At 42.5% G+C, this 144,179-nt stretch overlaps 6 protein-coding genes across 14 annotated transcripts; 4 read left to right on the top strand and 2 right to left on the bottom strand.

Annotated features, from left to right (window-relative positions):
• The first annotated feature begins 34,118 nt into the window (after nucleotides 1-34,118).
• On the top strand, nucleotides 34,119-61,322 carry drd4a (dopamine receptor D4a). Of its 2 annotated transcripts, XR_002473121.2 has the most exons (5): nucleotides 34,119-35,123; nucleotides 38,359-38,471; nucleotides 39,121-39,800; nucleotides 42,621-42,830; nucleotides 43,278-43,519. XR_002473121.2 is itself a non-coding variant. In XM_021598851.2 (4 exons), exons 1-4 carry the CDS (start codon nucleotides 34,851-34,853, stop codon nucleotides 60,716-60,718), a joined length of 1,278 nt encoding a protein of 425 aa, XP_021454526.1. In that variant the 5' UTR covers nucleotides 34,119-34,850; the 3' UTR covers nucleotides 60,719-61,322. The 2 variants fall into 2 exon arrangements, 1 of the variants encoding a protein (XP_021454526.1); XM_021598851.2 differs by lacking the exons at nucleotides 42,621-42,830; nucleotides 43,278-43,519 and adding an exon at nucleotides 60,507-61,322.
• Nucleotides 61,323-72,304: 10,982 nt separating this feature from the next.
• Nucleotides 72,305-103,257, bottom strand: deaf1 (DEAF1 transcription factor). Of its 2 annotated transcripts, none has more exons than XM_021598849.2 (13): nucleotides 102,642-103,257; nucleotides 101,644-101,732; nucleotides 100,125-100,251; nucleotides 99,313-99,459; nucleotides 98,775-98,914; nucleotides 96,418-96,483; nucleotides 96,127-96,171; nucleotides 92,405-92,534; nucleotides 91,332-91,469; nucleotides 74,282-74,550; nucleotides 73,976-74,074; nucleotides 73,413-73,502; nucleotides 72,305-73,067 (listed from the first exon to the last, which is right to left on the bottom strand). In XM_021598849.2, the coding sequence occupies exons 1-13, from the start codon at nucleotides 102,847-102,849 to the stop codon at nucleotides 72,963-72,965; spliced, it is 1,653 nt and encodes a 550-aa protein (XP_021454524.1). In that variant the 5' UTR covers nucleotides 102,850-103,257; the 3' UTR covers nucleotides 72,305-72,962. The 2 variants fall into 2 exon arrangements, with proteins under 2 accessions (XP_021454524.1, XP_021454525.1); XM_021598850.2 differs by having other exon boundaries at nucleotides 91,341-91,469; nucleotides 102,642-103,256.
• Nucleotides 102,126-112,460, top strand: ticam1 (toll-like receptor adaptor molecule 1). Of its 5 annotated transcripts, none has more exons than XM_036969284.1 (2): nucleotides 102,126-102,144; nucleotides 109,851-112,460. In XM_036969284.1, the coding sequence occupies exon 2, from the start codon at nucleotides 109,993-109,995 to the stop codon at nucleotides 111,970-111,972; it is 1,980 nt and encodes a 659-aa protein (XP_036825179.1). In that variant the 5' UTR covers nucleotides 102,126-102,144; nucleotides 109,851-109,992; the 3' UTR covers nucleotides 111,973-112,460. The 5 variants fall into 5 exon arrangements, with proteins under 5 accessions (XP_036825179.1, XP_036825176.1, XP_036825178.1 ...); XM_036969281.1 differs by lacking the exon at nucleotides 102,126-102,144 and adding an exon at nucleotides 107,913-108,049 and having other exon boundaries at nucleotides 109,851-112,444; XM_036969283.1 differs by lacking the exon at nucleotides 102,126-102,144 and adding an exon at nucleotides 107,966-108,097 and having other exon boundaries at nucleotides 109,851-112,444.
• On the bottom strand, nucleotides 105,910-109,117 carry bet1l (Bet1 golgi vesicular membrane trafficking protein-like). Of its 3 annotated transcripts, XM_021598380.2 has the most exons (5): nucleotides 108,991-109,117; nucleotides 107,929-108,016; nucleotides 107,554-107,639; nucleotides 107,336-107,392; nucleotides 105,910-107,199 (listed from the first exon to the last, which is right to left on the bottom strand). In XM_021598380.2, exons 1-5 carry the CDS (start codon nucleotides 108,994-108,996, stop codon nucleotides 107,032-107,034), a joined length of 405 nt encoding a protein of 134 aa, XP_021454055.1. In that variant the 5' UTR covers nucleotides 108,997-109,117; the 3' UTR covers nucleotides 105,910-107,031.
• Nucleotides 112,461-117,278: 4,818 nt separating the features above from the next.
• Nucleotides 117,279-126,518, top strand: LOC110521347. Its single transcript, XM_021598847.2, has 4 exons — nucleotides 117,279-118,209; nucleotides 118,506-118,558; nucleotides 118,696-118,784; nucleotides 120,513-126,518. Exons 1-4 carry the CDS (start codon nucleotides 117,305-117,307, stop codon nucleotides 123,414-123,416), a joined length of 3,951 nt encoding a protein of 1,316 aa, XP_021454522.2. The 5' UTR covers nucleotides 117,279-117,304; the 3' UTR covers nucleotides 123,417-126,518.
• A 6,721-nt stretch (nucleotides 126,519-133,239) lies between these two features.
• Nucleotides 133,240-141,899, top strand: LOC110521346 (gastrula zinc finger protein XlCGF57.1). The gene is made up of 2 exons (XM_021598846.2): nucleotides 133,240-133,561; nucleotides 139,881-141,899. Exons 1-2 carry the CDS (start codon nucleotides 133,372-133,374, stop codon nucleotides 141,512-141,514), a joined length of 1,824 nt encoding a protein of 607 aa, XP_021454521.2. The 5' UTR covers nucleotides 133,240-133,371; the 3' UTR covers nucleotides 141,515-141,899.
• The last annotated feature ends 2,280 nt before the right edge of the window (nucleotides 141,900-144,179 follow it).

Genomic DNA, 144,179 nt, shown 5'->3' with positions numbered 1-144,179 from the left:
TGGGCCCTCAGATCCACAAAAAGTTTTACAGCTGCACCATTGAGCGCATCTTGATTGGCTGCATCTGACCACAAGGCTCTACAGAGGGTAGTGCGTACGGCCCAGTACATCACTGGGGCCGAGCTCCCTGCCATCCAGGACTTCAATACCAGGCGGTGTCAGAGGAAGGCCTCCCGCCACCCAAGTCATAGACTGTTCTCTCTGCTACTGCATGGCAAGCGGTACCGATGCACCAAGTCTGGAACCAACAGGACTCAGCTTCTACCCCCACAAGATTGCTAAATAGTTAACCAAATAGCTACACAGACGATCTGCATTGACCCTTTTTGCCTCATCACATATGCTGCTGCTACTGTTTATTATCTATCCTGTTGCCTAGTCAATTTACCCCTACCTATATGTACATATTTAACTTAATTACCTCATACCCCTGCACATCGACTTGGTTCTGGTACCCCTTGTATAAAGCCAAGTTCTCGTTACTCATTGTGTATTTGTTCCTAATTTTTATATAATTTTTTTCTCTCTGCATTGTTGTGAAGGGCCAGTGATTAAGCATCTCACTGTTAGTCTACACCTGTTGTTTACGAAGCATCTGACAAATACAATTTGATTTGATTTGAGTTCCTAGCTAGCAGGGTGGCACCAGACCAGTGCCATCGATGTGACAAGTTGACCCATCACAGCAGGCTGTGGCACTTCCCAAATCCTACTGGCACCCATATGCACAAACTAAATTACATTGGAAGGAGGTGATGGCTGCACGGATGTTAGTCTGGGTGCCAGTCTGTTTCTGCTCTCTTGGAGTTGGCAAGGGTACAAACAGATCTGGGACCAGGCTACATTGATATGACCTCAGCAGGCAGAACCAATCTCAGTAAATAGAAGGCATTGCAGCCCAGGCCAAATGGAGGTGGAGGAGGAGAAGGAACAGGTGGAGGAGGAGGAAAGGGAAGGAGGAGGAGCAAAAGGAGGAAGGGGAGGAGGAGAAGCAGCAGGAGGAAGGGGAGAAGGAGGAGGAGGACTGGGAGGAGGAGGAGGAGCAGGAGGAGGAAGAGCAGGAGGCCAAGGTGAGCCGGTCCCCTTGATTCTGTACCATGAGGTGACTCCCAAATCTGTCCTGTTTTTTGAATCACGGTCTCGCTCTACCGCCTTCCTAACTGCAGCCATCTGTCTCCGCATCCCCAAATTATGTCAACGAGCGGGTAGCAATGAGCCATGTCTACGGACACCCTACTCTGGAGAGACGGAGATGATGGATAACTCCAACATCTGATGAGCTGGAGAGAAAGGGGGATGGTTGGGATTGACTCCCACGATGCTGTCAAACAACTGTTGAACAACCCCAAATCATCAGCTCATGCACCATGGTCACACGTTATCTGTTAGTGAGCATTTCTCCTTTACCAAGATAATTCATCCACCTGACCGGTGTGACATATCAGGAAGCTGATTAAACAGCCCGATCATTACATAGGTGCACCTTGTGCTGGGGACAATAAAAGGCCACTCTAAAATGTGCAATTTTGTCACAGACGTCTCAACTTTTGAGGGAGGATAAAATTGGCATACGGACTGCGGGAATGTCCCCCAGAGCTGTCTCCAGACAATTTAATGTTAATTTCTCTGCCATAAGCCACCTCCAATGTCGTTTTAGAGAATTTGGCAGTACTTCCAGCCGTCTGACACCAGCCATCCGGACAGCTGATGAAACTGTGGGTTTGCACAACCGAAGAATTTCTGCACAAACTGTCAGAAACGGTCTCAGGGAAGCTCATCTGCATGCTCGTCCTCCTACCCAGGGTATTGACCTGACTGCAGTTCGGCGTCGTAACTGACTTCAGTAGGCAAATGCTCACCTTCGATGGCCACTGGCATGCTGCAGAAGTGTGCTTTTCACAGATGAATCTCGGTTTCAACTGTACCGGGCAGATGGCAGACAGCGTATGGCGTTGTGTGGGTGAGCGGTTTGCTGATGTCAGCATTGTGAACAGAGTGCCCCATGGTGGCAGTGGGGTTATGGTATAGGCAGGCATAAGCAATGAACACAATTGCATTTTATCGATGACAATTTGAATGCACAGAGATACCTTGGCGAGATCCTGAGGACCATTGTCGTACCATTCATCCGTTGCCATCACCTCATGTTTCAGCATGATAATGCAAGGCCCGATTTCGCAAGGATCTCTACACAATTCCTGGAAGTAGAAAATGGCCCATTGCCCTTCCATTGCCTGCATACTCACCAGACATGTCACCCATTGAGCATGTTTGGGATGGTCTGGATCGACAGATGTTCCAGTTCCCTCCCATTTCCGGCAACTTCGCACAGGCCACAATCAAAAGCCTGATAAACTCTAGGTGAAGGAGATGTCGGGATTCATGAGGCAAATGGTGATCACCAGATACTGACTGGTTTTCTGATCCATGGTATCTGTGACCAACAGATTCATATCTGTATTCCCAATCCCAATGTGAAATCCATATCACAACCTTCCAACAGCGCAGACACTGAGCTAACACACTTCTAATCCTAATTCCTAACCCTAACCTTAAATTAAGACCAAAAAGCACATTTTTGTTTTCCTCAATTTTTACAATAGCCAATTATGACTTTGCAGATGGCCCATCTAGAGGAAATCTCTCAGTTCTGCCTCAAGGACAAGACTCCACCAAATAAACGCCAACCTGCTTAAGAGGCATTAGAAGAAGACAAAAATGTATATTACCAACTGAACTACATCTATTGCAGGATAAATCAATGTTAGAGTTTACATAACTGGCCATAAATGGACGTTGCATTTTACTTTATGGATTGGTTGTGTAGGCTTCTTCTAACGACCCCTTGCTTTCTACTACAGATAATAATACTATTAGACTAGATCTTTACTTAAAAAACAGTCTGTCAGATTTCCAGTCCTTCCAATTAATTTCTTACATGGAACTATTGATTAGCCTAATTGTTTTAGGCCTACCTCAGCATAAGCCAAAAACTAAGAACTAATTAGCCTAATCTGTTGTTTTTTATTATTTTGTTGTCATGGAAGACTGATTGGGCTTGTCGCCCTGGCCACAGAGAGGCTTTAATTCTCTATTTTGGTTAGGCCAGGGTGTGACTAGGCTGGGGATTCTAGTTTCTTTATTTCTATGTTTTGGCCGGGTTTGGTTCTCAATCAGAGGCAGCTGTCTATCGTTGTCTCTGATTGGGAATCATACATAGGCAGCCTTTTTCCCCACCTGTGTTTTGTGGGTAGTTGTTTCCTTATAGTTTATGCACATTACAGAACTGTGTCGGTTTTCCCCTCTTGTTTATTTTGTTGAGTGTTTTTGTGATCAAATCAAATCAAATCAAATCATGAACACTTACCACAGTGCGCTTTGGTCCGATCCTCATTACTACAAAAGCCGTGACGGGGCTCTTGGCTTCAGTTGAAAAATAAATGTTGCTCTCGGAATGGCATGGTTTGAGCAGTACCAAGAAAGTGCTATTTGCATGTTAAACTAGATGGTACATTTTAAATTAAGAAAATAAAAACCACTCAAGGTCTTTTAAAATAAAATCATATTTTGATAGTATGAAGCACAATACCACAGGGAAGTTTAGAAGGGAGGAACTAAAACTTGTATTATTTTGGCTGAGATCTGCACTAGGCCTTTGCGAGCTGTTGCAAGATAATTTGTTTTACTGGCTGTCCATTGCCTCCGATTCTGTTGCGAAACATTTGTTTCTTAAACGGGAGCAAATGGAACGAAACGGGGAGTGATTTGAATTTGTCCAACACAAATTATCGTTTTGCTCTGTTTGCTTCCATTTGGTTCTTAAACGGTAAATGGTTTCCGTAATGAATACACCACTGGTCGTAACAACAATTATTGATGGGTTGCTTAAACTATTTCAATTCAGCCATTATTGGGTTAAAATATACTTATACATTTGTGAACAGCATTCCACAACCACAATCCGCAGAGGGAAAATAAATGAGAGAGCAGCAGTGTGATTCACATCAGTGCGCTAGGTAGCCAAGATATCAGTATCGCTCATCTCTAAGGCTATGTCGCCCCAAAAACTATGACACTTTTCTGATTTCAATGACATTCAAATCAGCAAATTTAAATTTGCTCTGTCTGAGCGAGTCTGTACACAATAGGGAGGAACTAAAACGCGACACAGCAAATGCGTTTGATAGATCGCAGGAAAAGGCTTTTGTAGGCTACAGTCCAAGCTTTGTCTTCTAATGGAGTGACTGCTGTCGTCCTTACCTCCAAGCATTTATTTAAATGGAATAATATGTGGATGCCGACAGCAGTCACTCCATTAGAAGACAAAGCTTGGACTGTAGCCTACAAAAGCCTTTTCCTGCTCTTTTCCTGCGATCTATCAAACGCATTTGCTGTGTCGCGTTTTAGTTCCTCCCTATTGTGTACAGACTCGCTCAGACAGAGCACATTTAAATTTGCTGATTTGAATGTCATTGAAATCAGAAAAGTGTCATAGTTTTTGCTCAAACATCCTTTCTAAATTTAAAAGTAATCATAGAAATCTATTTTCCCCAAAATATCTGTAATCTCATTACAATATTTTTGCTGTTAATTTAACAGATTACAGCAATAGTTTTTTTTGTAATCTATTACATGTAATCGTTACTCCCCAACCCTGGCTGCTACCCATAAATACCTTCTATTCTTTCTAAATTAATTCATACCAAACACACTACAACACTCAACTGCCAGTATTTCAAAACAGACTCATTGTCATCATCAACAGACATTGACCAAACCCAACATCACACATTAACAAAAGGACCAGTGTCAACAAAGACAATAATACAATGAATATCAGAGAAAATAAAGCATGATGAATGTTTTGGAATAAAAGGCACCATTATCATACTTTCCATGCAGCTATAATAACAATAGCATTACTGTAAAGCCAGGGATGCCCTGCTGTATTGAAACAATTGCAAACAAGATACACACACACACACGCTATTCTTTCTGCATGACCAGAACCAGAGAGGCATGTCTACTGTTTCACTCTCTACAGTATTTAACAAGCAATCTAGCCCATGGAGGCCTGACTGGAGCCATTTAGGAAAATGGTCAGTCGCACACATTAGAAGAGGTCTGCCCTCCCAGCACTGAAAAAGAGTTCAACTGCCAAAAGTGCCTGGAAACACCATTCCCCCTCCCCGGTCCCCACTACCCCTTGGCAAAAACGTTTTGATTAACTATACCAGATACGAAAGTGTCTGCATTGAAGTGATGCGTGAGGACCATATAAGGAGAACAGTAAAGCTTACTGTGCGGAGTACAGACACAACGGAGGCATCTCCTTAATGGCCCTGAACTGCTTGTGACAGGCGGAATCCTCCTCTGTTGTGGACTGGTCAATTAAATAACTGTTAGTTCCACTGGGGATGAACTATGACTGACTGACCAAATTAATCAGACAGGGGCTACGTCCCAAATGGCACCCTATTCGCTTTATAGTGCACTAAATTTGACCAGAGCTCTATCCTTGCAAACAATAATGTGTCGATGTTAGGACGTCCATCGGACATTACAAAATTGTCGCCTAAAGTCGTCAGGGCGTTGTCATGGTCCCCTGGAGGTTTTGTCTCGTTCACCTGATGGTTGCAAAGAAAATGTTCTTCCTCTAAAAAAAAATTCTACCCAGGGCACACCACCCTAGATTCATTACACATCACCCTGTTTACTGTTGCCTAGCCTATCAAGGCCCTGATTGGTGAACTGCTCAAGTCGCAGCTCTTTTGGCATCACTAAGGACAACCACACAAACAGTTCTTTAAATTTACATATTTGACATACATGATTACATTTTGTATGTGTATTCATACAGTAATGATAATTTCCTGGGATTGAAACACACAACCTCCTGGTTCACAGCATTCTGAACTTCCTGCTACGCCATCATGTCTGTATTAACGACTGATTTCACCTATAGGCCTATTCCTACACTTTTCACTTCAAAGTAAATCTCAGCTCTGTTAAAAATACATGGAATAAAAAACTATTATATTTTTTATAGTGATTCAGTAACATTAAAACAGAATAATATGCCCCACCAAAATTAGACAACTATATTGAAAACCCAAACTCAGATTGATGAAATAAATAAATAAAATCAATGAGAGAATCGTCAAATGAACTGATAATTAAGTACGCAGGCACTATTTTGCTAAGTGCAGAGATGTATTTTAGGTAATGAATGTGTAGGGGACTTATGAAATACTACAGAGTTACTACAGAGTTACCCTACCTAGGCAGGGTAGCCTAGTGGTTAGAGCGTTGGACTCGTAACCAAAAGGTTGCAAGTTCAAATACCGGTGCCGACAAGATAAAAAAATTGTCATTCAGACAATTTGTTATTAACTGACTTTTCCTAGTAAACTAAAAATCTGAGGTGGGGTCATATTGAAAAGTCACTACTAAGTTATGTAAGGTCATTGATGAAAGATTTTTACACAATTTTAGCTGAACAGCGTTCCACTTACCTTAAAACCATACAATGTAATAACTTTACATATAATTGTTTGGGACACCTTGGACAATCACATGACAAAAACCTCCAAGGTACGTCTCAAGAACGTTCAGGGGACCACGACACAACATCCTAAAAACGTCCCTGGGACAAACCGGGAACTACACAAAACCTCCAGGGGACCATGACACAGCATCCCAAGAACGTTCAGGGGACCTTCAGGGGACCATGAAACAATGTACTAAAAACTTCCCCGGGACAAACCGGGAACTATAAAATGGTCCCAGAGAGAATGTTCCCTTGGGACCATCACGCGATGTCCAAAGGACAATTAAAATGAAAGTCCTGTGAATGTCCTAAAAAGGACCTGATATGGTCCAGACATGGTCATGACATGGTCCTCAATGAAGTACTGAGAACTTACAGGGAACTACACAAAGGTCTCCCAGAGAACATTCCCTTGGGACCATCACGCAATGTCCTAAGGACTAGTAAAATAAGACCTGAGAATGTCCTTAAAAGGACCTGACATGGTCCAGACATGGTCCTCAGTGACGTCCTGGTAACTTACAAGGAACTATACAGAGGTCCCAAAGAAAACGTTCCCTTGGGGACCATTTTATAGTTCCCGGTTTGTCCCGGGGATGTTCTTCAAACGTTCTCAGAATGTCAGTGGAATAACATCACACCAAAACCCTTAAGGGTCCTAATGGGAACATAACCAAACATCCTCATGACATCACCTGTTTGCTGGGATGGGCCCTGGAAAAATTAGTGCACTACAGGGAATAGGGTGCAATTTGAGGTGCAACCAGGGTTATTAGTGCCAAAGGAAGCTTTGCAGGTGCTGGATAATGACATAACAAATACACTGGTTAACTGTACTTGTCAATTGTTCCAAGAAAAGTGGAAACCTGTCACGAGTTTACAACATAATTGTCTCCCTTTGTCTTATTTAAAAATATATATATATTTATTTGTTCCGCTAAGTAATTATACATCCATACCATTTATCTTTGTGCTGTGCATTATGCAAGATCTATTTACAAAATGTAATGTCATGTCTAGCGAACTAATTAAAAAGATATGCTTGCATTGCTCACATTGCTCCTTTTCATTGGCAGAGAAAACAATGTATAATGTAAAAGACAAAACAATTATTATACTGGTAATAACATTGAGCCAATGTCCTAATAATCGGTTGCTAGCGAGGTTGGCTTGTCTAGAGTAGCTACTATTATTACAATAAACAAATGTATTCATTCTAGGGAGAAGATTGGATATGGTCTGGCCTCTTTGTTTCTCTATTCACACAGCAATACAGTCATATTTGACTTTGTCCCAAGATATTTACATAAGAGATAAAAATAGAATATACAGTGCCATGACAAATTAACCAATTTCACCATTGACAGAAATAATGAAAATGTGTTTACATATACAATGCCTTCAGAAAGTATTCACACCCCCTGACTTTCTCTACATTTTGTTGTGTTACAGCCTGAATCTAACATGGATTAAATTTTAAATTGCTATTTGTGTCACTGGCCTACACACAATAGCCCATAATGTCAAAGTGGAATTATGTTTCAAAATGAAAAGCTGAAATGTCTTGAGTCAATAAGTATTCAACCCCTTTGTTACGGCAAGCCTAAATAAGTTCAAGAGTAAAAATCTGCTTAACAAGTCACAAAATAAGTTGCATTGACTCTATATGCAATAATAGTGTTTAACATAATTTTTTAATGACGACCTCATTTCTGTACCCCACACATACTGCTTATCGTGCGGTAGCAGAGAGAGCAGTCTATGACTTGGGTGGCTGGAGTCTTTGGCATTTTTTTGGGCCTTCCTCTGACACCGTCTGGTATAGAGGTCCTGGATGGCAGGAAGCTTGGCCACAGTGATGTACTGGGCAGTACGCACTACCCTCTGTAGCACCTTGTGGTCAGAGAGCGAGCAGTTGCCATACAAGGCGCAGACGCAACCAGTCAGGATACTTTTGATGGATCAGCTGTAGAACTTTCTGAGGATCAATTCCAAATCTCCTGAGGGGGGATAGGCGTTGTCATGCACTCTTCACGACTATCTTGGCGTGTTTGCACCATGATAGTTTGTTGGTGATGAGGACACCAAGGAACTTGAAGCTCTCAACCTGCTCCACTACAGCCCCATCGATGAGAATGGGTGCATGATCGGCCCTCCTTTTCCTGTAGTCCACCATCAGCTCCTTTGTCTTGATCACATTGAGGGAGAGGTTGTTGTCCTGGCACCCCTCTGCCAGGTCTCTGACCTCCTCCCTGTAGGCTGTGTCAGTGATCAGGCCTACCACTGTTGTGTTATTAGCAAACTTAATGATAGTGTTGGAGTCGTGCTTGGCCACGCAGTCATGGGTGAACAAGGAGTACAGGAGGGGACTAAGCACACACCCCTGAGGGGCCCCTGTGTTGAGAATCAGTGTGGCAGATGTGTTGTTGCCTACCCTTACCACCTTGGGGCGGCCCGTCAGGAAGTCCAGGATCCAGTTGCAGAGGGAGGTGTTTAGTCCCAGGGTCATTAGCTTAGCAATAAGCTTTGAGGACACTATGGTATTGAACGTTGAGCTGTAGTCAATGAACAGCATTCTCATGTAGGTGTTCCTTTTTGTCCAGGTGGGAAAGGGCAGAGTGGGGTGGAATAGAGATTGCGTCATCTGTGGATCTGTTGGGGTGGTATGCAAATTGGAGTGGGTCTAGGGTTTCTGGGATTGTGGTGTTAATGTTCGCCATGACCAGCCTTTCAAAGCACTTAATGGCTACAGACGTGACTGCTACGGGTAGTGATTTTGGCAGGTTACCTTGGTGTTCTTGGGCACAGGGACTATGTTGGTCTGCTTGAAACATGTAGGCATTACAGACTTGGCCAGGGACAGGTTAAAAATGTCAGTGAAGACACTTGTCAGTTGGTCAGCGCGTGCTCACAGTACACATCCTGGTAATCCCTCTGGCCCTGCAGCCTTGTGAATGTTGACCTGTTTAAAGGTCTTGCTCACATTGGCTACGGTGAGCGTGATCACACAGTCGTCAGGAACAGCTGGTGCTCTCATGCATGCTTCAGTGTTGCTTGCCTTGAAGTGTGCATAGAAGTCATTTAGCTTGTCTGGTAAGCTCGTGTCACTGGGCAGCTCGCAGCTAGGCATCCCTTTGTAGTCCGTAATAGTTTGCAAGCCCTGCCACATCCGACAAGTGTTGGATCTGGTGTATTAGAATTCAATCTTAGTCCTGTATTGACACTTTGCCTGTTTGATGTTTTGTCGGAGGGCATAGCGGGATTTCTTATACGTGTCTGGCTTAGAGTCCCACTCTTTGAAAGCGGCAGCTCTACCCTTTAGCTCAGTGTGGATGTTACCTGTAATCCATGTCTTCTGGTTGGGGTATGTACGTACAGTCACTGTGGGGGGGACGTCGTCAATGCACTTATTGATGAAGCCAGTGACTGATGTGGTATACTCCGCAATGTCATATGAACATATTCCAGTCTGTGCTAGCAAGACAGTCCTGTAGCTTAGCATCTGTGTCATCTGACCACTTCCGCATTGAGCGAGTCACTGGTACTTCCTGATTTCGTTTTTGCTTGTAAGCAGGAATCAGTAGGATAGAATTATGGTCAGATTTGCCAAATAGAGGATGAGAGGGAGCTTTGTATGTGTCTCTGTGTGTGGGGTAAAGGTGGTCTTGAGATTTTTTCCTGTGTCTGCACATGTAACAAGCTGGCAGAAATGAGGTAAAACAGATTTACATTTCCCTGCATTAAACTCTCTGGCCACTAGGAGCACCGCCTCTGGATGAGCATTTTCTTGTTTGCTTAGGACCTTACACAGCTCGTTGAGTGGGGTCTTAGTGTCAGCATCGTTTTGTGGTGGTAAATAAACAGCTATGAAAAAGATAGATGAAAACGCTCTTGGTAAATAGTGTGGTCTACAGCTCATCATGAGATACTTTACCTCAGGCGAGCAAAACCTAGAGACTTCCTTAATATTAGATTTTGTAAACACAGACCGCCACTACTTCTCTTACCAGAGGCAGCTGTTCTGACTTGCCGATGAACGGAAAACCCAGCCAACTGTATATTATCCATGTCGTCGTTCAGCAACGACTTGGTGAAACATAAGATATTATAGTTTTTAATGTCCCGTTGGTAGGAAAGTCTTGAATGGAGCTCATCCAGTTTATTCTTCAATGATTGCATGTTGTCCAATAGGACGGATTTTAGAGGCGGGTTGACCACTCATCAATAAATTCTCACAAGGCACCCGGACCTGCGTCCCCTGTATTGGCGTCAATGCAGGATGTCACGTGTAATGCCTCAGGTCATTGAACACCGTGGCCTAAATGATTTAATTACCTACCCACGCACCACTCTGACAATGCATAATATGTGCTCCAGGGGAGACTTCATTGAACTGATAACACCTTTCCAATGCTGTGGCGGTGCTGTACTATACACTGTGACCTGGCCTCACCTTCATGGACAGCGGCCTGTAGACCTTCAGTGCCTCAGCCAGTCAGCCTGCATCCTCGGCCAAAGCAAAAACAATCTGTTATAGACATCGTTACATCTTCTGGTATTACCAAATTGAGGCCAGGTCAGGATCAACAATCCCAGCAACCACTGGAAAAACATTCACATGTAATACCCCTTGGACAACACACATGACTGAGGTCACTGTCAAACAATCTAACATTAGCTTCCTTAAAAGAAAATTTGTCGCTGAGACACCCCAGACTTCTTAATATAATGAGTCTCGTCCGCATTAACAGTTTGACCAGGAGACTAAGTTCCTACAAATTCATCTGCTCTGACATCCAGCACAGCTGGTGGACTATAAATAACACATTGTAACATCATTGCCGATATTAAATCCCTGAGCCAACACATCAACTTAACAAACGGTTATCATAGTGCACGTATGCAGTAGCTGGGTCTTTGTCTCAGTAAATGAGATGCATAACCTCCCCCAAGGGTAACTGTAATGTAGTCTGGCTATGAGGAGGAGCGGGGCCAGGGTCTATATATTTTAAAACACTCCTTGGAGACAGTTGTGAGAAGGAGTACATAGAAGGCTGGTAAATCCCCCCTTGGGAATATAATTACCATAAACAGGTTTTGTCCCAAATGGCAGCCTATTCCCTACATACAGTAGTGCACTTATCAAAAGTAGTGCACTATATAGGGAAAAGGGTGCCATTTGGGATGCAGAAATAAGATTCCACTTTATTGTAATGGGCTCTGCTAGGAGATTCTTCAGCAGCTGTTACTGGGCTGGATTCTAAAAGACAACCACACACCTCTATTCACCCTTAGGGAATAATTAACTTAACCACTGTTTTGAAACATTAGACTATAAATACACTAAGAACACCTTATAGAGAATCAGAAAGAATCATATTGCATATTATAGCTCATGCTAGATGACCAAGAAATTGTTTGACTAACAGGCTGTTGGACTAATGGTCAAAGTTATAGATGCAGTACACACTGGAAGAGCTTTTTGTGTTGCCACACCAGCGGAACCTTTCCAGTTTAAAAAGGTTCCTAGAGGAACCACTCTGAAAAGGGTCTTTGAGGAACCTTTTTGTGATGGGAGGGGTTTCCTTTGGCTCTTGAGGAACTCATACACTTCTGTTAGCCTCATTGAAGCTACAAAACTGTCAGTGTTCAGCCTTTACTCTAACAGGTGGCCAAAAAACGATATATCCTAAAGCCACACCCCTACTAAGCAGTGGTGTAAAGTACTTAAGTAAAAATACTTTAAAGTACTACTTAAGTATATTTTTTTGGTATCTGTACTTTACTATTTATATTTTTGACAACTTTTACTTTTATTCCACTACATTCCTAAAGAAAATAATGTACATTTTACTCCTTACATTTTCCCTGACACGTAAAAATAATTGTTACATTTTGAATGCTTAGCAGGACAGGAATATTGTCTAATTCACACACTTATCAAAAGAACATCCATGGTCATCCTTACTGCCTCTGATCTGGCAGACTCACTAAACACAAATGCTTTATTTGTAAATTATGTCTGACTGTTGAAGTGTGCCCCTGGCTATACGTACATTTAAAAAACAATCAAATTGTGCCGTCTGGGTTTCTTAATATAAGGAATTTTCAATGGTTTATACTTTTACTTTTACTTTGATACTTAAGTATATTTTAGCGATTACATTTACTTTTGATACTTTAATACTTTTTTGAATATTTGATGAGAAATATTGACGTCAACCGCCTGTATTCAATGGAGAGAGATGCTATGCTACAAGCCTCATGTACAGTATATGCATAGATGGTCTCGGATTTCAACAGGGACACCGCCGATATTAAGTGTTTTTTCTTAAAGTGGCCAGAATATTACATGCATCACATATCAGTACACTTGTAACAACCTAAGCATTGCAAAACTTATATTAAATCAAATAAGCCTCACATATCAAAATCAAAATACATTTTTATCTTGACTAAATTAGACAAATCTGCTTAACGTGATTTCGGGCGGAGTAAAGCCTCTTGCTTCGCCTCTTCCTCTTTGATAATGTCAACCCCTACAATTATTGAAATGAGATTCAAATGTCCTTTGTGCCTTCAAGTGAAATTCTCTGTAAATATTTCTAATCAGTAAAAGTTCATGTCTGAAATGGCTGAGCCTGATGACCTTGTTAACTCTCCTGCAACCCTGATACAAGAAAGAGGCCCACTGCTGTAACACTTCACCCTGCTGAAAAACAGCAGACCCTCATGGCCCTACCACAATCAGAGACCGTGAACAAACCTGAGTGACGTGGTACATTATTAATATGACAGTCTTCAGGGGCAGCTGTAGAGCAACAGAGGTGCCCAAAAGGATCTTTCCCATGTGCATCTCTTGCTGAGAGTGTGGAAATAATGCATGTTCGCTAATGCAACGTCAAACTTAACGTTTGGTGCCTATGAGTTCTTCTGGCAGTTTTATGCAAGAACCACCATAGAACCCCCCCACCACCAACGTTAGAAGTAGGTAAAATGGTCCATTAGACATTTTTTATATGATAAAAATATACATATAAAAAAAACAAATGCAGATTCGTTGAGACTTTTATTTGAAGGCCTCTGCTGCTGGAACATGAGTCACTTCCCCCTGTCCCCACTGACTGTTCTCACTCTCGGTTGTAACAAGCAGTGTGGTAGTGTGTGAGTGTGAGAGAGAAAAAGCAGTAGTTCTGGCTGTGTGAAAAACTGATAGGGAATGTTTCTTTGAAGTCACGAATACTTGCTAGCTACAGAATTACTTGCACAATCACTGTCTAAGTCTTCATCATAGGATCAGTGAGTTAGCAATGGATGTGTCACCACTTAAGAAGAGAAAAAAAAGAGGACAACATTGGAGTGTTGGACTGTAAGTAATGTTATTGGCAACTGCCTGCACACCACCCCTGGCAAACTAGCTGGCAAATGTGAGTGCTTTCAGTTTAGATGTCTTTAACTTCATCACGGTGATTATGGGTCATGATGGTGTGTTCCATGTGTTAAGACTTTGTTTGGTGCTATCATGATCATGGCAGGATAGTGAAAGCCATGAACAGACAGACAGGCAGAGCGAGAGAGAGAGTGGCCACAAACCAACAGGTAAGCCCACAGAGTTCATAGACTGATTATCTGTCATTGTGTGATCAATCTGAATGATCATATATAATCTCTGATGAAATTATAGCATCTTGAGTCTAGAGGGTGTATAACATGTGTTAACTTCCCATTGACTGCAATGTACTGAGAAAAACATCAACCCTGTGACACTCATCTTTTCCCATTCACTTCAATGTACTGAGGGAAAAAAAGTCAAGCCTGTGACGCTCATCTTTTCCCATTGACAATGTATTAAGAAAAGCTTTAAACTTTTTGCAAAAACATGCCAGGATGAAATTTTCCCATGATATTATGTTGGCAGGAGAGAGGTAGCCATGATTATATTTGATTTGTGTGTATAATTGTGTAGAGTGGATATTGATTCATTACAGTTTGACCTTTCATACCTATCTTTAAAAAAAATATTTAAACAGTTTTTAACTGTGTATGTTGCTGGTTATTACAGTATAAAAATGGTATTATAAGTTGAAAATATTAAGTTAAGTTTCAAACCATACAGTATGTAGAGCAGCAGTAGTAACAACCTGACAGGGGAAGTGAGAAAAATACTAGAAAATGTATCATACAGTAGCAGAGAAAGAATACAAAATGGTTTGTTTATTTGAATATATTCATAGTAACAGTTAGACTGGTATTCAGTACGGTATAAATGGCCATGGCCCTATGACTGATTACACTGTACCAGTGTAAGTGCCCCTCTACAAGGCCCCCCATTAGCCTTGTTTTGCCAATTTGTAAGTTAAGATTTGTCTGTATTTCTAGTGACCAAAAGTCACTGGAAATTTGCATTTAAAACCTGTTTTGCCCCCCTAAAATACTCACCCTAATGTGTCCCCACCCCAATGTGACAATGTCAGTCTCTCCTACGCCCCTGGAGACATGAGAGTCTGTCTGACAGACTTACAGCAGAGCAGCAGAAGTTATTCTGACCCACAGCATGCATGGCGAGAGCTGAGTTGACAGAGACACAAAATAAATCTGATCAGAACGCTGAATTTAGCCAAGCTGTCACCAGGAACATACTGTAGAGTATGTGAATGTAACAAGAGCATGCATATGATTACAATTAAATTAGCACCAATTATGTTATTTTTCTGCCTCACACTTCTGTTCCAAGCCACAGGCAGAGGGGGCCGGGTGTTGGGTGGGCATGGGGTTGGGGCGGCGGGGACAGCGGAACAGACAAAATTACAGAACAACAGCCATAGTAATATAAATGTCTATCCCCGTACCAGCTACCCTGTATGACAGATAATCCAGTCGACCGAGCCCCCAAAATAGCCCTTCTAAAGCATGACAATCAGTCAGGTAAATTATAGAATTTACTGTATGCTGTAAAGGTAATTATCTAGGCAGATTAGGATTATCCTTATTGAATGTGCAGTACCGGGCTGGTTGATGGAGAGGGCACTAGAACCGCTGAGGACTCTTGTAAACGGGATCATCTTTCTCTGATGACCCACTGCCGATGGAATGCTTGTGGCTTGAGCTCTACTGGCTTTGACCAGCAGAGTGAGTAGAGCCATGATTTGTTTTGACTGAGCGTTTCACTGGCCACAAGTCTGATGCTCGAATGCTGCCAGAATACCACTACACTCCATTGTTCACATCCTGGTCCTGGGCAATGGAGCAGTCACATATTGTCTGCGGCCAAAATGGCAACCTATTCTCCCTATGGACCCTGGACAACAGTAGTGCACTATATAGTGTATAGTTTGCCATTTCAGATGAATCCATTGTTAAAGAGCGACTGCCCCGAAAAAACAAATAATCTCTTTGAAATGGCCTATGTGGCTTCGATATGAGTCAGAAACATTTATTCTTAATAGGATAATTTTGTTCATAACGTCAGTCTCGTCTTAAATGGAGTTTGGAACCTGAGTGCGTCACAACGAGTAAATTAAGGTTAGGTTTGGATGACAATTGTGTCTACAATTCATGCCCCCTTTTGCCAAGCGCCACATGCAAATCGCGAGTGGTCACTTTGCTTCTCTTCATTGAATGGGGCTCCATTGTTTTATCGTGTTCAAAGGATCAGACCGTTTGAGACAGAAAAGGCCTATACAGATTCACAATGCCTCTGGCTCCGGTTCAACAATGCATGCTGAATGACCCTACCATGCGGAATAGGTGGTTGGAGTTGGTTCCCAATGGTAGTGAGTATACTGGTAGCTAAACCATATAATGCTGGCTTTGTATCTGATTATGTACAGTATATTTTGATAATCATTATCACTATCACCTCTAGCATAGCTGACGTTAGCTAGCTAACTAGCTACCTAACTAGCTAGCTACCTGGCTAATGTTAGCCTACCTCAATACAACTCAGATTTGGCTTGGAAACACGATAACACTGATTCCTGGTCGTGAACGGATGCTGGGACCTACCAGAAGGAGCAAAGGTGGGTATCATAACATGTCCAGCAATATGATTGCAATGGTTTAGTGACCTCCACAAATAATTTATTTCACTGTACACTTGCTATTTTACAGCTTGTCAGGCAATACGAGAGTCTCCCTCGACTCCTATGAAAAGGACACACCATCATGAGGCCTCATAGTGACCTGAGTTACTGCCCTGATGACACAGACAGCTCCATCAACAAAGTGTTAATTTCATAAACAAAAAGCCTTGAGATATGGATTGTGTATGTGTGCCATTGAGAGGGTGAATGGGCAAGACAAAAGATTGAAGTACCTTTGAACAGGGAGTAGGTTTGTGTCAAGAACTGCAATGCTGCTGGATTTTTCACGCTGAACAGTTTTCCGTGTGAATCAAGAATGGTCCACCACCCAAAGGACATCCAGCCAACTTGACACAACTGTGGGAGGCATTGGAGTCGACACCTTGTAGAGTCCATGCCCTGATGAATTGACGCTGTTCTGAGGGCAAAAGGGGGAGGGTGCAACTCAATATTAGGAAGGTGGCCCTAATGTTTGGTATAGTCAGTCTATACTCTCAGGTAATAACAGATTGACAATGTTACTTAGTTTGCTGCAACCTATCAGACCGCTACTGATGACAGAACTTTGATTACAATATAGCTACAGTATGTCAAAATCCGTTATGGTCCAAACATCCACTTTTTTAGCAGCTAAAACCATGAGTTGGTAAAACAGTAAAGTGCATTAGCCTCATGATTCCTGTATTGAAAGGGTCTGTCCAGCCCCTAGGCCTGTTTTGCTTGGACCTGTTTCTCTGGGACCTGCTGCTGTGATAAGTGAGTCACTTGATGTGCACTCTGGGAGAGAGAGAAAATGCTTCTGCTTGTATAAAATAAAATTGCGGGAAATACATAGTTTATAAGCAACTAATGTTGTTCTCAGTTTTCTTGTCATCTCTTAATATTGAGCTCAATGGCAACTATTTTACAACCAATATATTTGATACGTCCAATTGCGCATCAGCAATTATGAGTGCATAGGGGTAGCAGAATACAACTGCAAAGGACATTAAATTCGCTGTTAGATTAATACATGACTACTAGCAGTGATTATTATATTTAGTCTTAGCGATCTAGCTAATGTATTTTGAATTTTAAATCCCTCATTGTAGTGAATTAGCCCCAAAATAAATGTGCCTATAATATCAGCGCACATACAAGTTTTGACAAATTCATCTATATTGAACAACAAAAATCAGAAAATTCTGGAGCCCTATTTTAACAGTATAATATAACAACAATAACCTATTGTCAACCCACAACTAGGTTGCACATCAACATATCTTGAATCGTGCATTTCTGTTTGACATGTTAGATGAAACAACTTATGACACCGCAGAAATAAATTGGTGCGACCAAATCATGGTGCGACCAGTGCCACAATGGGAAAATGTTAGTCTGGAGCCTCACCTCTTGGCTGCTCACCAACGGGTTTCAATGGGGAGAACAGAATAAGGTAGGTTTAGTCTGACCGGTTCAAATTTCAACATGGTATCTGTTTGTGTGTCAGATATGACCTATTCTAACTGCCATTTGTAATAGAACAGTGACTATGTGCATATGTGTTGACAAACAGATGTGCCTGTATGGAGCCAGCACCAGGGAGACTTGCAAGATGATGTGGTTGATTCCAGACTGGCAGACAGGCTTGATGGAGATGTCTCTGAATGGAGAGAGACCTTGCACTTAGCAATACAATTCTAGAAGACACATCGATTACTTGCTTTCGTCTTTTATAATTATTGAATGGGGGGGGGGGGGGGGGGGGGGGGGAATTGTGGAACACAACATCCACAATGTTATGTGAAGGATGACTTATTCCAAATGGAACTACTGCACATGAAAGTTATCAAAACACTTTGTTTACAATATCTACATAAGTTCAGCAATTGTGAGAAGAGTGCCATCCTTCTGCATGTCACATTTGCCTGTAGTTATTGAACTCTGCCTGCCTTTGTCATATCCAGGATGGGGTGTCATATACTTCACCCCTCTTTGCATCAACTTCATGTAATTGTCAGTAAAATACTTTGACACTTATGAAATGCTTGTAATTATTCCATAGTAACATCTGAAATAATATCTTACACACTGAGGCAGCAGACTTTGTGCAAATTCATATTTGTGTCATTCTCAAAACTTTTGGCCACGAATGTACATTTAAACTCAGTTTTTCACAATTCCTGAAAAATTGTAAAAATTCCCTGTTGTCACGCCCTGGCCTTAGTATTTTGTGTTTTCTTTATTATTGTGGTTAGGCCAGGGTGTGACATGGGTGATTATGTGTTTGTCTTGTCTAGAGGTTTTGTAGATTGATGGGGTTGTGTTCAGTGTAGTATTCTAGGTAAGTCTATGGTTGCCTAGAGTGGTTCTCAATCAGAGGCAGGTGTTTATTGTTGTCTCTGATTGGGAACCATATTTAGGCAGCCATATTCTTTGAGCATTTTGTGGGTGATTGTTTCCTGTCTCTGTGTTTTGCACCAGTTAGGACTGTTTTGGTTTTTCCACATTTTGTATATTGTTCACGTTATCATCTTTATTAAAGATGTTCAACCATAACCTCACTGCATTTTGGTCCTCCTCTCCTTCCCAGGAAGAAAACTGTAACACTTGTCTTAGGTCAGTAAGGATCACCACTTTATTTTAAGAATGTGAAATGTCATAATAATATTCGAGAATTATTTATTTCAGCTTTTATTTCATTCATCACATTCAAAGTGGGTCAGAAGTTTACATACACTCAATTAGTATTTGGTAGCATTGCCTTGGGTCAAACATTTCGGGTAGCCTTCCAAAACCTTTTTTGGCCCATTCCATCTGACATAGCTGGTGTAACTGAATCAAGTTTGTAGGCCTCCTTGCTCGCACACGCTTTTTCAGTTTTGCCCACAAATTTTCTATAGGATTGAGGTCAGTGTTTTGTGATGGCCACTCCATTACCTTGACTTTGTTGTCTTTAAGCCATTTTGCCACAACTTTGGAAGTATGCTTGGGGTCATTGTCCATTTGGAAGACCCATTTGCGACCAAGCTTTAACTTCCTGACTGATGTCTTGAGATGTTGCTTCAATATATCCACATCATTTTCCCTTCCTCATGTGACCATCTATTTTGTGAAGTGCACCAGTCCCTCCTGCAGCAAAGCACACCCACAACATGATGCTGCCACCCCTGTGCTTCACGGTTGGGATGGTGTTCTTCAGCGTGCAAGCCAAACAGTTCTGTTTTTGTTTCATCAGACCAGAGGACATTTCTCCAAAAAGTACAATCTTTGTCCCCATGTGCAGTTGCAAACTAGTTCCCCCTGTGTGGTTCTGGGATTTTTGCTCACCGTTCTTGTGATCATTTTGACCCCACGGGGTGAGATCTTGCGTGGAGCCCCAGATCGAGGGAGATTATCAGTGGTCTTGTATGTCTCCATTTCCTAATAATTGCTCCCACAGTTGATTTCTTCAAACCAAGCTGCTTACCTATTGCAGATTCAGTCTTCCCAGCCTGGTGCAGGTCTACAATTTTGTTTCTGGTGTCCTTTGACAGCTCTTTGGTCTTGGCCATAGTGGAGTTTGGAGTGTGACTGTTTGAGGTTGTGGACAGGTGTCTTTTATACCGATAACAAGTTCAAACAGGTGCCATTAATACAGGTAACGAGTGGAGAACAGAGGAGCCTCTTAAAGAAGAAGTTACAGGTCTGTGAGAGCCAGAAATCTTGCTTGTTTGTAGGTGACCAAATACTTATTTTCCACCATAAATTGCAAATAAATTCATTAAAAATCTTACAATGTGATTTTCTGGATTTTTTTTCTCATTTTGTCTGTCATAGTTGAAGTGTGCCTATGATTAAAATGACAGGCCTCTCTCATCTTTTTAAGTGGGAGAACTTGCACAATTGGTGGCTGACTAAATACTTTTTTGCCCCACTGTATGTAAACTTCTGACCCACTGGAATTGTGATACAGTGAATTATAAGTGAAATAATCTGTCTGTAAACAGGAAAAAATACTTGTCGTGCACAAAGTAGATGTCCTAACCGACTTGCCAAAACTATAGTTTGTTAACAAGAAATGTGTGGAGTGGTTGAAAAACACGTTTTAATGACTCCAACCTAAGTGTATGTAAACTTCCCAACTTCAACTGTATCAGGTTTTAAAGGTAAGACCCAAGTGTAAACTGTGTGAAGTAACAATGTTTATTGTAACACCAGGGGCAGTCAAACGACAGGTCAAGGCAGGCAGGTTCAGGGTCAGGGACAGGCAGAGTTCAGTAAGCCAGAGATGGAGGAAAGGTGCAGGACGGTAGGCAGGCTCAGGGTCAGGGTCAGGCAGAGTGGTCAGACGGGCGGGTATAGGGTCAGGACAGGCAAGGGTCAAAAACCAGGAGGATGAGAAAAAGAGAGGCAGGGCAAAGACAGGAGCTGACAGGTCGAACGTTGGTAAGCTTGACAAACAAGACGAACTGGCAACAGACAAACAGAAAACACAGGTATAAGTACACAGGGGACAATGGGGAAGATGGGCGACACCTGGAGAATGGTGGAGACAAGCACAAAGACAGGTGAAACAGATCAGGGTGTGACAGAATATTGTGTTGTAGGACAGCTGAGCTGACTGACATAATTAAGTGGATGGTGGCAAATTGTCTACTTTTAAACAAAACAGAGATGCTAGTTCTAAGTCCCAAGAAACAAAGAGATCTTCTGTTGAATCTGACAATGAATCTTGATGGTTGTACAGTCGTCTCAAATAAAACTGTGAAGGACCTCAGCGTTACTCTGGACCCTGATCTCTCTTTTGACGAACATATCAAGACTGTTTCAAGGACAGCTTTTTTCCATCTACGTAACATTGCAAAAATCAGAAACTTTCTGTCCAAAAATGTTTCTTTTTGTCACTTCTAGGTTAGACTACTGCAATGCTCCACTTTCCGGCTACCTGGATAAAGTACTAAATAAACTTCAGTTAGTGCTAAACACGGCTGCTAGAATCGTGACTAGAACCAAAACATTTGATCATATTCCTCCAGTGCTAGCCTCTCTACACTGGCTTCCTGTTAAGGCAAGGGCTGATTTAAAAGTTTTACTGCCAACCTACAAAGCATTACATTAACTTGCTCCTACCTATCTTTCCAATTTGGTCCTGCCGTACATACCTACACGTACACTACGGTCACAAGACGCAGGCCTCCTTACTGTCCCTAGAATTTCTAAGCAAACAGCTGGAGGCAAGGATTTCTCCTATAGAGCTCCAATTTTATGGAATGGTCTGCCTACCCATGTGAGAGACGCAGACTCGGTCACAACTTTTAAGTCTTTATTGAAGACTCATCTCTTCAGTAGGTCCTATGATTGAGTGTAGTCTGGCCCAGGAGTGTGAAGGTGAACGGAAATGCACTGGAGCAACGAACCGCCCTTGTTGTCTCTGCCTGGCCGGTTCCCCTCTCTCCACTGGGATTCTCTGCCTCAAACCCTATTACAGGTGCTGAGTCACTGGCTCACTGGTGCTCCTCCATGCCGTCCCTAGGAGGGGTGCGTCACTTGAGTGGGTTGAGTCACTGAGGTGATCTTCCTGTCTGGGTTGCCCCCGCCCCTTTTGGGTTTGTGCCATGGGAGAGATCTTCATGGGCTATACTCTGCCTTGTCTCAGGATGATAAATTGGCGATTGAAGATATCCCTCTAGTGGTGTGGGGGCTGTGCTTTGGCAAAGTGGGTGGGGTTATATCCTGTCTGTTTGGCCTTGTCGGGGGGTGTCGTCAGACAGGGCCACAGTGTCTCCCGACACCTGTCTCAGCCTCCAGTATTTATGCTGTAACAGTTTATGTGTCGGGGGGCTAGGGTCAGTCTGTTATAGCTGGAGTATTTTTCCTGTCTTGTCCTGTGTGAATTTCAGTAAGCTCTCTCTAATTCTCTCTCTCTTTCTCTCTTTCTTTCTCTCTCCCGGGGGACCTGATCCCTAAGACCATGCCTCAGGACTACCTGGCCTGATAACTCCTTGCTGTCCCCAGTCCACCTGGTCGTGCTAGTGCTCCAGTTTCAACTGTTCTGCCTGTGGCTATGGAACCCTGACCTGTTCACCGGACGTGCTACCTGTCCCAGACTTGCTGTTTTCAACTCTATAGAGACAGCAGGAGTGGTAGAGATACTCTGAATGAGCGGCTATTAAAATCCAACTGACATTTACTCCTGAGGAGCTGACCTGTTGCACCCTCGACAACCAATGTGATTATTATTATTTTACCTTGCTGGTCATCTATGAACATTTGAACATCTTGGCCATGTTCTGTTATAATCTCCACCTGGCACAGCCAGAAGAGGACTGGCCACCCCTCATAGCCTGGTTCCTCTCTAGGTTTCTTCCTAGGTTTTGGCCTTTCTAGGAAGTTTTTCCTAGCCACCATGCTTGCTGTTTGGTGTTTTAGGCTGGGTTTCTGTACAGCACTTTGTGACATCAGCCGATGTAAGAAGGGCTTTATAAATACATTTGATTGATTGATTGAAGACCTAGTTTATATTGTTTCCACAGTAACGTGTACACTGTATATCCATGATGTGATGAAACATTGAAACTAAGTTGCAAGCTACTTTTGCAGCAACGCATTGTGGAACAAGTGTTATACAAAAGCACATTTCAGACACTGGCTCATGCTATCTTGCCATAACTGATTTGTCAGAGAAATACACCACATGACCAAAAGTATGTGGACACCTTGCTTTGTGCACGGGGGCATTGTCATGCTGAAACAGGAAAGGGCTTCCCAAAAGTGTTCCCACAAAGTTGGAAGCACAGAATTGTCTAGCATGTCATTGTATGCTGTAGCGTTAAGATTTCACTTGATTCCACTGGAACTAAGGGGCCTAATCCGTACCATGAAAAACTGCCCCAGACCATTATTCCTCCTCCACCAAACTTTATGGTTGGCACTATGCATTGGGGCAGGTAGCATTCCCCTGGCATCCACCAAAACCAGATTCTTCTGTCATTTCATTAAGCGCCCGACGAACAGTTTGGAAATCAGTAGTGAGTTTTGCAACCGAGGACAGATGATTTTTATGCGCTAAGCGCTTCAGCTTGTGGGCTTGTGTGGCCTATTACTTCACGGCTGAGGCTTTGTTGCTCCTAGACGTTTCCACTTCACAATAACAGCACTTACAGTTGACCAGGGCAGCTCTAGCAGGGCAGAAATTTGACTAACTGACTTGTTGGAAAGGTGGCATCCTATGACGGTGCTATGTTGAAAGTGAGCTCTTCTGTAAGGCCATTCTACTGCCAATGTTTATCTATGGAGACTGCATGGCTGTGTGCTCGATTGTATACACCTGTCAGTAATGGGTGTGGCTAAAATAGCCGAATTTACAAATTTGAAGGCGTGTCCACATACTTTTGTATATACAGTCTATCAGACAGCTAGATAGGCTAGCCAGCTGCTATCCCCAAGTAATGCTAACTAACTGCTGTCAGCTTGGCTAAACACAAGGTCAGCACAGCCTTTAGCCTACACAGAACTGAATTAGCTGACCATCTTGAGATGGCGAGTCAGTCAGGAGGGAGAACTTCATTCTCTCCATAGCAAAGCTACGTTCACCTGGCTGTAACCCTACTGCACTTGTTTGTTGTGATTGAATGGCAATGACACACCCAAGAAACGCCCACATCAAACCACATCCCCAAGACAACTTTCATTTGCCTTCGGTCAAGGCCGCTAGCATTTCTTAATGAGCATTGATGAAAAACAAGATCAGACCAGGAACTGCAGTTGATAGGCCATTAGACACTTTCTATTCCTCAACGGCTTGAAAGACACCAATCTTTCAGTGATGTGGGGCAACAGTGGGTGATGAGGAGGGACTCTGCCTGCCCATAGGAATTTACATAATGGAAGTAAGAGGAGACATTTTAATCTCAGTGCCAACTGTATGTGTCTTGCGTATGAGTGCAGTGGCTGATATAAATGTAATGAGTGCAGTGCTAGATAAAAACCTAAACAGTATGAAGTATTAAATATCTTGAAATGACACCTTTTCATTTTTACTAGCCATGTGGAATACAAATTCCAAAAACACAAACCACTTGAAACAGAAATTTGGCTCAGTATATGGACACTTTCAAAGTATTTTTGGCAGAAGGAAAATGGAAACTGACATGGGCAAAATATAACTCCTAAATCCCATAAAGATCAATATTGGGATCAATATCAAATTTGAGGCTAAGAGCACTGATCCGCAGAGCAAGGTTGACCTCTGTCATTTTTAAAGACTAAAGAGTAAGCTCAGGTGTTACACTGTAGAACTGTGAGGTGGTCAAACAGTATCCATCAAGATCATCCGTTAGTAAATTAAAGATTACTATATGACTGAAGTAATAACTGCCTTCAATCTGATTCAGAACCTTTTTTTTACCTGGAATATTTATGAATATAGTATATAGTATATATATATATATATAGTATATCATTTCATAAAAATAAATAAATATTGTTGCTTATCAAAGAATCTATCCATAATGTCTGTGTGAATATCATAATATGATACAGTGTATGAACTGAACGGAACACACATGTAATATAGCCTCTGTTTCTGTCCTGTATGTTAGGTTATTGCACATTGTGAGATGCACCCCAATGGGCACCACAGAATGCTGATTGGATAATGTTAAAAACATTCAGCATTATTGAGGTCATTAGTAAGGTACACCTACAAGTTTCCACAGGCTACAAGGGCAGAGGGTAGAACCCCTGAGGAGTCTATCAACATAATCATCAAATCATCAGGTCTCACATGTGAACGAGCATCAGGTGCATCCAAAGTGCACCTGATGCTCATTCAGTCATATGGGCCCGTATCCGATGCACCCATGTGTTTTTATACTTTTAAAGACATTCGCCCATCTAGATTAAGCTTGAAATGGAGGATTACTGGATGACAGCAAAGTGAAAATAATAAAACAAGGCGTATGACTGAGCATTCATTGTTAAAGGAGTGTGTTTTGGGTGTGAAACCAAAGAAACAAGGAAGGTTAATAGCACTCACACCATTTATGGCAAATATCATACTATTATTTTCACACCAGTTCTGAGCATGGAGAAAAAATGGTTTTGATTTAAGAGAGCAAAACAATGTCAAATATTTCCTCTGGGTGAGGGATAATGAAATTGATACCATTTAAAGGGAATTGAATGAGATTGAAACTAGTATTGATGTCATTCCTAATGTCAAAACAACTCTCTTGTGGAAATTGAAATTGAAACCTATTTGATCAGTAGACTATAGATCATGAATATCATAGTGCCCTTGCTATTGATTTTAATCAATAATGTTGCATATTAGGCTATGGTCGAGTCGATATAATTAATCAAGGTTCTTGAAAAAGATCATTTGAGGTCATAAGGTATTCACATTGTGATGGTTGCATGATCCCTTTCAGATCTGTGTTTTAGGTTCGGTCAAACTTTGAATTCCTTGACAGTTTTCTGTTCATGCTAATTCACCAGGAGAGCAAGGTGTGATTAGGGTACTGTACTGAATCATGTCAGCAACATCACAGTCAGTTGCTATAATAGATCTAATCCCATATTCATATGATTTATTTGATGATTTTTGTCACTTCAATCCCTCATAATCCAGGAGCTTGGCACCTGAATTGTAATAGATAAGTGGTACCCTACTGTAATGTCTAAGATGCCAGTGCATTGCGTGTCATGCTCTTAGTCAATATGACCAGCAGGCCATTGGGCTCATGGACCAGACAGTCTCTGTGGTTATACTAACTAACCAAGTGAAAGCATGCAGCAGGGACATCATGCACATTGGTTGGCTATTATCCAGACAGATTTCTATTTTTGACATTTTGCAGGATGACATCTCTTGAGATGCACAATCTCGTTTTCAAGAGTGTCCAAATGAGACAAACGAAACAAACAAACAATCCCATATTATGGCAACTACTGCCTAATAACAATAATAACAACAATGAAATAATAATATTAACAATACAAATTAAAAACGTACAGCATGAAAAGTTTTGTACAATTAATAAAAACTACTACTGCAACTACTAAAACGACTAATAAATCGAAGTACCTATAATATATACATACTTACATATAGTACTTACAAATATCTTCACATGGTGATGTTTCTAAAAACACAAACAGTTTGTTCTTAACATTTGAAAAAGTGCTTTCTTAAATTGACTGTGTGATTTTAATGCCCTGATTTCTATAGGTAAATGATTCCAGTCTTTGTATCTTAAAGATCTTACTCCCTCATGGTGTACCCATTGAATTTATGATTGCTGCTGTTGTTGAAAGGAGTAGTTGCCATATTATTACAGATATTCTTATGTAGGCCTAATTCAACTCCAGCTCCGGCTCCAGTGCTAAATGAGAGCTAAAATGAACAATAGGCAATGCTTTAATAAGCAATTTCTTGGCCATAGTTTATGGATTATGTATAATATCATTGAAGTGTGTCATAGATCGTTTTAATTGCACAAATGCACTGCAACCAGCGCATGACATTTCTCACTCACACAGCAAATTTGCGATCAGAATTTGTTCTGGACCTGGACACTGTGAAGAGACCTCTGGTTGCATGTCTGGTTGTCTGGTTGTGTTCAAACTGTGCGCTAACTGATTGAACAGAGGTACCTTCAACACATCAATGCCTCGCACAAAGACCAATAGTGATTGGGGCGGCAGGGTAGCCTAGTGGTTAGAGCATTGGGCTAGTAACCGGAAGGTTGCAAGTTCAAATCCCCGAGCTGACAAGGTACAAATCTGTCGTTCTGCCCCTGAACAGGCAGTTAACCCACTGTTCCTAGGCCGTCATTGTAAATAAGAATTTGTTCTTAACTGACTTGCCTGGTTAAATAAAGGTAAAATAAAAAAAAATTAAAAAAAAGTGATGCAGACAATTTCTCCTCAACTTTGAGCCAGGAGAGACTGACATGCATGTTACTGACACTTTCCCCCTGTGCACATATAAGTGCGATATGTGCTGCTTTGTTCTGAACCAACTGCAATTGACCTATGTCCTTCTTTACCACACATGACCAGACAGCTGGGCAGTAGTCCACGTGACAAAACTAGGGCCTGTAGAACCTGTTTGGTTGACTGAGATGTCAAGAAGGCAGAGCAACGCCCTATCATGGACAGACCTCTTCCCATTTTAGAAACCATTGAGTCGATTTGTTTTGACTATGACAGCTTGCTATAACGAACGAAAAGCCTCTGTGTTCTATTACACTGAACAAAAACGCAACATGTAAAGCTCTGGTTCCATGTTTCATGAGCTGAAATAAAAGATCCCAGAAATGTTCCATATGCACAAATATCTTATTTCCCTCAGATTCTGTGACACGGTTAGCTTTTAACAGCTAGGACGGCTATTTCATGTCCCGGAATCTTAACTGACAGGTTAAAGTCTGCTTGAAAGAAAATGAACGGTTCCAGCTCTGTAGGAGCTGTATCTACTACGCTTTGTTTCGGAACAAACTGGATCACTCGGAGTTCCAATGCGGCAATTGTTTGCTTGGCGAGGATTATAGGCTTGAGGTGGCTTCGTTGATCACACAGGTCGCCAGCCTACGTAAGAAACTGGGGAAAACGCAGAGTGGAATGTTAATCTTTTCTACACTGGTGGCTGGACAGCGTTCACGCATTTTGGATGCATCTCAGTCTTGTCGTTTGTCATTATCCGACTGGCCGGTGTTGCCTGGAGTTCATTCGCCAGGGGAGCCATCTCCTGCCTCTCCTCCCCCGTCTGATAGCAGAGTCGAAGGAGCATAGCTTGAGGAGCATGGCAATCAATGAAGGTCACATGTCACGTGCTGTGTAAGCCGAAGACAGTGACCTCCACAAAGCAGTCTTACACTCCCAACGAGAGGCCTGGAGCGGATACAAACAACAAATAGTTTGGACATGGACATTGATTCTATCGTAGTCCATGCGGGTTTTAATGACATTATGAAGGGCAGCTCTGAACAGTTGAAACTGGATTTCAAAGAGCTGATTGACTCTCTGCTAGACGCTAATAAAATACCTATCATATCTGGCCCTGTGCCCTCTCTAAATCATAACATTTAACGCTTTAGCAGGATTCTTTCTCTTCACAACTGGCTATGTGATTATTGCAACTCAATGGTGTACCTTTTGTTGACAATTTCAATACCTTTTGGAAATGAAACACATTTTATAAGGAGGATGTGATCCACCCAAATCATTTGGGTTCCTGGATCCTTTCACAGCATTATAAGGCTGTGTTGAGACAATGACTTATCAATGACCCAAGTCCAGCACAGTTAATCCCTACCATTGTGTCGCTGAGTCATTATAATGCTTTAGCAAATGTACATTATACCAAGAGCATTGGTAGACACAATGTAAGTAACCTAATGTATGTCCCTCTAACTGCCCTAAATGCATCTGCCGATCCTACAGCTATTGTATACAGCAATCATGTGCCTATGAATAGGATGTATGCTGTTAGCACTGAGGCGGTGTGCTCTAGAAGGAAGTCCACTGTGTGCAGCTCATTCTGCACTAACATAAATAACATGATCATGTCTACTTCTGCTAAGCTTCCCAGTAAAGCAATGAAAACAATCAAACATCCTAGAAAAGTGCTCAAAATGGCCCACGTTAACATTTGTAGCTTAAGAAACAAGGTTTTTCAAATTAATAACTTGCTAGTAACAAATTACATTCATATTATGACTATCTCAAACTCACTTGGACAATACCTTTGATGATACAGTGGTAGCAATACAAGGTTATAACATTTACAGAAAAGACTGAAATGCCAGTGGTGGAGGTTTTGCTGTTTATATTCAAAACCACATTCCTGTAAAGATTAGAGAGGATCTCAAGTTAAATACTGTTGAAGAAATATGGCTACAGTTTAATCTGCCTCACCTAAAGTCCATTATTGTGGGAAGCTGCTATAGACCACCAAGTGCTAACAGTCAGTATCTGGATAACGTGTGAAATACTTGATAATGTATGTGATATCAACAGAGAGGTATATTTTCTGAGTGATTTAAATATTGACTGTCTTTCATCAAGCCTCTTGTTCAGCTCAGGTGTTTGGCGTTGCCGACCTTCTAGCTGCTGCCAAACCCGCTGCTGGAAAACGCCCTTCGCTCATCAACCCCGGACTTGTCTCGTCATCATTACACACACCTGGTTCCAATCCCCACTTTTTCACGGTATATCTATTCCCTCTGTCATTTGTCTTTGTCGGTCATTGTAAATGTTGCTTGGTTTCCTGAGCGGAATCTCTCCTACTCTTTCCTGAGTACTTTATTATTTTGCACTTTGGGTTTCGTCTCGCTTTTATTATGGTGCTTTAATAAATTCAGTATTTCTGAACCGACGCCTGCCTCCTGCCTACTCCTCTCTACGCTTGTGACACCGGGGCTGAACCTTTTTTTAATTCCATTTTCTTTATGGGGGCGTGTTTGATAACAATATCACTGAAAATATTAAAAAAGAAGGTCCAAGTGTCTTTGACAGAGGGAATCAAGCTGATTCTGTACCAATTTACAGAGGACAGTTCATGAAGGAAGGCATGCTCATTAACGTTTTTTAGCAAGCGTCTATGACAAATCAGGACAGGTCATTTCACTGAGCCATTACGAACACAGGCTGTAAAACAGTGATCACTAAGGTCATTACAGAAAACACCAGACTGATACCTATCAGGATTATTTGTGAGGATAACATCAAGGGGAGTAGCATTTTGTGGGTGTTTGGAGTCAAACCTTGTGGGATTAGAAATAAACTGACAAAGATTTAGGGAGTCCCATTGCTTTAGGACTTGGTCAGTTGGTTTAAGCATGTCCCAGTTTAGGTCACCAAGCAGGACAAATTCAGACTTAGTGTAAGGGGCCAGGAGAGCGCTTAAGGCAGTTAGGGTACAGGCATGTGCTGATGGTGGACGATAACACCCAGCAACAGTCAACAAAGAGCTTTTTAAAAGTGTAATACTTAAAACCTGCAAATCAAATTGTTTGGAGACAGACTTGGTGGAGACAACCGAGCACTGAAGGTGATCCTTGGTAAAGATTGTCACTCCTAATTGCATGTTTTGGAATGAATTTTGGAATGAATTATAATTTCCCCACCGAGATCAATGAAAGGAGAAAAAAACTATATCCCATCATGAAGGAAAAGCGTTGCCTGAATCAACGAGTCTCCATGGTGATGGATAAACTTTATATCAACTGTATCAGGACTCTAGAGTAACAACTCCCTGGTTATTTTAATGTAATGTTTAAAACTGAGTTTGTGTGTTGTAGTGTATCATGACAACTTCAACTATAAGAAATACATGCTATATTGATCTCCGCTTGATAAGGAAAGGGCTGCATATAGCTCAGGTTAATGTATGTAGCCTTCCTAACAAAATACATTAGGTTTTTAACTTGGTCAACATAAATAATATTCATATTTTGGCTTTGACCGAAACGCATTTAGATGCATCTGTAAATGATGGGCAAATGAACATTCAAGGATATAGTCTACTGAGAAGGGACAGGAATAGGAATGGTGGGGGTGTAGCACTGTATATTCAGAATCATATACCTTTTAAGAGGAGGGATGACCTTAATGTAGGTCAAATAGAGGCACTATGGGCTCAAGTACATCTTACCTCACCAGGCACCCATATTGGTAGGATGTGTGTATAGACCTCCTAGCTCTAAGGTGTCCTATCTGGATGACTTATGTACTGGGTTTGACCAGGCCACAGATACCAACAGAGATGTATTTATCTTGGGGGATTTTAATATAAATTGGAAGGATCACAATAATTCGAATAGAACTAAATTGATGAGATATGCTGTGAACTGTGGTTTGAAACAAATGGTTAATGATACTACTAGATCTTCAATTAAGTTGGGTCATCGTTCAGACACATGCATTGATCTGATTTTCTGTAATATACCATTGCAATGCTTAAAAGCCAGATCAATGCCAGTGGGCTGGACAGACCATAATATTCTGACCATAACCATGAACACCAAGGTTCCAAAGAAACCCCCTAGGATTGTGGTCAAAATCAATTTTAAAACATTTAATCATGAGTTATTTCTAAATGATTTAGCTGCTGTACCCTGGGAGCTGATTTATCTAGAGGATGATTTAAATCACACTACAGGATGTTTTATTGATTTGCTCACTGAGGTAATGGACCATCATGCCCCTATAAGAAAGAGAACAGTTGGTGCCCGTCCATCTCCATGGATTGATGATGAACTGTGTGAAGCTTTTTCTCAAAGAAATATGGCAAAAGTCTTAGCAGCCAAGTCAAAATTAGAAATTGATGAACAGAATTATAGAACATTACGTAATTATGCAGTTAAATTGAATCGAAGGAAAAAAAAGTTATTTTACAACAATGCTTTTATTGATTGTAAAAATGATTGTAAAAAGGTATGGAACACAGTTAAGGGCTTACTTGGTACATCTATCTCATCATGCCCATCTAGTGTGGAGGTGGACGGGAGAATAATAACAAAACCAGTTGATATTGCCAATCATTTTGCAGATGTTTTTACACAGAAAATTAAATTACTAAGCAACAATACATTCTTCCAAACAAGCTATTGTCCAATGGATTGATGATCATATTATGAGCAATAAGATCTGCTCTTTTCGTCTTCAAACGGTGTCAGTGGAGGAGGTGTTAAACCTATTGAAGTCATTACCTGATGGTAAATCTACAGGTTATGGTCTTATGGACAATTTGTTTGCTTCGCTGTGCTGCTCCCCAGATTGCAGTTAGACTGAGATACATATTTAATTGGTCACTGGAAAAGGGGTTGTTTGCAAATGTATGGAAGCATGCGAAACTGTGTCCTATTCCGAAAGACTGCCAAGAACCCATTACTCCTGCCAATAGTCGACCAATTAGTCTACTCCCTACACTCAGTAAGATATTGGAGGGTATTGTGAGTAGACAAATGTGGGAGTATATGGAAAAGAATGATCTGATTACAGCCAATCAGCAGGCTTATCGCAAAAACCATTCCACTACCACTGCATTGGTTGACATGACTGACCAGTGGCTCAATGCTATGGATAATGGCAGGTTTGTAGGTTTGTACTATTTTTAGATTTCAGTGCAGCATTTGATTTAGTGGATCATTAAATTATTTTGACAAAATTAATGCATTATGGTTTTAAGGAGGTAGCATTGAATTGGGTACAGTCATATCTAACTGACAGGAAACAGTCCACCTATATCAATGGTTCATTTTCTTCCCCTAATGTGTTAAACTGTGGAATACCGCAGGGCAGCTGCCTTGGGCCACTTCTTACTTAATATACACCAACGACCTTCCCTATGCCTTGGTTGAAACTCAAGCTACTATATTTGCAGATGATACTACAATTTATGCAGCAAGACAATCTGTTCTACAGGTACAGCAGGCTTTACAGGGAGATTTGGAGAATATCAGGAAATGGGTTTGCCAAAACAAACTTGCTTTAAACACCAAGAAAACCAAAGTTATGTTGGTCTGTTCAACTAGGAAAAGGCCAAAACAGCATGGGATACAATTAAGTATGGGAGGAGTACAAATTGAAGAAGTGGCAGAAACCAAACTACTGGGAGTGCAGCTAGACAACTGCTTATCATGGTCGTCTCAAATAACTAATCTATGTAAAAAAAAAATTTAAAACAGCATGCATAATCAGAAGGATAGCTAAATATTTAAGGCAGAGGATGCAAATCCATAACACCTACGTTTTTTTCAGCAATTTTCCTTTTCTGATATATGTGTGTTTTCAAAATGGCACATATTTGAAACAGTATGTTAAACTTTCATTGAGTTGCCAATATGGAAATATATATCTTATGGAATATGAGATGAAACTAGCCCAGTAATTACCTGTATTGGCAATCTATTTGAATTAACTCATCAATTGAAATCATGACCATTCAAACACATTATCATAATTGACAAAAGGTTATGATAATTAAAAAAATCAGATCATGGCTTTATTAATCAGTATATGATTTGAATCAGAGCTGTGCCTCTATGAAGTGCTGAGATCTTTCTTTGCTGCAAGACTGTATTTCTGACCTTTTCCAAACGCAATCATAGTTTCATGGACTCATAGTTGTATGGACCTGTGTGTCAACATTTTGATTGTATGACTTAAATTGCCCTTTTTTTTCTTTAAAAAAGTGACTGCCGAAGTGAATGTGTTTTAATTCAAAGTAAAGTGAATGTGTTTTAATTCAAAGTGAACTCATCATGACCACATATAGAGAAGGGGTAGCTGCTTCACAATATGGCGACGGGAGTACGGGCAAGTCGTTGTGTTGAAAGTAAAGCAGTGGGCGTTTGGAAAGGAGTGGGTGTGTCGAAAGCCCTCTGCTATAGGTTTCTTACCACGCAACTGCCATACATTGAGCTACCATACTGCAACTACCATACATTGAGCTAGTAATGGCTGGAATGGAGCAAATGGAATGGATTTGATACCATTCCATTTATTCTGCTCCAGCCATTACCAATTAAGGTGCCACAACCCCATGTGGCCCAAACGTAGATGTTCAGCCTCTGCAAAAAAACACTCACTGCGACTGACAAGTAGTCTAACAAATGCATGCACATAGCTCTTAAATTGTGTATGGACTTGGGTTCAAGGACAGAGCATGAAAACAGCCAGAACAGGTATAAGCGGCTTTAAGCACCTGGATTTGGAATGACGGACTTGATAAGCCTCATCAGTTTAACTGAAAATAACTAGGCTGCGGAGAGACACATCAGAGTGCATAGCCTTTCGATGGTGCGGTGTCAAAGTGACTCGATTTTAAATAATACACAACGGGATTAAATCTAACGCGTCTGGGTGGACTAGCAGTTTGATTCATTTCGGTGATATCTACCTGTTATTGTCAACTGGAACCCCGCATGAAGAGAGCGCGCGAAAGCTTCTTGTTGGAAAGCATGGGCTAATGCCGCTCTGTGGTTCTGTCCAGCGCGCACAGGACTGAAAAGACAGACGCGCATGATTCAGGACATCAAGGCGTCTCAACAGTTTTCGGGAATGAAAACTTCAACATGGCAAAATAAACCCATCCTGCATACCTGTTTGAAACGATGCCTACATGAAAATCCCTTTCACGACTGCCGCTTTCGCTCGGACCGGCCGTCACAGAGCGGCTTCTTCTTCTTTTTCTATTGGAAGAGAGGGAGAGAGGATCCTTTTCCGTGCGAGAGCGGCTGTCCGCAGAAATGCCAGGCAACCTCACTGTCTCAAACAACACCGTGCTAGTTCTGGGTGCTGAGATTAACACCGCACAAACCCGGGACACCGACTATAACTTCCCTGCTCTGATACTCGGAATATTGCTAATTGTGGTCATCATTTGTGGAAATTTGCTTGTATGCCTTAGCGTGTACAGGGAAAAAGCTTTGAAAACTACAACCAACTACTTCATAGTCAGTCTGGCTGTGGCTGATTTGATGTTGGCAGTTTTGGTTTTGCCACTGTTTATATATGTGGAGGTGAGTAAAATATATTTAACTATATTTGACTATCTTTATGATACCTTGATGATGATGATTATTATTAATAGTGATAGTATTAATCATTACAATAATTACACATGATAATATGATAAAAAAAAATCTAAATATGATATTCATAAGGGTCAATTAATTATGCTTAGAAGCCATTTCAAATAAGAGCACATAATGTAACATTGTAATATTGTAATATGCCATTTGTCACTCCAAACCATAGACTATGACAGAACAGACCACTTGTTTAATCAATCATATAAATTGTAATTTCAAATTGATATTATGCATAGTTAATAGTATGAAATATTTACACAATTGATTATTGTCTAACAACCTATTGTCTTGTGGGGAAAGGTTTATTACATGTGTTGTAGCTGATGCAAGGATGCACACTGCACAGAATAGATGACGTGCATACTGTATTAACACAGTTAACTCATTAATACAATGGTTTGCAAAGGCATGTGAACCTAGATTGCTGTTGTCCAACCTTCTCTATATGGTTCGTCGACTACATTAAGTATTTGAGCCAGCTAAATTATCATTACCCAACATGGCTTCACCAGATCTATTCCTGCTGCATGGTTTGTAATACTGAATGTTCAACTTTACCAATAATGATAAAAGAATACTGTAACTACACTGAAAAAATATATAAACGCAACATGTAAAGTGTTGGTTCCATGTTTCATGAACTGAAATATGTGAAATATACCAGAAATGTTCCGAATGCACACATAGTTTATTTCTCTGAAATGTTGTCACGCATTTTTTTTAAATGGGAAGTTTGGTCAAAACAACACAATGCCACAGATGTCTCATGTTTTGAGTGTGCAACAGGAATGTCCACCAGAGCTTTTACCAGGATGATCATTTATCTACCATAAGCAGCCCCTACTTCAACCGGCCTCACAACCGCAGACCACGTGGAACCACGCCAGCCCAGGACCTCCACATCTGGCTTCTTCACCTGCGGGATCGCCTGAGACCAGCCACCCGGACAGCTGCTGAAAAAGTGGGTTTGCACAACCAAAGAATTTCTGGACAAACTGTCAGAAACCATCTCAGGGAAGTTCATCTGTGAGCTCGTCGTCCTCACCAGGGTCTTGACCTGACTGCAGTTCGGCGTCGTTACCAACTTCAGTGGGCAAATGCTCACCTTCGATGGCCACTGGCACGCTGGAGAAGTGTGCTCTTCACAGATGAATCCCTGTTTCAACTGTACCGGGCAGATGGCAAACAGCATAACGTATATGGCTTTGTGTGGGCGAGCAGTTTACTGATGTCAACGTCGTAAACAGTGTGCTCCATGTTGGTGGTAGGGTTATGGTATGGGGAGGCATAAGCTACGGACAACGAACACACTTGCATTTTATCAATGGCAATTTGAATGCACAGAGATACCGTGACGAGGTCCTGAGGCCCATTGTCTTGCCATTCATCCGCTACCATCATCTCATGTTTCAGCATGATAATGCACAGCCCCATGTCGCAAGGATCTGTACACAATTCCTGGCATGCATACTCACCAGACATGTCACCTATTGAGCATTTTTGGGATACTCTGAATCAACGTGTTCGACAGCGTGTGCCAGTTCCCGCCAATATCCTGCAACTTCGCACAGCCATTGAAGAGGAGTGGGACAACATTCCACAGGCCACAATTAACAGCCTGATAAACTCTATGCGAAGGAGATGTGTCGCTCTGCATGAGGCAAATAGTGGTCACACCAGATAGTGACTGGTTTTCTGATCCATGCCCCTACTTAAAAAAATATATATCTGTGACCAACCGATGCACATCTGTATTCCCAGTCATGTGAAATCCATAGATTAGGGCCTAATGCATTTATTTCAATTGACTGATTTCCTTATATGAACTGCAACTGTTACGTCTATATTTTTGTTCGGTATAAGTATTTCAGAAATAATCAGATAACACTGACATCCACTGTCTCTAAAAAAAAATCATACACTGTATGAGGATTGGAATCTAACTTCAACCATGTAGATATAGCTACGCTGTAGGCATAAACTCTATTTGACCCCTCGGGCAGACGCTTGGGTTGCCTCGCCACTAATAGTACCAGAACCCCCTGAAACGAGTCACTGCACAGATGCATCCCCATTCCTTTTGCCACAGCACATGCCTCACCCGCAGCATTACACACACATTTTCCCAGCGGCAGTCATCACTGGGCCGGGAAACTGAAGCTGACTAGCACCTCCCCTATGCCCCTCTCCTCCTCCCCTAAGCCAGACAGCCACTAGTAGCCCAGAGACCCAGCAGAGGAACAATGGTTTGTCACTGACAGAACATTCCATTCCCAGGGCCACTGTCCCAAGCGCCACACTGGACACCGTTATGGCGCCTTCAGAGGGGACAAGACAGCTTGAAATAGCATCCGACTGGCCAGTCTGATGAAATTATTTAGCGGCCCATCTCCCTCCCGTCCTTGGGGTGATCGCTGATCTGACATGACTCAGTGGAAGTGGTGGAATCCAGCCAAGTTGGAACAGTGATTAGGCTACTTCAAGGCTGAGGAGAAGGAAGGAATTAGGAAAGTGTTTAGCCTATAGTGTTGAAACCGAGGCTCATGTATCACATCAAATGTCAGACTGGCAGTGAACACATGCCGCCAACCTGGCAGCCATATATGGGTCATTTTGATCAGAGAGAGAGAAGACATCAAGAAAAAGCCAATTAAAAGGTTTGTCCATTTATTCCTCAGGTGATAGAAGGCCATTAAAATCCTTTCAATTTTGATGAGAACAAAACGTGCCATAACCCGGCACTGCGCACCACACCTGCATTTCCCAATCAGCCAGCGGGGCCTGGCTGGAGAGTGGTGTGTTTTACTCTGCTCAGCTGTATGACAGAGCTGCAGCAATGCTAATGAGGAAATTAAGATTTCTCACACAGCCAATCTGGTGGGCGCAGAACACTAGCCTGGCGGAATACCTTGTGGAAGTGATTAGAGGCCAGGGAGGGGCAAGGAGTTGTCAGAAGACCTTGGCTCTCTAAATTAATTTAATTATCAGCTGTATTGAAGGAGACGGTACAAGGTGCCTCCCCTCTGACCTTCTTCAATGCGTTTTGAGAAGGAGGCAAGGACAGAGGATGTGGGGAATCGGGGAAAGATGAATGGAGAAAGAGACTGATGTCTTTGATGCTGCTCTCTGACCATGTGGGTTTTGTTGCTCTGATCTGTTTCAGTTCCAGGATGGTCTATGGTCACTGAACATGCACATCTGCGATGGCCTGATGACCATGGACGTGATGTTGTGTACAGCCTCCATATTCAACCTCTGTGCCATCAGCATCGACAGGTGATCAGCCTTTAACTCTCTGTTAACATTCTGTCCGATTTTTCAGGTGGTGGTCGAAGCTCTGAGGTCAAGTATCACTTTACGACAGAAACAGCATTGCATTACAAGCATGAGTCAATTCATCTTATTAGGAAAAATGACCATGCCTCCAGAAATGACCTGTCATCTCTTGTCCCCCTTCTCCCTAAAAGCACTCACTCTTAACAGAAAGCACAAATTAGGCAGACAGAAAAAAAAGGAAAAAAACCAGAAACCTCAGGATAAAATATGTATCCATGTTGATCAACTGCCAGAATTGGCATGGAATCATTAGCTAGTTGACCTGATATGATTATCTGTATCTTTGCTCACTGTTGCAAAGTCTCTCACTGAAATTAAGATGTTTAGGACCTGTTGAAGTATTTGTTGCCTCCATGTTGCCTATAGCCAAGCAAACATTATTAGCTTTCCAACAAATGGAAATCTGAAATAAATGAGAATCCAACACGTACCCCAACATACATTTCCTGCAATTCTGTCAAATGTGATGTACTAGAATGACAGATCTAAGTAAATCATTAATTTACTTCATTCGTAAATATTTCTCTTTTACACAGAGTTTAGATACAACTCCTCTCAATCTCTTCTCTGGTTGATGTGATTCATTCAGGTTCATCGCTGTCTCCATCCCACTTAACTACAACCGTAAGCACGTGGACCAGAGACAGATCTTCCTGCTCTCCGCCACGTGGATCCTGGCCTTGGCGGTGGCCTCGCCCGTCATGTTCGGCATCCAAAACGTCCCCCAGCGGGACCCAACAGAGTGTAAGCTAGAAGATGACAACTACGTGGTGTATTCCTCTGTCTGCTCCTTCTTCATCCCTTGCCCCATCATGCTCCTCCTCTACTGCGGGATGTTCCGGGGCTTGAGGAGGTGGGAGGAGGCGCGCAAGGCCAAGCTGAGGAGCAGCATCCAGGCCTGTAGGAAGTTCCAGGAGGCCGCTGCCTCCTTGCCCCCGCTGGCCTCCCTGCCTCCTCCGCCCCCCGTTATCAAGCGGGATGAGCTGACAGACATGAAGCGGGAACTAAAGGATATTAACCTGGAGGAGCTGGACCCTTACCCCCTAGAGTCTCCAGACGGCCCCTATAACAACTCTTCACCAGACACTCCAGACTTTCCCTATAACTCCTCAACCTCTCCAGAATACAAGGACGGTCCTGTGCCCACTGTGGTGGCCTACTGTAACATTAAGCATAACCTCCACCCCACACCCGACTCTCACAAGAAGAAGAGGGCCAAGATTAATTGCAGAGAGAGGAAGGCCATGAAAGTGCTTCCTGTCGTTGTGGGTGAGTGGAATTATTTTTGTTCTCTTATCTGTTTGGTTGCACTTTGCGGAGCCTCTATTGTGGTAACAGTATTGGCCAGGGCACTGATGCAACTGTTCATGTAACTGTGTAACTGTTGCAGTGTCAATGCTACAGAAAGAATGTGCCTGTCTTTGTTAAAAAGCCAGCACTCACAGAAAACACTCCCTCGACCCAAACCCAAGTTCAGAGTCAGGCAGTTCTCTTGAATTTCCATTAACGCTTCGTATTAAAAAAGCTAAGTAGACATTTCTGATTTAAATGCAAAATGTAGGGCTCTATTTTAATAAACCTAATGCAATGTAAACTCTTGGCACTGACGGTAGCGTTATAGGTTTGGGCGTGTGTCAGAAATATTTTTGCTATTTTCACAACTGTAATTATTGTCGCAGTAGCTGGTGGTGGTGTGAAAGGGCTGGGTTTTAATGAATAAACAAGTGGATGTGTCGTGACTTGGCCCCTCACTGGCCAATCAGAACGTACTCCATGGCTAGTTGTGGTTGCTTCAAGTTGTGTATTTGAGGTCTTTTATGAATTGCATTGTCATCAACTCCAATTTGAATGTTAGTCCGTTATAGCCCAATTCGTTAAATACCCTGTCCCATATTTGCTAAATATGTTGAACATGTTTTCAGTCCACATTGTTCAAATTGCATTGCTTCAATATGGAACTACATTGTTAAACATAGGCTATAGCAGTCTGGACATGAAAATGCCAAACATAGTCAATAAGGAAGATTCAACTCACTAGGCTATTGATAAGGCCTGAAAAAAAACAGTGTATAATTATAATCAAATTCTACTAAAAACGAAAAAACAACTTGTTTTAAATAGTCTATGTCTAAATACAGTTCCATCCACAATAATTGCTCACCATGGGCGTATAATACAGACAAGGCAATTTAAGACTATGGAGAGTTTTCCACACATACTGTACACATTTTTCATAGGAGCTGGATAAAGATCCCAATATAAAGAGAAAAGGAGAATTTCCACTCACCATTATACTCGCAAATGTAATGTTTTATAAACATCATGGTACCATCTTACAAATCAAATATGCACTTCTCCAGAAATAGCGGACGGAATTCCATTGCATTTGAGAAAAGTATGTTCTCACCATAAACCCATAGCCGGGGAATCTTTCTACATAATAATTTTGGCTGTTAATCAACTTAAATGAAAAACAAATCACTGTTTTACGGGATTCACCAGAGCAAAAGGCACATCTCTCCTTCCATGGGCACTGTGCATCATGGATGGATAGGCTGCGCTTCCACTCTCAAAATCCATGCCATCATCAACTGAGTTGCTCAAATGCAGGTAAAGCCTGACAATATTCCAGAAATGCATGGCTATGACATCTAGTCTATAGGGTAGACAAAGTGGTTCCAAATTCAGCTTATTAAATGACTCTTTACGTAGTGATCAATGGAGATATTCTTAGGGCCACCATGCCAAAACATTGGCAGTTATATAATTATAATTATAAACTGGGTGGTTCGAGATGCAGAGTGCCTGGACACAGTTTTGAGGGAGTGTGCAATTGGCAAGCTGACTGCAGGAATGTCCACCAGAGCTGTTAGCAGAGAATTTAATGTTCATTTCTCTACCATAAGCCACCTCCAACGTTGTTTTAGAGAATTTGGCAGTACGTCCAACCAGCCTTACAACCACGTGTTACCACGCCAGCCCAGGACCTCCACATCCGGGTTCTTCACCTGCAAGATCTTCTGAGACCTGGCACCTGGACAGCTGATGAAACTGAGGAAGATTTCTGTCTGTAATAAAGCCCTTTTGTGAGGAAAACTCATTCTGATTGGCTGGGCTTGGACCCCCAGTGGGTGCACCCATGGCTGCACTCCTTCGCAGTCATGGGAAATCCATAGATTAGGGCTTCATTTATTTATTTCAATTGACTTGATTTCCTTATATGAACTGTAACTCAGTTAAAAGCGTTGAAATTGTTGCATGTTGCGTTTACATTTTTGCTCAGTATAGTTAAATCAGCCATGACAGGGGGAATGGAAGCTTGTTGTGTGCAACAGGGAGGGCCAATTGAATGCAAGTTTCACAAAAATGGTTTACTGTTAAAACATTTGTCGCCTGTCTATCAATGGGTAACAGGGTTGACATGTTATGCTCAACCCACTCAGTTTTTCACCACAAAACACAAGAAAATGCCCAAAAAGAGTAGAACCAGCTCACCAGCTTTTACATTATGATTGGACTATTATATGTCCAATGTTTATTTTGAAAGAAAAGGGTCTATTACCCCGAATATCACACATGGACAACTTCTATGGCCAGATATGGACTATATCCTGAGATATGTGACATCCTATTTTCTCTCTTCATGTTGACAAATACTGACTGTACACATCGCATATCTGTGTTTTCTCAGCACATTCAAGATATTAAGCTATATTGTTTCCAGATATGCTCCTCTTGGCTGAGGTCCATATCCTGATCTTGATATGCTTTTTGATATGCTGAAAATAAGGACGATTTGATGCATTTCTGAATTTCCTCTGGATATTGACTCATTTGATATCCTGAGATAGAAAATAAAATGTCCATATAGTCCTGATGACAAATACTGACAGTAGGCCTACATAGTATATGTTCTCAGCAAATACGGTACAAGCCACATGCTCTTGACTGAGGTCCATATCAGGATCTTGATATGCTAAATAAGGACAATTTCGGATGCTTATTTGAGTTGAGGACATGCTCAATAATTTGACAAATATTAAATCCATATCATTCTTTCAGACACTATACTTTTTCTATTCCCTCTAGATAAAGGCACTAGCAAACCGCAAGCTGAAGCACTGTAACTGGTAGCCTAGCAACAAGAATCATGTATTTTCTGCTGTGCAGTTCCAAGTATCATTTTTTTACTTGGGCGCCACAAATGAGTTGGTAAACAGTGTGTGGTCGAACTGACAACTGGAGAAACAAAGAAGTGAGAAGTTGTTCAGAAAATACCTCCAAGAAGTTAACGCTAAAGTGAGTATCTAATTTGAGATGTTTTATTTATCTTAGCAACTGTAGTTCTGTCCTTGAGCTGTTCTTGTCTATTAATGTTCTGTATTATGTCATGTTTAATGTTTTGTGTGGATACCAGGAAGAGTAGTTGCTGCTTTTGAAACAGCTAATTGGGATCCTAATAAAATACCTTGAGGCTTGATGTGGGGGTACAAGCTACCTGGTAGCCTAGTTAGCTAACATATAACGAAAAATCTTTTCACCCCCTATCAAGCCTCAAGGTGAAAGCTAATGTTTTAAAACATTTAGGCATATTTTGCATTACCGATTAATATAAGATAGATAGCTTGTTCCAGTTAGTTTTGTCATCATGAATGAAGGAGGTAGATACCTTGTGGTATGGTTATGTGAAAAAATATGTTTTTGCAATATTGACTCAATTTTGATTAATGATTTATGCATTTACAGTTTGGAGTGGATCATAGACCAGCACTACCACCATGTTGGGTCTGGACTGCCACTGATGACCCAATTTGCACCCATCACATCCATCGTCCATAAGAAACAGGGCAACCAGGAGTATTGAGGGTGTGCAACTTTTTTATTTTAAATAAAATAAATGTTTAGCAAAGATTGGCTTACGTTTGCATTTTCACAGAAAACCTGTTGTGATTGCTGTTGTGATTGGAGCTCTATATTTGCTATGCTGCATTTAAAAAAAAAACATAAATAGCAGAGATATTCTTTGGAAATAGCAACTTAAATATGATAATGTTTCCTTTCCGTGCCTTGTATAGCTTACTACTGAATATGGTGCAAATGTATGCTCAGATATGTCACCTTCAAGTGAAGAAGCATGATGATTTTCAGTGCCTGAACAGGTAAAATCATTTGGCCACTGGACCTTTCATGAGTCGGATTTAGCCCATTTTCGATCAGTCATAAGAGGATGAATATTACATATCATGTAACGATATCTACTGAAATCGTTTTTTCTTTTTTAAATACGGATACATTAATTATCAGGTTAATGACAACAGATATGATAAAAAATATATATATATGTGGATTCATTCATGCCTAACTATAAAGGCTTAGATACAGTGCAGTGCATTCGATACAGTGCATTCGGAAACTATTCAGACTCCTTGACTTTTTCCACATTGTTACGTTACAGCCTTATTAAATTGTTTTTTTCCTCATCAATCTAAACACATTACCCCATTATAACAAAGCAAAAAATGTTTTTTAGAATTTTTTCCAAATTCATTACAAATTAAAAAAACTGAAATATCACATTTACATAAGTATTCAGACCCTTTACTCAGTACTTTGTTGAAGCAACTTTGTCAGTGATTACAGCCTCGAGTCTTCTTGAGTATGATGCTACAAGCTTGGCACACCTGTATTTGGGGAGCTTCTCCCATTCTTCTCTGAAGACCCTTCTCTGTCAGGTTTTCAGGTCTCTCCAGTGATGTTCGATCGATCGGGTTCAAGTCCGGCCTCTGGCTGGGTCACTCAAGGACATTCAGAGACTTGTCTCGAAGCCACTCCTGCATTGTCTTGGCTGTGTGCTTAGGGTTGTTTTCGTGTCTGGAGCAGGTTTTTTGTCAAGGATCTCACTGTACTTTGCTCCGTTCATCATTCCCTCGATCCTGACTAGTTTCCCAGACCATGCCGCTGAAAAACCTCCCCACAGCATGATGCTGCCACCACCATGCTTCACAGCAGGGATGGCCCCAGGTTTCTTCCAGACGTGACACTTGGCATTCAGGCCAAAGAGTTCAATCTTGTTTTCATCAGACTAGAGAATATTGTTTCTAATGGTCTGAAAGTCCTTTAGGTGCCTTTTGGCAAACTCCAAGTGGGCGGTCTTGTGCCTTTTACTGACGAGTGGCTTCCATCTGGCAACTTTACTATAACATCCTGATTGGTGGAGTGCTGCAGAGATGGTCGTTCGGGAAGGTTCTCCCATCTCCACAGAGGACCTCTGGAGCTCTGTCAGAGTAACCATCGGGTTCTTGGTCACCTCCTACCCCAATTGTTCAGTTTGGCCGGGTGGTCAGCTCTAGGAAGAGAGTTGGGGGTTCCAAACTTCTTCCATTTAAGAATGATGGAGACCACTGTTTTCTTGGGGACCTTCAATGTTGCAAAATTTCTTTGGTACCCTTCCCCAGGTCTGTGCCTCGACACAATCCCGTCTCAGAGCTCTAAAGAAAATTACTTCGACCTCACGCTTTGGTTTTTGCTCTGACATGCATTGTTAACGGTGGGAGCTTATATAGACAGGTGTGTGCCTTTCCAAATCATGTCCAATCAATTGAATTTACCACAGGTGGACTCGAAATCAAGTTGTAGAAACATCTCAAGGATGATCAATGGAAACAGGATGCACTTGAGCTCAATTTCGAGTCTCATAGCAAAGGGTCTGAATACTTATGTAAATAAGGTATGTCTAATTTAAAAATGTTATACATTTCCAAAAATGTATAAATCACTATTTTCGAATTGTCATTATGTGAAAAATGTATGAGGAATAATTTTTATTTCATCCATTTTAGATTAAGGCTGTAACGTAACAAAGAGGAGTTAGAATATTCTACAACAGTGGTTACCGACTGGTCGATCTTCAAGGCATTCCTAGTCAATCACCAAACATTTCTGTAAAAAAACAACGATAAAGCCTTGCGGTCCTTTTTTGTTGTTGTTGTTGGCGGTAGGTGCATTTAATTCAGCAGCCCTAGCGCCGGGAAGGCAAAGTGTTCCCATCTTTAACCCTTTCATGTGTCTGAAGGTAGAACTCCGCCTACTCGGCAGGCCCAAAGTGCAAATCAAGTGCACCTATAGGCCTACCGCTGGCCAATCAGATAGCTCAGATCACAGTGTCTGCACAGTTTCCTCGAGCCATTGACTCTAAAAAGAAACCTGGAATACACAGTAAAGTTGATACTGTGAGATTTAAAAACATTTAAAACCATGACTAGAGAGACTCAACAAATATAGCAAAGAGCTGCTGTTTTTATGAGTAAGTTCATGTGTAAGTTGTTATTCAGCACTGTCAACACTTTGTTCAACACTCACACTACAACCAGCACTGCAGCTGTAATCAATGAGTATAGCAAAGTTGTCCGATAAGCTTGCGTTATTGAATATTTCACTTTCTTTGGTCATAGGAGTAACAACATGAAATGGTACTTGAGGCATACATAATGCAGTGCGTCTTGAGTTTCTGGCCCCTTTTCTCAGTGGAGGTAGAGCGGAGGGATGGTGAGTCAGGTGAGAGGCAGCCTCACAGCTGCTGCCTCCCCTCAGATTGATGCAGGCCATCAGTCCCAATAAAATAAAAAATAAAAAACATTATGCTCACTTAGCTGTCCCTCACAAGTAATAACAAATTATATATTACCAGTGTGATAATATCATTCTTTAATATTACCATTCTTTAAATATCATTTCAAAATGATTTCAGAAGAACAACATTGGCAGAGCAATTCAAGTATAGCCAATATGCATGGTAATAACATGGCATTGTTGAATACTATTTTCTGATTGGCTTGAACAGCATTCTAGAGTGTGCATTATTGCAATTTAATGCATGGTATATTTTCACAGTATAATTCAATGGTCAATTATTACATGTTTTATGTTTGAGCTGCTTTTGAAAGCAAAAGTCAAATTGAAAACATTATTGGCATGGTTGAATTCGATATTCATAATAGCAAGCTAGGTTTGGTTTGCTAAACTTGCAAATCAGTTTGTATGGTTACCAAGGCAACTCCTGTCGCAATCTAGTAAACTTGCTAGCAGCTTCAGTGGATGTTGAACACATTTCTAGCGGCAAATGTGTTAAATTATAGCCATGGTATAAAAGAGAATCAACTTGTGGCTCTATGCATTCTCTGGAAAATAATGCAACGCCGTGGAAGGTTAGTTCACTGCACATCACGTGTCAAGGCATATTAACTAATTATAGAGCAAACGGAATTATCACAACACATAGGTTGTAATATGGCTTTTTGTTTCCTGTATTGGCTTCCCCGGTGATTTTACCCACGCACAGCTACTGATCTTGACTCAGAAAAGGTTTGTGGCCACTGTTCTACAAATATGTAAACGGGGGCACGCTCACATCCCAGATATCTCCCTGGACTCATACGACAGCAGGGAGAGTTCTGAGGTTCGGATTGGATGCATGTAGAAACTGTCCATTTATGGAGAATATCCTAGTTCCGTATATGAAATTCATGACATGCGTTTCTGGAACATGTCTACTACTTATATCTAATCAAATGTCAGATATCCGGAAATATATACAGTAGATAAAGATATCCCTTGATATGGACCCCTTTCGCATAGTATTCACCATATTAAAACGAGAGTTCAGTTCACGTAACAGTTGACTTTAATAACTAGGGCTTTACAATGACTATGGTTCTGCACAGTCAGATTGGATAGTTTGATTAATATAATAATTTGATTAAAACGTGTACATGCTTTGCAATAAGAACGAATCCCATAATAATCCGGTTTACATGGACACATCTGAAATCAGGCTGCCTGATGGCACTCTGATAAATGCAGAAAATCGCCAATGAAAATAAACGTTCTACCACAGTGAACGTGTTATTTTTGGGAAGCATATTTGATTCTGAGTTTGGACATATAAAGTTTTATGTGAAAACTACTTCTACGATGCAGACATTGCTGGTACGAACTCACTTTACTCGCGCTAAAGCAGGAGGCTCGCTCGGCTGGTGCTAGCGCATGCAGATCAAATACACCGCTGGAACGCCATTTAAGGTGTTTACATATCGTAATCATTTGAAAGATTGCTCAGAAAAATCAAGTGTTTTAATCGGTATATGCTTACTTCGATTTTGACCAGAGTAAGGTGTTAACATGACTTTTGCATAATCTGCCCACTGCCATAATCCGTTTAATATCGAATTACTAGTGTGCATGTAAATGTACTGAATGACTGATTATTTTTAGGGGTTAGTGGGTTAAAACCTTCCAAGAAGTCACAGACTGCACGGAGGGACATGTCAAAATGCAGAATTTAGGCACTTTAGCAAGTCTTTATTCATATAGAAAATTCATATTTATTGAATTCTCAATGTGGTCTGTATTAAAAGGGCACTTCCGTTCATATTAACAGGCTTTTACAATTTAATATTGGTGCATAATTACAGGACTACTTAACATACAGTATTAAAGGGTCGAAAATGCACTCCTTTTTGTGGAATGACCCAGTGCACGATAAATTCTGCTTGTTGTATGTTGGTTGCAGTGCTCTCCTCAAATTGATTTGTTTGTTTGTCATATGCACATGAAAGACATGGAGTCACTACAATTGTTTTAGTAATTTAGATGCATTTAAATGCATGTTAGTGTTTTTGGTATCCTCTGGTATGTGTCAAGTACAATAAAAATGCATCTTGACAAAATATATTGTAGCACTGGCAGCCTATTAGAAGACTTGGAGGAGTTGCTTGTTAGGGGTGTGGCTTTCTTGTAGAGCTTTTTGGCCTCCCATGAACCGGATTGTCATGACAGTTAATGTGTTATGTTGTGCTCTGTGCTTTAAGGTTAAGCTTCTACATGTGAAAATCTAATTTAAATTACATTCCCGATGCATTCAACATACATTGAGTGTACAACACATTAAGATCATATGCCCTTTCTTTTCTGATTCATTATTCATTTCACTTGTAAAGAATGGTTTTTAAACCTTGAGACAAGGACTGTGTGTATGTGTGCCAATCAGAGGGTGAATAGGCAAGAAAAAGTATTTAAGTGCCATTGAACAGGGTATGGTAGTACGTGCCAGGTTTGTTTCAAGAACTGTAGCACTGCTGGGGTTTTCATGCTCAACAGTGTATCAACAATGGTCCACCACCAAAAGGTCATCCAGCCAACTTGAAAAACTATTGGAAGCATTGGAGTCAACATGGGCCAGCATCTCTGGGGAATGCTTCCGACACAGTGTAGAATCCATGCCCTGATGAATTGAGGCTCAATATTAGGAAGGTGTTCCTAATGTTTGGTAAACTGCCAATTTTAAATATTTCACATTCATCCTAAAATATGTATCAAAATATATATTTTAAATGTAATTATTTTCGTATAGGAAACGATGTGTCATACAAAGAATACAAGCACAAGTTGAACGCTGGCTTCAAGCATGAAAGAGCAAAACAGGTTTCATCAACAACAGTGACAGATCTTATAGCATTGAACTGGAGTTCCACATGGTATTTCTCTCAACAACCCAGCCACACAACAACCGCAAGAGATTCGTCGTAAATATTTTTGAGGGTTCATCTTCTGTGCACTGAGTGGTCTGAGTCATCAACACGAGAACTAACATACCACTCTAGCTATACAAAGCTTTCTAAAACCTCACCTCTGGCCTAAAGTCTTGTGTGGTCCTTTCTATGTTTTTACTCTCTAAACAGTTACATCTTTCTGACGTGTAAAGACCTTGTTAAGGAAAAAGGATAAACAGGGTCATTATTGGGCCTAATGAGTCATTATGATACCCTAGCCAACATTGGCGAATTACCTTAACCCTCAATCCAATCATTATGTAAGGTTTGCCTGAGGCCTTAAGACCTAGAGAGGGAGTTATCCCTACAGCATCAGCATATCGTTGTGTAGAGGGCTCAGCCCTTCTGACTGGCTGCATGGACCTGGAAACACAGCTGAGTAAACACAGATGAATGATCATCGACAGTGATCATGGACTACTGTGGACAACTCTGATCTTTTTTCCACTAATTGGTCTTTTGTCCCAATCACCTCAGATCTTTTCACATCAGATCTTTTTTTAGAGCTGATCTAATTGGTCAAAATACCAATTAGTGGTGAAAAAATATCAGAATTGGGCTTCCTGTGTAAAAGCTGTCAACAAGAATCCAAGCTAACTGTAGGCCATGTGTTGGAATGTTCATGTATTCTACAACTATCAGTGGATGCTGCTGAGGGGAGGATGCCTGAAACAGAGCGAATATATATTTTTTTAACCTTTATTTAACTAGGCAAGTCAGTTATTTTACCAAAAGGCAAAAGGCCTCCTGCGGGGACGGGGATTAAAAATAAAAAATGTTTTAAATAAAAATATAGCACACACATCACGACAAGAGAGACAACACTACATAAGAGACCTAAGACAACAACATTGCATGGCAGTAACACATGACAACACAGCATGGTAGCAACAACATGACAACAACGTGGTAGCAACACAACATAGTAGCAGCACAAAACAGGGTACAAACCTTATTAGACACAGACAACAGCACAAAGGCAATACAAAACATCATGCAAAGCAGCCACAACTGTCAGTAAGAGTGTCCATGATTGAGGCTTTGAATGAAGAGATTGAGATAAAACTGTCCAGTTTAAGTGTTTGTTGCAGCCTGTTCCAGTCGTTAGCTGCAGTGAACTGAAAAGACGAGCGACCAAGGGATGTGTGTGCTTTTGGGACCTTTAACAGAATGTGACTGGCAGATCAGGTGTTGTATGTGGAGGATGAGGGCTGCAGTATATACAGTGGGACAAAAAAGTATTTAGTCAGCCACCAATTGTGCAAGTTCTCCCACTTAAAAAAGATGAGAGAGGCCTGTAATTGTCATCATAGGTACACTTCAACTATGACAGACAAAATGAAAAAAATAATCCAGAAAATCACATTGTAGAATTTTTAATGAATTTATTTGCAAATTATGGTGGAAAACTAAGTATTTGGTCACCTACAAACAAGCAAGATTTCTGGCTCTCACAGACCTGTAACTTCTTCTTTACGAGGCTCCTCTGTCCTCCACTCGTTACCTGTATTAATGGCACCTGTTTGAACTTGTTATCAGTATAAAAGACACCTGTCCACAACCTCAAACAGTCACACTCCAAACTTCACTATGGCCAAGACCAAAGAGCTGTCAAAGGACACCAGAAATAAAATTGTAGACCTGCACCAGGCTGGGAAGACTGAATCTGCAATAGGTAAGCAGCTTGGTTTGAAGAAATAAAATGTGGGAGCAATTATTAGGAAATGGAAGACATACAAGATCACTAATAATCTCCCTCGATCTGGGGCTCCACGCAAGATCTCACCCCGTGAGGTCAAAATGATCACAAGAACGGTGAGCAAAAATCCCAGAACCACACGGGGGGACCTAGTGAATGACCTGCAGAGAGCTGGGACCAAAGTAACAAAGCCTACCATCAGTAACACACGACGCCGCCAGGGACTCAAATCCTGCAGTGCCAGACGTGTCCCCCTGCTTAAGCTAGTACATGTCCAGGCCCGTCTGAAGTTTGCGAGAGAGCATTTGGATGATCCAGAATAAGATTGGGAGAATGTCATATGGTCAGATGAAACCAAAATATAACTTTTTGGTGAAAACTCAACTCGTCATGTATGGAGGACAAAGAATGCTGAGTTGCATCCAAAGAACACCATACCTACTGTGAAGCATGGGGGTGGAAACATCATGCTTTGGGGCTGTTTTACTGCAAAGGGACCAGGACGACTGATCCGTGTAAAGGAAAGAATGAATGGGTCCATGTATCGTGAGATTTTGAGTGAAAACCTCCTTCCATCAGCAAGGGCATTGAAGATGAAACGTGGCTGGGTATTTCAGCATGACAATGATCCCAAACACACCGCCCGGGCAACGAAGGAGTGGCTTCGTAAGAAGCATTTCAAGGTCCTGGAGTGGCCTAGCCAGTCTCCAGATCTCAACCCCATAGAAAATCTTTGGAGGGAGTTGAAAGTCCGTGTTGCCCAGCAACAGCCCCAAAACATCACTGCTCTAGAGAAGATCTGCATGGAGGAATGGGCCAAAAAAAACAGCAACAGTGTGTGAAAACCTTGTGAAGACTTACAGAAAACCTTTGACCTCTGTCATTGCCAACAAAGGGTATATAACAAAGTATTGAGATAAACTTTTGTTATTGACCAAATACTTATTTTCCACCATAATTTGCAAATAAATTCATTAAAAATCCTACAATGTGATTTTCTGGATTTTTTTCCCTCATTTTGTCTGTCATAGTTGAAGTGTACCTATGATGAAAATTACAGGCCTCTCATCTTTTTAAGTGGAAGAACTTGCACAATTGGTGGCTGACTAAATACTTTTTTGCCCCACTGTATCTCAGATAGGGGGAGTGAGGCCTAAGAGGGGTTTTATAAATAAGCATCAACCAGTGGGTCTTGCGACAGGTATACAGAGTTTACCCGTTTACAGGAGAGTATAGAGTGCCGTGATGTGTCCTATAAGGAGCATTGGTGGCAAATCTGATGGCTGAATGGTAAAGAACATCTAGCCGCTCGAGAGCACCCTTACCTGCCGATCTATAAATTACGTCTCCTTAATCTAGCATGGGTAGGATGGTCATCTGGATCAGGGTTAGTTTGGCAGCTGAGGTGAAAGAGGAGCGATTACGATAGAGGACACAAAGTCTAGATTTAACTTTAGCCTGCAGCTTTGATATCTTCTGAAAGAAGGACAGTGTACCGTCTACCCATACTCCCAAGTACTTGTATGAGGTGACTACCTCAAGCTCTAAACACTCAGCGGTAGTAATTAGGGATGCACAATCTATCGGTGAAGATAACGCTGATGTGCAAAGCTGAAACTTCACTGCTTGACATGTATGATGAAATCCTGGTTGAGAAGGAAACTACTGAACAAATAAACAACAAAACAGCACAGCAAGTAAGTGAAAGAAATAGGTTTTGATTATGTTTTACTGATAATGGGGACATACGTAAATGGCACCAAAATGACTTTTTGGTCAGTGTGGGGTGTGTATATGTGTGTAACCTTTACTTAACTAGGCAAGTCAGTTAAGGGCAGAGAAAGCTTGTTGGACGCTAAGAACGCTTTGTTGTAGAGCGTTTAACACAAGATCCGGGGAGGGGCCTACAAGAATGAAATGGTCTACCGTATCAAAACTTTAAAATAGCAGTGCAAGATTGCTTAGAATCAAGGGCAATGGTGACATTTCCCTTGAGAGGAACCCATATTACTTACCAAAGAATACTATAGACATCAAGAATGTTTTTCCAACACTTTTGATAAATAGGGCCAAATAGAAATAGGCCTATAACAATTAGGATCAGATTGATCTCCCCGTTTAAATAAAGGATGAACCGTGGCTGCCTTCAAAGCAATGGGAACCTCCCCAGAGAGGAAAGACAGGTTCAAAAGGTCACAGATAGGCTTGCCGATTATAAGGGCCGCAACCTTAAAGAAGAAAGGATCTAAACCATCTGTTTAAGGTGCTCCTTTAGCACCTCGGACTCAGTGACCGCCTGCAGGGAGAAACTTTGTAGCAGGGCAGGGTAAAAAGAGGGAGTTTAATGCTTAAAACCAGCAAATCAAATTGTTTGGGGACAGACTTGGTGGAGACAACCGAGCTCTGAAGGTGATCCTTGGTAAAGATTGTCACTCCCCCACCTTCAGAAGATCTGTCTTGCCAAAAAAGGTTATAACCAGAAAGGTTAACAGCAGTGTTCAAAACACTCTTTCATAACCACGTCTCAGTAATGACCAACACATCTGGATTGGAGCTGTGGACCCACACTTTCAATTGATCCATTTTAGGTAATAAGCTTCTAGTGTTAACGTGGAGAAAACCCAGGCTTTTACGAGAGCAGAAATCAGTGAAACAGATATCAGAGCCGTCAGAATTGGGGATAGCAACAGTAGATGGGCCAGAGTGTACATGCACATTTCTAGATATCATCAACAGTAATACAATCAAGACACGGCAGAGGACAGGGAGCTCTGCAGTGTTGATTTATGACATTTGAATGTGCATTAAATGGCAACAAGATCATATTATACAGCAATTTCATCAGTTAACATGAATACAAAGCCGGCAAGAGGTGGTTAGAAAGGTCTGTGTAACCAATAGAGTCAGAGCCCCGAGTGTGGGAACAAACATGGTCTGTCCCACGGTTGGGTAAACAAGAAGGTTCATAGTCAACAAAGCATGCAGGAGTCATGAGGCAAATACCAAAATGCACAAGAAAAAATATATAACTAGCCATTTGTAAGTTCAGAGTCACTCGCCCCAACAGTGTCTGTGTGCTGAAGGAGAGCGAAAGCTCGGGAGAGAGGGGGGAGTGTGGTGGGGGTACCTATACCAGACAGGGGGAGACCGGCCACAGCAGACGGTGAACAGATCGCCAGGTGGAATCCAAGCAGCAGTGCAGCAGACAACGGGAGTAGGTGCCACACCCACTTGGGAGAAGCTTTTATTTCTGGAGGCAGATTTCTTGTAGAAAATGTCAGTGGATGGTCTGTGAACAGCGGGAGGGGGCTTCAAGGCCTCTGGATTTGGGTGGTGTAGCCTACCAAGGCTTTGACACCTCTCACTTCACACCTCAGTACTAATTTAAGTTGTATCTGGTCTGACTGGTCTGTCTCAGTTCCATGAGTTTTGATCTGGAGTGAAGGTTATGCTGTGGAATTGCATCAAACATATAGAAACCATGTGTTTGATACTTATCCACTTATTCCTCTCTAGCCATTACCACGAGCCAGTCCCCCCCAATTAAGATGCCACCAACCTCCTGTGAGACCTAGAACAATCATTCACGCTGTAGGGGTTAAAACGGCTAAATATGCTCACTAAAATACACAGTGCCTTCAGAAAGTATTGCATCATGGCTGCATCATGTTATAGGTATGCTTGTAATCGTTAAGGACTGGGGAGTTTTTCAGGATAAAAAATAAACAGAATGGAGTTAAGCACAGGCAAAATCCTATAGGAAAACCTGGTTCAATATGTTTTCCACCAGACTGGGAGATGAATTCACCTTTCAGCAGGACAATAACCTAAAACACAAGGCCAAATCTACACTGGAGTTGTTTACCAAGAAGACAGTGAATGTTCCTGAGTGGCCGAGTTACCGTTTTGACTTAAATCTACTTGAAAATCTATGGCAAGACCGGAAAATGGTTGTCTAGCAATGAACAACAACCAATTTCACAGTTCTTGAAGAATTTAGAAAACAATAAAATGGGCAAATGTTGCACCATCCAGATGAGGAAAGTTCTTAGAGACTGACTCAGAAAGAGTTAGATGTAATCGCTGCCGTAGGTGCTTCTACAAAGTATTTACTCAGGGGTGTGAATATTTATGATATTTCTGTATTTCCTTTTCAAAAAATTTCAGTTAATGGATGTGTCAACATTTAATGCTAAAGCTCAGAAAACAAATAAGATTCTACGCTACAAAAAGACAGGGTAATGTATTACCAAATGTAAATGACAATTAACCGGAGCAAGGGCACTTCTAGCATTGCACACATTCTTTAATGCAGTTTTCCCCCTTGAGAAGTTTTGTGCCTGCTTTAAGCCAGAGAGACAATCCTGTACTCTTTCACAGTAGATGCACACACACATATTCTGGTTGCCTACCTATTGGAGGGTACGGGCAGAGGGCATGGCAGGAAATCGTTCTGGATGATCCTTTCAATACCCAGGCCACAATAATCCACACTGGAAAGTCACACACTAAAGGAGCAGCACACGCACACACACACACACGTACACAAATACAGAGCTCAATGAGTCTACTAGGACAGAGAAAGAAAAAGGGGGAGAAAGATAAGGGGAGAGGGGAAGGATCGGGGAGAAAGAGAGAAACTCTGTCACCGTCAATTAGCCTTGTGTCCTTGTGCTATCTGAGTCTATCTATCCAGGGATGATGTAGATTAATGTTGGTGAATTCATTGAAAAGGCATGTCAGAACTGAAGCGTGGCCTATAGTATGGAATTTGAGGGAGCTATCAGGGAGTATTTCAAACCCTGTGTTCAAGAGTCAATGTGAAGAGGGAACAACAAAACCTATTCCCCCTCAGGAGACTGAAAAGATTTGGCATGGGTCCTCAGATCCTCAAAAGGTTCTACAGCTGGTCGCATCACTGCCTGGTATGGCAACTGCTCGGTCTCCGACCGCAAGGCACTATAGATGGTAGTGGGAACGGCCCAGTACATCACTGGGGTCAAGTTTCCTGCCATCCAGGACCTCTATACCTGGCGGTGTCAGAGTAAGGCCTTAAAAATTGTCAAAGACTCCAGCCACCCTAGTCATAGACTGTTCTCTCTGCTACTACACGGCAAGCGGTACCGGAGCGCCAAGTCTAGGTCCAAGAGGCTTCTAAACAGCTTCTACCCCCAAGACATAAGACTCCTGAACATCTAGTCAAATGGCTACCCAGACTATTTGCAGTGCCCCCCCACCCCCCTCTTTTATACCGCTGCTATTCTCTGTTGTTATCTATGCATAGCCACTTTAATAACTCTACCTACATGTACATACTACCTCGACTAACCGGTGCCCCCACACATTGACTCTGTATCGGTACCCCCTGTATATAGTCTCGCTATTGTTTTTTTACTGCTGCTCTTTAATGACTTGTTACTTTTATCTCTTATTCTTATTTATTTTTTAACTGCATTGTTGGTTAGGGGCTTGTAAGTAAGCATTTCACTGTAAGGTACCTGTTGTATTCAGCGCATGTGACTAATAAAATTTGATTTGAAGTCAATGAAATAGATTGGAAATAACGGTTGATCTTATCTGAATCAGGATACTAACAGAAATAGTAACTTACACTGCAGTAGTAGTCTACATTGTAAATACATAGTTATGTGGGGAAAAGACTAATAGATGCCTCAAAGTCAGGTGGTGTCTGAAAATAGGGGACTCTTGGAGAGAAGACACCATTCCAACCAGCCTCACTCGAGCCTTCCATCCTTTTCTTTATTTAATAGTAGGAGGTGAGAATGGATCTACAACAACTCCAAATAGCAGGAGTGTTGGAGCTGTCTGGTCAGAACTGACTCAGAAACACATTATTCCATTAGATAACGCTTTCCTAATCCTGGCCCTGGGTGTTTATAATAAGGCGACCTATGACAGGTTTCCCAACTGGTAGCCCACGGGACGGATTTCACAGGTGGTTTTATTTGGTCCCGCAAGTTATCTGAGCAAAAAAAATTATGAATTACAATATATATATACACACACACACACACACACACACACACACACACACTACCAGTCAAAAGTTTGGATACACCTACTCATTCAAAAGGTTACTCTTGATTTTTACTATTTTCTACATTGTAGAATAATAGTGAAGACATCAACATAACACATATGGAATCATGTAGTAACCCAAAAAGTGTTAAACAAATCAAAAAATATTTTATATTTGACATTCTTCAAAGTAGTCACCCTTTGCCGAGATGACAGCTTTGCACACTCTTGGCATTCTCTCAAACAGCTTCATCTAGTAAAAATAAAGAAAAATCCTTGAATGAGTAGGTATGTCCAAACTTTTAACTGGTACTGTATATACAGTTGAAGTCGGAAGTATACATACACCTTAGCCAAATACATTTAAACTGAGTTTTTCACAATTCCTGACATTTAATCTTCGTAAAAATTCCCTGTCCGAGGTCAGTTAGGATCACCACTTTATTTTAAGAATGTGAAATGTCAGAATAATAGTTGAGAGAATTATTTATTTCGCGTTTATTTATTTCATCGCGTTCCAAGTGGGTCAGAAGTTTACATACAATCAATTAGTATTTAGTAGCATTGCCTTTAGAATGTTTAACTTCGGTAGAACATTTCGGGTAGCCTTCAATTTTGACCCATTCCTCCTGACAGAGCTGGTGTAACTGAGTCAGGTTTGTAGGCCTCCTTGCTCGCACATGCTTTTTCAGTTCTGCCCACACATTTTCTATAGGATTGAGGTCAGGGCTTTGTTATGGCCACTCCAATACCTTGACTTTGTTGTCCTTAAGCCATTTTGCCACAACTTTGGAAGTATGCTTGGGGTTATTGTCCATTTGGAAGACACATTTGCGACCAAGCTTTAACTTCCTGACTGATGTCTTGAGATGTTGCTTCAATATATCCACATAATTTTCCTACCTCATGATGCCATCTGTTTTGTGAAGCACACCAGTCCCTCCTGCAGCAAAGCATCCCCACAACATGATGGTGCCACTCCCGTGCTTCACAGTTGGGATGGTGTTCTTCGGCTTGCAAGCCTCCCCATTTTTCCTCCAAACATAACGATGGTCATTATGGCCAAACGGTTCTGTTTTTGTTTCATCAGATCAGAGGACATTTCTCCAAAAAGTATGATCTTTGTCCCCATGTGCAGTTGCACACTGTAGCTTTTTTTTATGGCAGTTTTGGAGCAGTGGCTTCTTCCTTGCTGAGCAGCCTTTCATTGGAGCAGTGGCTTCCTTGCTGAGCAGCCTTTCAGCTTATGTCGATATAGGACTTGTTTTACTGTTGATATAGATACTTTTGTACCTGTTTCCTCCAGCATCTTCACAAGGTCCTTTGTTGTTGTTCTGGGATTGATTTTCACTTTTCGCACCAAAGTACATTAATCTCTAGGAGACAGAACGAGTCTCCTTCCTGAGCGGTATGACGGCTGCGTGGTCCCATGGTGTGTATACTTGCGTACTATTGTTTGTACAGATGAACGTGGTACCTTCAGGCATTTGGAAATTGCTCCCAAGGATGAACCAGATTTGTGGAGGTCTACAATTTTTTTTTCTGAGGTCTTGATTTCTTTAGATTTCCCATGATGTCAAGCAAAGAGGCGCTGAGTTTGAAGGTAGGCCTTGAAATACATCCACAGTTACGCCTCCAATTGACTCAAATTATGTCAATTAGCCTATCAGAAGCTTCTAAAGCCATGATATAATTTTCTGGAATTTTCTAAGCTGTTTAAAGTCACAGTCAACTTACTGTATGTAAACTTCTGACCCACTGGAATTATGATACAGTGAAATAATCTGTCTCTAAACAATTGTTGGAAAAATTACTTGTGTCATGCACAAAGTAGATGTCCTCACCAATTTGCCAAAACTATAGTTTGTTAACAAGAAATTTGTGGAGTAGTTGAAAAATGAGTTTTAATGACTCCAACCTAAGTGTATGTAAACTTTTGCATGTTCATTACATTTGCAAAAATGTCTGAAAACATGTTTTCACTTTGTCATTATGGGGTATTGTGTGTGAAGGGTCTCTCCTTGGCCCAGCCAGAGGGGAATGGCAGGAGTGATGGATATCTCTAATATTATTCAATGGTTCAAACACAAACCAAGGTAGATTTCTGGTGGGAAGGAACTCTACATTACATTGGATAAGACTATCTTATTCATGCTCCTGAGGGACCTACATTAGATGACTAGGAGACTTTATTCACAGCTTGAGCTTCTCTGAGGAATGCTGAACCGATGGAAAAAAATCAAATGCTATTTCTGCCTCACATTCAGTTGTTCAACCAAAGCCCTCCCTCCACAGTAAGTGAATGAGTCGGAGAAAGGAAAGCCCAGCTTCCAGAGAGAGTTGGTGCTCAGAGCAGGGATATGTCCCAAATGAAACCCTATTCCCTATAAAGTGCACTACATTTAAACAGGGCCCATATGGCTATGATCAGTAGTGCACTATATAGGGAATAGGGTGCCATTTGGGATGGAACCCAGACCTCCCCATGCAGGATGGAACAGTTTGTTTCTGATCCATCACTCATCCTAACCCCCATTCTAGATTATTAATAGAAATCTCATCAGCATTTCTGAATTATTCAGCCGAGCGGGGGCTAGGCAGGGAAGCTGGCTGACTGGTGTAGTTCGAACGGTGGTGGAGGAGCATTTGTAGCACAGTTTATCTTATATATACCCTACACCTGTATACACCCGTCTCATTTTTCTGCAGGCATACTTCTTTACATACAAACATAATTTGATCTGGCAAGGTTCTGCTTATATCTGAAGTATTCACCCAATATACTTTGCTCCTGTATGAGCAATTGGTTTATGTATGGGCCAGTGTTTGATTGAAAATGTAATTTTCCTACTTACAATACAGATCGGTTCCGTTTTATTACCATAGTCGCGTCACGCTGATAGGAAATTACACTTTAACATTTTTTTTGCACTTTAAAAAAAATTACATCTATATCACACCATGGGGATATGATCACACTTCATGATGTATATGTAATTGAGCTCTCAGTGATGTGTAGAATCTATTCAGCAGTGCCTCTTCAGGCTACTTCAATCTGAAATACATTCATCTGGATGGGGCTTTAAGAGGGGGGCGGCTTACAGTAGTCTTTGATTTTGATTGTGTTTGACTTGATCATTATTGCTAGCTATATCTTTTCCCATTGGCCGCTCATTCATGTCCTCAAAGTAAAACTCATCATATATTGAGCAATTCCAGTTTTATTAAATGTGGTATGCGCTCCAAATGGCACCCTGTTCCCTATAAAGTGCACTACTTTTGACCAAAGCTCTTTGGGCCCTGATCAAAAAGTAGAGCACTATAAAAGGGGAAAGGGTGCCATTGGGAACGCAAGCGTAGCAATAAAGTTTCAAGCCTGTGTTAGCCTGACATACAATCCTTTCATAAATGAGAGAAGTCTTAGAGGTGTAATTTTACTGCGATCCCTGTGGTTTGCGAAATCTAAACCTCCCTCTTTGTGTGTGTGTGTCTGTGCCCATTCGTGCCGTTCTGCCTGTGCGTACCTGTGTGCATGTTTTCCTATGCTTGTTCCCATGTAGCTTCCTGCGTTTGTGCGCTTGTGTATGTGCCTGACTACCTCTGTGTATGTGTGTGTCTATTCAATCCCAGGTGTCTTCCTGTTCTGCTGGACCCCGTTCTTCGTTGTCCACACCATGCGGGCCCTGTGTGCCACTTGCTTCATCCCCCCCGCCCTGATGAGTATTGTCACCTGGCTAGGCTACGTCAACAGCGCCGTCAACCCCATCATCTACACGGTCTTCAACACAGAGTTCAGGAACTACTTCAAGAAATTCATCCACAGCTGCTGTACATACCGGTAGACAAGACGGCACAGCTAGCCTGGTTCCAGATCTGTTTGTGCCGTCTCGCAAACTCTTATGGCCAACTCCTATGGCAATGTGAGTTGGCAACACAGCACAAACAGATCTGGGGCCAGGGTAAGCCACCACCGCCAATAAATGGACAAGAAAGCACAAACGATAACATTGTATAGATGTGACAATATCAAATCTGAGCTTTGTTGTACAGTATATCTTGCCATTACATATTTTTCTCCCAATTGGGATTTTATTTTTGTACATAATGTTGTTTTCTGTTGATTTAAGCTTGTGATTGATCTTATTGTGACAGAAATGTTTGTTTGTCAGCTGGCCGTATGCCGTTTCAATGTTTATTGTGGAAATCTTTGTGGTGAGGAATAGCATTGAATCCCTTCAACTAAAAAATATATTCAGAAATAGAAGCCATTTCTGAGGTTATTAGAGGTAACTGAATGTGTACAAAATGAATCTTTAAGATGAAATGTTTTTTCACTTAAAATGAGGACTTCTGTTTTCTGAACATTGAGGACCAGGGTTAAAAACATAGTCCACGCCACCACTGCATCACACCTACCTCTCATCAACAAAAAAATACAATTCTCCACACAACCACGACAATACTGCAAATCCTGACTTAGTCTGATAAAGATCGTCACAACAAAAGGAAACCTCTTTAAAAAATATCCCTCACGCCTGTACGGAAATTGAGGCTTTGACAAACTGAGAAGCGGTCAACTGAAAGGGCAAAAGAACAAAGAAAGTTTCCTCTGTGTTGCCTAGCAGCTCAAATCATGTATCCAATACACGAAAATAACAAAAAATAGAGTCATGGTTCAAACCCAAGGAGAAAGCTTTGGGAGGGAGGATTAAACATGATGGAGCAATTTCAGACACCATCTGCTTGCATCTGCTTGCAGTGTGACAGGTATTGAGAGAGTAATTTAAATCCACACACTTCTTCCCCCCCAGGATGATTGGTCCATTAGCCACAGGTGGATGACAGAGGTTAGCCTAGCAACAACATCAGGTGAAGACAGAGGCCAAAAACATTAGTTTCATTTCAAAATCAGGGTAGGGTAAACTAGTGTTGATGTGCTAACATAAAAGTCAACTCCAATTGAGAAGAGTGACCAGAAATGCTAATCACCCTGTATATATATGAACACATAACAGCTGTGTGAGTTGAAGGTTTAATGTCAGTCCTTCCATAAACTTTTGTTTTTCACACACCTCTTCATGAAAAGGTCTCGCTTACACTACGACATTCTTCTTCACTCTCCTCCAAGACAGCTGATGCATATTTTATTCAAAGATATTCAAGTCTATCTCAACTAGGAGAATGGAGAGAAAGCAGAGAAGAACAATCTTTGGATAGGACTGCTGTACAATGTGATTATGGAGGTGAAATTGTGGAGGTGGGTGGACAGAGAAGGAAGTGGGTGTCTCACTCCCAAGCTTTTAAGTAGACCTGAGTGTGTCATCTCTCATTACAATCACAAAGCATCGGACTGTCTGCCAACAGATGGCCAAGGACAACTCTTCTAACTCCCTCCCGACCTCCCCATGATCCAAAGTAACTACTGGAGTGGGGTGAGTGTTTATGTCAGCAATAACGAGGAATGTGGAGGCGAAGCTACTCTTAAAATAAAGGATAACATCAAATGACAGCTGGGATACTCCACCCTGCTTAGCAAGTTGATGTCCAAGTCCAAAGCTCCTCTTCACAACCATGGGCTCTCAAAGACCAAACTTCAGAGGGAAATTTGTCTCTCTTTGTACATTTTCCAATGTCATTGTGTGGCTTGTATGACAGACTGAGGTGTCTCAGATGTTTTTTTTCTTCATATTGGCCTTTCCAGCTGGGTTTATCCAGACTACAGGCACTAATAACTGGGATAAATGCTCAGTCACTCTATATGGTGACAAATTCTTTAAAAAAATCCCGAGGCACTTTTCCTGAAAGGGTTAAAGATTCACACAGGGTCCAAGCCTAAACAAGTCTAGACAAAGGAGTTAGAAGTGAGCCATCTAACCATAATGAGATCAATTAATAGTGCATCCTCCTGCACACAGACTCCCTCCAATGAAACCTATTTTCATGGAACTTGGTCACAGAATGAGAAAGGAAACTGTAGCACCAGCAGCAGCACCGTTTGGAAAGCCTCACCCTGGTAGAAGTGTCCCTGTTCTCCTGGGGTTAAATCTTTCCTCAGGTGCCCCTGGCCTGGGTCACAAATAGACCACAAATCTCACAACAGGTGCTAGCCTACAGGGTGCACACTGATTTGAAAGCAGTCAGTACCACAGGGATTCATAGCATACACACATAGTAATATGAAATGTCATGTCTCAACAGGATCTATCAGTCAAAAGCAGTGCTTTTGGGGAATAGGGTACCATTTGGGACGCAGGCCTTGTCATCCACTGACATAGCAAGGTGCCTACTCCCCACGGACACTTCCCCAGCTCCCCTACTGGCAACCCAAATAGAAAAGCTCAAATTGCAGCAGTAAAGAAGAACACATTGGGAGAATGCATGAGTGACTCACTGCAATGTTGTTGCTTATAACCTGGGGTACAGGATAGGTGTTCATCATATGGGGCTTGTTGTTGCTTATAGCCTGGGGTACAGGATAGGTGTCCATCATATGTGGCTTGTTGTTGCTTATAACCTGGGGTACAGGATAGGTGTTCATCATATGGGGCTTGTTGGTACTTATAACCTGGGGTACAGGATAGGTGTTCATCATATGGGGCTTGTTGTTGCTTATAGCCTGGGGTACAGGATAGGTGTTCATCATATGTGGCTTGTTGTTGCTTATAACCTGGGGTACAGGATAGGTGTTCATCATATGTGGCTTGTTGTTGCTTATAACCTGGGGTACAGGATAGGTGTTCATCATATGGGGCTTGTTGTTGCTTATAACCTGGGGTACAGGATAGGTGTTCATCATATGGGGCTTGTTGTTGCTTATAGCCTGGGGTACAGGATAGGTGTTCATCATATGTGGCTTGTTGTTGCTTATAACCTGGGGTACAGGATAGGTGTTCATCATTTGGGGCTTGTTGTTGCTTATAACTTGGGGTACAGGATAGGTGTTCATATGTGGCTTGGCTCCAATTTCATTAATATGATTAAAATACTATATGCCAATCCCTCAGCCATAGTAATAAAAGGCACTACCTGCTACTACTACTCTGTTCCGTAACTAGAAGTAGCAGGCTAGGTGATCCCATATTTTTTCCCTCCTATTTTTGTTGTCTATGGAGCTCCTGGTCCAGGCTATTTGAAAATCGATAGAAATTCCACCAATATCTCTCATTTCTACAGATTACATCATCTCACTATACACTGACGATATCTTACATTGTTTAGATAAAGTATCTCAATCCCTCCCAAAAGCTTTGAAGATCATAGACAAATTCAGCGCCATCTCAAGTTATGAAATAGATCTAACCAAATATGGCCTACTGCCTCTCAAGCCCCCGATGGAGTACTCTCTTCTTATGGAATCACAATAGTTTCCTTTTTTCAATATTTGGGAATAGATATATTTCCTTCTTCAGATAAAACCATTGCCAAAAACTTTAACAGAACGCTCAACTGAATTCCATCCGACCTCAGCAGAGCCGTAAGAATATCTATTGTCAAAATGAATATATTGCCACGGCTGAATTTCTGTAGTTCAACGCTTCCCTTGTCTCCCCCTTCTGGCTATTGGGATAAAATCCATAGCGGTTTCAAAATGTACACCAAGTGTTCAAAACATTAGGAACACCTTCGTAACATTGAGTTGCACCCTCTTTTGCCCTCAGAACAGTCTCAATTTGCCAGTGCATGGACTCCACAAGGTGTCGAAAGCGTTCTACAGGGATGCTGACCCATGTTGAGTCCAATGCTTTCCACAGTTGTGTCAAGTTGGCTGGATGTCCTTTGGGTGGTGGACCATTCTTGATACACACAGAAACTGTTGAGCGTGAAAAACACAGCAACGTGGCAGTTCTTGACACATTCAAACCGGTACACCTGGCACCTACTACCAAGGGCACTTAAATATTTTGTCTCCTCCCCTTCATCTACACTGATTGAAGGTGATTTAACAAAATACATCAATAAGGGATCATGGCTTTCACCTGGTCAGTCTTATGTAAAGAGCAGGTGTTGCTACTGTTTTGTACACAGTGTATATGGCAAGGTAAGTGAGCCCGGATAAAAAAAATAATTAAAACTTGCAAAAAGGGAAAGATGTAGGAGCACCACACTTTATACTGTATTTCTATTAACTACAACTATTTTTTACAAATATTTACTTAGGTCAGCTATACTGGCTTAGGGAGTCCCCTGGGAAACCCAACTACTGAACCATCCAATGATGGGATTTAGAACTCAATTATCTGGGCTCCCAACAGGACTGATCTCTATAATATGTAAACAACTTTTGGAAAGCTCATATTCTGAGCGAGCCATTAAAAAAGTATGGTCCACATATCTGAACAACCCTTTAACTGGAACAGAACATGGAAAAATATGACCTTGGCTTCCCGTAATAAACCTCTTTGTGTTTGCAAACATTGCCGCAAGAGGGTGATACACGCAAGTTGGTGGCAGAACAAGGGGGAGTTCTTATAGAGCGCCGGCCTATATTTACATATTGCTTATGAGTGCATTTCACACTACTTTTGGATTATAATTGGATTAAGGCTCATATGAATGTCCTGTTTAATATAAATGTTTGTGTCATCATCACAAATCAACTGCATTATACAAAAAAAACACTTCAACTAGTAAAATGTCTCTTTGGCTAGCTTTTGCTACAGCCGTAATCAATGAATGTTTAGCATTCTAGCTAACAACTGCTGCACCCAAATTGTTATTTTGCAAAGATCACAACTAAATATAAATCTTAGCAACGGTTCAAGCAAGAATCAGAATATCATTGTAAGCGTATGAGAACCCCAAAAAGTGATTTTGTTTACAAGTAATAAAAATGTAAATCTAGGCTGTTTAATGCGTGCAGATGGCGATAACTTTCTTACTACCGCCAAGAGTCGCGCGCATCTGTAAAAATTGTGGACGTTGCAACATTAGCACAAGAACTGTTTGTTGGGAGCTTCATGAAATGGGTTTCCATGGTCGAGCAGCCACATACAAGCCTAAGATCACCATGTGCAATGACAAGCATCGACAGGAGTGGTGTAAAGCTTGCTGCCATTGGCCTCTGGAGCAGTGGAAACTTGTTCTCTGGAGTGATTCATCAAGCTTCACCATCAGCCAGTCCAATAGACAAATCTGGGAGAACGCTACCTGCCCCAATGCATAGCGCAAACTGTAAAGTTAGGTGGAGGAGGCAAAATGGTCTTGGGCTTTTTTCCATGGTTCGGGCTATGCCCCTTAACTCTAATGAAGGGAAATATTATCATTACATTCTAGACCATTCCATGCTTCTAACTTTGTGGCAACAGTTTATTTTAGGAAGGCCCTTTCCTGAGCATGACAATGCTCCCATGCACAAAGCGAGGTCCATACAGAAATGACCTGTCAAGATCGGTGTGGAAGAACTCGACAGGCCTGTACAGAGCCCTGACCTCAACTCCATCGAACACCTTTGGGATGAATTGGAACGCTGACTGCGTTCCAACCCTAAACGTCCAACATCAGTGCCCGACCTCACTAATGCTCTTGTGGCTGAATGGAAGCAAGTCCCCGCAGCAATGTTCCAACATCTAGTGGAAAGCCTTCCCAGAAGAGTGGAGGCTGTAATAGCAGCAAAGGGCGACCAACTCCATATTAAAATGCCCATGATTTTGGAATGAGATGTTCGAGGAGCAGTTTTCCACATAGTTTATACACTACATCACCCAAAGTAAGTGTGTAAATTGACATCTTTTTTTTGTTTTTTTTTGGTAAATATATATATGCATACACATATATACATACACATACCTATATAGATATAGTTATTTTTTTAAATATACCTTTATTATTATTCCCCGCAAACCCTACCACCGATCCCCCAATTGGAGTAAACTAATAAACACTTCTGCTTTTACCTTCAATTTACACATCTTATACACATTTTACAGACACAGTCTACTTTACAATAGTTCTCTCTTGTTCGTTCTTAGTCCTTCCTCTATTTCTGATGTCCATCCAGTTTGATTTCGATTTGTAACTATGCTATTTCACAAAAGTTCTGAACCTATATACATTTTACAGATCCCGTATGTTTTACATTGTTTATCTTGTTATTAGTCCCACCCTTCAGCTCCATTCAACCCCTCATATCTATCTCTCAACATCATCCATTTCGAATTTCTATTTAACTGTGCTGTGATGCTTCACAAAATAATTGAACCTTTCTATTCTCATAGCTTCTAGAGATTATTTTTAATTTACAAACATTTTTGCTAAAATAATTATTATATTATTGATTGATTATGGCTTTTCCAATCACCCAGTATTGCTGTCTGCAGCGTTATTTCTAGGCAAATGTTGCAATTCTTCAGCCATTCCTGGACCTGTGACCAAAAACGAGCTACATATGGAGAATACCAAAATAAATGATCTAATGACTCTGCCTCCTCACAGAAGAATCTGCAGAGCTGGGAAGATTGTATCCCCCATATATATATATATATATAACATTCTATTAGTTGCGAGAATTTTGTATAATAATTTAAATTGAATAATTTGAAGTTTTAAATCCGGCGTTGTTTTGCGTATCAATTCATAAACCATGTGCCATGGAATGGGTACATCGAAAATCTCTTCCCAACTATTTTGCAATTTATATGGCACAGCTGTCCGTTTTTAGTCCTTAAATGAAATTGGTATATGTTTTTATTTATCACACTTTTCTTTAACCATTTATGTTCTGTAATACAGGGCCGACATACAAGTTCCTTACTTTTTTCCCCTTCTACTTTTATCTTCCATTTTTTTGGTAATGCTGCAATTAATTGGTTGTAATTCTAGGTAGAGCAGACATTTCCATATGTCTGTGTTAGCTGCATGTGTGACATAACTCCCCCAGTCCTATTTATGATATCATTCACAAAAATGCTACCTTTTTTAAACATTTGAAAAAATAGTTTTTTTTAAATCAATTAGTATATTTGAATTTAATCACAATATTTGTTGTATTATTTGTTCTGTCTTTTCAGGTGGATTAAACTGAAATTGCAACCAACTTTCTAAGGCTTGTTTAAAAAATAAAGATATTTTGGAGATTATTTCCTTTTCAAACAACCGAAAGTGAGCAGGTGTAATCTGAATAAAGGCCCTTCTTGAACATAGGATGAGACATTCCTACCAATTTACTAGAGAACCAGTTTGGATTTAAGCATAACTTTTGTATGACTGATGCCTTTAGTGAGAGGTCTAATGATTTAATATTTAATCATTTCTGCCCTCCAAATTCATATTCGTTATATAAATAGGCCCTTTTAATTTTATCTGGCTTGCCCTTCCAAATAAAATTGAATATTTTCTGTTCATATAATTTAAAAAGCAGGTCACTAGGTGTAGGCAAAACCATAAGCAAATAGATAAACTGTGATGTGACTAAAGAGTTAAATCAGGGTGTTTTTCCACAAATAGACAGGTATTTTCCTTTCCATGGTAGCAAGATCTTATCTATTTTTGGGGATTTGTATACCAAGTATGTCCACATTTCCGTCAGACCATTTAATTGGTAAACTACATGGTAATGTAAAATTTGCATTTTTTTTGTGATCCAATACGTAAAATAGTACACTTATAATAATTTGGTTTTAATCCAGAGAAGATAGCAAAAGTATCTAGATCCTCTATGAGGCCGTGGAGAGACTAATTGTGGTTTTAAAAGAAAACATGAATCATCAGTGTACAATGACAACTTAGTTTTTAAGCCATGGATTTATAATCCTGCCAAAGCCCCCACCATTTCTCCTTTACCCAAATCCAGATAGCTGATGTTCTGAAAGAGCTGCAAAATCTGGACGCCTACACCTTCTACACCTTTTCCCTGAAACACCCACAATACGGTCCCACGTATTGACCATATTTCCCAAGCATCTCCATGCAGTCAGACTTCGATTTTGTGCGACCAAGGTCACAATAATATACCCCCTCTCTGAATGTCTGAGTGTGACCCCCTCCCCATGGGTTACTGCAGCTAGTGTTGCCAGCACTGCCACATTCATATTTTACCTGTAACCCCCACCCACCCAACCCAAAGAAATTGACAAATGCAAATAAACAATGATTTTTTTTCTTCTTTTAAGGATAGGTGTTGATCAGAGGCATACAAGAGAATCATTACATGACAGAGGGAATTCATAGGAGCTTCCAGATCTAGAAAATGTACAAATAACCCCCAACCAGAACCTCATCTTGAAAGACTAATACAAGGCTCCAAATAACAATGCCAAACGACCCAATAGTAGTAGTCTTTCAGGGTTATTTCCTCTGGTCAGGTTTCTCATAAGCCATTTTGATTTAAGCTACTAGCTTGGGTGCTTTTGAGGTGTGCAACATTCCACAATTCTTTTTTTTTTTATCTACCTTGAGAAAAGCATTAGGGGTTAGAGGGGAGAAGGGAAAACATTGTAGAGGTCTTACACATCCTCCATGGAGGTGGAAAGTGGAGAGGGGTAGAGGTGGGGTAGATTCAATTTCCTCCCCCTTTCTCCTCTACCTTCACCCTCTCCCCTTCCTTGCAGCTGAAGTCCTTGTCAAATATACCAAATGGGACAAACTCAACAGAGTGGCTCTCAGTCCAGTGCATCAGATTAGAACCACTGTTAATTTCCTTCCACTCCCCCTCCATGTGCCGTGGACACAGGCTCAGCCCAGTGGTGGTTGGGCAGCCACGGTGCGGTACAGCAGCAGTCATTTCATGCCTGATACGGAGAGTGACGTGTGAGTTTGACAGATGCAGGGGATTACAACGCCAGACAAGACAAGGCTGTGTGCTCAGTGTTGGAGAGCTGAGGCCGGGGTCATTGTGCAGTGCTCCATTGCATAAGGAACATTTTTCTTCCATGAGTCATTCTATTTGGTTAGTTCTCTAATCTAACTAAACGAGGAACAGAAGGGGAGAGTGAGAGAACACATTGGTGACAACAGCATGTGTCGAGGTGACCTCACAAGAGAACATGACTGACCTCTGTATCTGAAACGGACATACCTGTCAAATTAATATACTGGATAAGGTTAACCTTTCATTCCCAAAAACCTGGTTGTTGGGCTTACTGTGATTACTGCCTCCAGAGGCCACAGGAAGTCAGGAGGACTCCCCCAGAAAGTTGTGTAGGTCATTGTGGGTCTCAAAACTCTTCCAATCCCTGAACAGCAGTCTCAAATTGACCCTCATTTTTCATACTAGTTCTCCGGTGAGTAGTGATGTTGTTGGTCTTCACAGAAAGACAGCGGGTCGTACTGTTTGCAGCACACACATCCTCCCCTCCTCCAGTCACCTGACAGCTTTAATCCATTGGATTAATCCACATCAGTGCAGCTGTGTGGCAGTTGACAGCTATCACTGAGAAAAGCTCAGATAATCGCAATCATGTCCACCATCCATTAAATAATAACCATGGCAGTAACACACTTAACGATGATGTCCACAGAGACAGTGGGTGTGTGGATCGCAGTTGCCTATGTGTCAAACAACTCTTGCCCTGCATGACCTCCTGACTCAGGGCAAAGTTCATTCACCATCTCAAGTCAATATCCTTGTGGAAATGTACAAATGAAAATTGTGTTGAAAATGCATTGACTGTGTTACTGTGTAATGTAATCAAAACATATTTTCACCCAGTCAAACTCAAAGCAAGCTGGTTTGAAATGCATTTTCAGTTTGCGGGTTTGTTGCAAGCTACATAGAAAAGATGTTAAAATGACAAGCCGTGTGAAATTCTCAGTAGAGTCATTACATATCAATGTGACTTTGCAGAATTATTTAGGTCATACAACATCCCGCAATCTCTCACAGCAGGCAGTCATTGGGAACAAGCAAGAGGACAATCAACAAGGTCATTGATTTGTAATTGTGTGTTTTATATACACTCCTCAAAAAAAATAAAGGGAACACTAAAATAACACATCCTAGATCTGAATGAATGAAATATTCTTATTAAAAACTTTTTTCTTTACATAGTTGAATGTGCTGACAACAAAATCACACAAAAATTATCAATGGAAATCAAATTTATCAACCCGTGGAGGTCTGGATTTGGAGTCACACAAAATTAAAGTGGAAAACCACACTACAGGCTGATCCAACTTTGATGTAATGTCCTTAAAACAAGTCAAAATGAGGCTCAGTAGTGTGTGTGGCCTCCACGTACGTGCCTGTATGACCTCCCTACAACGCCTGGGCATGCGCCTGATGAGGTGGCGGATGGTCTCCTGAGGGATCTCCTCCCAGACCTGGACTAAAGCATCCGCTAACTCCTGGAAAGTCTGTGGTGCAACGTGGCATTGGTGGATGGAGCGAGACATGATGTCCCAGATGTGCTCAATTGGATTCAGGTCTGGGGAACGGGCGGGCCAGTCCATAGCATCAATGCCTTCCTCTTGTAGGAACTGCTGACACACTCCAGCCACATGAGGTCTAGCATTGTCTTGCATTAGGAGGAACCCAGGGCCAACCGCACCAGCATATGGTCTCACAAGGGGTCTGAGGATCTCATCTCGGTACCTAATGGCAGTCAGGCTACCTCTGGCGAGCACATGGAGGGCTGTGAGGTTCCCCAAAGAAATGCCACCCCACACCATGACTGACCCACCGCCAAACCGGTCATGCTGGAGGATGTTGCAGGCAGCAGAACGTTCTCCACGGCGTCTCCAGACTGTCACATGTACTCAGAGTGAACCTGCTTTCATCTGTGAAGAGCACAGGGCACCAGTGGCGAATTTGCCAATCTTTGTGTTCTCTGGCAAATGCCAAACGTCCTGCACGGTGTTGGGCTGTAAGCACAACCCCCACCTGTGAATGTCAGGCCCTCATACCACCCTCATGGAGTCTGTTTCTGACCGTTTGAGCAGACACATGCACATTTGTGGCCTGCTGGAGGTCATTTTGCAGGGCTCTGGCAGTGCTCCTCCTGCTCCTCCTTGCACAAAGGCGGAGGTAGCGGTCCTGCTGCTGGGTTGTTGCCCTCCTACGGCCTCCTCCACGTCTCCTGATGTACTGGCCTGTCTCCTGGTAGCGCCTCCATGCTCTGGACACTATGCTGACAGACACAGCAAACCTTCTTTCCACAACTCACATTGATGTTCCATCCTGGATGAGCTGCACTACCTGAGCCACTTGTGTGGGTTGTAGAATCCGTCTCATGCTACCACTAGAGTGAAAGCACCGGCAGCATTCAAAAGTGACCAAAACATCAGCCAGGAAGCATAGGAACTGAGAAGTGGTCTGTGGTCACCACCTGCAGAACCACTCCTTCATTGGGGGTGTCTTGCTAATTGCCTATAATTTCCACCTGTTGTCTATTCCATTTGCACAACAGCATGTGAAATTTATTGTCAATCAGTGTTGCTTCCTAAGTGGACAGTTTGATTTCACAGAAGTCTGATTGACTTGGAGTTACATTGTGTTGTTTAAGTGTTCCCTTTATTTTTTGGAGCAGTGTATAACCTACTGTTGTTTACCAGCCTGTCCTGCTCCATTCAACGTAGGACAGAGCCAATGTAATACATAAAACATGTTAAATAAAATAAATGTATTGTTAGAGCAAGTCTTTTTTCGGCAACAGGCATTCTGTGTTTTTAAACCCTGGTAGTGGACTACATTTGAAACGTACAGTCATTCAGTAATCGATACATTTACAAATCTAACTAGACACCAGTGTGGGTTGAGGGAAGCAATCACTACTCTTCAAATACTTGATCATCTGAAGCACACAGGCCTCTGAGCTGCATTTGTTAGAGGAAACACATTGACAGAGGTCCCGGGGTGTAATGTTGTGTTTTCAGGAGTCAAAATCTTCACATTTATTTCTTCAGACAGGAGACAATGTAATAGCATACTGCAAAACCTCTGTTTGGTGTAAAATAAATCCCAGCTATCATCAAATGCATGCTCTAGGGACATGACAAAGTCTAACAACTATCTTTGATGTATTCAAAAGAGCAGCAGCAGCACTTAAATTCCAGCTGGCTGAGTTCTGAATGAGAGGCCATGCTCAAGTCTCCAAGGTATTGAAAGGAGGACTTTGCTGTTTTTACAGAATCTGTTTTCAGTGTCTATACCTGCTAGACCTTGACTTTGTCCATGTCTATGGTTGACATGGGCACCTCCTCCTGGACAGCCACAGTCCCACTGGTCTGGCAGCAGTTGTGCTGGTGCTCCTTCCAGTCCTGCAATAAGAATAAGGCAGACTAAAGGACTGAGACAAGTGGTCAGTGGCGGGTGAGTTGAGGGGGCGATTCAATTTTCGACACAATTTCAGAATGTAATGTTTTTCCCTCATTTTGCCTGTTTTTGGTTCCTAAGAGTAGGCTGTTTGATTGAATCACACCCCCACCACTGATCAGTAGTGGGGAGGGTGGTGGGCTGTGATCCAATCAACAGACTTGATGACATGTTCATGGGTCCTAAGAGACCTTTTATGCCCTGCAGAACGCTAGGCGAAATGAAGCCGAGCTGACACGACCCCTGACAACTTAGTTCAGTGACACGGTCTGTAGAGGGTTAAGTCTTACCTTTCTCTGACAGAAGGTGGAACAGTAGTTGACCTTGTGGCATCCCGTGCATTGGCTCATGGCCTCCCGTCCACAGTTCACGCACATTTGCTGTGGGAGAGAAAGTCACAGAATGGAATCAAATTACAATCTAAAAAAGGGATAGAATTGATTTAAAAATGAACTGGAAATCAGATAACGCAGGTCATACTTAGCATGATAGAAGAGGTTTGCTTCTCCAGGGGAACCAAGAGGCACAAAATGTCACCGCTGGCTTTTTTGTTGATATGATACCAGGGTTACATTTTCCCTTTTCCCCCATTCTATCTAACAAATGCTCTCAGGTGGGATAAGTCATGTGGCTTCAAGGTTGTTTGTTTCTCTCGTATCTATATTGTTTATGTGTGTGAAGTAGCAGGCATGATATTTCAACCAGCTCTAACAGTTTTATCCTCCAAGGGGAGACCTGGATAAAATAGTATTTTTCTCTTTAATGGACTGAATGGAACACAGCCAAGAGAAAGAGAGAGAGAAAGAGAGAAAGGGAAAATGAGAGAAAGAGAGTGAGAGGTCTCTCCATGTACCTTGATAATGATCTCTGTAATTTCTGAGCCTCTCTTCCCCTCTGGGTCATCTGGGTGCTGGAATGATATCTGACTCTGGAAGGGCTGGGTGAGTGTACACTGCAGGAGGGAAGACCGCAAATAGAAGTCAAACTAAAATTCTTTATTTTTTTTTAAACACCTCAAGACACCCAGCATTTCCCCATGGTCATGTTCAATAGGCACAAAACAGAAGAAAATGCTACAGTGCGAAAACTTTTCACTACATTGTGCCATAATGACCATGACCCTGGACTAACCACCAGGGTTCTCCTCCAGTCCCCTCACCTCCTTCCTGCTGCCGTGGATCTTGTCCTGGCTGAAGGCATCATGGCCTGGCTGGCAGTGGCAGGCCTGCTTGGCCTGGTCGATCAGTGCCTTGAGCTGCTGCACCGTGCTCAGCAGGCTGTTGGCCGTCTCCTCCAGGTAAATCCATGTCCTCTGGCCCTCCCTGACTCCAGACACCTCCAGCCCCCCGTTCACCAGCCCCGGGGATGAGGATGGAGACTCCACCTTGGCCTGGGGGGCCATGGCCAGTGCCGGTAGAGCTGTCAACACTGTAGGGAAGGAGGGAGGGGTTAGATTAAACCTTTCCATTCCAAACGTACAATGAGAGTATTCAATAATCATTTCTTAATTATTTGAGGCAAGGAATGTAGAATATGGATTATGAACCAATATACTTTCAATAAGGGCATTGGTATTCATACAAACAATCAATACATTGTTTGACAGAAAACAAATATATGCATTTAAATGTGTATTTTTTGATAATAGCGATTGATAAGAATGTTAGGCCCGTCCAATTAATATGTAAGCCAGATAAAAATAAAAACAGGACAAAAACTACCTTCTGAAATCATGTCAACCCCAACAAAAGCTGCCCCACACCTAGTAACTCCTGACATGACTCCTTATTTTATGCTTCCAAAATAAGACTGGAAAAGGGGGGAAACGTGGGTGGAACGAGGGAGAAAATTAGGCCAGATAAGCCTGCGTGCCCCACCCATTGTCCAAGCATCATGGAGGAGGAGAGATACGTCTGTGGCAGTGGCGGTCAGTGTCTTTTAAGATGAGGACAAAAAAAAATATTCATGAGCATGTCCTTATTTCTATTACAGCATATTGGATGACTGTCATTCATATTCCATTCATCCAGCTCAATGTAACAGCGACAGGTTTAGACTACTTCATGATACTCAAATGTTCCCTATACTCATCATGAGGTTGCTACAACCTAGCATATGAATGAACATTTACAACGTAGGTGCAGACAGGTCGAGAGACAAGTACAACAGTTGCAAAGTTTCTATTGGATAAATTCAGGTACGTTTATCCCTGTTTTGTTCCCTTTGCTTCCGTCTAAGAAAAGTTTTTCAACAGAATTGGCAGAATGAATACACCGCTGTTCACACTTAAACACAGTTCACTTTCATAGCAGCCACGTTGTATTCCTTCTCGTGTCTATGCACTTTCCTCCTCTCACCTCTTCCCTTCGCTTTTGGACTTAAGTGCACAACACATCAGCTGTATGTGACCAGGCGACAAAACCTTTCCAAGAAAACCGCTAACAGCCTACATCGTTCTCACCATATTAGCTAAAGTAACATCATAGTTAGCATAGCTAATAGAACTAACGCTGCGCCACTCGGGGCTCCCAAGTGCTTGAGGTATCACTACAGACACCCTGGTTTGAATCAAGGCTATATCACATCCGGCCGTGATTGGGATTCCCATAGGTCGGCGCACAATTGGCCTAGCGTCATCCGGGTTTGGTCGGTGTAGGCCGTCAATGTAAATAAGAATTTGTTCTTAACTGACTTACCTAGTTAAATAAAGGATACATTTTTAAAAAACATGTTAGTAAACCCAATAGAATCAAGCAGTAAGGTTACAGTGTACAGTCAGTAAGATTTACACCAGCGGACCACGGTGGCAATACATTTGTAAAACCAAAAGCTTACCTTGACTGTTCCAGTGTTGTGTTGGAAAAATATAGCCAGCTAGCTAACATAGCATCCCTCTCTTTGAGCAGGGTGTATCAGTAGGCTAAACTAGCTAGCTGCATTTACTAGCTAAGTAAGTGACCCTGAAAAAAAATACACTCTCTTGCGTCTCTTTCATTTTGAAATAAATTAATCTGTTAAAAACTTAATCTATTGTCTCTCTCTTTGAGTCAACTACTGACCACATTTTATGCACTGCAGTGCTATCTAGCTGTAGCTTATGCTTTTAGTACTATATTAATTATCTGATCCTGTAATTGGGTGGACAAAATGTCAGTTCATGCTGCAAGAGCTCTGATAGGTTGGAGGACGTCCTCCAGAAGTTGTCATAATTACTATGGAAGGTGGCGAGAACCATGAGCCTCCTAGGTTTTGAATTGAAGTCAATGTACCCAGAGGAGAATGGAAGCTAGATGTCCTCCGGCTACACAATGTGCTACCCTACAGAGTGCTTTTGAGGCAACTGTAGACCTTCTTTGCAAAATAACAAGTATTTGGTGACACGTGATTATATTTAGTTTAGTTTTATCTAAAAAGGTTAACTTTAATGTTTTACAATTTTTTATGAAATTCACTGAGGATAGCCCTCCCCTTCCTCCTCTGAGGAGCCTCCACTGGTCTGTGGCTGTGGCTCAGGGAAGGTTTAATAATCATAGGGTTCCACCAAGCAGCACACCGTTGGAGAGATAAATCACTAGTGGGCTTTCATCTTCCTCCAACGGTACCAGAGAGCACAGCAGAACAGAAAAGGGCAACAACAGTCTAAACAAAGAAGCCCCATCTACTCCGGTGGGAGAGAGGGAGATGGAAGGACAGAGAGCGACAAGCGTCATCACATACATCACAGGAGCCCTAACACACACACACACACACACAGCATGAGATGAGGCTCAAGACACACACGAACACGCACCCTGCATGCAGTCATACGCTCCCCATCCAACCTGAAAGAGCTCAAGAGGATCTGCAGAGAGGAATGAGAAACTCCCTAAATACAGATGTGCGAAGCTTGTAGCGTCATACCCAAGAAGACTCAAGGCTGTAATCCCTGTCAAAGGTGCTTCAACAAAGTACTGAGTAAAGTCTGAATACTTATGTAAATGTGATTTTTTATTTTATTTATACATTTGCAAAATTTCTAAAACCCTGTTGTTGCTTTGTCATTTTGGAGTATTGTGTGTAGATTGATGAGGGGGAAAAACTATTTAATCCATTTTACAATAAGGCTGTAATGTAACAAAATGTGGAAAAAGTCAAGGGGTCTGGATTCTTTCCGAATGCACTTTGTGTGTCACTATGCAGTGTAGTCTCCCAGGCCCTGCCACTGAAAAACATCCCCACCGCATGATGCTGCCACTACCATGCTTCACCGTAGGAATAGTGCCAGGTTTCCTCCAGATGTGACGCTTGGCATTCAGGCCAAATAGTTCAATCTTGGTTTCATCAGACTCAATAATCTCGTTTGTCATGGTCTGAGAGACTTTCAGGTGCTTTTTGCCAAACGCCAAGCAGGCAGTCATGTGCCTTTTACTGAAGAGTGGCTTCCATTTGGCCACTCTACCATAAAGGCCTGATTGGTGGAGTGCTGCAGAGATGGCTGACCTTCTAGAGCTCTGTCAGAGTGACCATCAGGTTCTAGGTCACCTCCCTAACCAAGGCCCTTCTCCTTGATTGATTGCTCAATTCGGCCGGGCGGCCAGCTATAGGAAGAGTCTTGGTGGTTCCAAACTACTTCCATTCAAGAACAACTGTGTCCTTGGAGATCTTCAATGCTGCAGACATTTTTTGGTACCCTTCCCCAGATCTGTGCCTCAACACAATCCTGTCTCTGAGATCTACAGACAATTCCTTGAACCTCATGGCTTGGTTTTTGCTCTGACATGCACTGTCAACTGTTGGACCTTATATAGACAGGTGTGTGCCTTTCCAAATTATGTCCAATCAATTGAATTTATCACAGGTGGACTCCAAGTTGTAGAAAAATCTCAAGGATGATCAATGGAAACAGGATGCACCGGAGCTCAATTTCGAGTCTCATAGCAAAGGGTCTGAATTCATCTGTAAATAAGGTATCCATTTAATAAACGTGCAAACATTTCTAAAAAACTTTTCGCTTTGTTATTATGAGGTAGTGTATGTTGATTGATGAGGAAAACATTTAATTTAAACCATTTTAGAATAAGGCTGTAATGTAACAAAATGTGGAAAAACTCAAGGGGTCTGAATACTTGCCAAATGCACTCTATATACAATGCATGGGGTGGAAAAGAGGACATTCATTTGAGCAAGGAAATATAATCAACAATGACCAGTCCCATCATATCACATCACCAGGTGTGATGCAAGCTTGTGATTGTTCATTCAAAACAAGGTTTTCCCCCTTCAAACAGCTAACATCTTCCACCTATCAAACAAGGTGTGTGTGTGTGTGTATCAGTGGAGGCTCCTCAGAGGAGGAAGGGGAGGACCATCCTCCTCAGTGAATATCATTTATTTTTCAAAGCCAAACATTTAAAAAGTTATAATTTTTAGATAAAACTATACTAAATATATTCACTTCAACAAATAATTCAAACAAATTGTTTAGCCATGAAGGTCTACAGTAGACTCAGCAGCACTCTGTAGAGTAGCACCATGGTGTTGCTGGAGGACAGCTAACTTCCGTTCTCCTCCGAGTACATTGACTTCAATATAAAGCCTAGGAGGCTCCGTTTTCAACCATTTCCATAGACTTACACAGTAATTATGACTACTTCCAGAGGACATCCTCCAATCTATCAGAGCTCTTGCAGCATGAACTGACATGTACCTAGTACTGAAAGCATATGCTACAGCTAACAAAATAATTTCTTCAAAAATGAAGGTGGAGAAAGAGAGATATTTCAGAATTTTTTCTCTTCTCACTTATCTAGCAAATGCAGCCATCTAGTTTAGCCTACTCAAACACCTGGCTCAAACAGAGGGATGCTATGTTAGCTAGCTGGCTATGATTATCAAAACACTGGAACTCTTTCAAGTCAAGGTAAGCTTTTGGTTTTACTAAATTATTGCCACCGGAGCCACAGGTGTAACTGTTAAACTGCTTACTGACTGTACTGCATGATTGTAACAGGTTTACTAAAGTGTTAGTTCTATTAGCTATGTTGACTATGATGATACTTTAGCTAATATGGTGACAACGATGTAGGGTGTGTGTAGCAGTTATGATATGAAGGTATGGATTGGAAAGATTTTTTGGCCTGGTCACAAAAAGCTGATGTGTTGTGCAGGAAAAGGTGAGAGGAGGAGAGCGTGTAGATGCAAGAAGGAATACAACGAGCTGTTTGTATGTTTCTATATAAGTGAACTGCTTGCATATGATTAGGGGTGTATTCATTCCGCCAACTCTGTTGAAAAACTTTTCTTAAGCGGAAGCAAACAGAACAAAGCGGGTATAAACATACCTGAATTTGTTCCAATAGAAACGCTTGCAACTGTTGGACTAATGATTGCACCCTAGATCAGCTAGATGCAGGCAAGAGTGTGCAAGGCGATATTGAATGTGTCACTGTCTGTCCATGTGTCACTGTCACCTCAAATTTTTATCTTGACCTGTGTGCACCTACTGTGTAAACTTTCATTTATAGGCTGTAGCAACCTCATGATGAGTATTGGGAGAATGTAAGTAGCCTCAACCTGTCACATTGAACTGGGTGAATGGAAAATGAATGACAGTCATCCAATATGCTGTAAAAATAAGACCTTGCTCATATTACATTTTTTTTTTTAAATATACATTTATAAACACAAATAAATAAATAAATAGACCTCATCTTAAAAGGCACCGACCGCCACTGGTGTGTGTAGACATGCATGCGGGTGTGTGTGTACGCTTGAGTAAAGAGAGATCTGCAGGGAGTACATCAATACAGACAAAAGGCTATATTTGCAAACAGACTGATTGTATGCAGTTTCCAGAGCACTGAGACAATCACTCCGGCTGTGTTGATGGACGGCCTGTTTGTGTTGGGGCATCGTAATACAGAATTATATAAGGATGCTGAGAGAAAGAAAGCGAGAGAGAGAGAGAGAGAGAGAGAGAGAGAGAGAGAGAGAGAGAGAGAGAGAGAGAGAGCGCAAACAAGAGAGCGAGATAAAAATAGGAAAGTGAGCTATAAAAAGTTGGGGATGAGACGAGATAAATATATGGAAGAGAAAGAAAGTGAAGGAAACAGAGAGAAATGTGGAAGTCAGAGAAAAAGATACAGAATGAGAGCAAAGAGAAAGCGAGACAGAGAGAGAGTGAGAGGAAGAGAAGGAGAGAGAAAGTGAGAGAGAGCGTGTGCGAGAATTCAAGAGCTAAAGAGAAAAAGAGGGACAGCTGGAGAGAGACTCCTGAGAAGAGTGACACCTGTGATCTCCACCTGTAAAAGCCTTGATTAGAGGATCAATGTCCTGGAGGTGCACAAGACCCCATAACATCCACTGCAGAGGGAATAAAAGTCAAAAACACTCCTAGGAGAGGAGAGAAATAATTCCCTCAACAAACTTAGTTCCTCATTGTTCACTTGAAAAGACAGATGCATCAGGGGTTGAGAAGAGGACTCTAGAACAGACAGTACAATCCTAACTAGTTGGCCAGAGAGAACAACAAAGAAAACAAAAAGACAGCATGCCAGGCAGACAGAGAGTGCATCAGTCTATACCAGGGTTCTCCAACTCTGTTCCTATTCCAACCCTAATCTAGTATACCTGATAAGCAAAGAAATAGTGAAAATTCAATTGCCAAAACCAAATATTCCATCATCTCCGTCAGATCCACGTTGGGTAGACAAAGGAAAAATAGTAAATTACGATAAATAATATTTCCGTCCTGTACTTAGATTTTATTTGAGGACATTATTATTTTTCATTCATTAAAGTCATCTTCTCATCCAGGCAGTAACAGTCAGCCAGCCAGCCCATCTAACGTTATCTGGGGCGGCAGGGTAGCCTAGTGGTTAGAGCATTGGACTAGTAGCCAAAAAAAGTTGCAAGTTCAAATCCCCCAGCTGACAAGGTTCTGCCCCTGAACAGGCAGTTAACCCACTGTTCCTAGGCCGTCATTGCAAATAAGAATTTGTTCTTAACCGACTTGCCTAGTTAAATAAAGGTTAAATAAAAAAATCTCTTTAGTCATCCTATTCAGCGAGGCTAGCCTGCTGCAGAGCTGCCTGCGAGCTGTGTAAAAGTGTATCAAATAACAGATGCAATGGATTATGGTCATTGTAGTTAAACACCTTGTTTCTGTGCTGAACTAGGTTGAAAATTTGCTTAATGGAAACTACAACTCCCTTCAGCCCAGTGTCCCACATAGTTCCTGACTTGATTTCTGTCTTGAATTATTTAAAATTTGTTCTAGAGAAACATGCGTTGGGCTTAAAAAACAAAAAAAGTACAATGGAATTCAAGTAATTGAAGAGCAGCAGTAATATAACAATAGCGAGACTATATACAGGGGGTACCGATACAGAGTCAATGTGTGGGGGCACCGGTTAGTTGAGGTAGTATGTACAAGTAGGTAGAGTTATTAAAGTGACTATGCATAGATGACAACCGAGAGTAGCAGTGATGTAAAGAGGGGGGGGGGGGGGGGGGGCAATGAAAATAGTCTGGGTAGCCATTTGACTGGATGTTCAGGAGTCTTATGGCTGGGGGGGTAAAAGCGATTTAGAAGCGTTTTGGAACTAGACTTGGCGCTCCGGTACTGCTTGCCGTGCGGTAGCTGAGAGAACAGTCTACGACTAGGGTGGCTGGAGTCTTTGACAATTTTCTGGGCCTTCCTCTGACACCGCCTGGTATAGAGGTCCTGGATGGCAGGACCTGGGCCGTTCGCACTACCCTCTGTAGTGCCTTGGAAGTCGAGCAGTTGCCATTCCAGGCAGAGATGCAACCAGTCAGGATGCTCTCGATGGTGCAGCTGTAGAACCTTCTGAGGATCTGAGGACCCATGCCAAATATTTTCAGTCTCCTGAGGGGGAATAGGTTTTGTCTTACCCTCTTCACGACTGCCTTGGTGTGCTTGGACCATGTTAGTTTATTGGCAATGTGGACACCAAGGAACTTGAAGCTCTCAGCCTGATGGTGTTGATTTGAGCCATAACCAGCCTTTTAAAGCACTTCATGGCTACAGACGTGAATTCTACGGGTCGGTAGTCATTTAGGCAGGTTACCTTAGTGTTCTTGGGCACAGGCACTATGGTGGTCTGCTTGAAACATAGTTGGTATTACAGTCTTGGACAGGGAAAGGTTGAAAATGTCAGTGAAGACACTTGCCAGTTGGTCAGCACATGCTCGCAGTACACGTCCTGGAAGTCCGCCTGGCCCTGCGGCCTTGTGAATGTTGACCTGTTTTTAAGGTCTTACTCACATCGACTGCAGAGGGCGTGATCACACAGCTTGTGCTCTCATGCATGTTTCAGTGTTATTTGCCTCGAAGCGAGCATAGAAGTAGTTTAGCTCGTCTGGTAGGCTCGTGTCACTAGGCAGCTCTCGGCTGTGCTTCCCTTCCTAGTCTGTAATAGTTTTCAAGCCCTGCCACATCCGACGAGCCGGTGTAGTACGATTCGATCTTAGACCTGGATTGACGGTTTGCCTGTTTGATGGATCGCCGGAGGGCATAGCGGGATTTCTTATAAGCTTCTGGATTAGAGTCGCGCTCTATGAAAGCGGCAGCTATAGCCTTTAGCTCAGTGTGGATTTTGCCTGCAATCCATGGCTTCTGGTTGTACGGTCACTGTGGGGACGACGTCATTGATGCGCTTTTTGATGAAGCCAATGACTGATATGATGTACTCCAATGACATTGGAGGAATCCCGGAACATATTTCAGTCTGTGTTAGCAAAACAGTCCTGTAGCTTAGCATCTGCTGCATCTGACCACTTTTTTATTGATCTAGTCACTGGTGCTTCCTGTTTTAATTTTTGCTTGTAGGCAGGAATCAGGAGGATATAATTTTGGCCAGATTTGCCAAATGGAGGGTGAGGGAGAGCTTTGTATGCATCACTGTGTGTGGAGTAAAGGTGGTCCAGAGTTGTTTCCTCTCTGGTTGCACATTTAACATGCTGATAGAAATTTGATCAATCGGATTTAAGTTTCCCTGCATTAAAGTCCCTGGCTACTAGGAGCGCCGCCTCTGGGTGAGGGTTTTCTTGTTTTCTTGTCAGCTATGAAAAATACAGATCAAAACTCTAGGTAGATAGTGTGATAGCTTATCATGAGATACTCTACCTCTTGCGAGCAATAGCTCGAGACTTCCTTAGATATCTTGCACCAGATGTTATTTACAAAAATACATAGTCCGCAGCCCCTTGTGTTACCAGACGCCGCTGTTCTATCCTGCCGGTACAGCGTATAACCAGCCAGCTGTATGTTGGTAGTGTCGTCGTTCAGCCAAAACTCCATGAAGCATTAGATATTACAGTTTTGAATGTCCTGTTGGTAGTTTAATCTTCCACGTAGGTATTTTATTCTCCAAAGACTGCACATTTGCTAGCAGAATGTAAGGAAGTGGTGGTTTATTCAATCGCCTATGAATTCTCAGAAGGCAGCCTGCCCTCTGGCCCCCTTTTTGTCTCCTCCTCACACAAATCCCAGGGATCTGGGCCTGTTCCCGAGAGAGAAGAAAATCATTGGTGTCGGGCTCGTCAGATGCGTTAAAGGAAAAAAGGATTCTGCCAGTCCGTGGTGAGTAGTTGTTTAACTCTTGGATCTATAGGAGCGCTATTTCATTATTGGATAAAAAACGTTCCCGTTTTAAGCGCAATATTTTGTCACGAAAAGATGCTCGACTATGCATATTATTGACAGTTTTGGAAAGAAAACACTGAAGTTTCAGAACCTGCAAATTGTCTGTGAGTGCCCCAGAACTCATTCTACAGGCAAAACCAAGATGAAACGTCAAACAGGAAATGAGCAGAATTTCTGAAGCTCTGTTTTCTAATGTCTCCTTATATGGCTGTGAATGCGACAGGAATAAGCTTAGACCTTCTGCCGTTTCCCCAAGATGTCGGCAGCATTGTGACGTATTTGTAGGCATATCATTGGAAGATTGACCATAAGAGACTACATTTTCCAAGTGTCCGCCTGGTGTCCTGCGTCGAAATTGGTGCGCAAAGCCAGGTGCAAGTATTTTTCCATTTGATAGAGAGGAGAAACCATGCTTCCACGAATGATATATCATCGAAGAGATATGTGAAAAACACCTTGAGGATTGATTCTAAACAACGTTTGCCATGTTTTCAGTCGATATTATGGAGTTAATTTGGAAAAAAGTTCGCGTTTTGAGGACTGAATTTTCTTTTTTTTTTTGTAGCCAAATGTGATGTACAAAACGGAGCTATTTCTAATACACAAAGAATATTTTTGGAAAAACTGAGCATTTGCTATCTAACTGAGAGTCTCCTCATTGAAAACATCCGAAGTTCTTCGAAAGGAAAATTATTTTATTTGAAATGTTGCCTGCTGGATGCTAACGCTAATGCTAAATGCTACGCTAGCTAGCTACTGTTACACAAATGATTGTTTTCCTATGGTTGAGAAGCATATTTTGAAAATCTGAGATGGCAGTGTTGTTTACAAAAGGCTAAGCTTGAGAGATGTCATATTTATTTCATTTCATTTGCGATTTTCATGAATAGTTAACGTTGCGTTATGGTAATGAGCTTGAGTCTGTATTCCCGATCCCGGATCCGGGATGGGGAGATCAGAGAGTTAATAACCGGGGGGAAAACAAACACTAAATCCCAGAAACAGCCTGGTGCACTATCAACTATTGGTGCACTATCAACCACCAACTATGGTGAGGGGCTACCTTTCTCTTCACTAGGTGGCTCCTAAAATCTTTGCCGAGGGCTTAATTGTGTGAATGTTTCCAGGTGAGTGAGTGAGTGAGAGAGCGAGAAGCGAGCGATGGGAACAGAGAGAGAGCGAGTGAGCGATGGGAACAGAGAGAGAGAGCGAGCGCGATGGGAACAGAGAGAGAGAGCGAGAGAGCGAGCGCGATGGGAACAGAGAGAGAGAGAGAGAGAGAGAGAGAGCGAGCGATGGGAACAGAGAGAGAGCGCAAGCAATGGGAACAGAGAGAGAGAGCGAGAGCGAGCGATGGGAACAGAGAGAGAGAGAGAGAGAGAGCGAGCGATGGGAACAGAGAGAGAGAGAGAGAGAGCGAGCGATGGGAACAGAGAGAGAGAGAGAGAGAGCGAGCGATGGGAACAGAGAGAGAGAGAGAGCGAGCGATGGGAACAGAGAGAGAGAGAGAGCGAGCGATGGGAACAGAGAGAGAGAGAGAGCGAGCGATGGGAACAGAGAGAGAGAGAGAGCGAGCGATGGGAACAGAGAGAGAGAGAGAGCGAGCGATGGGAACAGAGAGAGAGAGAGAGCGAGCGATGGGAACAGAGAGAGAGAGAGAGAGAGCGAGCGATGGGATCAGAGAGAGAGAGAGAGAGCGAGCGATGGGAACAGAGAGAGAGAGAGAGAGCGAGCGATGGGAACAGAGAGAGAGAGAGAGAGAGCGAGCGATGGGAACAGAGAGAGAGAGAGAGAGCGAGCGATGGGAACAGAGAGAGAGAGAGAGCGAGCGATGGGAACAGAGAGAGAGAGAGAGCGAGCGATGGGAACAGAGAGAGAGAGAGCGAGCGATGGGAACAGAGAGAGAGAGAGATAGCGATGGGAACAGAGAGAGAGCGAGCGATGGGAACAGAGAGCGAGAGAGGGAGCGCGATGGGAACAGAGAGAGAGAGAGCGAGAGAGAGCGAGCGCGATGGGAACAGAGAGAGAGAGAGCGAGCGCGATGGGAACAGAGAGAGAGAGAGAGAGCGAGCGCGATGGGAACAGAGAGAGAGAGAGAGAGCGAGCGCGATGGGAACAGAGAGAGAGAGCGAGCGCGATGGGAACAGAGAGAGAGAGCGAGCGCGATGGGAACAGAGAGAGAGAGCGAGCGCGATGGGAACAGAGAGAGAGAGCGAGCGCGATGGGAACAGAGAGAGAGAGCGAGCTGGGAACAGAGAGAGAGAGCGAGCGCGATGGGAACAGAGAGAGAGAGCGAGCGCGATGGGAACAGAGAGAGAGAGCGAGCGCGATGGAACAGAGAGAGAGAGCGAGCGCGATGGGAACAGAGAGAGAGAGCGAGCGCGATGGGAACAGAGAGAGAGCGAGCGCGATGGGAACAGAGAGAGAGCGAGCGCGATGGGAACAGAGAGAGAGCGAGCGCGATGGGAACAGAGAGAGAGCGAGCGCGATGGGAACAGAGAGAGAGAGAGCGAGCGCGATGGGAACAGAGCGAGAGAGAGAGCGAGCGCGATGGGAACAGAGCGAGAGAGAGAGCGAGCGCGATGGGAACAGAGCGAGAGAGAGAGCGAGCGCGATGGGAACAGAGAGAGAGAGAGAGAGCGAGCGCGATGGGAACAGAGAGAGAGAGAGAGAGCGAGCGCGATGGGAACAGAGAGAGAGAGAGAGCGAGCGCGATGGGAACAGAGAGAGAGAGAGAGCGAGCGCGATGGGAACAGAGAGAGAGCGAGCGCGATGGGAACAGAGAGAGAGAGCGAGCGCGATGGGAACAGAGAGAGAGAGCGAGCGCGATGGGAACAGAGAGAGAGAGCGAGCGCGATGGGAACAGAGAGAGAGAGAGAGCGAGCGATGGGAACAGAGAGAGAGAGCAAGCGATGGGAACAGAGAGAGAGAGAGCGAGCGATGGGAACAGAGAGAGAGAGAGCGAGCGATGGGAACAGAGAGAGCGAGAGAGCGAGCGATGGGAACAGAGAGAGAGAGAGAGCGAGCAATGGGAACAGAGAGAGAGAGAGAGAGCGAGCAATGGGAACAGAGAGAGAGAGAGAGAGAGAGAGAGCGATGGGAACAGAGAGAGAGAGAGCGAGCGATGGGAACAGAGAGAGAGAGAGCGAGCGATGGGAACAGAGAGAGAGAGAGCGAGCGATGGGAACAGAGAGAGAGAGCGAGCGATGGGAACAGAGAGAGAGAGAGCGAGCGATGGGAACAGAGAGAGAGAGAGCGAGCGATGGGAACAGAGAGAGAGAGAGCGAGCGCGATGGGAACAGAGAGAGAGAGAGCGAGAGAGCGAGCGCGATGGGAACAGAGAGAGAGAGAGCGAGCGCGATGGGAACAGAGAGAGAGAGAGCGAGCGCGATGGGAACAGAGAGAGAGAGAGCGAGGGCGATGGGAACAGAGAGAGAGAGAGCGAGCGCGATGGGAACAGAGAGAGAGAGAGCGAGCGCGATGGGAACAGAGAGAGAGAGAGCGAGCGCGATGGGAACAGAGAGAGAGAGAGCGAGCGCGATGGGAACAGAGAGAGAGAGCGAGCGCGATGGGAACAGAGAGAGAGAGCGAGCGCGATGGGAACAGAGAGAGAGCGAGCGCGATGGGAACAGAGAGAGAGCGAGCGCGATGGGAACAGAGAGAGAGCGAGCGCGATGGGAACAGAGAGAGAGCGAGCGCGATGGGAACAGAGAGAGAGCGAGCGCGATGGGAACAGAGAGAGAGCGAGCGCGATGGGAACAGAGAGAGAGCGAGCGCGATGGGAACAGAGAGAGAGCGAGCGCGATGGGAACAGAGAGAGAGCGAGCGCGATGGGAACAGAGAGAGAGCGAGCGCGATGGGAACAGAGAGAGAGCGAGCGCGATGGGAACAGAGAGAGAGCGAGCGCGATGGGAACAGAGAGAGAGCGAGCGCGATGGGAACAGAGAGAGAGCGAGCGCGATGGGAACAGAGAGAGAGCGAGCGCGATGGGAACAGAGAGAGAGCGAGCGCGATGGGAACAGAGAGAGAGCGAGCGCGATGGGAACAGAGAGAGAGCGAGCGCGATGGGAACAGAGAGAGAGCGAGCGCGATGGGAACAGAGAGAGAGAGCGAGAGAGCGAGCGCGATGGGAACAGAGAGAGAGAGAGCGAGCGATGGGAACAGAGAGAGAGAGAGAGAGAGAGAGAGAGAGAGAGAGAGAGAGGAACAGAGAGAGAGAGAGGAACAGAGAGAGAGAGAGGAACAGAGAGAGAGAGAGGAACAGAGAGAGAGAGAGAGAGAGAGAGAGAGAGAGAGAGAGAGAGAGAGAGAGAGAGAGAGAGAGAGAGAGAGGAACAGAGAGAGAGAGAGGAACAGAGAGAGAGAGAGAGGAACAGAGAGAGAGAGAGAGAGAGAGAGAGAGAGAGAGAGATGGGAACAGAGAGAGAGAGCGATGAAGAGAGAAAGAGAGAGGGGAACAGAGAGAGAGAGAGAGAGAGGAACAGAGAGAGAGAGCGAGGAACAGAGAGAGAGCGAGGAACAGAGAGAGAGAGAGCGAGGAACAGAGAGAGCGAGGAACAGAGAGAGAGAGAGCGAGGAACAGAGAGAGAGAGCGAGGAACAGAGAGAGAGAGAGAGAGAGAGAGAGAGAGGGACAGAGAGAGAGAGAGAGAGAGAGAGAGAGGGACAGAGAGAGAGAGAGAGAGAGAGAGAGGGACAGAGAGAGAGAGAGGGACAGAGAGAGAGAGAGAGAGAGAGAGAGGGACAGAGAGAGAGAGGAACAGAGAGAGAGAGAGGAACAGAGAGAGAGAGAGAGAGAGAGAGAGAGAGAGGAACAGAGAGAGAGAGAGAGAGGAACAGAGAGAGAGAGAGAGAGAGAGAGAGAGACCACTGTGACTGACCCAAAATTAAGGAAAGCTTTGACTATGTACAGACTCAGTGAGCATAGCCTTGCTATTGAGAAAGGCCGCCGTAGGCAGACATGGCTCTCAAGAGAAGACAGACTATGTGCACACTGCCCACAAAATGAGGTGGAAACTGAGCTGCACTTCCTAACCTCCTGCCAAATGTATGACCATATTAGAGAGACATATTTCCATCAGATTACACAGATCCACAAAGAATTCATAAACAAATCCTATTTTGAAAAACTCCCATATCTACTGGGTGAAATTCCACAGTGTGCCATCACAGCAGCAAGATTTGTGACCTGTTGCCACGAGAAAAGGGCAACCAGTGAAGAACACACACCATTGTAAATACAACCCATATTTATGCTTATTTATTTTATCTTGTGTCCTTTAACCATTTGTACATTGTTAAAACACTGTATATATATATATATATATAATATGACATTTGTAATGTCTTTACTGTTTTGAAACCTCTATGTGTAATGTTTACTGTTAATTTTTGTTGTTTTTCACTTTGTATGTTGTCTACCTCACTTGCTTTGGCAATGTTAACACATGTTTCCCATGCCAATAAAGCCCTTGAATTGAATTGAGAGAGGAACAGAGAGAGAGAGAGAGGAACAGAGAGAGAGAGAGGAACATAGAGAGAGAGAGGAACAGAGAGAGAGAGAGAGGAACAGAGAGAGAGAGGAACAGAGAGAGAGAGAGAGGAACAGAGAGAGAGAGCGAGAGGAACAGAGAGAGAGAGCGAGAGGAACAGAGAGAGAGAGGAACAGAGAGAGAGAGAGGAACAGAGAGAGAGAGAGGAACAGAGAGAGAGCGATGGGAAGAGAGTGTGATGAGAGGTGTGTGTGTGGGTGTGTGTGTGAGAGCCTATGTAGAGAGAAAGGGGATCATGACAGTACGTCAGAGCAGCACTCTAAATTAGGATGGGGCATCGGTCGGAGGCAGATTCTGCTGACAACCGTCATCCTCGGGCGACCAGGATCTGCACGATGCAGGGAGGAAGAAAGGCTTCTGGAGGACGCATGAGCAGGTAGGAGATGGAGGAGAGTGTTAAGAAACTGGGACTACAACTCAAGGTTAAAACAAAGTACTTCTAATATCTTTCCATACAAGTCTCCTCCCCTTCTGGCCAATGATCTCATTCTAAAAGTACCACATAGGGGGTAGCGGTATGACCTACTGTACAAGTTCACTACCAAAGAAGGAACCAAGTACAGGAGGGATGTTAGAGAGACTTGGGACATGGACTCAACACAGCACAGCAGGATCACCATCACAAATCTATACAATAATATCAAAACAGAGAAACGTCATCCAGCTCCATCTTTTGAGACGTCTGCGTTCACAACCACATCTTCCACCATCCTCATAGAGCAGCGTGTCGTTTCGTCGCTGCCAGGCAGCTATCAAGGACATAACAGCATTACCATTCAACGCTTCGCATCAGTCGCTTCACAAGAGGGCCTACTCTCTCTCTGCCATCCTGAAGAACCACCACTGACACAGAGTTCACTAAATAACTAGAGAAGTTCATTACTGGACAGGAAAGGGAATTACTGGCTAGCCAACCAACCCACGCTAGTCAGGTCCGTGCTCTGCTCTGAACCACCAATCAGATGGCTAATTAAGCCCAGAGATCGTCATTAACCTTAACATTGGCAGCAGTCACACAGAGGATGCGGCTCACACCATTACGGCTGGCTGAGTACTCTGCTGGATACCTGTCTGGCTCACAGGGAGGGTGGATGAGTGCGTGGGTCAGTCCCTCTTCTTAATGTAGAGTGACTGAGCAGCAAACGCCAGCCATTCTGCACAAAATGGTTTACAATCCAGTATAGACCACGGAGAGCAAACTGCAGTTCTTTAAGAGAGGACAGAACAGTGCAAGCCTGAAAGACAGAAAGGGATGCAAATAAATAGGAGAATATCAATGGGGGAGAGGAAAGAAGGGGGAGGTTAAAATGGTAATTGTGGCCATTTTTCACACGGGGAGTGGAGCGCGTCGGTCGGACGGGTATCCCTGACAGAGGCGCTTAGTTAATATGGAGGCGTCCCCCAGGAGCTCGTTAGCTAGACAGAGGAACGGAACGCACGTCGCTCACACTCAAACCAATCAGGACACATACATGGCCCGGGCATCCCTGGGTTCTGATAGGATGACTAATAGGGGGTGTATACAGACTGCTGTCTGCCGGGCACAGACAGGCAGCCAGAGCCCAGTGATCCCAGGGATTCCCAGGGATTCTACCACTCACTACCAACCACAGGTCACATGACCCTGTCCACCCTCACTGTCTGTCAGACACACAGAGCAGAGGACTCAAGGACCATTGTTCAGCTTTCTTAGGGCAATATGTTAAATGTTACGCTGGAAACCAGGTAAATACATCTATAGAGTCCACTTTGCTTGTGGAAATAGTTAGCTATGCATTTTGGATCCAGCTGTTAATTCAAAACCACTTTGTTTAATCCGAGGGACTCTGTGATATATCCTCTCAACTGAAGACCTTCGAGAATTGGATGCCTGACTATGGTTGAGGGCTATCCTACTGTAGGTACCTTCTGTGTGATGGTGGTGTGGTAACCTACTGTAGGTACCTTCTGTGTGATGGTGGTGTGGTAACCTACTGTAGGTACCTTCTGTGTGATGGTGGTGTGGTAACCTACTGTAGGTACCTTCTGTGCTGGTGAAGACCTCGCCATGTGCCGTGCCCTCAGAGAGAAGGGCTGTGGCGTCCCCGGGAGACGTCCGGTCGAAGGTCAGGGTCCCTGACGTGGTGATCTGGCCTGACGGAGACACTGTGACTGGAGTGCAGAAAGAAGACAAAGACAACGCATTGATTGATTTCAGAATAAAAAAAATTGAGTTTTGGGTCAGTGGGACTTGGGAACAACTTTTTATAAGACAAGATACATTGTGTCATGTCATACATATATACTTTTTTTTTTTTTTACCTTTAACTAGGCAAGTCAGTTAAGAACAAATTCTTATTTACAATTACGGACAGGGGACAGTGGGTTAACTGCCTTGTCCAGGGGCAGAACGACAGTTTTTTTTTTACCTTGTCAGCTCGGGGATTCGATCTAGCAACCTTTCGGTTACTGGCCCAACGCTTTAACCACTAGGCTATACGGCCAATAGAGCTGTGAATCATCTAAAATAAAAACTGGTCTCAGAACATTGACAGCCAAAAACAATGCAATGTCATAAAGATATGGTCCAATATGCAGTAGATCTAAAACAAATGTGGAAACTATTATATTGGTAATAAAACAATTCAAAAAGACGTACAAGTCTGTTTTGGTGGAGAGCCTCAACACAGCAACTGAAGATAAACAAAAGGAAACAGACTCACTATTACCATGGTAAGTGATAAGAAAACAGGGAGCTGGATTGAGGCTCAAACAAGCTTTATTTCCCCTGGGACAATGTTGCTGTCAATGGCTAGCTCAGTAGTAGTCCAACTTGTGAAAAACTGGTGTCCCCGCTGAACGAGACCTCATTTTTGGGCCAGAAATTCTGGAAACCTCACCCCAAATCTAATGCCAGCATTAAAGTCTGTACATTTTCATGTCAACAAATAACATTCCATTCCATTCATTCAAGAGGTTAAGGGGAGGATGTCAGAACGTCCGTCTGTGGTATCTGAAGAGTATGTGAGTTTAAAGTTGTATTAGTCATCTTCTTCTTCTGTCCTAGTACTCATTTAGCTGAGTATTTGTGTGTGTGTGTAACTCACATGTTGCCCCCGGTGCCAGTGTGATGTTCTTGGGCGGTGGGAGGGGGAGGTCCTTCTTCTCTGGAGTGGTCGGCTGCTCGTTCTCCTTCTTGCGTCTCTTGTAAGGAACAAACAGTCTGACCGGGCCAGTCTGGACCAGAAGGAAAGGGGAAAGTAGAATCACAGACAACAAGGGAAACCAAAGTCTGAAGCATCCGGTTAGAACTTCCCCTCACCACCAAGTCTAGTGGCGGTGATGAGAGAAAGTCTAGTGGCGGTGATGAGAGAAAGTCTAGTGGCCGAGATGAGAGAAAGTCTAGTGGCCGAGATGAGAAAAAGTCTAGTGGCCGAGATGAGAAAAAGTCTAGTGGCCGAGATGAGAGAAAGTCTAGTGGCCGAGATGAGAGAAAGTCTAGTGGCCGAGATGAGAGAAAGTCTAGTGGCCGAGATGAGAGAAAGTCTAGTGGCCGAGATGAGAGAAAGTCTAGTGGCCGAGATGAGAGAAAGTCTAGTGGCCGAGATGAGAGAAAGTCTAGTGGCCGAGATGAGAGAAAGTCTAGTGGCGGTGATGAGAGAAAGTCTAGTGGCGGTGATGAGAGAAAGTCTAGTGGCGGTGATGAGAGAAAGTCTAGTGGCGGTGATGAGAGAAAGTCTAGTGGCCGTGATGAGAGAAAGTCTAGTGGCCGTGATGAGAGAAAGTCTAGTGGCCGTGATGAGAGAAAGTCTAGTGGCCGTGATGAGAGAAAGTCTAGTGGCCGTGATGAGAGAAAGTCTAGTGGCCGTGATGAGAGAAAGTCTAGTGGCCGAGATGAGAGAAAGTCTAGTGGCCGAGATGAGAGAAAGTCTAGTGGCCAGGATGAGAGAAAGTCTAGTGGCCGAGATGAGAGAAAGTCTAGTGGCCGAGATGAGAGAAAGTCTAGTGGCCGAGATGAGAGAAAGTCTAGTGGCCGAGATGAGAGAAAGTCTAGTGGCCGAGATGAGAGAAAGTCTAGTGGCCGAGATGAGAGAAAGTCTAGTGGCCGAGATGAGAGAAAGTCTAGTGGCCGAGATGAGAGAAAGTCTAGTGGCCGAGATGAGAGAAAGTCTAGTGGCCGAGATGAGAGAAAGTCTAGTGGCCGAGATGAGAGAAAGTCTAGTGGCCGAGATGAGAGAAAGTCTAGTGGCCGAGATGAGAGAAAGTCTAGTGGCCGAGATGAGAGAAAGTCTAGTGGCCGAGATGAGAGAAAGTCTAGTGGCCGAGATGAGAGAAAGTCTAGTGGCCGAGATGAGAGAAAGTCTAGTGGCCGAGATGAGAGAAAGTCTAGTGGCCGAGATGAGAGAAAGTCTAGTGGCCGAGATGAGAGAAAGTCTAGTGGCCGAGATGAGAGAAAGTCTAGTGGCCGAGATGAGAGAAAGTCTAGTGGCCGAGATGAAAGTCTAGTGGCCGAGATGAGAGAAAGTCTAGTGGCGGTGATGAGAGAAAGTCTAGTGGCGGTGATGAGAGAAAGTCTAGTGGCGGTGATGAGAGAAAGTCTAGTGGCGGTGATGAGAGAAAGTCTAGTGGCGGTGATGAGAGAAAGTCTAGTGGCGGTGATGAGAGAAAGTCTAGTGGCGGTGATGAGAGAAAGTCTAGTGGCGGTGATGAGAGAAAGTCTAGTGGCGGTGATGAGAGAAAGTCTAGTGGCGGTGATGAGAGAAAGTCTAGTGGCCGAGATGAGAGAAAGTCTAGTGGCCGAGATGAGAGAAAGTCTAGTGGCGGTGATGAGAGAAAGTCTAGCGGCGGTGATGAGAGAAAGTCTAGTGGCGGTGATGAGAGAAAGTCTAGTGGCCGAGATGAGAGAAAGTCTAGTGGCGGTGATGAGAGAAAGTCTAGTGGCCGAGATGAGAGAAAGTCTAGTGGCCGAGATGAGAGAAAGTCTAGTGGCCGAGATGAGAGAAAGTCTAGTGGCGGTGATGAGAGAAAGTCTAGTGGCCGAGATGAGAGAAAGTCTAGTGGCGGTGATGAGAGAAAGTCTAGCGGCGGTGATGAGAGAAAGTCTAGCGGCGGTGATGAGAGAAAGTCTAGTGGCCGAGATGAGAGAAAGTCTAGTGGCGGTGATGAGAGAAAGTCTAGTGGCAGTGATGAGAGAAAGTCTAGTGGCGGTGATGCGAGAAAGTCTAGTGGCGGTGATGCGAGAAAGTCTAGTGGCGGAAAGTAGGAGAAGATGGAGCCAGATGAAACCTTGCCTACATTCTGCCAATTTTCTCATCGATTAAACATTCAATCTCAATACAGTTTTCTGTTACCAAAATTAGAATATTTTACAAACAGAGTGCACTAACTTTTATAGACTTCACCCTTTGCAAAGGTTTCAAGAAATTGCGTAGTTTAGGAGTGCAAGGGCGAATTGAGTTATAGAGTTCCACAGTATGTGTCATAATATCCATAAAACCTAGCGGTCAAACAAGGAAAGGGTTCCAATCGTTTTACAACAATTACATTTATCCCATAGGGGATTTTAGATACACTTAAAATAAAGTATGTGTTTCATGTCAGCTTACCCTGGAGTTTCATTTTGATAATCGTGTAAATCTCTCTGAACAAGGTGACTTAAATCAATATATTCACCTGTATTTACCCCCCCAAAATTAAATGCTAATTAGCTGCTAATGTGGCTATCATAAAGAACTACAAATGCCATGATGAGCTGGATGAGACTCCCGAATCGAGGCAAAGGTAAAAAATCTCTGGATTAACCATCCAATGTTAGCTAAATGTAGTAATGAATACATTTAAATAAATGTACAATTCTGTGAACTGTCTTATGCAACTTTTAAATTGACACAATACCTGTCAGCAAAGGTGTCAGCTAGAGATGATGTGTAGGAGCTTGCAGGGATTTGTAGTCTTACATGACGTCTACTTTGATGCTAATTTGCATTTTCGGATCTGAGCGTCAATAGAGATGAACATATTGATAAAAGTCAACTTGTCCAAAAGAGATTTAAATGGTTATCAAAACACAGCCCATATTTTCAGTGTTTCTAAAATTCCCTATGGGAAAAATGAATGGTGGACAAACGATTGGAACCATTTCCCTGTTTCACTGCTAGGTTTTAAGGGTATTATGACACTTCCACTGTAGGGCTCTATTGCACACGCGCACTTCAGAGTGGGCGTTCCCTAACAGAAATATGCAAATACATGCTAAAACACGCCAATAGAATCTTGCTAGCTCGGGCTTGGCTCTGCCCAACTCCTTGCTTGTTCTGCCCACTGCTTAATTTGCTCCCATTGGAAAAGACACCAATGACAAATCTTGGATTAGTTGCCAGTATCTTTGGTATAATGATTAGTCAGCAATAGTCGTGGTGGAAATAATATGTGATCAGTTTTTCCCACACCTTCGAGAACTGTTGGTCAGCTTAATTAATTAGTTTCACTAACAATAAGTAAAAAACAGTTAGCAGTTCTATAACAGTAACGCTTACAGGCAGCTGAATGTTCTGTTTCATGTGATCAACAAAGTTATGAAAGATTGCATTTGATGCAGATGGCAAAAGCAGCTGTGAAACAAAATATATGTTGTGCTGTAGGAAACAATTTATCCCCTTATCTTGCAAACAATAAACCAGTCCCCCAGAGTCTATCCTTTATGTCTGCCAGCCCAGGGACCCGCTATAGTCAGAGGAACAACTATCACACACTTAGCAGAGACACAAGATTGGCTCATTGTTGTTTATATTATGGCTGGCAATGCATGTCATAAATAAATGGTACATACCATATTAATGTTCTCCCCTGCGTAAGATGGACTATCCTTGGTACACTAGGGGAAAATATAAGACAAAGAGAATGTGATTGGACAAAACGTAAAATGAGAATTTCACAACCAGGCCTTTAGAAGTGATGACCAATGTCTACATGTCATGCAAACCGCACACTGAGAGCCTGTACTGAGCAGTTCTGTTTGTTACACCTATACCCTTGTGGCGTCCTATCCCTAGAGCTACCGGCATGTTCAAAAGACATTCATTCACCGACATCTTTGTCTCTGTAAAGTCAATTAACTCACCAACGAGAGGTCGTCACAGCAGGCCGCACAAGTACAGGAGGCGGCATGGGGGTTGAGGATGTGCTCCTGAGAAACCAATCATATGGCTGGTTACTAAACAATTAGTTTATATATATATATATATATATATATATATATATACATACATACATACATACATACACACACACACAGTGCCTTGCGAAAGTATTCGGCCCCCTTGAACTTTGCGACCTTTTGCCACATTTCAGGCTTCAAACAAAGATATATAACTGTATTTTTTTGAAGAATCAACAACAAGTGGGACACAATCATGAAGTGGAACGACATTTATTGGATATTTCAAACTTTTTTAACAAATCAAAAACTGAAAAATTGGGCGTGCAAAATTATTCAGCCCCCTTAAGTTAATACTTTGTAGCGCCACCTTTTGCTGCGATTACAGCTGTAAGTCGCTTGGGGTATGTCTCTATCAGTTTTGCACATCGAGAGACTGACATTTTTTCCCATTCCTCCTTGCAAAAAAGCTCGAGCTCAGTGAGGTTGGATGGAGAGCATTTGTGAACAGCAGTTTTCAGTTCTTTCCACAGATTCTCGATTGGATTCAGGTCTGGACTTTGACTTGGCCATTCTAACACCTGGATATGTTTATTTTTGAACCATTCCATTGTAGATTTTGCTTTATGTTTTGGATCATTGTCTTGTTGGAAGACAAGTCCCAGTCTCAGGTCTTTTGCAGACTCCATCAGGTTTTCTTCCAGAATGGTCCATCCATCTTCCCATCAATTTTAACCATCTTCCCTGTCCCTGCTGAAGAAAAGCAGGCCCAAACCATGATGCTGCCACCACCATGTTTGACAGTGGGGATGGTGTGTTCAGCTGTGTTGCTTTTACGCCAAACATAACGTTTTGCATTGTTGCCAAAAAGTTCAATTTTGGTTTCATCTGACCAGAGCACCTTCTTCCACATGTTTGGTGTGTCTCCCAGGTGGCTTGTGGCAAACTTTAAACGACACTTTTTATGGATATCTTTAAGAAATGGCTTTCTTCTTGCCACTCTTCCATTGTATGAGCTGAAAGTTTAGAGGGACGGCCAGGTCTTGGTAGATTTGCAGTGGTCTGATACTCCTTCCATTTCAATATTATCGCTTGCACAGTGCTCCTTGGGATGTTTAAAGCTTGGGAAATCTTTTTGTATCCAAATCCGGCTTTAAACTTCTTCACAACAGTATCTCGGACCTGCCTGGTGTGTTCCTTGTTCTTCATGATGCTCTCTGCGCTTTTAACGGACCTCTGAGACTATTACAGTGCAGGTGCATTTATACGGAGACTTGATTACACACAGGTGGATTGTATTTATCATCATTAGTCATTTAGGTCAACATTGGATCATTCAGAGATCCTCACTGAACTTCTGGAGAGAGTTTGCTGCACTGAAAGTAAAGGGGCTGAATAATTTTGCACGCCCAATTTTTCAGTTTTTGATTTGTTAAAAAAGTTTGAAATATCCAATAAATGTCGTTCCACTTCATGATTGTGTCCCACTTGTTGTTGATTCTTCACAAAAAAATACAGTTTTATATCTTTATGTTTGAAGCCTGAAATGTGGCAAAAGGTCGCAAAGTTCAAGGGGGCCAAATACTTTCGCAAGGCACTGTATATATATATATATATATATACACACATACATACATACATATATACATACATACATACATACATACAGTGCCTTGCGAAAGTATTTGGCCCCCTTGAACTTTGCGACCTTTTGCCACATTTCAGGCTTCAAACATAAAGATATAAAACTGTATTTTTTTGTGAAGAATCAACAACAAGTGGGACACAATCATGAAGTGGAACAACATTTATTGGATATTTCAAACTTTTTTAACAAATCAAAAACTGATATATATATATACAGATATATATATACAGTGCCTTGCGAAAGTATTTGGCCCCCTTATCCTTAATTGTATACAGTGGGGCAAAAAAGTATTTAGTCAGCCACCAATTGTGCAAGTTCTCCCACTTAAAAAGATGAGGCCTGTAATTTTCATCATAGGCACACTTCAACTATGACAGACAAAATAAGAAAAAAGAAATCCAGAAAATCACATTGTAGGATTTTTAATGAATATATTTGCAAATTATGGTGGAAAATAAATATTTGGTCAATAACAAAAGTTTATCTCAATACTTTGTTATATACCCTTTGTTGGCAATGACAGAGGTCAAACGTTTTCTGTAAGTCTTCACAAGGTTCACACACTGCGCCACTGTATATACACCCTTAATTGTCTTCTGACCGCAGGTGGCACAGTTCCATCAGAGCCGGTTACGGCTGACAGACTGTGGCCTGAGTGGACTGGCTTGCTCACCTGGATTAGGCACTGCAGGGGACGGCCTGCATAGCGGATGCTTCTCTTCCAGTCCTTGCTGCTCGCCCGGCCAGACATGCCCTCAAACTCAGTGGGCGTGTACCAGTGGTTGCTGTGCTTGATGCAGCGTCCCTTTCCACCTGGTTGTCAGTCGATTGGACAGGCAGCAGAGACAAGACAACACGGCCGCAATTATTTACATGGAGATGGACATGTATAGTTAATTATTTAGACTGTCCTAGCCCCTTCATTCACCATAACCCATGTATTCTCAAGTTGAGGGAAGAAAATCTGTCATCTGTAAAATATGGCTTCTTTCAGACAACTTTTAGCAGCTGGATTTGTTAAAACAATCAACTCCAGAGAACCACCCCTATTCCCTATACCGCCGCTCCTCAACAAGTTCACACATTTATTTCTCCAGTCTTGATACTTCAATTACAGACCATCAGGGTGGCTGCGGTTTCCAGCCAGGGCTGAGGAAAGCTGTCCTCATCTTCAAACCAAGAGCTCCACCTTGTGGCCCAACTAACCCTACCTGAGCCCAGTCTGTTCTTGTACAACATGCCGCTGGTGTTCCTGCAGCGCACTGGCAGCTCGTTGTTGTACACAGATGGATCCCAGTTGTACTTGGAGCCATCTTTCTCCTGCCCTGGATTCATTGGGGTGGAGGGAGTCTGGGGGGCTGGGGACAACACACAACACTGAAGTTAGAGACACCTGAAATGTATTTCAGATAGCCTGACGACACACTAAATTCTTCCGCTGTTCTGTCATTCACTACATACTTTAGTCTGAGACTGCCATCATTGAAGTCATTTGTAGTGAGGGGGGGGCATGAGGGGCGTTGTACAAAACAAAGTCAACAGCAATCGGATCATCTCAAACCAATCAGAGTATTAAAGCCAATGACACATTTTCAAACCGCTGTTTTACCAACGTGTTTTCTGACTCTGGCCCAACCCATTAGTTTCTGGACCAATCAGACGGCCCCGAATGTGTTCACATTCAGTGAAGGGTTGGGAAGGTACTCAGATAGACTCATTGGGGAGAAGAAAGTAACGTCCTTGTAGCATTTGGCCAGAACAAGGAGTCAGTTGGCCAGGCAATATTTCTGAGGCCACATACAGATTTAGACATCATTTAATTTATCCTGTCTTGGTTAGGCATCTCTGGAATATAAGCACACAGGTCAAAGCAGATGCTGCCATCTATTGGCTACAAGTCCATTACAACAACTTTCCCAGCACAGTAATGATAGGTGATGGTAGGGATTTTATACAATACTTTCTATGAAAAGTATCATACAAAATACAGGTCAAGAGCACATTGAGATTCCCTGGTGCATACCAGAGGACATGGCGGCTGCAGCGTTCTTCAGTCCTGTTGCGTCCACTATTCCTTCAGTGTGAACCACTATCAGAGTGGCCTTCTGGGGATTGAGACCGTCGCCAATCTGTAGGGTGGTCCTGCCAGTCTATCATGTGATGGAGGATCAGAGAGAAACATTACATTGCACAGTCTGTGCTGCTGGGTAGGTGATGTGAAATATGAGTCTAGTTTTCCACGGTCTGTTTCTTTTCAGATTAGTTGTTGGAAAATCTAATACAAATGTGGCGATATACACCTAGTGAGTGGTCCTATAGTCTAGACGATATACGCCTAGTGAGTGGTCCTACAGTCTAGACGATATACGCCTAGTGAGTGGTCCTACAGTCTAGACGATATACGCCTAGTGAGTGGTCCTACAGTCTAGACGATATACGCCTAGTGAGTGGTCCTACAGTCTAGACGATATACGCCTAGTGAGTGGTCCTACAGTCTAGACGATATACGCCTAGTGAGTGGTCCTATAGTCTAGACGATATACGCCTAGTGAGTGGTCCTACAGTCTAGACGATATACGCCTAGTGAGTGGTCCTACAGTCTAGACGATATACGCCTAGTGAGTGGTCCTACAGTCTAGACGATATACGCCTAGTGAGTGGTCCTACAGTCTAGACGATATACGCCTAGTGAGTGGTCCTACAGTCTAGACGATATACGCCTAGTGAGTGGTCCTACAGTCTAGACGATATACGCCTAGTGAGTGGTCCTATAGTCTAGACGATATACGCCTAGTGAGTGGTCCTATAGTCTAGACGATATACGCCTAGTGAGTGGTCCTATAGTCTAGACTATATACGCCTAGTGAGTGGTCCTACAGTCTAGACGATATACGCCTAGTGAGTGGTCCTATAGTCTAGACGATATACACCTAGTGAGTGGTCCTATAGTCTAGACGATATACGCCTAGTGAGTGGTCCTACAGTCTAGACGATATACGCCTAGTGAGTGGTCCTACAGTCTAGACGATATACGCCTAGTGAGTGGTCCTACAGTCTAGACTATATAGACCTAGTGAGTGGTCCTATAGTCTAGACTATATACACCTAGTGAATGGTCCTATAGTCTAGACTATATACACCTAGTGAGTGGTCCTACAGTCTAGACTATATACACCTAGTGAGTGGTCCTATAGTCTAGACTATATACACCTAGTGAATGGTCCTATAGTCTAGACTATATACATTATGACTATATATAGTCTAGACTATATACGTTATGACTAGATATGTTAAATACTCATGTTGGGCTCTAATTTTGGGCTCAACATTTGAGTCATTTAGAAAACTCTCTTATCCAGAGTGACTTACAGTAGTGAGTGCACACATTTTCGTACTGGTCCCCCGTGGGAATCGAACACAAAACCTTTGCATTACAAGTGTCATGCTCTACCAACTGAGCTACGCAGAAACAATACAAATCCACTAGTAGGCCTAGACCACAAGATATTCAGATCCAAAATGACCACCATGTGAGAACTTACAAGTACATGCTCTGGTATGGAGGCTGAGGTGGCAGTGAACACATTGTCCTCGGCTGCTTGAACATCCCCCACAGTGACTGTTGTGACTTCTGTTGTGAGAGATCACAGGTTGAAATAGTCAAGTGCACTCTACCTACATGACTGGCTTGTCTCACTTTGTAGTAGATCTCACTATGTGAATCACATTAGTTTTGATGTATTTATGTTTTATTTAAGGTGGCCATGATGGTATGAGGGCCAGATTGGGAATTAAGCCAGGACCCCGGGGTTAACATCCCTATTCTCACGATAAATGCCATGGGATCGTTAGTGACCACAGAGTCAGGACACCCATTTAACATCCCATCTGAAAGACTGCACCCTATAAAGGGCAATCACTGCCCTGCAGCATTGGGATATTTATTTTTAGGGACCAAAGGAAATAGTGTCTCCTACTGGCCCTCCAACAGTATCTGGTCTCCCATCCAGGGCTACCAGGACCAACCCTACTTAGAATCAGAGGTAAGCCAGCAGTGGGATGCAGGGTGGTATGCTGATAGTTGATTTGATAGGGAAACAAAAACAAGGACTGTGCCCAAATATTTGAATACCAAATATTATGTATAAAACTGGAAACATGGGCGTCATGCAATATTACCTGTATTTTACCTAACGTTAAATACAAATATCTCCGGAAAATAACATGTTTGGAGGTACATGTAAGGGGCTATGCTGATAATCAAATGTATAAGTTAGCTAGTTCATGCGTTTCAAAATGGGTAACGGTACTATAGCTAATGCAGCTGAATTAGGTTAGACTGGTTGATTTAGCTAGCTAGCTAACCTGTTTGTGTTTGCCTATGCGTCTAGTATTGTAACTAACAGTACTAGCACAGATGAAAGGAAGTTAGCTAGGAAACATAATGTGGTACTTGCTAACGAGCTAAAACAGGTGTAGCTGGCATTTAGCTAGCTTGACGAGTATCAGTAACGTTAGCTGGCTGCATTCTCAAACTTGCCTGCAAAAGCTGTCTCGGCATCGTCAGAGTTCGGCAAGGACTCGGTCCCAATCTCGATGTTCCCCGGTTCTCCCATTACTGTCATCGTGGTGACTTCGGCCTCCGACTCAGTATCCGAATCCACCCCCTCCTCCACCGGCTCTCCGGCAGCGTCTATGGACTCCTCGTCCAACACTAGTCCCTTCGTTGCCGAGTCCGTCTCGTCCATTTTCCTATGTCTAACGATTTACGCCGAATTTGACCGAAAAATAATCGGAGAATATGGCACCGACCCGATTATATTGCGTTGAGCATAAACCGCTCATGCACTGGAATAAAATAATAATAATTTGTGCCGTCAATTCAATTATTATTTCAAACCAAATGTATTAAAACGGTGAGAAATGGCGTCTTACCTTCGTTGTCTTTACGCTTTTCGGTCAAGTCTCACAGGAAGGAGATGCAGCGGAAATTACCGAAACAAAACGACGTCACACGAATCGACGCTCAAATCTCGTTTCAGTTTTACACCACTAGGTGGCAATATACACATGAGAATAGAAATTGTAAAACGTTTATTTAACCTTTATTTAACCAGGTAGGCTAGTTGAGAACAAGTTCTCATTTGCAACTGCGAGGCATGCACCATCAATAAGTTTGCAGACAACATAACTGTGGTAGGCCTGATCACCGACAACGACGAGACAGCCTATAGGTAGGAGGTCAGAGCTGGCCAGGTGATGCCAGAATAACAACCTATCCCTCAACTTAACCGAGATAATTGTGGACTACAGGAAAAGGAGGACCGAGCACACCCCCATTCTCATCAACTGGGCTGTAGTGGAGCAGGTTGAGAGCTTCAAGTTCCTTGGTGTTCACATTTAACTATAAATTAGAATGGTCCAAACACACCAAGACAGTCATGAAGAAGGCACGACAAAGCCTATTTCTCCTTAGGAAACTAAAAAGTTTTGGCATGAGTTCTGAGATCCTCAAAAGGTTCTACAGCTACAACATTGAGAGTATGCACTGGTTGCATCACTGCCTGGTACGGCAATTGCTCGGCCTCCGACCACAAGGCACTAGCGGGTAGTAAGTACAGCCCAGTACATCACTGGGGTTAAGCTGCCTGCCATCCAGGACCTCTACACCAGGCAGTGTCAGAGGAAGGCCCTAAAAATTGTCAGACCCCAGCCACCCCAGTTATAGACTGTTCTCTCTACAACCGCATGGCAAGAGTAACGGAGTGCCAAGTCTAGGACAAAAATGCTTCTCAACAGTTTTTACCCCCAAGCCCCAAGCCATAAGACTCATGAAATGGCTACCCGGACTATTTGCATTTGCATTGTGTGCAAAAAAAGATTTGCAGATACAGGGCCATCAGAGAATCCCCGCATTAACCCCACAAAGGCTTTTTCCAATATTTTTCCGCCAAACAACTCAATGGGCTCTTATTGGACAATTTCGCATGACCATACCTGTATAAAATATAATTGTAGTATGCCTAGTGGTTAGAGTGTTGGACTAGTAACCGGAAGATTGCGAGTTCAAACCCCCGAGCTGACAAGGTACAAATCTGTCGTTCTGCCCCTGCCCCTGTTCCCAGGCCGTCATTGAAAATAAGAATTTGTTCTTAACTGACTTGCCTGGTTAAATAAAGGTAAAATAAAAATATCGTCGTGTGACTCCCAAGTTTACTTCGATATGATGGTTAGTTGCGCATAAAGGCGTTTCCACCGCCATTTTTCGCATAATTATTTTCACCGACACAATCATATCCCACAAACTAATTGTCGGCATTTATAGAATTGTACCGGCAATGGTTGGATGGAAACGTGGTTAGTGTAGTAAAATCCGATGTTGGGCCTGTTCAGGCCAATTACATTCATATTCTAGTAACAGACCAATGCATCTTCATGTAGATTAACTAAATGTAATGATTTTCTGCTCTCACCATTAGGTTAAAACGTATGGGCATTCCTATGGAATTTACATTGTAATGCATGCGGCAAATGTCCTCTGCTTTATGAAAACATAAAAGGATAACATTGTAATATCATTTTAATCAGCTCATATCCATGACTATTCACATGTACATATCCATTTTACATGTTTGAAGATGAAATGTTGCAACTATTGACCATCATTTCTTCTGAAAACAGCGATTCAGACAGCTTTTTGGACACATTTTTCACACAATTCTGTGAATAATTTAACATCTTTATATCTGGCACACCTGGCTGATGTGGTTTTGTATTCTACATCACTATGAATATTTTAACATAATTATATCAATATAATGAATTTGTCAGCATACTACAATAATACTGTATTTCAAACAGGTATGGTCCAATAAGACCCAATTGAGATGCATGGCGTTCATATTGGGAAAAGGCTTCTGTGGGGTTAATGTGTAAATTATGTGCTGGCCCTGTCTCTACAAATCTTTTAAAACTGTTCTAGCTGTGTGTGCGCAAGTTGGTGCCTATCAAAGTTAGAATCTATAAATATAGCTGCCCTATTACATGGAATTTTATGGCTAAGCTTCCAAAATGGGCGATTTTTAAACAATATTTGGAGCTGGTGCTTTCAAAGTTAGTTATATATCATTATTTGAAAGGTACTTTTATAACCTTTCTGAACCACTTGTCAAACAAATGTTAAAATGTATCAGTGTTTCCTTTTTAAAGCCATTAACACAGGTCATTCTGATATGTACCCTAGAGGTCAAAGTTTGTCTGTCCTGATCATTTCCAAAAATGTGTGTCTGATGGATAGTTTGGAACGCTTAGATTCACATGATACATAATTAAAACCAATAACTCTGTATATTTAACCAGTGTGAAATGGCAAGCTAGTTAGCAATGTGTGCTAGTAGCGTTTCAATCAGTGACGTTTCTCGCTCTGAAACCTAGTTATTTACCTTGCTCTGCAACGGTTGCGGCTTTTGTGGCGCGATAGGTAACGATGATTTGAGGGTGACTTGTGGATGTGTGCAAAGGGCCCCTGGTTCAAGCACAGGTTGAGGGAGAGGAGAGGGACGGAAGCGAAACTGTTACACATTGTTTATTGTAGGGCAAAATCCCTAAGGGAAAAATGGAGGGATGAAAGAGTGATACACAGAAACCTACCATTGCTGCACTGGTATCACACATTTCCCACCTCTAGGGACATAAATCACTAAAGACGTCGACGATCCATATTTGGTGGTCTGGCTCATGGACTAATTGGATCACTCAGATCTGGATAGTGGTAGATTGAGCAAATTATTACTTACAACAGATTTTTACAAAATCTCATTTAATATCCTTAAAATCTAAATGTCTTGCCATCTCTGTAAAAATCAACCATCTGTAAACTAGTCGACTCCTGATAAGTGAAATGGCTCCATTGGTTCAGGACTGCATTAACTACACGAACCACTGGAGCAGATATTCAGAGCAAGAAAAATTGAATTGGGACCTGTGGAGTTCACACTTATCCGGAGTCGACTGTAGTATCAAAATGTTTATTACACATACATTACAAGGATTTATACAACTCACTGGAAAAAAGGATTATGTTATGTAGGATCATGTTATGTAGTTGTTTAGGAAATGCAACAACAGTTAATTACATGCAGGTGCTGACAACTTAATATCACAGAATAAGGGATTGTTAAAGTTTAGGCAATGTCTTAGAGATTCTACAGTACTTTTGTATACTTTTTAGCCCGTAGTTCTGAAAGTAACGCTCATGGAAAATGGCACACTACATCAGTTTCCAGAAAAAAAGGTTGCTTTCAAACTAGGGATTTCATGGCTAGTTGAGATAAAACAGAAATTCTGCTCATAGATTATGCAAGTGTGAACTACACAGTGACACATCCTGCCCAAAGCGGGAGGTCTTAAAAAATACTTACTAAATCGCCAAAGTACTGGAGCATGTCTTCAAACTACTATTACAAAACACAAGAATAAGCCATAACCGAGGACAATCTCTTATTGTACCTATGGTCAGTACTGCCTGTCTTGGCTCAGTAATGTGAAAAGGGCACTGGGACATTCTTTGACACACTGCCAATCTCTAGGGCTATTTATCAATGTAAATAAAGGACTATCCTGCTTTCAACTGCATCCTGGTAAGAAAGGAGGGGGGAGGGCAAACATTCAGTTTTACATGACTGGGGTCTTAGATAATGTATATACAATGAAAGTTCTCATATAACTGAGACAAATTATATACACATCTGCACATACTGTATTTCATTTCGAGCAGAAGACATTATTATATCGAGAATTGGAGAGGGGGTGATGGGTGAGATGATTTCCTATCCAAAATCGTCACAATAAAAGTTTATATTTGGTCTTTCTTGGTATAACTGAGAGGAAAGTAGCCAGCCACACTAAATTTCCATTCTTGTTAAAGCTCTTCAGTTCTGGACCCTGTAGATGAGATAGTAGAGCAGGAAGAAGACAAAGACCAGTCCTACTGAGACATAGCAGAGGATTTTGCGATTGTCTCTTCCAGATCGCACCATGCCAGAGAACCTCTTCACACTGCCAGTCAACAGTCCTGTAGCACTCAGAAAATTGGAATCCTAAAAACAGAAAAGGAAGAGTGGATTGATTGAACTTGCTACTACATACATCAGGAAACTCATTTGATGCAGAACTAGACAGCCACTTGCTACAAACAGCTACATTCAGATTACCCTGCCCCCACTCAAGATTTACCATGCCATCCAAATAGGAATTTTGGTCTTCTGCTTCTTTGTCGATGTCGTAGGCAAGCTTTAAAAATAACAATAAATTATTTTATTTACTTTTTAAATTAAGTTAACATTAGCAGCTAACTTGTACAACAATACTAGCTATGCCTGCTACTTTATTTGCAAGCTGTTGGTAGCACACCGCCGGTAAATTAGATGTAATTTGTCAGTGGTCATACATACCGATTTCAATCTGGAAACTTTGGACGCCAAATTGTCAGCCATAAGCTTGTTTTCCGCGTCCAACATATCGTCAACAGCACCTTGTCCTATCATGACAAGCACAGGGAGTGAATAATATGATATTTACATACGAGCAAGATATCACGTAAAAAAAATAACGTAATGCTTACAAACTTAATATATAACTACGACCAGAGACAGCTAACGTTAGCTCGATAATCTACACTTCACACATAAAAAGCGCGATAATCTACACTTCACACATAAAAAGCAATCTACATACAATTCTTTCAAAATGATTAGTCCGTAAAAATGTTAGATTAAGAACATTGGTCAACAATGTTCATTACGAAGACGTGTCACTTATCAAATTACCTCGATTCCAGTCCGCCATCTTGGCTGTTGACGTATCAGCAAATTTACGGAAGCCCGTTGAAACCACTGCGCTGTTTGGATGCAACGACTGTGGGGGAAAGATTATGGCTATACAGACAAGGTACATACATGTCTCTTCGCTCTAACAATGGGAATCTTTGTCCACAAGGTAGCCCAACTGACAATCTAGTTACCGCCTTTCTTTGGATTGGTGGATACATTTCATGCTTGTAATCTCTTTGAATATTTGATTAGGGTTTTGGACGTCAACCGCATGCATTCAATGAAGAGCGATGTATGCTACTAGCCTCATGGCATGAATATGCATAGCCATCTCGAGACAACTCCGATATGAAGTGTTTTTTCTCAAAGTTGCTGGGATGTCACGTGTCCTATATTTTTATTTAACTAGGCAAGTCAGTTTGGAACAAATTCTTATTTACAATGACAGCCTACCCCGGGCAAACCCTAATGACACTGGGCCAATTGTGCGCTGCCCTATGGGACTCCCAATGACGGCCGGTTGTGATACAGCCTGGAATCGAACCAGGGTTTGTTGAGACGCCTCTAGCACGGAGATGCAGTGCCTTAGACCGCTGAGCCCCAAAATAGCAATATTATATCAGTACACTCGTAACAACTTAAGCATTACGAAACGTATATTTGATCAAATAAACCTCACGTAGCAAATAAACCATTCATTATTTTGTTGACCAAATTTGACAATCTCATTGTCCTCTATGGGCTCCCGAATGGCGCAGTGGTCTAAGGCACTGCATCTCACGGCCGGTGTAGGCCGTTATTGTAATTAATAATTTGTTCTTAACCGACTTGTCTAGCTAAATAGAGGTTAAAATAAAAACACAACAACTTCTTGTTTGGTGGGCGAAAAAACGCAATTTGCTGGAGGGAGCCAGAATTTCCGCAGAGTTGGGCCTCTATTTTCCTCTTCCTGCTGTAGGTTGGTTGAGACCAGGGGTGTATTCATTACGGAAACGGTTAACCGTTCATGAACCAAACGGAAGCCACAAAGACAACTGAACAAAACGGGGAGGGACATACCTGCATTTGTCCAATATAAGATGTCCGTTTGCGTTTTCCGCTTGGAGTAAAAGTTGCGACCGACGAAACGTTTTGCGAAGGAATCAGCACAAGGTATAGCTACACCCCAGAAATGAAAATCGTTTCCTTGGTTCGCGGCGTGTAGAGACAGAATGTGTTCTCGATTCGAGGCTAAATTCTGAATGCTGTCGTGCCAAAATGGGATGCAACTTTTGTCAAATTGATGTCTAAGTTATTTTTTGTTTTGCATTTTAGTTCACCCTAACCATAACCTGATTTGATAAGTCAATTTTGACAAAAGCTGTATATTTTCTAGACAAAACCACAGAACGTAATATAAATTCCGAGAATGTAAACGCGATTTATATCACATAATATGTGACCTGGTGGATTTGTTGTTACTCTTTTCCTTATCGGTAAGTTGTACCCGTTTTAATGAATGACTGTTGTCGCAGGGTTTACTACTACTACTTCAACATGGATTATATGATGGTGTTGTAGGCCTATAATTAGGCCACTTTCGTGATTTATATCGATCGCTGACATTGCAATTTCTTAAAGGACTAAATTGATGTACCCAGGTATGCGGCCTAGTAGTAGGCCTACATTTACAGCACCACCTAGGATTATGCAAACTTGAAATAATAAGCAGTGTTGCTGCTTTGTAGTCTTTAGTGTGAGTAGAATCAATATTGATGCTCTTGGGGACTTTCATTCTAAATAAACCTATTGCATTAAAAAAGCATTACAGAATTATCTAGTTACAAAGCACAATGTTTTTGTCATTTGATATATCAGGATTTGTATGATGTATTTTGAAATGTTTCCAGTTTACTCACATGTTTGTCTCTACATTTCAGTTTACCTGTCAGTGCTTATGTGGAATAAAGTTGATGAATCAAAGATATGATGCCGTCTACACACCATAAGGGATGAAGTAACTGGCAAAACAATGTTGGATCTGATTTCAAATACATTAGTTAAGGATATCATCAGAAAGGGATGTTAGAGATGGACAGGGAAGCTCATGCAGAAGATGAGCCCAGAGGAGGGACTGGGTTAGTGGATGCCTTTAAGATCCTCTCTAAGGTCCCATACGAGAGACAGCTAAGCCTGACTTTCAAGTTGGGTGATAGCCTGGCCGAGGAGTTGGTACATGCCATGTCTCTCATCCGCCTCGGGAAGAGGTCAGAGGCACTGAACAAGCTCCAGGCTTTGGGGGACAACAACATCATTGCTAACCATCTGGCTGAAAAGGTGAGAATGTGTGGAGTCAAGTTGGAGGACTTAACAGTGAGCATGGTTCCTTTCCAAGAGTGTACCGTGGGCACCTTAGCAGACCTAGCGAGGATTTTCAAGGTGTTGGCTGAGGAGAGGTTGTGTGACTCATCTCTGAGGGATTTGGCTTACCAGACAGCTCTAGCCACATTCAAGAACAAGAACAGTGGTGAAGAGAGTTCCGAATCAGAATACATACAGATGCAGCTGAGAGAAGAAGCCAACAGGGTCTGCGGGCCTCAGATTGAGGACACAGTTGGGGGGATGTGTTTCCCTAAGGACTCCTCATCAGGCCTTTGCTCCATCCCAACGCTGGACCAAGGGAGCACAGCTTTACAAAAACCAGGCTTTCCCAATCAGACAGGAAGTAGTCACAGTCCGCCGTCCTCCCTACGGGATGACACCTCCATATGTTCCTACCCTTCTCACTTGGAGATCAGTGTATCCGAAACAGTTGGCTTTAAAACAAGCAACATCCCATCGCAGCCTCCTCCAATGAATTTGGAACCCGTACAATCACCTGTTCCACATTATGGTACAAATACAGGAGATGAAGGTGCATTTAAATACTTTTCCAGGGTTACGTCTCAGGATATACCACCCACACAAGATGTGCCTAAGCCTGTTAAAGGAGAAATGGACAGAGTTACAAGTGTTGCAGTGTCTTGTGAACACAGAACAGGGTCAGAGGTGAGAGTTTCACCCCTTTCTCCTGTCAATTTCACTCCAGTTCAGACTAAGTTCGATAAACCTGAGAGTCCAAACGCACATTCCAAACCATGCCCAAAAAATAACCTTGTGCCTCCCTCAAACAACAATAGGCCAACTTCTCATCCAACTACCACTGAACCAGTGTCAGCAAGTGTTCCATTGAAAACCCCAAATCAGGAGGAGGAGGAGGAGGAAGTGTTTTTCTCCTTTGTGATCCTGCATGCAGCAGAGGATGTGGATATGGCTGAGAAGTTTAAAGAGGAACTAGAGTCTATAGTTGGTGGTGAAGGAGCAACCTTCTCTCAGGACTTTGCCATCCCAGGCAGGAACACCCTCATGTGTGTGGAGGATGCCATCAACAATTCAGCCTTCACTATCCTGATGCTTACTCGCAACTTCAACACCCGTCTGCTGGAGGTAGAAACCAGTTCTGTGCTCATGAATGCCATTGAGAACCTGCACAAGTACAACACTGTCATCCCTTTTCTGCCACAGGAGAACCGTATGCCTCGAGAGAACATGCCCAAAGTTCTGAGGATCTTTATTCCGTTAGAGGAAGGTAATGCCTTTGAGAGAAAGGCAAAAAGGGCCATGGCTCCAGCAAGGATTGCTAAACAGAGGAGGTTGTGGTTGAGCGAGCAGGCAGTGAGGGCGCAGGTTAGGAGACAGGAGAGACTACGACTAGAGGAAAGGCTTCAAATGGATTTAATTCGTGGTCAGGAGACGGAAAGAATGCAGAGATATTTGTTGCAACAACAACTTTCCAATCAACCCTCGACTCCCGCAATGCCTCACTTTACTACTGCTCCATTTTTAGGAAGTACACCTATAAATGTGTCCAATATGTCAGTGACACCACCGCAACGTGGGTGGAGTCACCCACCCGGAAACATCCACATCCAGAATGCTCGCTATATCATGTTTGGGAATGACTCTAAAATGACTGTCGGACAAGGAGGGGACAGCAGTGGGGATGAAGAGGACAGGTTCTAAATTGAATATGATGTAATAAAGAAGAGGGTTAAAGGTGAAAGCTAGTTATTCTGGAGTAATCATTTAGGAGTAATCATTTATATCACACTTTTGGAACAGATATCCTGTTTATTTTCTTCTTGATGGCCATTTTGTGTATTGATGGTGTTTTTGCATTGAGTATGATCATAGTTCAATGTTACGTTAGTTGATTACTTAAACAAATCATTTCTGATGCCCTGTACCATTTAAGTGAAAGTTCTCATTTTGAATCAACTGTCATCGCTTGCAAAAGCTGTCATTTTAAATCTGGAGACAAAGGTGCAGTCTCAGGTACACTGAGAATGAGGGGATTGGTGCAAACTGGTGAATAGGTAATAAGATAAGTTTGTTGTGGTTTAATATAATTGTTTCTCTTTTAAAATTGTATGTGTTTTTTTCTTCATTGTGTTCAATTACTTCTGATATGCAATAAATACGTAAGGCTCCAGTTCCTCTTTTCACCTGAACCTATTTGTTGATACTGTGTTTAACTAACAAGGCCAACTGTGTTTGGATCACCAATAGAGCAGCATAAAGGAATTCAAGCATGATTACATTTTATTCAATCAATAGTCTAGAGGTGCGTAACATTTTATATAAAATACAAACAACAAAGATTTAGATATATGCAGAGTTCGTAGAAATGTCAGTGAATGTGCATGGGTAAAACATGTAGTGTATGAGAGAGCAAAAGAAACAAGAAGTTCAATGTAGTCAGACATGTATCTGTATTTTCCCCCATATCAGGTTTTCTGATTGTAATAACCTTTACAACAGGTTGGTAAAATAAATTTATTTTAAAATACTGGCTAAGGGAATATAATGTTCTTGAAGACTGGGGACCTCCATTGGCAGCCCGGCAGGGAGTAGAGCGGATGCAGGCCCACTAACACACTGTTACATGACTCCTTTCCCCCGGTCATGCACACATGATTTGGGCCATGTTTGTCCCAGATATGCAGTCTCCATGTGGGTTTCATGGGCCAATCATAGCACCATCTCTCCGGTCGCATAGTTCTGTCATAAGAGTCCGGGAACCTCTCGATTGGGTAATAAGTTCCCAGAGATCCCACTCCACCTCCATGGAGCCTCTGTGAGTGATCGAAAGGCAAAGTCCAGTCCACAAACGCAGTAGTGTCATAATAACCTCTAGGTTCCTGTGGAGGGTACTGTGGCTTCATCCAGCCCCAGGATCCATGCAGCCCACTTCTACCCCCACAGTGCCTCTCCCGATGGCTACAGCCTAGCTCGGTCCAGGACCAGCCCAGAGAACCAGCTGTACTGTACCCGTCCTCCAGCTCCCTCTGGTGCCTGCTCTTCCTGGCCTTCCTGTGCTGCCTGAAGTCCCCCGACAGGAAGTTTCCCAGGTGGGCTGGGTGGATGCCCCAATGGTGGCCCTTCCTGTCCTTGCAGCGGCCCACCTTGATTTATAGTTTGATACAATTTTGACTATATATATTTTCTTAAATACATAGGCTATACAGACAATACCTAGTTTAACTATCAAGGATAAAACAATTACTTATTTCCAATTATGGTCCTTTTATACAGAACAAAAATGCAACATGTAAAGTTTTGGTCCCATGTTCATGAGCTGAAATAAAAGATCCCAGAAATGTTCTGTACACAGAAACATTATTTATGTCAAATTTTGTGCACAAATTTGTTTACATCCGTTAGTGAGCATTTTTTCTTCGCCAAGATAATCCATCCACCCGACAGATGTGGCATATCAAGATGCTGATTTAACAGCATGATCAACACACAGGTCCCCTTGTGCTGGGGACAATAAAAGGTCACTCTAAAATGTGCAGTTTTGTCACACAACACAATGCCACAGATGTCTCAAGTTTTGTGGGAGCATACAATTGGCATTCTGACTGCAGGAACGTCCACCAGAGCTGTTTCCAGAGAATTGAATGTTAATTTCTCTACCATAAGCAGGCGCCAACGTCATTTTAGAGAAATTTGCAGTACGTCCAATCGGCCTCACAATCACAGAACATGTGTAACCAGGCCAGCCCAGGACCTAGACATCTGCCTTCAGAGACCAGCCACCCAGACAGCTGATGAAACAGGAGTATTTCTATCTGTAATAAAGCCCGTTTGTTGGGAAAAACTCATTCTGATTGGCTGAGCCTGGCTCCCCAATGGGTGGGCCTAGGTCCCAAGTGGGTTGGCCTTTGCCCTCCCATGCCCACCCATGGCTGCGCCCAGTCATGAACTCCATAGATTAGGACCTAATGAATGTATTTCAATTGACTGATTTCCTTATATGAACTGAAATTGTTGCATGTTGCGTTTATATTTTTGTTCAGTATACTTTACCTTCACAAAGCACTCGTTTAAGGACAGGTTGTGCCTCACGCTGTTCCTCCAGCCTTGGCCCTGAGCCCCCGACCCCCGGGCCTTGAAGTAGGGGAACCGCTCCTCCATGGCCCTGTAGATAGAGGCTAGATTGAGCTTCAGAGAGGAGGAGGAGAGGATGACTTTGGCGATCAGGGCGACATAGGAGAGTGAGGGCTTTGTAGAGGGATCTGGATCTCCATGTATTGTGTCCTCTCCCTCACAAGTTTTGTTTCTGTCTGAGGGCTCGGACTGAATGCCACCCGGCAGACTGGCTGTTTCTGTGGGGATGTCCTCGCGAACAGTGCTGAGGTCTGTCTTGAGGACCTCAGTCTTTACTGGAACAGTGTCAGGGTCTCTGACTGACCCTGACCACAGCTCTTCCATCTCTGTCTCCTTGGAAATTACTCCACCTACCTTTACCTCTCTGCACATACCTTCTACTGGCTGTAATTCTAACATCTCTTTTTCTGTGTCCATATCTGTTTGTTTGTCGTGAATTTCAGTTGTCAGCTTTGCAGTACAAGAGTGTCTTTAGAGAGTATTCCTACATGCTGTCTGGTATTAGTAGAAAGGCATTTCTGCTTTTGGCTACCTGTGTTTCTTGTGATGGTTTGATCGGTTTGAGTCTTTTATAGCTACTTTCTTCTTAACCACATTCAGTCCCTGCATGATTTGGGTTGGGCATGCCACATTCTCACAGATAAAAGGTACTCTGATGAAACATTCCTCATCAAAAAGGAAACTGTACATAGTGAATTCTGATAAGATGCTAGGTGGTCATTGTTTGCCATTTTGAGTTGCACAATGGGGTTAACCCTTAAAGAATGTTATTTCTGATAAGGCAAAGTATGTTATGTTCTGCAGAGTGCAGAGTTTTGGACATTATGATAGAAAAAAAAGGCTTTAAATATTTGAAACATTTTGGGGCGTGTTGGCAGTTAACCTGAAGTGTCTATAAGGAGTATCATCTTCAAATCCAACATGTTTAATCCAGTATTTATTACACGATTAACCCTTCAACCTTTATTAGGAGAAGTTGAAGAACATTGCTTTCCACATAAGAGACAACAAACTATCATAGAAAATGTTGTTTTGGTTCGAATATAGTCTTTTGTGACAGCGCACACATGAGATCTCGTTCTCGGACTCGAGATTAGTTGGAATCAAATAGGGAAGTTAGTTGAAATCAGCCTATAATTCCAATGTATAACTACAGTGCCTTGCGAAAGTATTCGGCCCCCTTGAACTTTGCGACCTTTTGCCACATTTCAGGCTTCAAACATAAAGATATAAAACTGTATTTTTTTGTGAAGAATCAACAACAAGTGGGACACAATCATGAAGTGGAACGACATTTATTGGATATTTCAAACTTTTTTAACAAATCAAAAACTGAAAAATTGGGCGTGCAAAATTGTTCAGCCCCTTTACTTTCAGTGCAGCAAACTCTCTCCAGAAGTTCAGTGAGGATCTCTGAATGATCCAATGTTGACCTAAATGACTAATGATGATAAATACAATCCACCTGTGTGTAATCAAGTCTCCGTATAAATGCACCTGTACTGTGATAGTCTCAAAGGTCCGTCAAAAGCGCAGAGAGCATCATGAAGAACAAGGAACACACCAGGCAGGTCTGAGATACTGTTGTGAAGAAGTTTAAAGCCGGATTTGGATACAAAAATATTTCCCAAGCTTTAAACATCCCAAGGAGCACTGTGCAAGCGATAATATTGAAATGGAAGGAGTATCAGACCACTGCAAATCCACCAAGACCTTGCCGTCCCTCTAAACTTTCAGCTCATACAATGAGAAGACTGATCAGAGATGCAGCCAAGAGGCCCATGATCATTCTTGATGAACTGCAGAGATCTACAGCTGAGGTGGGAGACTCTGTCCATAGGACAACAATCAGTCGTATATTGCACAAATCTGGCCTTTATGGAAGAGTGGCAAGAAGAAAGCCATTTCTTAAAGATATCCATAAAAAGTGTCGTTTAAAGTTTGCCACAAGCCACCTGGGAGACACACCAAACATGTGGAAGAAGGTGCTCTGGTCAGATGAAACCAAAATTGAACTTTTTGGCAACAATGCAAAACGTTATGTTTGGCGTAAAAGCAACACAGCTGAACACACCATCCCCACTGTCAAACATGGTGGTGGCAGCATCATGGTTTGGGCCTGCTTTTCTTCAGCAGGGACATTGAAGATGGTTAAAATTGATGGGAAGATGGATGGAGCCAAATACAGGACCATTCTGGAAGAAAACCTGATGGAGTCTGCAAAAGACCTGAGACTGGGACTTGTCTTCCAACAAGACAATGATCCAAAACATAAAGCAAAATCTACAATGGAATGGTTCAAAAATAAACATATCCAGGTGTTAGAATGGCCAAGTCAAAGTCCAGACCTGAATCCAATCGAGAATCTGTGGAAAGAACTGAAAACTGCTGTTCACAAATGCTCTCCATCCAACCTCACTGAGCTCGAGCTGTTTTGCAAGGAGGAATGGGAAAAAAATTCAGTCTCTCGATGTGCAAAACTGATAGAGACATACCCCAAGCGACTTACAGCTGTAATCACAGCAAAAGGTGGCGCTACAAAGTTTTAACTTAAGGGGGCTGAATAATTTTGCACGCCCAATTTTTCAGTTTTTGATTTGTTAAAAAAGTTTGAAATATCCAATAAATGTCGTTCCACTTCATGATTGTGTCCCACTTGTTGTTGATTCTTCACAAAAAAAATACAGTTTTATATCTTTATGTTTGAAGCCTGAAATGTGGCAAAAGGTCGCAAAGTTCAAGGGGGCCGAATACTTTCGCAAGGCACTGTATGTATATCATTGTTGCAAAGTAGTGTCTCAAAGAAGAGGCATTGAGATGATGTGTTCTCAGTATTCTCCTGAGCCCACACTGCATAGTTGAAGTCCCTTCTGACCTATTTATAGTGCTGGCCCTTGCTACAATGTCATCTGTAACTCGAATCCATCTGTTTAGTCACAGCATGTTGAATGTCAGTTGCCAGAGAAAAGCAGAGAACTCGGCTCTGCGATTCCCCTTCACTCTGTCACTAGACAGCCCAATGGAGCCTTCTGCAGTCGAACCAATACCCACTGCGGTCAGCAGCCTCCTGGGTGTCCCAGGGCTTATCACCTGGGATGGGGATGAGGCGAACGACGCGGAGGTGATCGGTGGCATCAGGCCCAAGTCCTCTCCTCTCCCACGGAGAAGGAGCGCCAGTGATTTAAAGGACTGTGAGCTCGAGCTCACCCCATCCAGCTCTCGGAGAGTGTCCTTTGCGGACGCCCTCGGCCTAAACCTGGTGAAAGTGAAAGAGTTTGACTCGTGGGACATAACAATCCCGCTGAACTTCAATGCCATGGAGGGAGAGAAAGAGGTAGAGGAATACTACTTGTCCTCATTATACACTCCTTCACCATCCCAAGAAGCCATGGTCCTGAGAGTTCAGGAGCAGAAGCTAGAGCTGGAGAGCATTGAGTTATTCTACCAGACTACAATACTATGGGGGGTGGTCCGCGTTCTCAATGTCTCCTTTGATAAGATGGTGTACATCCGCACCTTGCTGGATGCCTGGGCCACGCACTTTGACCTGCTGGCAGAGTACATACCAGGGTCCAGCGATGGAGACACTGACTGCTTCTCATTCAAGCTCACCCTGGTGCCCCCCTTTGGGGAAAAGGGGGCCAGAGTGGACTTCTGTCTCCGGTACGAGACCCCTGTTGGAACTTTCTGGGCCAACAATAGTGACCAGAACTATGTGATGTTTTGTCACCAGAAAATCAAGGAGTCGAAAGAGAAACCAGAAAAAGACCAAAGCGGGCGCAGGAAAAGCACCCTGAAAGCCATCAGGTGAGGATGGTCAGATTAATCAACAGGTTTGTTTTGAGTGTCGATTGATGGAATTATTGAATGCTAGTACTTTTTTTAATCAAACTAATAGAGGGGTTATGTGTGGTCCAGTCTAGTGGTCCAGTAAAGTGACAGCTACACAATGCTTTCATATTGATATTGCCTCACCTTAACATACACCCTTTTTACTTCCTAAAGATAAATAAACTGACAGTTTATTATAAAATGATGATATTAGATTTGGACAATTGCTGTTGGGGTCTTTTTGCCCGAGCTTTCATTTCATTTATTTACAGTCATGACTTTCCCTGTGATGAAAACTGGTCGTCAACCAATGCTGAATCTTCAGGTAATCATCGTTCATTGTACTAAAACATTCAAAAGTCAAATGACTCAGATGTACAGCGGATAAAACCAATTAGATGAAGTCATTAACTAAAACCAATTGCAATAAATCCTGAACTAATGTAAATTATTCCTCTCTAGACGTACACAACCGTGGAGGGAAGATGGCTAGTATGAACACTTCTGAGTCTCAGTCAGGAGCACTCCAAGATGATCGTCAGAAATTAATGGTGAGTAATACCTGTGGAATTTGGATTTCAGAACATCTAATGATGTCATTTATCTAGTGTTTTCTTACAACATAAGCCTTGTGATACATAGATTTACATAACTTTTTCAAATGGGCCTTTGCAGGGCTTGTAAAGGACACTGGGTCTCGATGAGACTCCTTATTAAAATAAAGGTCTGATTAAAACAAATATATATATATGAACGGATGAACGGATGATCTCTGCATGTGTGGTTCCCATCGTGAAAAATGGAGGTGGTGTGGGGGTGCCTTGCTGGTGACAATGTTGGTAATTTTATTTAGAATTCAAAGCACACTTAACTAGCATGACTACTACAGCATTCTGCAGTGATACGCCTTCCAATCTGGTTTGCGCTTAGCAGGACTATCATTTGTTTTCAACAGGACAATGACCCAACACACTGACAGGCTGTGTAAGGGCTATTTGAACAAGAAGGAGAGTGATGGAGTGCTGCATCAGATGATCCGGTCTCCACAACCCAATTGAGATGGTTTGGGAGGAGTTGGACCACGGAGTGAAGGAAAAGCAGCCAACAAGTGCACAGCATATGTGGGAACCCCTTCAAGGCTGTTGGAAAAGCATTCCAGGTGAAGCTGGTTGAGAGAATGCCAAGAGTGTGCAAAGTTGTCATTAAGGTAAAGGGTGGAAATTCCACAAATGAACTTTTAACAAGGCACACCTGTTAATTGAAATGAATTTCAGGTGACCACCTCGTGAAGCTGGTTGAGAGAATGCCAAGAGTGTGCAAAGCTGTCATCAAGGCAAAGGGTGGCAACTTTGAAAAATCTCACATTTTAAATCTATTTTGATTTGTTTAACACTTTTTTTGGTTACTACATGATTCCATGTGTGTTATTTCATAGTTTTGATGTCTTCACTATTATTCTACAATGTAGAAAATAGTACAAATAAAGAAAAACCCTTGAATGAGTAGGTGTGTCCAAACTTTTGACTGGTACTGTATGGATATAAAAAAAACAAGAATAGTGATTTTCTTGTTATTGTGGCCTTCAAGGAGGGTTTAATTTAGTTTAATTAAGGGTTTAAAGAGGGTTTATTTTAGTTTAATTAAGGGTTTAAAGAGGGTTTAATTTAGTTTAATTAAGGGTTTAAAGAGGGTTTAATTGAGTTACTTTTGAAATATACAGTAAATAGCATGGTCAAATGCTATGGTTAGGCTTAAACATTTTGGGGTGACCTCTGAAACAAGAGTGTGAACCCTGTTGCTCTTTCTCAATATGTCACGTGATCACTGCTGTCTGAGCACTTAGGGTCATTACTTTAACATTCTGTCCTAGTTGCATCTTTGACACTTGAGGATATACAGGTTGTGTCCCCCTGAAAGAGTTAAATGCCAAGTATTTATAAATGTTGCTTTACAGGAGCTAAGAGGGGTCTTACATGGTCACATGAGTGACTGAGCTATACATTGCATTGGTAACACACTCTCTTTTAAATATTTATCAGTCTCTTGTGAGTCGAGACAAACAAACACATTATAATGTTACTGGCCAGAGGCCAGTGCTCATGTGAGATTTTGTTCAGGGGCCAAGATTAAATGTACATAAATATGTTTTGGCTTAATCATGAGCAATATTTAATCTGAACGTGCCTCTCTAGATATCATCCTCACCAAACAAGCCTAACCATTGAGGAGGCATTGTGTGGGAAAGATGAACTGAATCTATCCTTCTTGTTGTTTGACAGGTTGAGAGCAGCCGGAACTCCAGCAGAAGAAACCGACGAAAGGCAGCACGATTGGCGAAGGTGCGGGACTACTTCACCCAGAGAGAGGATGAGACCCAAGAGAAAGAGAAGGGAGCAGTGGAACCATCACAGATCCCACAGGAAAAGCTTTCAAATAGGCCTGAGGTACAACCACTGCCACCACAGGGCAGGAAAGGGTTTGGGCTGCAGGCAACAGATTCTCTGTCTACGTGCAAACTGTCTCCTGGTATCCCAGACAGCACGTCTTGGCAGGAGTCAGTGAAACCTGAGAAAATAGACCCAACGTTCCGATCAGCCCCATCAGAGCTGAGAGGGAAACAGGCCTCACTGATCCCCAGCAGCAAGTCAGATTCAACTGATCAACCTGTTGCTGTGAGCCAAAATGGTGATACGTCTGTTTTCAGTGTGGAGGGAAGGGCTCTGATGCAGATGGAAACGGAGAAGGGTGGATCTGCCATCAGCACAGACATAACACATTCAGATAACATTGTCAGGTTGGAGAACAGCACAGCAGGCCCAGTCCCAGGCAGCCAGACCAATAGCTTTATGTTTGGTAATGTTGTGGCCCCACCATACTGTCAGGGGTTTGGTAGAGTGGAGAGTGGGAGTCCGAGCTTCACCCATAGAGGGAATCGAACAAGTGGTCAATTGCATGAATGGGATTCAACAGCCTACACAGCCCAGAGTTACCCATCCACAGAGGAAGTAGAAACTCACTCCTGTGTTTCAGCTGATACTCGTGGAACACCTGATGACAAGCCTGTAGATCAACAGGGGTCTCTTAAATCAAACCCAGAACACTTCAGCTCTGGATTAAGTACAGAAAGAGAGTCTGAACCTAAACTTCTGTCAGAAGAGGCAGGAGGTCTTCTCAGGACTCACACTGCCCTGAACACTGCTGCTGCTCTCAGGGCACAAATCCTCAATGTGAACTCAGGCCTCCAGGGGTCTGAGGAGAACATTCTGCCTCCTCAGACCCAGATGCACCAGGACAGTAAGCTTTTACAAACACAAACCCCATTACCAAACACAACACCTTTACAAACTCCAGTGGACACAACACTTTCACAAACACAAACTCTGATAGACGCGACACAAGGCAGTTTCCTACAGTCACAAACTGAAATGGGGTCAAAGCATGTCTCTGCTGAGATGACTCTGCAGGGGGCCAGTTGTGGATATGAGAGACCTAATGAGTCAGATGAAATGGAGAACCCTCTCACAGATGAATGGTCAACAAGCCCATTCACAGAAATAGTAGACACACCTATAGCCATGCTAGAGCCTGTGGATGCTGACCTGAAAGTTCACACTTCAGAGACCGAGGAAAAGATCACCACTGTGCACCAAAACTTTGCTGTGCCCCGTACGGACACACTGGAGGAAGAAACCAGTGGGACAGCATTGAAAGATGATTCCATTGTCATTAAGGAATGGACATCATTGGAGAAATTAATGATGAGAAAACAAACAGATCAAGTGAAGGATGAACTATCATTTGAAGTGTCAAACATTTTATGCAATGAAGAAAACCGGCATTCTATTGACAACAAGGATTATGATGATGTAGATGGAGAGATGTCAAACTATGTGAGGTATGATTATGATAAAGACACTGACAAGGGCTCAAAGTTCAAAGAAGAAGATATTCATAAGGAAGTTGAACTGGTAATGATGAACAGTAAGAAGTATTTAGTTCCTACAAAGAAGGAGATAGACACAAGTAATGGACAACCATTTCTAAAGAAAGATCGAATAGTAAAAGACTGGGAGGGGACTGTGGAAGAGGAAGACACGATGGGGGAATATGTGGAGGGGGACGAATGGGAAATAGAAGAAGATGAGATAGTTGTGGAAGAGGAGATGGTGGTTGGGACAAAGAAGTTGGAGGAGACAGGGGAGGTGGAGGAAACAGAGGAGGAAGTGGAAAAGGAGAAAGAAGAAATTATGATACGGGAAAAGATAGAAGGAATGGTGAAGGATGGAGCGAAGGTGGTGAAGGGAGAGGAGGAAATGGAGAAAGAAATGGAGAAGGTGGTAGTTGAAGAAGAGATGGAGGATTTAGAGGAGGAGGATGTTAAGTGGATAGAGTGGGAGGAAGATGAGATTGTAGAGGGAGAGGAGGATATTGTAGAGGAAGAGAAGGAGGAGGAAGAGATTGTAGAGGAAGAAACTGCAGATGTAGAAGTAAAGGAAATTGTAGTAGATGATCAAAATGAGTTGGTAGACGAGTTTAGCATGAACATGGACAATATGAATGAGGGTGAGGGTGGTAAGAGCACAAATGTAAAGGTCACAGAAAAATCTAGCCCAGTAGATAATACATTAATGACAAATGAAGTGTCAAATCCTTGCCACAAAGAAACTATCAATGACGTAAGGCTGGACACCAAGCATCCTCGAGATGAAGAAATGGAATCTATCAATGGAGAATGGGAGACCTGCATTCAATCGGATAAATCTGTCAGTGGGAAAGAGGGTGAAGGGGAGGGCGAGGAGGACCATGCATCTACAGAGTCTCTGTCAGAGGATGAGATAGAATTGTACATGCGCAGTCTAAGGGCAGTGCAGAAGCTACGAAACAAGGACTTGGCCTTGAGTCTTGGGAAACGGCCCTCCATAAGCAGAAGAGGCAGCAAACCGTCCATGATGTCCATCAGAGAGTCTGTGGATGAGGAGCACCCGAGCAACCAGGAAGATCAGCCAGACACAGAGACAGTGGAGCATCAGCCTACAGGTACACTGCCCCTAGTGGAAGGAGGGCAGGATAGCACCAGGAGCAATATAATGTGGTGGGGAGAATCATTTTCTTGGCATAATCCCTCAAAAACACTGTTATACACCACCCTGTTTGTAGTGTTCTTTTTTGCTGCATACCATTAGGACTTTCTGGTCTGTTTTAGACAGGCTGGTTTGTCAGGGGGAGAAACAGCCAATGATAATAAATAATACAACAGGTTGAGACCTGTGAAAATATATTTCAGTGTCTATAAAAGTGCACGACAATTAAGTTTCATTATTTGTCATTATGCCTCATCTCTAAATATAGCCTCTAAATAGATGTTAAACAATATAATTTAAGAAGCATGTGCAGTGGCTGATAGAGAAAACAGATCTGGCAATAAGAATAGACTATAGATAGTCTTGACCATTTGGGACCCGTTGGCAATTTCGCTCAGGACAGGTTATAGCCAAGACTCAATCAATATTTTGTTTTGTCTTATTTATTGATATGGATATAGCCTCTGCGTGATGGGATTGTGTAACGTAAATGGTTTTAACAAGCCTTCTTACAGAGTGGAATTCATTAATACAACAGTCAAAAGGCCTAATATAAGGCCGACAGTCTGTGCTCCCAAATACAGGAAAAAGTGTGATTCATTAGTTTACATGATCACTACAGTAGCCCCACGCGGCTATACAAATGTATTATGCAATAATATGGCCATTAAATAACACACAACAGCATGGCATATTCAGATAGTGGAATAAGCCTAAATCATATTTACTTTCTATTTTGCAGCTCAGGCGGTTTTCCAGACAAGGCTCTTCTGTGTCTTTATAGTATCATTCTCAAACAAGTCATTTTCTGAAGCCCAAGCCTATAGTATGCCATCTACTGATATAACGTCATTATCGAATTGCGTTCTAAAACAAGCTCTAGACATTTATTTTGGAAATGAAACCGGAAGCTGCAAAGCATTTCTAACGTCTGGGCTAGAGTTCCTTGATTGACTAGTTAACTTCGACTAGCTACGTTCGGTTCGGTTCATGTCCTTTGCAGATGCCACATTCCTGACAAAGGTTTGTACACATAAAAAAGATCTGTAACCGAGTAAAGGGAGAGGTAATGTAAGAATTGATAGAATTCATTGTCGTAACATAGGGTTTGTACATTTACAGATCTAATTGAACAGTTACGTTCCATGTGAAAATATATTTCAGTGTCTAAAGTCCACAATTAAGTTTCATTATTTGTCATTATGCCTCATCTGAGACTACATGTAGATGACACAAATGACAAAAGGTAACCATTTTTGGTAAAATGATGTGGGTAAAAAGTAGAATATAAATGTTGACAGCAAATAAAGACTTTGAATTCAGTATATTCCTCGTTCTATCCAGATTTGATCAAAGTAAATGTATATATTTTTTAACATTCTTATTAAAATTATATTAACAGGTGAGTGTGTTTTATAATTAACTTATGAGGGTCAGTTAGTTTAAGGCAGACCCTTCAATAGAGCACACAATATTATTTATCCAATATAATGTTTTGTGACGTTTCTACATATTGGCCATACTACGGTTGCATCTTGTACAGTACGCTGTTTGTTTGAGCACAAATTAGTTCAAAGCCCTGTGTTCAAATAACTGTTCTTGTCTATTAATGTTCTGTATTATGTCATGCTTCATGTTTTACGTGAACCCCAGGAAGAGTAATGGGGATCCTTATAAAATACAGAATACCCAGTTACAAGGCTGTGGACCATTGCTTGGTGTGGTTACTGTTAACTTTTATTGCATTATTTTATTTGGTGTAAATGAAGCTGATTTTAGATGTATTTTGTACCAATGCCTCCAGATTTATAATAGCCATGTACAGTATGTTAAATATGGTTAACAAAAATTTTATATGAATCTCTTTTTCTGATAATATACTACAGTCAAACGGTCATTTCCTACAATCTTTCAACAAATAAAGCAAAAATAAAACCTAACATACTATAATTGACCACTATGCATACATACACTTGAGACACAGGGTAGCCTAGTGGTTAGAGCGTTGGACTAATGACTGGAAGGTTGCAAGTTCAAATCCCCGAGCTGACAAGGTACAAATCTGGTCGTTCTGCCACTGAACAGGCAGTTAACCCACTGTTCCTAGGCCGTCATTGAAAATAATTATTTCTTCTTAACTGACTTGCCTAGTTAAATAAAGGTAAAATAAAACATTTAGAACACATCTGAACATTTCCCACAATGTGACTTATACTGTATGCAGAACTGTTATGATGAAGCAGGGGCAGACTGGGACCATAAATCGGCCCAGGTATTTCTGACACTGTCCCACCAGGGTCACATGCCGGTTCATGTGAAATGGGACAGCAGCCCCTTAGCCAAATAATGATAAATCTGCACCAGTGGAGGCTGTCAAGGACTACCTACTGGGCACAAACTGGTTGAATCAATGTTGTTTCCACGTGATTTCAATGAAATTACATTGGACCATTGTGGAATATTCTTTGAATTGACATCTGTGCTCAGTGGGTAGTTGGCGTTGTATTTAAGCAGAAGTTTAAGTCTCTAATATCCCAGTGGTGATTTGCTCTCATCCAGGCTTTTTAAGGCTTTGTAATGACACATATCTTTCCTGTACTCTGGTACCTTCTTTAAATACTGTATTGCGCCTACTAAAATCTGTCAATCTGCCATTGAGCAAGGCAAGCCGTCAATAACGGCTGATTCCTGGCCGTGGCCCCACTCTCCAAGGGTGTCTCCAGGGGAGTGGGATATGCAAAAATCACATTTTCATTTCACACCACACACTTGTACAGGTTACAGACTTGTACGTGTGTGAAAAATGACAAATATAAGCACCCTTATTTGACCTTTGACCTGTAGAGGCCCCCAACTCCCCTGTATGAGGTTTACTCTTGGTAAATATACAGATTGGTATGGTTAAACATTTGAGAAGTTATGAAAGGGATGCATACCTCACAGTAAGATTACAACGCTATCATGTGTCAATGTTAATGAACGGTTTATAGGGAAAACAGAAAGTCTTAAAACCATAGTCCACTCCTTACTCCCATCAGCTTTAGACAGCATTGTCTTGAGATTCAAACTGTGCATATTTGTTTTTCTGGTGTGTCAATATGTCTGTCTTGGCTGTGGTCGGATAAGATATAGACTCAGGTGCCTGGTTCTTATCTGTTGAAATGTTTGTCCTTCCCTTTAACAATATGAATAAATTGACAGCAAAAAAACATTATTTCACACTGTTCACCCCTTTGTGGTTTCTGACTGCATTCACATAATCAATATTTTCTCACTGAACTAACAGTAACATACACTGACTGTACAAAACATGCTCTTTCCATGACAGACTGACCAGATGAATCCAGGTGAAAGCTATGATCCCTTATTGATTTCACTTGTTAAATCCACTTCAATCAGTGTAGATGAAGAGGAGTAGACAGGTTAAAGAATAGTGTTTAAGCCTTGAGACATGGATTGTGTGCCATTCAGAGGGTGAATGGGCAAGACAAAAGATTTAAGTGCCTTTGAACGGGGTATGGTAGTAGGTGCTAGGCACATCGGTTTGAGTGTGTCAAGAACTGCAACGCTGCTGGGTTTCTCCACTCTAAACAGTTTCCGTTGTTTATCAAGAATGGTCCACTACCCAAAGGACATCCAGCCAACTTAACACAACTGTGGGGGTGTTTTCACATATAGTCCTCTTTGAAATAATCAATCTCAGTCCTCTTTAAAGTGAACTCTGGGGTAAAAATAAAGCTAAAGAACTGGGTTGTCTTTGTATTCACACTAACCTTGCCTTGGAATGAGGACTCAACTCTTTGGGCAGTTCACTTCACCTTTTAAAAAATCTGAGACCTCTTTGCATTCACATTGCTATGTTTATAAAGGAACCAAGAATTGTTCTAACATTCACTCAATGCACTCTGGGTAAAAGTACAGGACAAGCCCTTCCATCAGAATGTGTTAATCGGAAAGTTAGATATATCCATGTACATTTTGGAAGCGAATAGATTGCATTTAGGTAAAAGATTAGACATAATAATTGTAATCAGAAGATAATATTAACATGTAAATATTATTGGTAACAGATTAAATACCAGTAGAATAAATGCAGGATAAATAATGCTGTAGGCCAATTGAAAATGTTCACCAAATCTAGGCTACTGCCCCTTTAAGAGCTAGAATGGATTTTGTACCCTATGTTGTGATTTTCATCAAATATGTTGTCTTCTCACACTATTCACCCACACAATCGAATAAACCGTTTATGATGCTCTCAGCATATAGATCTACATATTGCAAATGAATAATATGAACATTGAGTCAGTATAAAACTCTACACATATTTTGGAATGCCTGTACATTCTGACCATCGCATTCAATATCCAAAAATAGCAAGGTTTTTTCTGCAAACCTGCACATCATCATCTTCTCTCCAATGTGAAGGGGATTTAGGGCAGGGGAAACAGCATTGCAGTCTAGTGTGTGGTGAGGGGAAAATAACCGGACCACAGAATTCAAGCAAACCGAACACAGACCATCTCTCGAGAAGTGAACCGCACTGAGTTTACAAAATTTGGTTGAAAGGGACCAAGTGTGAAAACTATGGAGCCAGATAGCTACCAGAAGGTTGAACGTATCTATCATTTGTGTTTTCTTACGATCCTTAGATAAATTGTTAGGATCATAAGAAAAGCCATGTGTTAAACATGGAACATAATTGTTAAATTAGATCTGTAAATGTACAAACCCTATGTTGGGACAAAGAATTCTATAAATTCTTACATTACGTCTCCCTTTACTCGGTTACAGATCTTTTTTATCTGTACAAACCTTTGTCAGGAATGTGGCATGTGCAAAGGACATGAACCAAATGCAGATAGTCAAAGTTAACTAGTCAATCAAGGAACTCTAGCCCAGACGTTAGAAATGCTTTGCAGCTTCCGGTTTCATTTCCAAAATAAATGTCTAGAGCTTGTTTTAGAACGCAATTCGATAATGACGTTATATCAGTAGATGGCATACTATAGGCTTGGGCTTCAGAAAATGACTTGTTTGAGAATGATACTATAAAGACACAGAAGAGCCTTGTCTGGAAAACCGCCTGAGCTGCAAAATAGAAAGTAAACATGATTTAGGCTTATTCCACTATCTGAATATGCCATGAACTATGAAAGTGATAGGCTAAAGACTGACTGAACGAAGGATGAATTAAATGTTCAAATATGTTGGAATGATGAGTTCCACGCGTCATGCATGCTTTGATCTTCATTTGGCTAGTAGGTAAATAGGCCTACATTAGGGGATAATGACTATGGCTGCCTGCCTCCAGAAGGGGATCTTCTGAGGCCGAGGGGTGCTTTTCCAAAGACGCATTGGTGCGGTATGGAGATCACAAGCTCTTTAACTTGGCAGCAGTGTCGCGATGGCAGGAATAGCCTATACGGAGACTACCTAAGACCACCGCAACAGAGTTATTGTAAAGTGTGGGAATAAGCTTATGCCAGACTTAGCCTACGTTTAACCTCTCCATTGTTCATTTTAAAGTCCATATGTTCATGACCTGATTCATATAAATCATGTCAAATTATTTTAACTTCATATGATTTATTTATTATATTTAACCTTTATTTAACCAGGTAGGCTAGTTGAGAACAAGTTCTCATTTGCAACTGCGACCTGGCCAAGATAAAGCAAAGCAGTTTGACACATACAACAGAGTTACACATGGAATAAACAAAACATACAGTCAATAATACAGTAGAAAAAGTATATATACAGCATGTGCAAATGAGGTGAGATAAGGGAGGTAAAGGCAACAAAAAAAAAAGGCCATGGTGGCAAAGTAAATACAATATAGCAAGTAAAACACTGGAATAGTAGATTTGCAGTGGAAGAATGTGCAAGGTAGAGATAGAAATAATGAGGTGCAAAGGAGCAAAATAAAAATATACAGTAGGGGGAGAGGTAGTTGTTTGGGCTAAATTATAGATGGGCTATGTACAGGTGCAGTAATCTGTGGGCTGCTCTGACAGCTGGTGCTTAAAGCTAGTGAGGGAGATAAGTGTTTCCAGTTTCAGAGATTTTTGTAGTTTGTTCCAGTCATTGGCAGCAGAGAACTGGAAGGAGAGGCAGCCAAAGAAATAATTGGTTTTGGGGGTGACCAGAGAGATATACCTGCTGGAGCGCGTGCTACAGGTGGGTGCTGCTATGGTGACCAGTGAGCTGAGATAAGGCGGGGCTTTACCTAGCAGGGTTTTGTAGATGACCTGGAGCCAGTGGGTTTGGTGACGAGTATGAAGCGAGGGCCAATCAACAAGAGTGTACAGGTCGCAGTATATGGGGCTTTGGTGACAAAACGGATGGCACTTTGATAGACTGCATCCAGTTTGTTTGGATAAGAGAGGTAAGGCAATAAATAGGCCATAGTGGTGAAGTACTTACAATATAGCAATTAAACACTGGAATGGTAGATGTGCAGAAGATGAATGTGCAAGTAGAGATACTGGGGTGCAAAGGAGCAAGATAAATAAATACAGTATGGGGATGAGGTAGTTGGAAGGGCTATTTACAGATGGGCTACATACAGATGCAGTGATCTGTGAGCTGCTCTGACAACTGGTGCTTAAAGCTAGTGAGGGAGATTTGAGTCTCCAGCTTAAGTGATTTTTGTAGTTTGTTCCAGTCATTGGCAGCAGAGAACTGGAAGGCGGCCAAAGGATAAATTGGCTTTGGGGGTGACCAGTAAGATATACCTGCTGGAGCGTGTGCTACGAGTGGGTGCTGCTATGGTGACCAGTGAGCTGAGATAAGGCGGGGCTTTACCTAGCAGAGACTCGTAGATGACCTGGAGCCAGTGGGTTTGGCGATGAGTAGGAAGCGAGGACCAGCCAACGAGAGCATACAAGTCGCAGTGGTGGGTAGTATGTCAGAGGGGTGTGTCAGGTCTGTCCCTATTCACTATATAGTGCACTACTTTTGACCAGAGCCATATGTCGGCCCTGGTCAAAAGTAGTGCACTATTTAGGGACTAGCATGCCATTTCGGACACAGCCTCAGTCTGACCCAGATTCGAGAAGTATAAGCACTCAGCATAATGTATTAGTTATTTCTAGGAAAGAATGCTAGTTAATATTCGCCCACGGATTTGAAGGAGAATTTACAGCCCCTCTTAAAACTGATGTTATAATTAAGATCACTTTATTTGTCAAATGCACACACGGTCTAACCAAAAACTTCCACTTTAATCCCAACTTTTTCGAAAGAACCACATACAGTCGTGGCCAAAAGTTTTGAGAATGACACAAATATTAATTTTCACAATGTCTGCTGCCTCAGTTTGTATGATGGCAATTTGCATATACTCCAGAATGTTATGAAGAGTGATCAGATGAATTGCAAAGTCCCTCTTGCCATGCAAATGAACTGAATCGCCCCAAAAACATTCACTGCATTTCAGCCCTGCCACAAAAGGACCAGCTGACATCATGTCAGTGATTCTCTCATTAACACAGGTGTGAGTGTTGACGAGGACAAGGCTGGAGGACAAGGCTGGAGATCACTCAGTCATGCTGATTGAGTTCGAATAACAAACTGGAAGCTTCAAAAGGAGGTTGGTGCTTGGAATCATTGTTCTTCCTCTGTCAACCATGGTTACCTGCAAGGAAAAACGTGCAGTCATCATTGCGTCACACAAAAAGGGCTTCACAGGCAAGGATATTGCTGCCAGTAAGATTGCACCTAAATCAACCATTTATTGGACCATCAAGAACTTCAAGGAGAGAGGTTCAATTGTTGTGAAGAAGGCTTCAGGGCGCCCAAGAAAGTCCAGTAAGCAGCAGGACCGTGTCCTAAAGTTGATTCAGCTGCGGGATCGGGGTAAAGTCATTTTCTCTGATGAATCCCCTTTCCAATTGTTTGGGGCATCCGGAAAAGCTTGTCTGGAGAAGACAAGGTGAGCGCTACCATCAGTCCTGTGTCATGCCAACAGTAAAGCATCCTGTGACCATTCATGTGTGGGGTTGCTTCTCAGCCAAGAGAGTGGGCTCACTCACAATTTTGCCTAAGAACACAGCCATGAATAAAGAATGGTACCAACACATCCTCCAAGAGCAACTTCTCCCAACCACCCAGGAACAGTTTGGTGACGAACAATGCTTTTTCCAGCATGATGAAGCACCTTGCCATAAGTTGGCTCGGGGAACAAAACATCAATATTTTAGGTCCATGGCCAGGTTACTCCCCAGACCTTAATCCCATTGAGAACTTGTGGTCAATCCTCAAGAGGTGGGTGGACAAACAAAAACCCATCAATTCTGACAAACTCCAAGCATTGATTATACAAGAATGGGCTGCCATCAGTCAGGATGTGGCCCAGAAGTTAATAGACAGCATACCAGGGTGGATTGCAGAGGTCTTGAAAAAGAAGGGTCAACACTGCAATGTAATTGTCAATAAGTCTTTGACACTTATGAAATGCTTGTAATTATACTTCAGTATTCCATAGTAACATTTACCAAAAATACATAAAGACACTGAAGCAGCAAACTTTGTGGAAATTAATATGTGTCATTCTCAAAATGTTTGGCCACGACTGTATATATACAAATTGGAGAGGTTGGCGCACGGGGCTGCCACACTGGGCTCCCTGTGGACCAGTTGTCGTTCCTTGCTCAAGGGCACAACGGCAGGCAATGGCATCTACTATGATTTGATACCAGCAACCCTCCGTTTGCCAGCTCTCCACCAGATTTTTCCGACCAGACCCAGAATTGTGGAATTGTTAAGATATTACTGCCCTATCAGAACTAGAAGCACAAGCGTTTTGCTACACTCACATTAACATCTGCTAACCATGTGTGTGACCAATACAATTTGATTTGAACTGGCAACCCACCAGCTGCTGGCTAACTTCTAACAATTAGGATATTGCCTTCCTTTTTTTCACCTGGCCTAGGGCTTGAACCAGAGGTACCACAGAACAATGAAACAGATATTTCACCAGATGTATAAATGTGAAAATCCGCTTGGTGTTTCCCCTCACTACCAAATATAGTAGTGAGAGGAAGCCCAGTGGCTGGCAGTGGGAAAACATGGAGGGAGATGGTTTTTAACTTCTGGAAATTTTCTCAGCAATTAAACATTTGATCTCAGTACAGTTTTCTGTTCCCAAAACTACAATCGGTTATGAACAGAGTAAACTACTTTTTTGTAGACTTTAACCTTTGCCACAGTTGTAAAACAAATCTGGTGTTGTTTAGAAGGGATGGAAAGGCGAATTGCGTTATTGCACACGTGAACTTCAAAGAGTAAGCATAAATATGCAGATGTATGCTAGAACGGGCTAATTGGATCTCGCTAGCTCGTGCGCTAGAAACCTCAAGGCACCCACAACTGGCTCATGTGAAATACAATGCCGACGTCAATAATCATCGCTAGCGATACGGCTTTCGTAACACATGGCCTTTATCGCTCATCAACGAAAAAGATAAAACAATATATTAACTTAATGCATCTGTTTTGAGTGTCATGATCAAGGGCTACTAAAGGCTAGCCTTACTATAGAGTACTACTACAAAATGATACATCCACATTTACACATATTTTGTTATGACCAACCTACATTGAAAAAAGCTATCACCACTAAAGTCAAAATCAATATTATTATTTTCTTTTTAGACATTCATAACATAACACGTGAATGTGGGCGTCTTCTTCGACGAGGTACATTGATGGCGATTGATATCCAATATTTGTTGCATTACCGCCACCAACCACACTGAAGTATAAATGCATTCATTATACGTTGTACTCATCTGTTCCTACACCAGGCCAACAGACAGATGGCGCTGCTCAATGACGTGCACAATACGCACAAGAAGGCGTTTCTGTTTAATTTCATGCTCTCGGATTGGTCATCGTTTGTGTCCAGAGAACGCAGCCGGGGTCCGCGTTGTGTACACGTCCTCACTGAAGTGATTCCTCGTGCTCTTGCCGCCTCCCGCGTGGCCTGAAAGAAATAAACTTCTAGCTAGTTTACCAATCATTCCATAATTTAGCTAGGATTCTCGGAGAAATGTCTAAAATAGAGTTGTTGGGATTGATTTTCAACAAGGGATTTAGAGCGGTTCCTGAGTTGTTTAGAGCCGTTGAGAAAACTATAACAAAGTACCAGGGAAAACATTCCCTATCGAAAGAGGAGAACGCCCGTCTACAGAAACTGCTTGATATCCTCCTGAAACCGGAGATAAAGTTACATAGAACAGGTTTGTTACGCGTTGCATCGCAACGTTTTTTTCTAAACATTTAATTTGGCAATGTTGTTGGTGTGGTCAACCTGGTGAAAGTTGATTGCATTTGTTTTGGAACCGGGCTGGCTCCCGGGCATGACCTACATGAAGCTAGCCGCATTCAAAATAAAACGTCCCTCATTGACAGTATTATTTTTTTAACTAGGCAAATCAAACAGTGAAATCATGGACTATAAGGCTAAACAAGGTTGGAATGTAACGAATTCAACTAAATACAATAATCAGTTAATAGAAAATAAATCAATAAATCAGTTAATTGCACTGTGGATGTATTAGACTAACATTTTATTGGGAGCATACTTATATCACAATACAGCCTTACCTATGGATTGTGGATTCATAAAATGGGTACCATACTACTCAGCGACACCTACAGAACATAACTGTTTAGCGTTTAAACAAATAAACAAAAAAATATCCTCACTGTCATCTGCGGTTTATTTTCAGCAAACTTCACGTGTAAATATTTGTATGAGCATTAGATTAAACAACAGACAAATTGAACAAGTTCCACAGACATGTGACTAACAGAAATGGAATAATGTGTCTGAACAAAGGGTGAGGGGGAGGGGGGGGGGTCAAAATCAAAAGTAACAGTCAGTATCTGGTGTGGCCAGCAGCCGCATAAAGTACTGCAGTGCATCTCCTCCTCATGGACTGCACCCCACTCTTCCACCAAGGCACCTGCAAGTTCCCGGACATTTCTGGGGGGGTGGCCCTAGCCCTCACCCTCTGATCCAACAGGTCCCAGACGTGCTCAATGGGATTGAGATCCGGGCTGGCCAATGCAGAACACTGACATTCCTGTCATGCAGGAAATCACGCACAGAACGAGCAGCATGGCTGGTGACATTGTCATGTGGAGGGTCATGTCAGGATGAGCCTGCAGGAAGGGTACCACATGAGGGAGGAGGATGTCTTCCCTGTAACGCACAGCGTTGAGATTGCAGGCAATGACAAGCTCAGTCCAATGATGCTGTAACACACTGCCTCAGACTATGACGGACCCTCCACCTCCAAATCGATCCCCCTCCAGAGTATAGGCCTCGGTGTAACACTCATTCCTTCGACGATAAACGCAAATCTGACCATCACACCTGGTGAGACAAAACCGCGACTCATCAGTGAAGAGCATTTTTTGCCAGTCCTGTCTGGTCCAGCAACGGTGGGTTTGTGGCCATAGGCGAAGTTGTTGCCAGTGATGTCTGGTGAGGACCTGCCTTACAACAGGCCTACAAGCCCTCAGTCCAGCCTCTCTCCGCCTGTTGCGGACAGTCTAAGCACTGATGGAGGGATTGTGCATTCCTGGTGTAACTCTGGCAGTTGCCGTACCTGTCCCACAGGTGTGTTGTTCGGATGTACCGATCCTGTGCAGGTGTTACGTGGTCTGCCCCTGCGAGGACGATCAGCTGTCCGTCCTGTCTCCCTGTAGCGCTGTCTTAGGCGTCTCACAATATAAACGTTGCAATTTATTGCCCTGGGCACATCTGCAGTCCTCATGCCATCTTGCAGCATGCCTAAGGCACATTCACGCAGATGAGCAGGGACCCTGGGCATCTTTCTTGGTGTTTTTCAGAGTCAGTAGAAAGGCCTCTTTAGTGTTCTCTTAAGTTTTCATAACTGTGACCTTAATTGCCTACTGTCTGTAAGCTGTTAGTGTCTTACCGACCGACCGTTCCACAGGTGCATGTTCATTAATTGTTTATGGTTCATTGAACAAGCATGGGAAACAGTGTTTAAACCCTTTACAATGAACATCTGTGAAGTTATTTGGATTTTTACGAATTATCTTTGAGACAGGGTCCTGAAAATGGGACGGTTCCTTTTTTATCAGCATCATAGCTCATATTGCAGGACTTTGAAACCACTGAAATTAGCAACATTTAAGCTTACCTGTCAATCTACTATGAGTATTAGACATTCACATTGCACTGTACAGACTTATGTATAGATTAATTGATTCACAATATTCCAAACATGTTCAGTATTATTTAGTCAATATGACATGATTCCAATATTTCTATAAATGTATCACTTTCAATTAGTAACTTTTTATTTTGAAGGTGTACTGCAAATTCCACTATTTTGGCTTATCCTTATTGTGGCTAGCTTCACATATGTCAGGGCGTGAGCCAGGTGCCCTGTTCAAAGCAAAGGGCCAGGGTCTTGGTCTAGGGGCGGCAAGGTAGCCTAACCAGAAGGTTGCAAGTTCAAACCCCTGAGCTGACAAGGTACAAATGTCCTTCTGTCCCTGAACAGGCAGTTCTTTTCTAGGCCGTCACTGTTCCTAGGCCGTCTTTGAAAATAAGAATTTGTTCTTAACTGACTTGCCTAGTTAAATAAAGGTAAATAAAAGAATCACGGTTTCAACTGCTCATACAGATATACTTCGGTACTGCAGCTTAACTGACCCCGTCCTAGAAAGACAATTTCCATAGACTGCCATATAGAGAAGTCAAATTTGAAAGTTACTAATAAGACAGTCATCATCATTGTACACTAATCATCGTCGCTCAAGCTGGGTTTTTTTAAAACTCCGATATGAACATTTTATATTCATCTCAGTCTACCATGTTTTTGGATGATATGATATTGTCGCTGCTCCCTGTGCACACTAACGCTCAGTTTGCATATAATGTTGGTCCATATAAACCATAGAGAATGAGAGAAGACTCTTCTGGCCAAATGGCTATATTAGTATGGGCAGCGCCATTGTAGGCTTCCACCATTTTAATGTCATCAACTGGGTAGGACTTCCAACTTCATTGGCTGATCCCTCCTTGTGACCCTGTTGGAGGGATCAGCCAATTATGAAGAAAATAGTCTCAATGGCGCTACCCTTGCTGTCACAAATGCTATAATGGCCCAGGTACAAAGATGAGTCCTCTAGTTCTATGGTATAAACCCAACGCAATAGAAGTCCATGAATAGGCTATGCAAACGTGAGTAGATTACCTTGAATAGGGAGACCCGCCAGGTGCCCAAATTGAAGAGCTATGTTGCGCAGTTGAGTCGATTGGAGACAAATGGATTCAGTTCAGTCCTTGAAAAATAGGGGTTGGGTTGTAGAGAATTGAAAGACCATGAATGTAATGAGAAATCTTAGGTGCAGTATAGCCCCTCCCCCTTAAACGATTGTCATACCTCAGTATATACAGTACCTGTTCTCATTATACCTTAGAGGTTAAGGCCACGGCGAAGTCGGCTCAAAACAAATGTTAAGCAGTTCAGAGTAATGAGTAAGATTGTTTTCATGTGCAAAAGTGATTACTTTGAATAAAAATGACTTGTATATATGTTGCACCATGCTGCCTTGTTGACAACAACCAAGCAGCACAGGTTACTGTTCCACTTGAGAAGGCCACTCCTCTCTCTCCGCTTTTGCGTGTTCACATCATAGACCGGTGCTCTGCGGCTCAGCATAATCCAATCCACCCCATATCTATCTGCAGACTGCAGTTACTACAATGAACACCCGACAAGAAACGCCCATTAGCATTCCGTCATTGCATGCTACGCCCCTTGCCATTTGAAGCTGCTTGTAAAAGTACTGTGGGTGACAATTATCCACGCTATGTGGAAAGTTTAGCTTCGGCTTCACATTAAAGGCTGGGCGCTATTTAAAGAGTTGTGTTTTGATGTGCGAGCAAGAAATAACCTGTAATATTGGTCACCATCTGGATGTCAGTGGCAATCTGCTAACGTTACTGCCTTCGGGAATGGCGACGAGCCTGTGCGAATGACCAGTGCACACCTGTGTTGTATCGAAGTGGCTGCCGACCTGCGGTGCTTCCCAATGGACAGCTGTATAAAATCAAACGTTGTCACATGCGCCGAAAACAACAAGTGTAGACTTAACCGTGAAATGCTTATTTACAAGCCCTTAACCAACAGTGCAGTTCAAGAAGAAAATATTTACCAAGTAGACTAAAAAAAGTCCTAATTAAAAGTAACACAATACGAATAACGTGGCTATATACAGGGGGCACCGGTACGGGGGTACAGGCTAGATGAGGTAATCTGTACATGTAGGTGGGGGCTAAGTGACTATGAATAGGTAACAAACAGCAAGTAGCAGCAGTGTACAAAAGGGGGGGGGGGGTCAGTCAATGTAAATTGCCCGGTGGTGATTTTATGAAATGTTCAGCAGTCTTATTTATGGCTTGGGGGTAGAAGCTGTTAAGAAGCCTTTGTCCTAGACTTAGCACTCCAGTCCCGCTTGCTGTGCAGAGAAAAGTCTATAACTTGGGTGACTGGAGTCTGACAATTTTCTGGGCTTTCCTCTGGACACCGCCTATTCTATAGATCCTAGATGGCAGGAAGCTTGGCCCCAGTGATGTACTGGGCCATTCGCACTACCCTCTGTAGTGCCTTACGGGCAGATGCCTAGCAGGTGCCATACCAGGCGGTGATGCAACCGGTCAGGATGCTCTCGATGGTGCAGCTATAGAACCTTTTCAGGGCCTGGGGACCCATGCCAAATCTTTTCAGTCTCTTGAGGGGGAATAGGTTTTGTCGTGCCCTCTTCACGGCGGTCTTGGTATGTTTGGACCATGATAGTTCGTTGGTGATATGGACACCAAGGAACTTGAAACTCCCGACGCGCTCCACAACAGCCCCGTCGATGTTAATGGGGGCCTGTTAGGCCCGCCTTTTTCTGTAGTCCACAATCAGCTCCTTAGTCTTGCTCACATTGAGGGAGAGGTTGTTGTCCTGGCACCACACTGACAGTTCTGACTACCTCCCTATTTGCCATCATCGTTGTCGGTGATCAGGCCTACCACTGTTGTGTCGTCAGCAAATGATGATGTTGGAGTCGTGTTTGGCCACAAAGTTGTGGGTGAACAGGGATTACAGGAGGGGCCCCAGTGTTAAGGATCAGTGTGGCAGACGTGTTGTTGCCTACCCTTACCACCTGGGGGGGGCGACCCGTCAGGAAGTCCAGGATCCAGTTGCAGAGGGAGGTGTTTAGTCCCAGAGTCCTTAGCTCAGTGATGAGCTTCGTGGGAACTATGGTGTTGAATGCTGAGCTGTAGTCAATGAACAGCATTCTCTCATAGGTGTTCCATTTGTCCAGGTGAGAAAGGGCGGTGTCGATTGAGATTGCGTCATCTGTGGATCTTTTGGGGCGGTATGCGAATTGGAGTGTGTCTGGGGTGTCCGGGAGGATGCCTTTGTGAGCCATGACCAGCCTTTTACAGCTCTTCATGGCTACCAACGTGACGTGAGTGCCACAGGGCAGTAATCATTTAGGCAGGTTACCTTCGCTTCCTTGGGCACAGGGACTATGGTAGTCTGCTTGAAACATGTAGGTATTACAGACTCGGTCAGGGAGAGGTTGAAAATGTCAGTAAAGACACTTGACAGTTGGTCCACACATGCTTTGAGCACACATCCTGATAATCCATCTGGCCCCGCGGCTTTGTGAATGTTGACCTGTTTAAAAGGTTTTGTTCACATCGGTTACCGAGAGCGTTATCACACAATCATCCAGAACAGCTGATGCTCTTGTGCATGCTACCGTGTTGCTTGCCTCGAAGCGAGCATAAAAGGCATTAAGCTCGTCTGGTAGGCTCGTGTCACTGGGCAGTTCGCGTCTGGGTTCCCCTTTTGTAGTCTGTAATAGTTTTCAAGCCCTGTCACATCCGACGAGCGTCAGAGCAAGATTCAATCTTAATCCTGTATTGACGCTTTGATTATTTGGTGTCACCTGTCACCGGCAGAAGTTACAAGTGGCCAAATGTTTTCCGCCATGATTGTGTTCAAGTGCTTTTGAAGTCGGGAACAATTTAACCAAAAAGATTTTAGCTAGCTAGGTAACGTTGCTAATAATATAATTAGCTAAGTTGCTTAACATTGGCAATATGGTCAAACTAGCTACATTATCCACATTGATACGTTTGACAATTACAATGTCATCTTTTGGTTGAAAAGGTGTTAGGCCAGAGATCACGACTCTTAAGAACCTTTTCCCCCCACACGTGAAATTTCCCAATTGTAACTCCAAACTTCCACTAGCATGTCAACGCCCCATAGGTCTCTGTAAATCTTCTTGGAATAGCTAGTACAGTTCCATGAGCACACACAGAATCATATATTAAAGAAAACATGTCATATGTAAAAATGTCCACATAAAGCTCTACATGTGCATTCTAATGACAACATTGTTGTTCAACACTTATGGAACTAGGACTATTCCCAGGTTTACTGAGACCCCCGTCTCTCATGTCAATGTTGGAGTTCTAGCTAATCCATCCTTTCTCCTTCCCTTCAGACTTCCAACAGCTCAACGTCTCTGAAGAGGAGGTTCCCCCTGAGCAGCAGCACTGTGAGCAGGAGTGGAGCCCCAGTCTGGGACCGGAGGACACAGAGCCCACACAGATTAAAGAGGAACAGGAGAAACTCTGGACCAGCCAGGGGAAAGAGGAACAGGAGGAATGTCAAGAGCTGGAGTATAATAAAGACTCTGTGTTCACTCCTCCCTGTGTGAAAAGTGACTATGATCAGTACCCAACTCGGTCCTCACATCTTAACAAAACCCAAAGTAAGGAATGCAAAAATGGAGACTCGTCCACTGAACAGATAAAAACAGAGTCTCAAGAAGAGAACTCTTCAGAACCAGCCAGTGACTCTCAGGCCCTCTCTGTAGTAAATCCAGGCTGTTCTGCAGCTCAGGGTGATGACGATGAAAGTGTTCATAGGAAGGAGAGCGCAAAACCATTGTCTGCTTTAAAGACGCACATATCAAAGAGGCGGACAGAAAAAGGACAAAGCCCTGCTGGTCCTCGTTGCAAGGTGTGTGGAAGGCCTTGTCAGTCCTTTGGAGCTTTATTGATACATTTGAAAAGTCACAGAAAAGATAATGAACAAATTTGTGGTGTTTGTGGAAAAAGCTGTCAATCCCTAAAATGTGTGATGGATCACATATTACAAACTCACAGAACTAGGTTTTGTGATGTTTGTGGTAAAAGTTTTGATGCTACTAAGGATCTGGAAAAGCATATGAGGACCCACACAGGGGAAAAACCATATCCCTGTAATGACTGTGCTAAATATTTTTCCACTATTGCAAATCTGAATTTGCATATGAAGACGGTCCACACAGGGGAGAAATCACACTGCTGCCATGAATGTGGCAAATGTTATGCTCAGAGCGGAAATCTGAATGCGCATATGAGAATCCACACTGGAGAGAAACCATATCACTGTAATGATTGTGGCAAAACATTCCGCCTTGGCAATTCCCTTAAAATGCATATAAGGACTCATACAAGGGAGAAACCATATCGCTGCCAGGATTGTGGCAGTTCATTTGCTAGGATGGAGCACCTAAAAAATCATAGCAGGATTCACACAGGGGAGAAACCATATAGCTGTCCTGAATGTGGCAAATGCTTCCCTCAGAATGGTAATCTAAAATTGCACATGAGAATTCACACAGGGGAGAAATCACATCAGTGTCAAATTTGTAACAAATGTTTCACTTATAGCCATACTCTAACAATGCATATGAGAGTTCACACCAATGACAAACCGTTTCACTGCCAGGAGTGTGACTTATGTTTCAGTCAGAGTTCCAACTTGAATCGGCACATGAAGAGACACAGAGGGGAGAAATCACACCACTGTCATGTTTGTGGCAAATCTTTCTCCACAGGTTATCAGTTGAATGTGCATTTGAGAATTCACACAGGAGAAAAACCACATGTGTGTCCTACATGTCCAAAATGCTTCAGCGACAGAGGGGCATTAAATAGTCATCAGAAAATACACACTGAGAAGAAGCCATATTGCTACGATTGTCTTAAATGCTTCAGATCAAAGCAACGCCTGAGAGAACACAGAGAGAGAATGCACAAAAACATGACTGTGCCCTGTGTAGGGGAAGGTGATTCGACAGAAGATTGAGAGGCACATTCAGTTTTCTTGGGTGGACAAAAATGACTGAATTAACGCTTGAACTATGAGAACGTTGCCAGGCTAACTGGCCTGCTACACCGGACAAGGAACATTTGCACAGCGTGATACATGCCTATTCATTTAAATGAAAATCAGGCGTAAGCGCGCTGGCTTTGCAAGAGGAGTCCTTGCTCATTTGACACAAAGGACATTTGAACTGCAGAATTGTATCGGTAATTAACTTAGTGTGTTGTTGATGAGCTTTGTCTAGTAAGCATAAAGTTATGTCCGGCTTCAATCCGATCTAAAGTACATTTCAGATTAAATTGATGTATGTAAAATAAAAATAAATAAAATTAAGCACAGTGCATTGATCTGTGTCTGGGGAATTTTAGTCTAAGTGGCTTGTCTCCTTTTCTGGCAAACCCTTCTGCAGGCTTCCAAATGAGTGAATATGGAGAGGAAGTCTCTAATCGCATCTTCTTACTGAATAAGCCAAATATGTTATATTATATTGACAAGATAGTCGAGTGACCGCTCTAATGGAAATGCATGTCCTCAAAGATGGAAGGCAGGCGGGAGGTCAGAGGGGAGGTAACTTTGGTCAACTCGGGATAACCGGTCGTAAGAAAGTAGCTCACCTTTTAGCCAGCAAAACTTATATGGCAACAAATCCTTCAGAACTAACCTGCTCTGGAGCAGGCTAACTCATGACTAGTTCCAATTACCCTTGAATGAAATGACTGCGCCACGAGTTGTGGTTCAATGCAATCAGATTCCTTCCCTCTTGCAAAGATCGCGTCACCATGCCCTTCATTTGACGAGGAGTACTGATTAAATATTACATTACACTTTTAATATAAGAATGCATTTTATACTTCATACTTATTTTATGGATAGGAGTGGGGAAAAAGTTTGGTTGTGCATTGATAAACAAGTCGTCATTAACATTACTTCTAAACCTATTTCGCAAAATAACTATTTTTGGCCGAATACCTTGCAATCCATGAAGAAACGGGGTGGCAGGCTGACCTTGTGTCTGCAATGAGCCACAGTAAGTTGCTAGCTAGCATTAAACTTATTTAAACTCTCTTCAATCACTAGTGAACTATATGGTTGATATTAGGTTTACTAGCTTGTCCTGCGTTGCATGTTAATTTATCACCGAATCACAGCCTCATTCAACTTCGCCAAACGGGTGATGATAAAAAAAAAAGTTTTGCACAAATGTACCTAACCATAAACATCAATGTCTTTCTTAAAATCAATACACAGAAGTATATTTTATTATATATTTAGTTTAAATAAATGCATGTTAGCAGGCAACATTAACTAGGGAAATTGTGTCACTTCTCTTGCATTCAGTGCAAGCAGAGTCAGGATATATGCAACAGTTTGGGCCTCCTGGCTCGTTGAACTGTGTTTCTCCCTAACAAAGACCGTAATTAATTTGCCAGAATTGTACATAATTATGACGGTTGTGCAATGTAACAGCAATATTTAGACTTAGGGTTGCCACCGGTTCGACAAAATACGTAATGGTTCCGTACTTCACTGAAAGAATAAACGTTTTGTTTTCTAAATGAGTTTCCAAATTTGACCATGTTAATGACAAAAGGCTCATTTCTGTGTGTTTATCATTAAGTCTAACTGAGCAGTGGTAAGCAGCAGCAGGCTCATAAGCATTCATTCAAACAGCACTTCGCTGCGTTTACGAGCAGCTCATAGCAATGCTTGAAGCCTATGAACTTCCAAGATTAGGCTGGCAATACTAAAGTGTCTTTTTATTTCACCAGGTAGACTAGTTGAGAACAAGTTCTCAATTACAACTGCGACCTGGCCAAGATAAAGCATTGCAGTTCGACACACAGCAGAGTTATACATGGAATAAACAAACACAGTAGAAAAAAGTATAGTGTGTGCAAATGAGGTAAGGGAGGTACCGCAATAAATAGGCCATAGTGGTAGATGTGAAGTTAGTGAGGGAGATATGAGGCTTTAGTGATTTTTGCAGTTCGTTCCAGTCATTGGCAGCAGAGAACTGGAAGGAAAGGCGGCCAAAGGAGGAATTGGCTTTGGGGGTGACCAGTGAAATATGCGTGCTGCTATGGTGACCAGTGAACTGAGATAAGGCGGGGCTATACCTAGCAATGACTCGTAGATGACCTGGAGCCAGTGGGTTTGGCAACGAGTAGGAAGCGAGGACCAGCCAACGTGAGCATGCAAGTCGCAATGGTGGGTAGTATATGGGGCTTTGGTGACAAAACAGATGGCACTGTGATAGACTGCATCCAATTTGTTGAGTAGAGTGTGGGGGCTATTTTGTTAAGGACATCGCCGAAGTTGAGGATCGGTAGGACAGTCAGTTTTACGAGGGTATGTTTGGCAGCATGAGTGAAGGATGCTTTGTTTGCGAGAAATAGGAAGCCGATTCTAGATGCTTAATGTGAGTCTGGAAGGAGGGTTTACAGTCCAACCAGACACCTAGGTATTTGTAGATGTCCACATATTCTAAGTCAGAACCGTCCAGAGTAGTGATGCTGGATGGGCGGGCAGGTGTGGGCAGCGATCGGTCGAAGAGCATGCATTTGGTTATACTTGCATTTTAAGAGCAGTTGGAGGTCGCGGAAGGAGAGTTGTATGACATTGAAGCTCCTCTGGAGGTTAGTAAACC

This window comes from Oncorhynchus mykiss, chromosome 30 (assembly GCF_013265735.2).
Source record: "Oncorhynchus mykiss isolate Arlee chromosome 30, USDA_OmykA_1.1, whole genome shotgun sequence".
Classification (NCBI taxonomy): Eukaryota; Metazoa; Chordata; class Actinopteri; order Salmoniformes; family Salmonidae; genus Oncorhynchus; species Oncorhynchus mykiss.
The sequence above is the reverse complement of the archived record's forward strand: the minus strand, read 5'-3'. Positions and strand labels throughout refer to the sequence as shown.

What these genes read in the sequence shown, in the direction of transcription:
- ticam1 (XM_036969284.1), top strand. Translation starts at nt 109,993, where the DNA reads ATGTTAGAGATGGACAGGGAAGCTCATGCAGAAGATGAGCCCAGAGGA.
- LOC110521346 (XM_021598846.2), top strand. Translation starts at nt 133,372, where the DNA reads ATGTCTAAAATAGAGTTGTTGGGATTGATTTTCAACAAGGGATTTAGA. An exon ending in GATAAAGTTACATAGAACAG is followed by an intron (nt 133,562 to 139,880) that starts GTTTGTTACGCG and finishes CCTTCCCTTCAG; the next exon opens with ACTTCCAACAGCTCAACGTC.
- drd4a (XM_021598851.2), top strand. Translation starts at nt 34,851, where the DNA reads ATGCCAGGCAACCTCACTGTCTCAAACAACACCGTGCTAGTTCTGGGT. An exon ending in CACTGTTTATATATGTGGAG is followed by an intron (nt 35,124 to 38,358) that starts GTGAGTAAAATA and finishes GATCTGTTTCAG; the next exon opens with TTCCAGGATGGTCTATGGTC. An exon ending in TGTGCCATCAGCATCGACAG is followed by an intron (nt 38,472 to 39,120) that starts GTGATCAGCCTT and finishes TGATTCATTCAG; the next exon opens with GTTCATCGCTGTCTCCATCC.
- deaf1 (XM_021598849.2), bottom strand. Translation starts at nt 102,849, where the DNA reads ATGGACGAGACGGACTCGGCAACGAAGGGACTAGTGTTGGACGAGGAG. An exon ending in TGCCGAGACAGCTTTTGCAG is followed by an intron (nt 101,733 to 102,641) that starts GCAAGTTTGAGA and finishes CTCTCACAACAG; the next exon opens with AAGTCACAACAGTCACTGTG. An exon ending in CCACCTTCTGTCAGAGAAAG is followed by an intron (nt 73,068 to 73,412) that starts GTAAGACTTAAC and finishes TTCTTATTGCAG; the next exon opens with GACTGGAAGGAGCACCAGCA.
- bet1l (XM_021598380.2), bottom strand. An exon ending in GATGGCGGACTGGAATCGAG is followed by an intron (nt 107,640 to 107,928) that starts GTAATTTGATAA and finishes TTGTCATGATAG; the next exon opens with GACAAGGTGCTGTTGACGAT. An exon ending in AAGTTTCCAGATTGAAATCG is followed by an intron (nt 107,393 to 107,553) that starts GTATGTATGACC and finishes TTATTTTTAAAG; the next exon opens with CTTGCCTACGACATCGACAA.
- LOC110521347 (XM_021598847.2), top strand. Translation starts at nt 117,305, where the DNA reads ATGTCATCTGTAACTCGAATCCATCTGTTTAGTCACAGCATGTTGAAT. An exon ending in AGCACCCTGAAAGCCATCAG is followed by an intron (nt 118,210 to 118,505) that starts GTGAGGATGGTC and finishes ATTTATTTACAG; the next exon opens with TCATGACTTTCCCTGTGATG. An exon ending in ATGATCGTCAGAAATTAATG is followed by an intron (nt 118,785 to 120,512) that starts GTGAGTAATACC and finishes GTTGTTTGACAG; the next exon opens with GTTGAGAGCAGCCGGAACTC.